General features: G+C 37.1%; 1 protein-coding gene and 1 long non-coding RNA gene across 3 annotated transcripts; one reads left to right on the forward strand and one right to left on the reverse strand.

The window, feature by feature from the left end:
- Nucleotides 1–8395: 8395 nt before the first annotated feature.
- On the forward strand, nucleotides 8396–28393 carry LOC118500830. The gene is made up of 3 exons (XR_004903415.1): nucleotides 8396–8408; nucleotides 11491–11501; nucleotides 28324–28393. It is a non-coding gene; the product is annotated as an uncharacterized LOC118500830 (long non-coding RNA).
- Nucleotides 26608–105787, reverse strand: REEP3 (receptor accessory protein 3). Of its 2 annotated transcripts, none has more exons than XR_004903414.1 (8): nucleotides 105034–105787; nucleotides 76148–76220; nucleotides 51932–52008; nucleotides 49291–49411; nucleotides 49020–49133; nucleotides 39770–39972; nucleotides 30738–30883; nucleotides 26608–30054 (listed from the first exon to the last, which is right to left on the reverse strand). XR_004903414.1 is itself a non-coding variant. In XM_036026901.1 (8 exons), exons 1-8 carry the CDS (start codon nucleotides 105063–105065, stop codon nucleotides 29998–30000), a joined length of 768 nt encoding a protein of 255 aa, XP_035882794.1. In that variant the 5' UTR covers nucleotides 105066–105773; the 3' UTR covers nucleotides 26608–29997. The 2 variants fall into 2 exon arrangements, 1 of the variants encoding a protein (XP_035882794.1); XM_036026901.1 differs by having other exon boundaries at nucleotides 39825–39972; nucleotides 105034–105773.
- Nucleotides 105788–144179: the final 38392 nt, after the last annotated feature.

Consider the following 144179-nt stretch of genomic DNA (forward strand, 5'->3'; position numbering starts at 1 on the left):
TTGATTCCACTGCTGGGATTATACCCTAAGAATCCTGAAACACCAATCCAAAAGAACCTATGTACCCTAATGTTCATAGCAGCACAATTTACAATAGCTAGGTGTTGGAAGTAACCTAAATGCGCATTAATAAATGAATGGATCCAAAAACTATGGTACATTTACACAATGGAATACTACACAGCAGAAAGAAGGAAGGAGCTCCTACCCTTTGTAACAGCATGAATGGATCTGGATAGTGTTATGCTAAGTGAAACAATCTAGGTGGTGAGAGACAAATACCATATGATCTCATCTACAAGTGGAACCTAATCAACAAAACAAACAAACAAGCAAAATATAACCAGAGACATTGAAATAAAGAACAAACTGACAGTAACCAGAAGGGAGGTGGGAGGGCATAAGGGGAGGGGGGAAGGGGAAGGGTCATTAAAAAAAACAACAACAAATAACAAATCATCACATTGTACACTTTAAACTTATACAATGCTTTATGTCAACCATATCTCATTAAATCTGGAAAACAAGTAAACAATAGAGGTCTTTATGATGGTCCATTTGCTACATTAGTTCTTCCACATACATTTAAGTGGCTGACATGCTATAATAGGGTATTAAGTAAGATAATAGATGTGAATTATATACAATAATGCCTAGCATATAGTGTGCACTCAATAATATATCATTTGCAACTATGATGCGCTACTCAGTGTTGCTCAGTGAAGCATGTGGGAGTTTTTTTTAAGTAACAAAATGATGTTTACTTCTATTTGAGTTTGTATTATGTGAAACATTCTTCAGTGAAGACCAAGCCACTTTATAGTGTATTGTTAGTAGTACTAAAAATGAGTCAAACAGTCAACAGAGATGTGTGCATAACTGCAAAAACAAGAAGACAATATTTTTATCCTCAAAACACCTATAACTTAGTGAACGGAAAGGGGAAAAGGATGAGCTCTGCCAGCCAAGTGAAGGACCGGGCAGATCAACTCACTGAGCTTAGATGTATTGCTAGTCTCCCCATTGTTACCCTCTCTATTTCTCACATAAGCTGGGTAGCATTTGGAGAATTAGAAGAAACAATATCTGCAGATTTGACATGCTGGTTCAATTCATACTGTATTTCTCGGGAGGGGAATTAATTTAACCAAGAAAAGAGACATGTTGATGTTCTCCTTACCCATCAAATAAACTGACTTTCTGCCAAATGAATGTGGTCATGGGCCAAAGGTGAACTTTCCAATCAGGAAACCAGCAAAGGACAAGGTGACACTAGGCTTATTTTATAAGCTTTGTGTTTAATTAATATCACTGTCAGAGGTTTAAAAGGGGGGGAATGTACTAAAATGATGTCATCTTACTTATGGAAAAGACTACACTACAACATACATATAGTAATGTCAAGGTTACAGCTGACAAAACAGACATTCTAGCCCTACAAAAGAAAATGTATCATCTTTATTTTTTCCTTAATTACCTTACTTTTACAACCAAATATTGAAAATACTCTATTTCATGTCTGTGAAACTTTTCTGCAAATGGTAATAATTGGCTATAATTTCACTGAGGCAAATGGAACTTTCAAATAAAAAAATGACTTTACTACATTCAAGAATTCACTTAACAGGTATTTATTGTGAACTACTATGAGTGAGACACTGTGCTATGGAAAATGAGACAGGGTCTTTGCCCTCAAAACTGGGGTAATGGGACAATAAACACATCAAAACCTAATAACATCACGGAGATCATTAGAGAAGCATAATGAAGAAAATAATTATGGGACTTGAGAGGGAGTAACAAAGGGACCTGCTTTAGATGAGGTGATCAGGAAAATCCTCACTGAGAATGTGCCACCTGAGCAGAGACCTCAGTGACGAGGAGTCAGTCCCATCGAAAGACAGGGATAGAGTTATCTCTGCAGAGAAAACCACACATTCAAGGATCCTAATGCAGAGAAAAGCTCTAGTAATGGACAGATGACTAGCATGCAGGACAAGAGAGGCAGTGGCACAAGGCTTGAGAATGGCATGTTTAAGCATAAACTAACACAATCTGATGTATGTGTAGTGTGTGTGTGTGCATGTATTTGATTTTACTTTTTACTAAGAAAAACCCAGGTTTCCTACAGTAAGTGTGAAATATCAGAGAGGTATCAACATTGGAATGACTCAAGTGTAAATCAGTTTTCTTGCTGGCTTCATTCAATCTTTGACTGTGGAATCTCAAAGTCAGGTACACGCTGCCCTAGTGAAGGGGAATGGAGATGTAGCAGAAGCTGCCAATAGAGAAAGCTAGGAAAAAGACATTTGAAGTTTTCCAGACTGATCTGGAAACTTAGGTCTAGACTAAGGTGACATCTGGAAAATTGGGCCTCCTACTGGAAAGTCACCCCATGGCTCTAATCCTCATAAAGTCACTTACTCTCCCAGGACCTTTCATTATTGTCACAGAAGGATAATCTCAGGGTTAGAAAGAAACCTAGAACAGTGTTTTTCAAACACAAGATCACCCTGGGATCTTGTTAAATTTAGATTTTTATTAAAGTGGAACGTGAAATTCTACACTTCTAACAAGCTCCCAGGTAGAATTTTACACTCTGAGTAGAAAATCAGGCTGTTGTGTTCAGCCCCTTCTTTGCTCCATTCCCTCCACCATCTGAACTTGAGTCTTCTAGACTAAGCTCCATGAGTTTGCATCTCCTTGTGGATCTCACCAGGAAATCCTCCTTTGTATCAGGTGTATATTAAGCATTCAATTGGTGCTCAATACATTTTTATGATTAGATCAGTGAATGGGTGTGTGGATGAGTCAACACCCATAACAAATATTTATCAACCTCTGATGAAAACCTCCCAAGTGCAGGATTATCAACTAACAAAGTATTTTTTAGACAGCCCTGATCATTGGAAAATCCTATCTATACTGAGCTGGCACCTATCTGTCTCTATGATTTATAGAGATATGTGGATCTGTCCTCTGGGGAAATACATGGCAGCCTTCTTTTTGACACAATCAGGACTGGTAGTTGCTTGGTTTAAAGTAAAAATGCATTTAAAGTAAAGGGTCACAGTTTTAAAAGATACATACATTAAACCTTTTATTTTAACCTAAAACATAAGAATGTATATTTATTCACCAATAGTCTGTGCAGATACAAGGCCAGAACAAGGATACTTTGATGATCTTCATCAGTTTAGGTTGCCTGTCAACATCAACCACACCTATAAACACATATCATGCCTGTGTGAAAGAGTACTGGAATGAGAGGAAAGCATGAGTGGGAGAAGTAAAAACCTGGCTTGGACCAATCTGAAAAGATATGACTTATTCCTAGCATAGGCATGGTGCTGGATGGGGTAGAGCAAAAGCTACAGACAGCAAAAGCAAACAGGCAAAACAAAAACTGGTAACAGTGGCCGTCCAGTCATGTAATGGAGATCTCTTTTTATTTATATCAAGCCAAGGTGATTCACTACCTGCATTAAGTGAGGAAAGCACTCACGGTGTTTTAAGACTGTCCCACTAATATCCTAAGTACTAATCAAAATATAAAAATAATTCCAAAGCTCCTAAAAACCAGGCCAATATAAAACACATGGTTGTCAGTTTTCCTTTCACTTATTAAAACATTCCAAGGTGCACCATTTTATGGAATGCTCAGACACTTCTTTGATTTCTGTTTAAAGAGTCAATTTCAATGTCCAATGAATTGCCCTCATTTTTATATAAATTTTTTAATATTCTCTAATTAATCTGTCCTAAGATGTTTCTTTTTCTTGAATTTTTGAATCATGTTTTCCTTCTATAATTTTTCAAAGAGTTAATTCACTCATTAATGCTTGACTTAGGATATAAAGACTTGAGCTCTGGCTGGTGCAGTTCAGTGGATTGAGCGCAGGTCTGTGAACCAAAGGGTCACAGGTTCAATTCCCAGTCAGGGCACATGCCTGGGTTGCGGGCCAGGTCCCCAATAAGGGGTATGTGAGAGGCAACCACACCTTGATATTTCTCTCCCCCTCTGACTCCCTCCCTTAACCTCTTTCTAAAAATAAATAAGAAAAATCTTTTTAAAAAGATTAAAGACTGAGAAGATGTTTTCAACTATGCATTTGTTCTTAAAATCTAGTGCTATATTTTATTTAATAGGTAGCATCTATCTCCAAATATCCATCCTCACATAAAGAGATTAAGATGTCTTATATTTGAACAGGACAGTGTGCTGTCACATTCATTATCTCACTTAAGTTTCTAAGCATCTATGGGAGGTCAGCAGCATTCTTTCTGTTTTGAAAAGACAAAATAAACCTCACAGGTGGTCAGTGTCTTGTAATATACATGGGACACCCAGTGAGAAAGTGACAGAAGTGGGGCTGAAAGAAACCTAGCCTTCTTATTCTTTGGGCCTTCTTTTAGATTTCCCAACTTTATCAACTAAAGCCAAAGTGCAGTAAATGGGGATTCTTCCCTTTCATTGCATGGCTCTATGATGCCCTAATATATTGATAGGTTCAAATAATGTTACTATTTATTCAAATTGAAGACTCTCACCTTCTTCATAAATGTTTTAAAGGGCTCCAAGATTAAAGCAAAATCAAAATATTTGGGGAATCTTATTCTATAATATACCTGGATATAGTTGTAGATAATATTCACAGTGTTTGAAACTAGGACTGAAAATCTCTGATGTTGATTTCGCTTTGGGAGTTGGCATCATTACTAGCTTATGGTAAATAATCATTTCTTCATTTTATTATACTAGAATTTACATGAACAATTAAAGGCTATTTAAAAAGTACACTACAGTGCACATTTTTACATAGGACAGTGAATAAACACAGATAGAGCACAAGCAGAAAAAAAAAGTATTTTCAGCAACCCTGAATCATACTCTTACTTGGATTAATCTTTGGTAACAACTTTAATGACTTTTCTTAGTGCTCAAGGCGGGAAATTCAAAATTTGGAGGGGAAAATGTAAGGGCAATCTTATGAATCATTTAGTGTGAATTTAGTTTAAATTTATTCCACCTGATGAAAGTTTCATTATGAGTATAGTCAAAAGAGCTGGTCCTAATGTCAGACTTTTTCATTTTTAAAGAATATTTCTCATTTTTAGTTATAAGAAAAATATAATTTCTAATTGTGTACACAATCTCTGCAAAAATAATTCAACCATCGATATCTTTTTTGAACTCCAAATAGTGAAATAAGAAAGGCCTGAGAGATTTGTATTTCATCAGGAGCTTTTAGTTTCCCCTCTCAGTTACTATATATGTCATTTCCTCTGTAAGGTGAACATACTTGGTGAGCTTTTCATGATTCATATGACTTTTGTCTTGGTCAAGATAACCTCTGGCATTGTACCCCCCAAGAACAATAAGCAAAAACTGAGATGGCCCTAAATCTATTTTAAAAGGACAGGCCATTTATGTTTGACTAAAGATCCACATCTATCATCATTTTCATGAGGTTTCTTTATTTATCATACAAGACACACTCAGAACTTGCCTTTCTTTTTTACTTAAAGTGCTATAGATTGATTCTCACCCTCACCTTCAACCTTATTCTACCACTGGTTTCTATCACCTTGGGGTTTAAGGTTGGCTTGTTGAAAAGGTTGATGGCCTGCAAATTTTATCCATGCATGTCTTCTTACCACATACTGTAAACTGTAGGGCAACAAAAAGTTGTGATGAATATTGTAATGTGTACATTGTGAGTAAATCTGCCTCAATGTTCTAAGCTCACAGATTTGCATTACAGTGATCCTGTCTAAACAGAATGTGTGTACATGCCCATTTTCAGGTCTAAATGAGAGTACAAGGAAAAAGATGATGTAGATGTTGGTGGTGCTCCCTTGAGGCCTCTTTGGTTAAAATGGGAAAGGAGGCGGTCTCTCTCTAATACTCACATCCCAGGGATTCAGTGACATGGGGCTGTCTTCTGGTTTCTTGGGACCCCACACTGCTTGTTGAATGGAAAATGGAAAGGGAGAACTCAAAGAGTAAAAAATGATACCCTGTTAAGACTCTTGCTTCATTCAATAGATGGCAGTGACTTAGTTTAGGGTTGTGGTGGTGATGGTGGTAGAGATGGAAAAGAGTGGAAGAATTTGAGATAGATTTTGGAGGAGAATTACTAAAATGTACTAATGAATTATATTAAAGGGTTGAAAAATAGGAATCAAGACATTATTTAAGTCATTTACGCCCTGGCTGGCGTAGCTCAGTGGATTGAGCGCGGGCTGGGAACCAAAGTGTCCCAGGTTCGATTCCCAGCCAGGGTACATTCCTGGGTTGCAGGCCATAACCCCCAGCAACCGAACATTGATGTTTCTCTCTCTCTCTCCCTCTCTCTCTCTCTCTCTCTTCCCCTCCCTTCCCTTCCCTCTCTAAAAATAAATAAATAAAATCTTAAAAAAAAAGTCATTTACTTGAGCTGCTGATTGGTTGGTGTTGGTGGGTAACATTTATCAAGATTGAGAAGAACAGGCTTTGAGTATTACAGGGGTATATATTAAGGATTCTATTTTAGACATGATATATTGAAGATACCTATTAGCCATCCAACTGGAGATTAGAGTTGGAATTTGGTGGTGGAGTCATATGTTTAGACTTCTCAGCACCCACTCAAATCCTTTTACAAAAGGTGTAGTAATGGCATGATGGCTCTGGGAGAGTTGAGATATTAGGGGGGAAGGGAGAGTTTCTCATGCCTGAGAGCCTGAAGTGTAGACACCACAATCGATCTTTCCCATTGCTGGCTGTGCCTACTTTTCTTCCTTCCTTCTTTCCTTTTTCTTTTCTTTCTTTCACATTATTGATTTTTCAGAGAGAGAGAGAGAAAGAGAGAAACATCGATGGTTGCCTCCTGTACCCACCCAGACCAGGGACAAACCTGCATGCAACGTAGGTATATGCCCCAAGCAGGAATCGAATCCACAGCCTTTTGGTGTATGGGATGATGCTCCAACCAACTTAGACACCCAGCCAGGGCTGTATCTACTTGCCTGTAAGTTTCACAACAACTTGCCCAGGCTGGGTGACTCAGTTCATTAGAGTGTGGTTCCAATACACTGAGGTTGCAGTTAGATCACCCCCGTACAGGTGGGTGAAAAAACAACTCAATGTTTCTCCCTTTCTCTCAAATCAATTAAAAAATATATACTTTAAAAATAAATGTTAATTCAAATACGTAAGTAAACAACACAACAAATTTAATACTTGGCTTGGGATTCTGAGGGCTGAAAATGGTTTCAGAAGGTGGAGGAGGCAACCAGATGGACCACTGACTCATCTCTGATTGAGGCTTTGAGTGCTGTGTCAATGTCCCGGAGGATTTGGATTTTTTATATTGAATCTCTCCTAGCTGTCACGGCATTTCTCTTGCCCTGGAGGAAGGTGAAGAGAGCTGTCAGACTTCTCTCACTGCATGTTTGATTCATGATAATTTAAATGACTGGAATTCACACATTAGCTGACTACTCCTCCAAGATGGCCCTCAATGATTCTCACCTCCTTTTATTTATGTCTTAGTGTAATCTCCTTCCACACTGAATCAGGGCTGAAGGGTGATGGTAATTATTAAGAGTTGACTTCTAAGGCTAGGTCATAGTGAGATTGCAGCTTCACTTTGTTCTCTTGGATTGCTCACTCTGGGGGAAGCCAGCTGACATATTTTGAGAACACCAAGTGGCTTTGGAGAGCTCATGTGAAAAAGAACAGAGATTTCCCACTAACAATTACCACCACCTTGCCAGCTATGTGAGTGAGCCCTCTTGGATGTGTGTACTCAAGCCTCAGCTAAGCCTTTACAAGGCTTCTGCTGACATCTGACTACAACCTCATGAGAAACCCCAGGCCAGAACCACCTGTCCAAACTGCTCTAGAATTCCTAATGCAGAGAAACTGTGAAAGATAATACATGATTATTATGTTAAGTTTTAGGGTGACTTCTAGGCAGCAATAGATAACGTCCATTTTGTCCTCTAAAAAGATAGCATTGTTGTTGTTATGAACAACCTTATGACTTGTACTTTCCATTTTGTGATGTTTCAAAACATGGAAAATAAATTTACTGTGAGTTTTCCAGAAGAGAAACAGCCAAGCAATCAACTCACAGACTCTTTTCAATCCCAAACTCCATGCTAAGGAACTGATACAGCAGAAATTGTGATTATTTGCAGACAAAGAAGCCACATAACCTAAATTGTTAAACTGTGGTGTTTTAGGAACCTAGCCTCCATGACAAAAGAAAACACAAAATTATGTTGGATCTTTTTTTTTTATGTTACAAGTAATTACAAAGTTCAAAGGAAGGAACTCTGGTGTTTCCTTTCCACCAAAACACACCAGGCTGTGCTTTTATTTATCTGAGAATAGGAAGTTATGCAATTTTGAATTCTGAGTATCAGTAAGAACTATTCACAGCAAGTACATCCCAGATGTAACTGCTAATCAAAACCTGCTAGAAAGTCAGTGTTTTAGGGGTTTTTTTTGCTTTTGTTTTCATGGAAAATTGTCCACCTTTTAACAGGAATCCAAACTAACAGAATTTGTTAAATCATGAACTTATTTTCTATACAAGCACTCCCAAAACTTAAAATGTTACACTGCAGTATTAGCCTGAATGGGCTGTTGTTAACAGTTGGGTGTCCCTTCTTACCCACCAGGTAGGGTCAAAATGGATAAACATTGACAATCCTGCACCATTTAAATCAGTTTCAAGTTTATTTTGCATCCATTATTGCATTCTAATCTTAAAACCACTCTGTAGGTGTGCTGCTCATCCCATAGAACAGATAAGAAAACTGAGAACCAGAGAGATTATTCAGCAGCCTCATCTCCTTGAACAGTTTACCAATTTACCTCTCTGAGAAATGAGCAAATAGGAGGACTGTTTTCTGAAGTCTCTTCCGGTATTGAAATTCCTTTACTCCGAGAGATTTTGACCAGATCATGTCAGTGTGTGAGACATGAAAAGCACAGACTTGGAGTTAGATCGTGTGAATCCTTGTTCTACAATTTGCTGATTTTAAATACGTGGAGGAATCCTTTAAACTTTCCCAATTTCAGTAGCCTTGTCCATTCATAACAGGAAGTTAACAAGAAATACCAGACAGAATTATTTTGCAGGCCAAATGAAGTAAAATATCTCAGTCACTTATTTGTCTCTAGGAACCTAATCTAATTACTCTCCCTGCATTCCAGGTTCCAGTGCATAAACTTATGAATAACAGGAAGGTAGCAAGCTCAGTTTTGGTAAAATACAGTGGATGCTGTGATGCAACCCAAGCCCAGCTGCCTGGGCTCCTCAGGTGACAGTTCTCATCTTAGTCCCTCTAGGGCAGAGATTTTCAACCTTTTATTTTATTTTTTTCACTCTCATGGTACACATAATCTAATTACTAAAATTCTGCAGCACATCAAATTATATGTTTTTTTGCTGATCTGACAAAAAAGAAAGGTATAATTTTGCTTTATTCACACAGGGCAGCTATTGTTGTCTGTTGTCATTTTTTTTTATTTGACACTCTAAGGAAAATGAGGTCAATGCCCCTGAATAAATACTCAAGCAGTACATGTTTTAAAAATTTTTGCAGCCCACCAGTGTGCCTGCCACTACACAGTGGGTGACAGTCGCTGCTCTAGAGAAACCCTTGCAGCTGAAAGCAGCTGCCTCATCCAAGGTCTCGTCCCCTTCCCAGGAGGCAGCACACAGTCATGGACTGTCAGTTCGGGGCTATGAAGGACAGGCCCTCTTGCCTCAGTTTGGGAAAAATACGAAGGGCCATCTCAACTCTGGGATTCTTAATGAGATTGGCTGAGCCCTCTGTTACAAGGTTTCTCAGTTCAACCTGTCTCTGCCTACTCTTGTTTCCTTCACTCCCTTGCAGACACCCTTCCTAAGAGCACTCATCCTCAGAATCTTCTTACACGAAAGTTTCCATCTTAGAGTCTGTTTTCTGGGACCTCAACCAGAACATTGTAGCATGAAGATAGGTCACAGGTAAGAAACTTAATCAGCATTGATGGATATCATTTACCGTAGAATAATGAGGATTATCTAGAAAATACTGAACCCATGTACTTTTTTTATTTCTCCCATAAGTTGTCATTCAGTCTACCTTTATGGCCCCAGGGAAGAGGAAGGGCAAATGTCACCTTGCACAGTAGGATATGATGTAAGCGCAGTGCCTTCCAGCCAAAAAAGAGAAAGTTTAGACAAGGTTTCAGTTTCAGGAAGGGAAAGAAGAAAGGAAAGAAGAGGTAAAAGAAAAAGATTCAGGAAGGAGACCGGATGCTGGTGTCCACACTTGACCCATCCTGGGGTGAAGTCTGTGTGTGGAAGTGGTAGAAACCTCCATGCAGGTTCGGGTGAGACTGAGAACCTTGGGGTTAGTGGCTGCCACCTCTGGAAATAAGCAGAGGGAAGCTGCAAGGTAGGAGAAACTGCATTAGCACCATGTAGCTTAGAACTAATGGCCTAGGATTGGCAGTCAGGAGTCCAGTTTCTCAAGCCCTGCATGTGGCTGGTGGGAAACAGGCAATTTTAAGCATGCCCTCCCGCTGCTCCAGCCAACAGAGGACAGAACACTGCAGACAGTGGCAGGCTGGCAGTCCATCCCCTCCCCTTCCTCTTGCCTGGGTTGGGAAGAGGAGGAAGGAACTCTGCAAGACCATTAAAGCACAAAAGGCTGCTGAAATTATGACAGGTGGACTTCAGGGAGAAATCATGATGAGATAATACCAGTCGGGAAGATGGTTTAAAAATTGCACAGTAGTCAGGGAAGTGAGGGAAAAAATCACTGTCTATTGCAGTGTAGAAAGAGATATTTTCCTTTTAAAAATAGTTATTAAAAACATAGATTTATAAATAAGTATAAAGAGCCCCATGGTTTTTTTTTGTGGTCTGCTTATATTCTATGTTTCAGAGATGTTTACTTCAAATCCTATCCACTTTCAACAGCATTAATATTCTGGCCTTGCTATGTTTTATAGTAGACAATGTATTCCTTATTTATAGCTCTGATCATGTTAGTTTTGTCATCTGTTGTATCTCATGGGAAGTTTGGTAGAACCCATTATTATAGATATAGAAGTTATGACTCATTAACATCTCCACTGTAAGCTCTAATTTTGAATTGTTTATGTATAACTATGGTTTTACTTTACATTGGGCTGAAAGTTGATAGAATATCTGAGTTTTCATGAATGTTAACTTAGATTCAGTTTGTACTTCAGAACCTTGTTTTTTGTAAAAACATGGGACAAAATTAAAATCTGCTTTTATAACTATAAAATATTGTTTAAATTAAACTGTTGGTTAATGTAAATCAGATTATATCTTTAAAAAGATAAACTTCTGAAAACAGATTTTAAAAATAATTACTTCTGTTCAGCTTGAATCCTTTACATATAATTAGAATATGAGTTAAGAATATGCTTTGGTGTCTATGATTTATACCCTTTAATTGAAGGCCTAAGAGAAGAAAATAATGTATAAAATGAAACATGGCCAACATGCAGGTTTTTTTCTTTTTTTAAAAAAGATTTTATTTTTATTTATTTTTAGAGAGAGAAGGGATGGAGAGAGAGAGAGAGAGAGAGAGAGAGAGAGAGAGAGAGAAACATCAATGTGTGGTTGCTGGGGGCTATGGCCTGCAACCCAGGCATGTACCCTGGCTGGGAATTGAACCTGCGACATTTTGGTTTGCAGCCCGCGCTCAATCCACTGAGCTACGCCAGCCAGGGCAGGTTTTTTCTAATTGTCTTAAGTAAAATATTTGAGTGCTTATCTAATGAACCATAAGTGGTTTTCTAGTAAATCATTAGACAAAAGATGCCTTTCATTTATGATTGTGTTAATATTTTCTCAAGGAATAAGAACTTCCTGTCATTTAAAAAAGACTAAATAGTGAAATGCCCTAATATCCAGAATTATAACAACGCCTTTCTAACATCATTTTGTGTGATGTTATCTGCACCATAAAGGTTTTATCTAACTGAAATCGTGATTCAAAATAATTTTGAGAGAAGTTAGGGTGGTATAGAGTCAGTTTCTCTGACAGTACCCTGATGCAGGAGTTTTCATAACACTTACATGGATTTAACCTGATTTCACTGTTTGTTAAACTTCAGACTTTTAAAACTTATGTGAATATGTAAGCATTCACTATTTAGTAGCTTTATTTTTGTTTAGAAATGTTGATGCAATTTTAATAAGAATGGCTTTTAAAGATCACTTTCTCTGTTCTTGTTTTCAAAATCTCGACCATGTTATTTATTTATTTTTAACACACAACAATTTTATCACCTACTTATGGAAAGTCCATACTTCACAAGTTGGGAGAAAGTAGCAATTTGTGATATTACTATGTCAATTTATTAATAGTAACAAGAGTAAAAATATATTTGTATTTATAGAATCATAAAATAACTTTTTGTCAAGCCTTCATTATAGGGCAAATTTTGTATCTAGTTTTAGGCTATGATATGTGGAAAGCAGCTTATTATAATTATCTGAAATTATCTCTCAATATAGTAAAACAAAAGCTAATAGTTGCATTTATGATTTTTAGATGATCTATTAAGCTGTTTTATTTAAGAGAAGGAAAATATATTGAGAAAGGATTATGTTTACAGAGGGCTTTTCTACGTGCTATATTTCTGAAATATAAACATACATTTTCAATGCACGTTTAAGTAACAGTTCAGGAAATAAACCAAAGCAATGAAATACTGCAGTAAAGTGCATGTCATCAAACTGAAGCATTTGGGTGGTCTCGACGTGGACTTTTGGTTAAATATAAACTTCAATGAAGTAGTTCTTGAAGTAAAATTTTTATTTAATATATGCCTCTGAGATTTAAAAAATGTGTATATACACATAGAAAAAAGTATGACTAGAATGTACTCCAAAATGTTAACAAGAGTTTTCTCCTCAAGGTAATTGATTTTTATGCCTTTTCTGTATTTTTGTATTTTCCAAATTTTCTATAGTGAGTGTGTTAATTTTTTAGTCAGAAAATAAAAGCCAACAAATGCTAACAAGGAGCTTGAGAGGAATGAGCATATGATTGTATTGGCAAAAAAATTCTCTTTGACAAGAAAACCGAAAAGCAGGCAAGGGGAGACTGTGGAGTCTGACATGCTATGGGATAAGGATGGAATATTTTAGAGAATTTAAGGAGAGCTAGTGAAAGATTTGAGTCTGAAAGACTGCTTTAGGTACAGCATGAAGAATGGGTTAGAGGGTGTGATTGGTACAAAGCCCACTTAGGCAGTTGTAAGAATCTGGAGAAAAAATTATGAAGCCTTTGCTTATATGAGACACACACCTTGTGTACCTTCTCAGAGCCCCTAACTGCCTCCTCCTCCTTCTCTCTCTCTAGGTCAGAGACTCATCGGTGCCAAGTTGCTGTTTTACTTTTGAAGTTGTATGAAGTACCACAGTTTGGACATAGGATCTGCCCTCCTGAGAGCCACCAAGTGGCCATATGCTACAACCGACAAGTTTGGGGACGTTTAGCTTTCTGGGAGATAAACCTTCACCAATAGCAAATGGAGCCAAGAGAGATGTCAGCAGATGTATTTCTCCTCTGTTCTCTCTGTTGTGGACTAGTCCGAGATGTAACCCTTTCAGAGAAGTCCCATGCCTGCTGGAGTGATTTGTCATGATATTGCACAACGGTACCGGTGTGGTAACACAGTGCATCTCCCTGAGTCACATCTTCCCTTGCCTGCCTTAGTCACGTCTTTCCTTCCCGCCACCACTCTCACCATTCTAGGCTGGCACCCCATAAATACAGAGTCTCATGCTCTGCTTTCTATAGCAGCTGGGCTTAGCCCACCTTTACCAAAAATAGTGACAAGGGGGTTGAGTGGAGACAAGAACAAAATTAAAAGGATATTTAGAAGGTAGTCTTGGCACCAGTTTGGTGGCTGGCACTAGTACAATTCCTAGCACATATTAAGACTTCAGTCAATGTTCACTGAATGAATGAATGCGTGAACAATGGTACCATACAGGGGTATGTTTATTAATATATCACATGTAGGATAAGTTCAAGGAAATTATACCAAACATTAGCATGGAGGTTTCCAGTTCTTTCTTAAGAGGTTCTAAGGCAGATATGTATGAATGAGTGGTCAAGGCCCTGGAGAGAGTAGTAAAATATTGAGCCTAAATGGGTACTGACAGAGTGTCTAGAGCAGTAAAATATTGAGCCTAAACGGGTACTGACAGAGTGTCTACAGTTCAAACATATTTTATTCTTGTTTACTCTGGCGTGAATTTAGTCTGTTCCAGATGACACAGTGGAGCTTAAACCATCTCAATTGTCCATGATTCACAGGACAACCAGACACAGTTAACACAGTGCTAAGTCCTGAACTTCATTTCTAAGCTATTTTCATTTTCATGAAAAGCATGAAAAAGGAGAGCTAATGAGCCCTCCAGAGATGATCTGGCTCAATTCCTCTGGTTCAGGGATGACTTGGCACACAGGTTTAGGAAAAACACCAATATTTATTTTTCTGTAGAGCTGACTGACACTTCACTACCAAAAAACACTATTATGTTATAGAAAAGCTGGCCAAGAAAAACTTACAACACTAAAAAGTAAGGAACATCTTTTGTTCAACTATAATAGAGTAGGTGATTCCTTGAAGGAACAATTTCTTTCACAAAGTTATAGCTACTTTGGCCTAAATGAAATTTATGCCTCAGTGTAGATGCTGCAGTAGAAACAGCTGTGAGACAATTATCGTGCTTGGTGCTAAAACTAAAATCCGTGGACTGAAACCATAATGAAATCTCCAGTGCCAATCACAATGGAGTAGTATCTTAGCTTATAAAGTCACTGAGAAAGGGGAAAACCAAGGACAGTCTAATGTGTTAAATGTTTCTTTCAAAAATACTTACACATATCTTACTATGTTCCAAATACTATTCTGAGAACTTTAATATGTTTTATTGATTTGAGAGAGAGAGAAAGGGGGGTGGAGAAAGAGAGAGAAATGTTGCCTGCTGTTCCACCCATCCACACACTTCTCACTACCCCTTATACGTGCCCTGAGCTGGGGTCAAACATGCAACTCTGGTGTTGCAGGGACGACACTGCAGCCAGCTGAGCTACCCAGCCAGGGCTGCCTGAGTACTTTGCAAACATTAATTATGTAATCCTTATAATATCCTTATAAGGATGCATTATTATTGGCCCCTGTCACAGAAGAGGAAACTGGGGTACCAAAGGAGTAAGTAACTTGCCCAAGGTCACACATTACTGTGGTATATTGAGGATTCAAGCTCATTTTCCAACTGCCTTACATTTGCAGGCCATGCTGTTCAAACAGTCAGCATCTTTCAACACCCAGCATGACACACAGATCACAATATGAAGAGCACAGACAAACAGAGTAACTGAAGAAAGCAGATTCATGTCTCATGTTTATTTCAGTACATACACTTTCTGAGTAAAATAGTAAACAGAATTATCATGCTATTTACACTGTTTTCTCTCACCATTTCTCTCTCCCAGTCACCTCCCCCACTGAGTGAATGTAGTTTGATTCACATACGTATATGCATGTAAATTAAACTTCTTTCCAATAGCCAAGATCCATCTGGGGGCAGGAACCAATCAGGAATAACCTCATGCTACTGGGAGAGCATGACATTTACTTGAGTTTATACTGAAGGATACCTTGTTTCCCCTTTGCTTTTCAGAGTGGAGACTCTTTTTACCCATCCATTCAGCAATTATTGATTATGTGCCTTTTATAAGACAAGCAGTGTTTTAAGATTTTATTTATTTTTTAGAGAGAAGGGTAGGGAGGGAGAAACAAAGAGAAACATCAAGGTAAGACAGAAACATTGATTGGTTGCCTCTAGCACACATCCCAACCGGGAACGGCCACAACCCAAGCATGGGCCCTGACCTGGAATTGAACCGGCAACCTTTGCTTTTTGGGACAATGCCCAGCCAACCGAGCCACACCAGTCAGGGCACAAACACTGTTTGAGACTGGAGATGTTTTGTTGAACAACACCAACCAAGTCCCTCACAGAACCTACCTTCTAGCTACATTCTAGACGTGGGAAAATAGTCAAATACAATTTTAAGAGATTTGATAAGAGATATGATAACAAACCAGGGCAACCTGTTAGAGAACAGCTATGGTGATGTTGTATCTATATCATTCATATGAGATCATCAGAGATTCTTTCTGAGGTGACATTTGAGAAGAGATCTGAATGAATTATGAGAAACCAGGAGAAGATCTGGGGATTGAAGGCAGGGCAAACAGCAAATGCCAAGACCCAAATAAGAGACTGCTTAACATTTTCTGAGGACAGTGAGAAGGCTGGTGTGCCTAAACAGGAATGAGCAAAGAAGAACGTGACAGAAATGAGGTGAGAGAATTAGACAAGAGTCAAACCACATGAGCCATGGTTAGGTGTATGGGTTTTATTCCAAGTGTTGATGGGGGACTACTAGAGAATCTTGTGATAGGAGAGTGAACTCATTTCATTTATATTTTAAAAAGGGCTACTTTGGCTGCTACGTAGAGAATGAAATGCAGGGTGAAGGAGTGATAGCAGAATGAATAATTAGAAGCCTGTTGCAGCGGGCTTGCCAAGAAATGATTATGATTGGACTAGTTGCTAGTGCAAAATGTAGAAAAAGGGGGTGGGGTTTGGGACACATCTACATCTACATTCATATCCACAGCTATAATTAGAGCTAACAGGAGGGCTGATGGATTGGAAGTAGGGCATGAGGGAGAGGGTTCTAGGGTGATGGGAAGGGAGGGCACATTATTATTTGGAAAATATTTCTCAAGTAAGATGATGAGGGGAAATTGCATGGGAGACATTTTAAGGTAAAATGGGGTTAGGGCCCTGACTATAAGGGCTACCACCATCCTCCTTTCTTGGGGGACTTTCTAGTTAACATGACAGGAGACCCACAAGAGGGCACACTTCTCTCATCCAGTCAGAATTATGGACACCTACCTTCCCATCTAAGCCCTTCTGCTGAAAAGTAAGACCAGTCATGCCCAGAGGAAGAAAATTCTACCTTTTGTGCAGATGGTGGAAAGACTTACCAAAGGAAGGATCTGTGTGTATATAGAATCTATATTGTGGATGTACTATATATAAATACAAATGTACCTCATATATTTAAAGTACACATGCCAATGTATATGATATGAATATATCCATTATACACATAGAAATATGTTAGCATTTACCTGGTTATAAGTAATTTACCTTGCTTTATACAGCTCGTTCTTGAATAACACAGGTTTGAATAGCACAAGTCCACTTATACATTAATTTTTTTCAACAAACACAGTGGGCCCTTTCATTTGGCTGGATTTGCCTCTGTGGATTCAACCAACCCCTTACGGAAACAGTATTTTCACATTCCCAATTCAAGATCAAAAATACTATGTTCAATCTGTGGTTGGTTGGCTGAATCTGCATATGCAAAGGGATGACTGCAGAATCATAAGTTACATAGATTTTCCCAATCTGAGGGCAAGGGTTCACACCACTAACCCTCGTGTTGTTCAGGAATGAACTGTTCTTTGGGACTGATGTGAGGTCCTGTGTTAGCCTTGGCATCTGATGATGATCGTTTGAGAGCCCAAAGCTGTTCAAAGTCCATTTCTTATCCCTGCAAACCCTGGTGTAGACAAGAAATAGTACCTGGACAGAGCTACCTTAACAAACCAAAGTGTCTGTGAAGGAAAAAAAAGCCAGCCTAACCCCTTTACTTTAAAGTGGAGGAAACTGAGCCTGGAAAATGTAAGACTTACAATAAAGTTCCAGCAGCTGCCATGTGTACACAATAGCCTTGACTTTCTCAGAATTACATTTTATGTGCATTTCTAAGTTCCCACATTTTTACTTGATACAGAGGCTGCCCTAGTTAGATTCCTCTATAATTAGCAAAAGGAGAGGGTGATGTGCAGAAAAAGGAAGAGGAGGTAAAGAAAGAAATTTTTTTTGCACCCATCTGTTGATACATTACCATCACCCTAGTGAAATTTTCTCAAAGAAGAGTAATCTTCTCTGGGAGTGGTTATAATGGGAAACCTAGAAGTCAAATGCATTTTATTTAAAAAAAAGTTACATTATGAGGAAAGCCTATGCATCATTATCATTTCATCCACTTTCCTCTAATTAGACTGAAAACTTTCGAAGGGTATAGATTTGGAGACGTGACCAGGGTTGCAGGATTTGCTTGTTCAATAGATGTAAAAACTCATACTCTTAAAGGGGTGAACTCTGGAGGGGGTCTTTTCCAACTGCCCATGTTCACATTTATTTTAGTGACAAACAGAGCCTACTGCCATTAATAATAATAATTATTGAGTTTTTGCTCTGCAGCAGGCTTTGTGTGATGCACTTGGTTTACATTATCCCATTAATCCTTAATCCTTACACACCACCCCAGGACACAGATACAGTTATATTTTAAAATGGTGAAACTGAGGCACCAGGCACCAAGAGGTAGAGTAAGTTGCCACAGGTCACAGACATAAGCGATAGAAGAGCTAGTAAAGTGTACTCCGAGTAGTGTTTGGGGTAACCTCTATTCTTTTGTCCTCAATGAAGCCCAGCATGTCTTTGGGAGAGGAAACACTAAAGATTGTTTCCTTTCAGCTGGTGATTAAGGTGGGGTCAGGCCCCATTCATGCATTTTGCCTCTAACAGGAGAGATATCCCATGAGTTAAAGAAAGCTGTAGAGTTCCTTATTTTATTTTGGTGGAGAATATATGATGACTGGGACTGTTAGATGAAAAAGGACGAATTATCTTTTAACATTTCCCTGTCGGTTGTGATTTTTTCTTTGCTTTGTTTAAAGATATTGGGGGGAAATTGTCACAAAACATTTGTGTGATGACCTGGTGTTGACACCATGAGATAAAAATCAAAGGACAACTTGGATGAAGGACAATTTTTAGGTAAGAACACGGTCTGCCTCGTCTCGGTTATACAATTCAGCTGTAAACGATTCGTTCTGATCGGGTCATCCAATAGACACAGGCTCTTCGAAAACAGCCGACTCCTTGGCAAACACTGATGCCTAACGAGAGGTCAAATTCCTGCACGCAAAGCAAGGTCCAAAGGGCGCGCCCGCCGTTGCTACACAGGTTTCTCCGACGGGCTCAAGTTTTGGAGAAAGGCTAGAGGGCCTACGCTGCTTCTCTCTCTCAAGGTTAAGGAAGGAGTGAGCAGAGAGGGAAAGACGAGGAAGGCCTCAGGATTAACGAGTCTCCGGCCCCTAGAAGGTGCAGGGAGTGCGGAGCCAGTGGCTCCTCGGTACTGGAGCCCGGGGGCCAGAGGGAGGGCGGGGAATCCCGCCCACTAACCCTAGCCCGATCAGCGCGCCCCGCCCCCAACCCGAACGAGACCGCCTGTCTCTCCCTGCCCGCCACATTACCACCTCCCTGGGGACTTGGATTGTAAAGTCCCGCGTAGTGGGCCAGACTCAGTGAGGTGGCGAGGCGAGGCTCTTACCAGGCCCTAGCACCCCCAACCGTCTCTCCCACCCCTCCCCCATCCCTTCTCCAGCCTTTATCATCCCAACACCCCTCCTCCGGTTCCCTAACTAGGCTCCAACAGCCCAACACGGTCCCCCAACCCGACTAGAGCCCTACCCGCACCACCCCCAAGCCCTGTCCTGGCCGGTCCTCTTCGAGCCTTCGAGTAGTCTCTGAAGTCTAGACCCCTACTGTGGGCTGCAGGCAGGAGCCACAGCCGCCGTAGCCATGCCCTTCGGATTCTTGGGTTCCCCTTGCCCATTAAATAGCTGGGTGCGGGGGTTACTCTTCCAGATGTGTCTCTAGGGCCGCTCGAAGTGCGCGCTCCCCCGCCCATAGCCGGAGGGCCAGCGAGTCTGTGCGGGTGTGTGGGAGGGGCTGAGAGGTTTTCCTGAGAGCTGACTTAAAAGCCCGCGGAACCTCAGCCCCCCAGGGTACCCCATCTTGGCCTTCCAGCGCTCCCGGACACACCGCCCAAACGAAAAGTTTCCGTCCTAGCTCCTGCCCCGCAGCCGAATAGGCCTTGGAGATTCTCAAACCTGCAGGGAAAACAACAGAGCAGCCCTACGGGACTCCCCACAGAAAAGCCCCTATGTTCTGACCATGAGACCCTAGTTCTGATCGTGGGGCCCCAGGTGTTCAGCCAGCAAACCCCAGGTGTGTGGGGAGAAGTTACGGTAGGGTTGTATTTGGGGCTTGCCCTAAAGCGCTCTTTGACCGAGTATGGATTCCTTTTTTGAAGTTGGAGGTCGTTCCTCCCGGTACAAGCAGTTCGGGACGGGAGAAAAGCCAAGCGAACCCTGTGACTCAACCCCTTGGAATGTGCCTGGAATAATAATGGGGATTTGAAAGGTTTTTACGGCCGGCCCTAGAGCAGGAGACGAGGCTCCTGCGCCTGCATTTGGCGGACGGCCGAGGGGGGCAGTATTGCCTTTTTCAGTGGTGCTGCGCGGGCAAACAAGACAAAAATAGTCTGAGCATCTGGTTTAAATCAACCAGAAAGCATTTCTATCAACTTAACCCACCATCCTACGGAACTGACTGAACAGGACAAGCCAAATATATTCCCAGTACCCTTTTAACACTCTGGTACTAGCTAAACCCAATCACATTTTACCGCTGGGATTTCTAAGTGTCTTAACGTACAAACTGCCGTTATTTCATGTATGTTGCAAATTAAACTTTCTTTTCTGAGGTTGTGTGTGGGCTTGTGCTCAAGCATTTGCATTTACAAGCAACGCTCTGAATATGTTGCCTTAAAAAAATGATGTTGAACTGTGAAGGCTTAGAACAGTTTTTTAAAAAAGTGAGGCTAACATATGGATTCTTATACTACCAAATATATAGTCGCATTTCCTTCAACGCCCTACTCAGAATTCCAAAGGCAAGTTGGAACAAAAGGAAAACGTGTCTTAGTGTAAAGAGAGAACTTGTGCCAAGAATTACAGTCACAGGGTAAATAACCTTGTTTTCTCCTTCATCAGTGGCCGCTACCAAACCCTGTTCTTGGAAGATGGCCAACAGTCTGTCTGGTGGAGGGCGCTGCTAATTAGAGAGAGCCCATAAACCTCTCTGTCAAAGAGGGCATATGACCTTCCCTTCAAGTCTAAACAATAAAGCTGGCGAAGTGCAGACTGCACTTCACGCTGGCTGCCCTGCGGATTCCCTAAATAGGAACAGGATGAAGGCCAGGCTTAAGAGGTTACCATAGCTCTGCTCTCACACTTTGAGGAATGGGTCACTCCACTTCCCAGTAGAACTTGTTTCAATTACTCTATACAATCTATTTAGAGGAGAGCAGCTTGCAGAGAGAACTCATTGTCTAATCTAAATGAGGAAGCAATTACTTGCTGCAGTCTAATGTGCTTTGAGACTGTCGGGTCAAATATCAACCAGATCTCATGCAATTTTACTTTGCACTTTGGGAGGTACATCCTTTTCATGACAGTTCCCTCCCCCCAACCCAGCTTTTTTGAAACGCTTTTTTTCTATTAAGGTTACAAAGTAAGATTTTCCCACCTCCTCAGCCTTCAAAACTAATTTTGGAATTTGTTACTGTGAAGTAAAGACCACAACCTTCTCTGTACCTTGTTTAGTATTAAATGTTTTAAAAATTATTTTTTATAGGCATCTGCTCAGAATACAGCAAAATAAGAGTTCCCCAAGTCTCTCCTTCTTTGTCTAATTTACCTCCCTGGGAGCCCCCTGCAAGCTTTAATTTTACACATGCTGTAAACTAGAAATAATACAGTTCCACTTCCCCAGAACATGTGGAAACTGTCGCCTGCTACATATCCTAACTGTACTTGCTTTCAATTTAAATACTGAATAAAGTTCATCTCCTGTGTAAAAAGGCATTTGGCCCCCTTTGTGTGTTTTATTAGTTAAAACCCAGTACAGAACAACACACAAAAATTCTTCTTGTCAACAGAGCATATAAAAGGGTTTACAAGGTGTGGTTGAAGGGAGGAAGCCATGGAGCAAATGCTGGTGGGAAGGCGAGGAAGGAAGGAAAGCGCTTCCGGAGAGGATGCTCCTCCTGCTTAAGCTACATCCCCTCTTCATATCTCTTCCTGCTTGTCTTAACCAATAATTAATAATAAATTGTCTTTATTTTCCTACTTATTTTAAAAGCATCCTTTCCTTACTGAAGCTACTCTTGGAGCCAAATCTATTACTAACTTCAAATGACTTAAAACTTCACTGTTTAATCTTCTGATAAGTAATCCAAAATTTTTGTATAATACATGTTTGGTAAGAATTTGGTAAGAATAATTTCTTTGTTTAGCTGTTTAAATATTCTGATTGCCAAGATAACTAAGTGTAATGGAATTAACAACACAAGAGTCTAAATTCAAAATTGTTGTGGCTGGTTTCCAGGTTAATCACTATTGAGTCTTGGTTTGCCTATCTATAAAATGGGGATGATACCTCTTTCCAAAGTGTGACAACCAGCTGATACACAAATGTTAGTTACCACAACAGAATACAAAGGGCATCACAAGCCTTACACTGTTCTTCCTCTTCCAAATAAATCATGTGCAATATTCCCTTTTTTGTAAGATAAACCAGTAAGATTCAAGATTTGTAATTTCTATATACCAAAATAGCCAAATAACTTTGTATTTCAGGGTAAACAGAGTTTTCTTCCAAACTTAATTTTTAAGGAGACTGCAATGGTTTTAGGTGTCAACTAGGTAGGCCATGGCACTCAAGATATTTGATCAAACATTAGTCTAGATGTTACTGTAAGGTATTTTTTTAGATAAGGTTAACATTTAAAGAAGTAGACTTTTAGTAAAACACATTACCCTTCATAGTGTGGGTGGGCCTAATTAAGTCCGCAAGAGGGAATTCTGCCTGCAGAATACCTTCCTGCTGGCACCGCAACATCTCAACCCTTGTTTGAGTCAGCTGTTGCCCTGCAAATGTGGGACTTGCCAGCCTCCACAATTACGTGGGTCAATTCCTTAAAATCAATCAATCAATCAATCTCCCTTCCACCCCTCTTTATGCATATATTACAGGCATGCATTGCATAAGGATGTTTTGGTCAATGCTGGACACATATACAAAGATAGCCCATTAGATTATAGCAGAGCTGAAAATTCCTATTGCCTAGTGACTCCATAGCCAGTCATATAAAAGGGTAGCACAATTATATACAGTATGTAATACTTGATGATAACAAACAACTGTTACTGGTTTATGTACTTACTATAATTTTAGTGTGTACCCTGCTTGTAAAAAAAGCTTGCTGTAAAACAGTATGCTGTGTTATGCCAACAGCAGCCTCACACACCTCATGCTTACTGCATCTCTTCATTGCATCATTGTCTTGTTTGATTTAATCTCATGTTTTGTACACATGCTGGTTTGTAGCCTAGGAGGAACAGGCTATATCATATAGGCTATATATACTACCTAGGTTTCTGCAAGCGCACTCTGTGATGTCCACAAAACAGTAAAATCGCCTAAGGAGGCATTTCTTAGAATGTATCCATTTTGTTAAGCAATGGGAGACTGTGTATAGCAGGTCCTCAAATAACGTTTTCTTCAAAGTGTTTTTGTAATTTTAATGAGGAAAACAGATTCTCTGTGAGGCCACTGTCTGTGTGGCGTTGGCACGTTCTTCCCACGAATGCATGGGTTTTCTCTGGTGACTCTGATTTCCTCCCACCTCCCAAAGCTGTGCACTTGAGGTTAACTGGCTTTTCCCAGTGAGTGTGGGTGTGAGCATGTGTGTGATGGAAGGGCATCCTGTCCAGGGCTGGTTCCCCTCTCACTGGGCTGCTACAACAGGCTGCTGCTACAACAGGCTTCAGCCACACGTGACTGTGAATTGGAATTGGCAAGCTGAAAAAAAAAAACTTATTATTGATCTTTCTTGAATGCATGTACAGCTCATATTTATTTCCATGTTTTTTTGTGTGTTTTTCCTGTTTTATTTGAAAGACAACCCATCCACCCAAAGAATGATTAATTTTGTGTTGTTAAGATCAAGTTTGAAATCTTTTTTTTTAAAAGATTTTATTTATTTTAGAGACATGGGGAAGGGAGTGAGAAAGAGAGGGAGTAAAACATCAATGTATGGTTGGCCACTAGCACACCCCATACTGGGGATATGGCCGGCAGCCCAGGCGTGTGCCCTGACTGGGAATCAAACCGGTGATGCTTTGGTTCACAGGCCTGCACTCAATCCACTGAGCTACACCAGCCAGGGCCCTATTTCCATGTTTAATATTAAGCATTTTTGTGTATTTATTCATAAGTTTGGTGATGTTTTTGTGACCAGAAATATGCCATAAAAACTTAACTCTTGTTTCTATCAATTTGCCTGTGGTAGAATTCATGTCATTATACATCCTTCTACTTAAAGTTGCAGTTGCCAAGAACCTATTGACAGAGTTAAGTGAGGACTTACTGTAGACACTGGCACATGCACCCCACTGGTTCCACTTTTCTGGAGAATTCTGACTAATGTGGATACCTACTGTTGATACCTGGCGCTCAAATCTAGAGTAACTTAAATTTGGCCTAAGACTCCAAAAGGGAAAAAAATCTCCACATATATTGCAGATTCTTTTCCAGCATTTTGAGATACCATCATGTCAAAACATAATTCAACCAGATACTCCAACCTGTCACTTCATCAACTCTTGTCACTCAACTTTTCCAAACTTCAGCATTTAATGACACTTGGGAGAGAAAAATTTCTCTTCTAAGTATCATATACAAAACTACCTGCTCCTGTTTTTCCCCTTCCTTCACTCTTCACAACCTCCTCTTTCTTTGCATTTCTCAAAGACACCAGTTGAAGAGATAAGGAAGTGTGACAGTTCTACGGGACTCAAGGTCGAGAGTCACCTTGAAAAATGTGCAAGGCTACTAAAAATGTAGTAAGGTTTCAAGGAATTCTGACTTAAGTAAAGTTATGCCCTGAGTACTCCAGATGAGAGATGATGATGGCTTAAGTTAGGCGAAGTTGGAGGAGAGGTGAATTTAACGGTTAAATTCAGGATACAGTCTGGAGAGAGCCAAAAGAACTTACTAATATGTCTGAAGTAAGTAGGTAAGAGAAAGAAGGAATCCAAAGATTAAAAGAAAAAATATTGCTCTAAGAGAAACTAAATAAATAATTCAACAACCAAGAAGAAATCCCAGCATTAATAATTGTAAAATAACCCAAAGATTCGGTAATGGTAAATTTGTTTTATTAAAGCAAGGATTATTTTCCTCAAACTGTGATGTTATCCTACTTGGATACAAGCATTATGCAGATACATACCAGTGCTACTGTACACAGTAGGCACTCAAGGAATATTTTTGTATGAAAAAAAAATGATGGTAATTTGTTTAGCACATAATGTCAAAATACCATACTCTCCTTTTTCTTTCTTCTCCCTCTTGTCCTTAATTTGAGATTGCCAGGCAAGCAAAGGGTAAATATGGTGAGTTTCCTGCTTTCATTGAGCAGTCTTTTAGTAGCCTAGGCTATACACAATTATCAATCTTATGCTTTGAAATTTCAATTCAGAGCATTACCTTATAAAAAGCAATTTAAAAAAACATTACCAGAACCAGATCATAAGGAGAGTGTTTTAAGGCTAGAATATTGATCGGTAGGTAAAAGGGCAGAATGTTTTTCAGGGAACAATGCATCAGTCTCTGACATGATTTTCATTCCATGAATGTCTTTCCCAAGAAAGCAAACCACTTAAGGGGAGAATAAAACACTAGAAAATGCTAAAGTTCATATTTCCACATGTTCTTTAGAATTTTTATTTAAATTTCTAACTTCTTTGCGTCATTAAAAGGATGTACCTCATAATAAAAATGAAAGTATGATTCCATTTGGAAACTTTATCACATATTGTATGTCAAAATGAAGTTAACACAAGAAATTTTTTAAAATAGGGTTTCTCTAAAGCTTAAATGGAAAGTGAGGCAAACAGACCTATATTTTTACAACAGATGGAAACCCAGAACATTCCCCAGGATAACTAAAACTTTGTGTTATATTTTATGTCTGAGACATCTAACCAATACAAATTGACGGCTAAGGTTTTTCTACTAATTGTTTTTTCATATCTTCCCTTTCCAACATACAAATTTAACAATTCAGTGTTTCTCTCAATCCGATGGATAAACATTCCAGAATGTATATGATTTTTATAATTTGCTCTGTCATTTGTAATTTTCTTTAAAAGGTTTTATTTATTTTTAGAAAGAGGGGAAGGGAGGGAGAAAGACAAGCACAGAAACATTGATGTGTAATAGGTATATCGATAGGCTGCCTCTCACATGCCCCCAAGTGGGGACCTGGCCTGCAACCGAGGAATGTGCCCTGACTGGGAATCGAACCAGTGACCTTTTGGTTTACAGGCGGGCACTCAATCCAAAGAGCCACACCAGCCAGGGCTCATTTGCAGTCTTAAGTGTGTGTGCATATATTGTCTACTATTTAATCAAAACAGACAATAATAAATAATTATCAATTCATGGAACCCAACATACATACTCTGACACAAGAAAAAAAGATAAGTTGTCACTAATAAAACGTTTATTTTACATTAAAGTTTTCAAAAATACATTTGTGAAGTTACCCCTCTATTAGGCACAAAGATAGCCTTTACAAAGAGTTTGCAAAATTGCTTTCTCTTAACTATTAAAGTACATAGATTTAAAAGGTTTTTAGAAAAAAATGTTAATTCATGGTCAATGGTTGAAGAATTAATACACATTATATCTGTAGGATACCTTAGAAGATTTTATCTTAAAAACATGTAGAGAGAAAAGCTGTATTTTCTTTTCAGAAAGCTTTACTCTTCAATGGTGTTTACTAAGAAACGTACGCTGCATATCACACTAACAATGACCTTCTCAAAATTTACCTATTAGCCTTGCAAATCAATCAGCCCACACAGAAGACAACAGGAAATTGCTATCCAATACACATTAACTCCTTAAGTTTCCTGATAGTATGAAAATAAAAATTTAGTCCATTCCAATTAAAAATACAAATTATCGATATTAAAGATAGTACTGAATTATTTTTAACAACACAAAAGTTCAAGCATTCCAGAAGCATAAACTGTGTTATTAAAAAAACAACAATATATTTATCTAACCAATGCCTCACAGAAATTTGGAATATTTACATACGTTGTAACACTGTAGAAATCTTTGGTGGTGACACATGGAGTAAATTCCCTGAAAACACTAACAGTGTTGTTCCATCAATCTGTGTAGTCAAGTATTTATCATTAGTAATGCTGGCAGTATCACTTGCTAGCCAAATCCAGATGTATAGTAAAATGTATGGAGGAAACCTTATGCAGGACTTAGGTGGGTTTATATAATTAAATACTTAGCAATCAGGCTTACTTCTGGCTCATTTTTATACCAGAAAAAATATGGTAAATTAAAGTATAGAACAATTCTTACTTGCAAGTAAACTCTGAAAACAGTTAACATTATTGAACAAGTTGAATGCATATACGATAAAAGGGCTACAATTTCTGCATAAACTTTACCAGCTACCAAAATAGGCTTGTGCAGCATGTGATGCCCGTTCACCAGGTGGTGGTAGTGGAGAAAGCAAGGCACTGTGGTCTGGGGACAAATATACCTTTTTTAAAAGCTGCAGACTCAAAAGCATAGAAACAAAAAATGACCTGCTGTACCTTAAAAGAAACTAAAATTCATAAGCTTATTATACAAAGTTCAAAAGAAAGGGCATGCTAAAATACATGAGAAAAGAAACAAAATTTACAAAATGTAAGAAAAGGAGAGTAAGAAAATAACAACAGCAAAATGACATCACTGCATATAAGGATATAAGCAGCAGAATATATCAGAGGAAGCACTGTAAGTGTGAAGAGAATTAAACACAAGGACTTGCATTACCTCTTTGAAACTGGTGTTGTCTTTGATGAAATGTTTTGATTCTAGAAGTGTGGAGGGATTCATAATTCTTCCAATTTAGAAAAGTATGAGTTTACTGTGATTAATGAATAGGTATGATAATGAAATTAGATTTCAAAATGATTATAACAGTGCAAATCAGCCCCCACAGGTAATGTTTTTGATCCAAAGTCACTCTCATAACATTGTCAGGCAATTTGAGATGACACTGCCTTCATGCAGGAAAGACAAACATGGAACATAGCATTTATACTGATAAGTCTAGGATCATGTAATATAAATAAAACGCTTTCAAAGTTTATAATCAGAATTCATGGGAGTTTTGAACACAAAGAGTCTTTCCAGAAATTAAGAGGCTAAAAATTAGTAAAGTAGATGGACATACTCATAGAAATAAACTGGGAGAAAAGAAATTGAAATGAATTTTTACTTGGTGTTACATATTAAGAATGTGAGATAATCTAGGAAATATTTTAAGACTTGTATCAAGAGAAATGTCTGAATTACACTAAGGTGCTCCTGAGTAAATATTCTGTTCTCTCCCACCAATTTGAGGAGGTCCCGAATATACACTGTCAGCTGGCTTCATTTCTTAAAAGGTAGAAAAGTCAAAGATCTTACAAATCTTTCTCACTGTTTTTATACTTTTGGACAAACAAGTAGATTTATCAAGTAGATTACCTAGAGAAGTATAATTGTACAAATTTCATTACTGACTACTAAAACCATCACCACTATATTGACTTATAGTTCATAATGCATAGCTATCAATGCAACCTAAAAATGCCTCAGTCTAGTAATTCAAAAATATCTTGGATTAAAAAATGGTATTTTTCTAATATCTATTCTAATAGCTTCTAATATGCGATATTAACAACATCCTCATTTTCCACTGGCAACTATCTCCAGGAAATTATTCTAGCCAGAAAAGAAGTGATCCAAGTTATTCTAGTTAATGCCAGATTTAGAAATCAGCAGCACATATAAGTGCCAAGCTTGTGAATAAACTGGCTGCTGGATATTGTCATGAATTAGAAAAGACCTAAGTGCCATACTGGTTTCTAACTCTATTTCACAAAAGCAACCACTTTTAAAATCTGAGAATGTAACCAGTGTTAATAAAAACATGCCGAGTTCAACTCTACAACGTACAGCCAAAATACATAAAACTGGTTAATCACTTAAATAATTTCTTATCTGTAAAGAAGATAATTAAGAAGAGTTAGAACCAAACAACTAGCTATATTTTTATACTATTAAAATCAAACAAATTTAGCGAATGAAACCCACAGGAAAAGAGATGATGTAATTCAAGGCATAAATTTGACTTGTCAGAATATGACAAATAATAAAGATAGTGTCCGTAAAACTTAAAACGTACAGTCATAAAATAAGTAAACAATTTTCAAGTGTGCAAAACTAGTCACGAACAAAAGTGCTATGTGGGTACCTGGTTTTCAAATATTTGTTTTGAAAACTTTCAGCTGATGGTGGAAAAACTATAAAGTATTAAAAAAGTAAAAATTTAAAGAATATATAAAACATACCTTATCTCACATTATGCCTTGTGCTATCACTGCTGCATTAGAGGCCTATTTAATTACCATCCTCATGTGATAGCTATGACATAAATGGAGGTAAACAATACAATAACGCAAAGACTGATGTATCTTGAACCATAAAAAGACTCTTTTCAAGTATACTGTGGGTTTGTGCTTCCTCTTACAGCCCAGGCACTCCATGTTTTTGATGAATTTGAAAATAGATAACAGTTTTCTATTATTTCTGACATATATATACACACATATTTTGCATAACTACCTTTAGTAGTCAACATTCGAAAGTAATTATTAAAGAAATAAAAAAGTATTTAAATTAATGAAAATAAACCCTATCACTGCCACAATTTAAAGAATTATTTTAGTGCACAAATCCTGAATGTATGATGTTAGAAAAAAAGGTTGGTGCTTTAGCATAATTTGTCTTGGGATGCTTGAAGTGTACATGACTAAAAATACACCTGCGGTCTCTTCTTCACTCTGTATTTTAGTGACCCATACCGCACCTGAAGAGACAAATGGTTTATTATTACAAATTAGATGATTACTTTTTAGAATTATGTAAGATTTAATAGTTCATACACGAATAATTTTTAACTTTTCTGATAAAAAGAATCAATTATCCTGTAAGTGTGTACTCAAAAGATAATTCTGTTTACATCCTAAAAAATATGGCTGGTTCCATATTGGATATACACTACAGATTATTATCTTTAATAACAGAAATACGGTTATTATTTATGCTCTGCTTGGTACGTTGCTCAGAGTAATTAATCTGAAGCCATTTGTTGGAATCATTCACTGCTTTCTGGGCACAAAGACAATACATAATTAATTATAAATAAACTTTTACTATTTAATCCTCATGTAGGATTGGTTCAAAGCAAAACTATGTAGTTAATTTTTTTTGCTTTCTTTGTTTCTGGGTAGGGCTGGCACTGGGTACTCATGGCAGCCCTATCATTTGCTATGCAAGATTACCATGTCCACGTATAGTGGGAGACTAGGAATTCACCATCTTTAAAATTTTCAGAGATCCTAAGATATCTGATCTGAATAAAGAATTTCAAATATAACTGTGGGTCTACCATTCCAAACCTTCATTTATGGACCATTAATATCATGAATGATAGTACAGTAGGGAAATCCTTTAATATTAATCATTAGGAACATTCTGTAATTGACTAACCTCTTTGCGGCCTTTCACGGTTTTCACAGATTTCATGCTTTGTGATCTTCGAAGCCCTTTGTGTGTTAACATCTCATCATCTGAATATGGCCCACTCGCCTCTTCATCTGTTTTCTCATCTCCGTCTTTCAGTGGAATTCCATAGTCTAAATGAATTGTCAAAACCAGCATGTTTTGGTAAAAAGATACGTATCAGTACTGCCTCTTAACTCTGCGGATCTCTGCATGGTCTGCATTTACCTGGTTATTCCTCTCTCTTTCTCATCTATAATGCTCTCCCTACCCTCCATCATTAATCTTTGTCCCTTGCACTATTCTAAATGAAACTCACAACCATTTCTTCCAGAAGTTTTCCCTGACCACTCCTTTTTACTATGCGTTTTTCAGTAGGTAACACATTTATCTTGTTAAAAAAATCAAATAATAAAAATAGATATATAGTGAAAAGTCTCTTCCTGCCTTTTTCCCTTTTACTGAATTTGAAATAACCTAAGCAATTGTGTGTTTTAGTCTATCATTTGTACCTTTGACTTTAATTAGGAATTAAGAGTTTTCTCCACTCCATTTGTCAAACCTTTTGTCAAGATTGGGAATGGCAGGGTGAACTTATGGAGTCATATAAGACCCAAAAGAGCTAGAGTTTTGGGTAAGTTAGGTTCACTGGGGGCAGGTGATACTTGTTAAACCAACACCTTTAAAGTTGCTGAGATAAAACACAACCAGACAGGCTACAATAATCAGAAACACCACAGGCTACAATGACAGATGTTACTCAAAGAAAAGAGGCAGCATCAGGAAGGGCAGTAAGAGATTGGGCTGGTGTGCTAATGGGCTGCTCTGTGAGCTACAAAGACCTAACATTAGCAAATATGCAAACTTCCAGGCAGTCAGGCTGATTATTGTCAGGAAGTCTGAGAGCATCCTGACATTGGAATTCAGGGAACAGAAAGTTCCTATTCTTGAAGCAGATGTTCTCAAAATTTAGCCAATTATTAGTCACCTGGGGAACTTGTTAGTTAATACACAGATTGCTGGGCCTGAGATGAACTGAGGATCTACGTTTCTAACAGGTTCCCCGCTGATGCTTATGTTACTGGTCTAGGGCCTTCGCCTTGAGACCCACTGCTTGGATGGAGCAAAAGAAGGGCCCAAGTCTAATGCAACCAGAGTACTAGGTAGGTTATAAAGACAGAGGTATGGTTGCAAGTTCCCCTTAAGTTTCATTTCTATTAAAAAGGAACATAGGCCCTGGCTGGCATAGCTCAGTGGATTGAGCGCGGGCTGGGAACCAAAGTGTCCCAGGTTCGATTCCCAGCCAGGGTACATGCATGGGTTGCAGGCCATAACCCCCAGCAACCGCACATTGATGTTTCTCTCTCTCTCTCTCTCTCTCTCTCTCTCTCTCTCTCTCCCTCTCTCTCTCTCTCTCTCTCCCCCCTCCCTTCCCTCTCTAAAAATAAATAAATAAAATCTAAAAAAAAAGCATTTAAAAAAAAGGAACATAAATACCTGAATCTTTTTTTAAAAGATTTTATTTATTTATTTATTCTTAGAGAAGAAGGAAGAGAGAAAGAGAGGGAGAGAAACATCAACGTGTGCTTGCCTCTTGCGCATCCCCAACTGGGGATCTGGCCCACAACCAGGCGTGTACCCTGATTGGGAATCGAACCGGTAACCCTCTGGTTCACAGGCTGGCTCTCAATCCACCACTGAGCCACACCAGCCAGGTCTAAATACCTAAATCTCAAGGTGAGAAAAAGTAGCAGATTTTCTAGGATCAGAAGGGGAAAAGAAATGGACTTCTTGCATGTGAAGTGTTTTCCAGGGAGAAGTGGTAGCAGGTGCAAAGGTGGGGGGCGGGGTGGCAGGGGAAGTGCGGCTGCTTGGAAGAACTGTGAGGAGGCTGGTGTGGCCTGGGAATGGGATAGGAAAATGTTCCTTGTGCAGTATTTAGTGGGGAAAAATGTACATATAGAAACAAAGAAAGAAAAAACATAAAAATGAAACCATTGCATCCCCTGAAGTGGGCTTTTGGGTGATATTAAGTTCATTATTCTTTTTTTTTAATTTGCCAAATATGTATTTAAAGATTGTATTACTTCTGCCTGCCCTGGCCAAGTAGCTCAGCGGGTTACAGTGTTGCCCGGATATGCCAAGGTTGCTGTTTAGGTCTCTGGTCAGGGCACATACAAGAATCAGCCAATGAATGTATAAATAAGTGGGGTAATAAATCTATGTCTCTCTCTCTCGCTCTCTCTCTAAAGTCAATAAAAAATTTAAAAAATAAAATTGTATCACTTCTATAATTGGGGACAATAAACCAGAACAAATATTTTTAGGCTGTCATTTCTAGATTTTTCTGTCGTTACTGCCAACATTACATTCCCAGTCCTAATCTAAAAAAAACTAAGATAAAACAGAGAATGAGGAATTAAGAGTCAGAAGGGAAGCATCTGTGACCATAAAGTTCTCTAGGGCCACAGATGAAGCATAAGACTACAGTTCAAGAAACAGGGCCCTTGCTATTTCAATTGCCTCTCATTTTATATGACTAGGAATTGGAATATCAATCATAAGATGATTATACATAAATCTTACTCTTTCTGTATTTCCCAATGTCAGTTAAAAAAATCTTACTAGCTTTACAATGATAGTTTCAATAAAAGTGATGACATCATTCTTTCCTCTACAAATATTTTAAAAATCCTACCATGGGAAAGGCAGTGTGTTAAATCATGGGGATAAAATGATGAGAAAGACAAAACCGTCATTTTCTACCCTAAGACACTTACAGTCTAATGGGGGAAATGGACTCTGCTGGGCCTTTCAATCCTGTGAGAGCATCCCCAACCTTTTTGGCACCAGGGATGAGTTTTGTGGAAAACAAGTTCTCCATGGGGTGGGGCTGGTGGGTGGGAGGTGGGGGGACAGGAGGCGCAGCTCAGGTGGTAATGCCAGTGAAGCTTTGCTTGCCTGGCTGCTGCTCACCTCCTGATGTGTGGTTGGGTTCCTAACAGGCCATGGACCAGTACTGGGCCCGGTCCACAGCCCCACAGGTTGAGATCCCTGCCGGGAGAGATGATGCAAATGGAAGATAAAAAAACAAGGTGCTATGGGAGCATACAGTAAGAGAATTAATGCAGCCTGGGGTGGGGGAGTGGGTTGTGAAAGAAGACTTCTTGTTGGAGGTGGTTACTTAGCTAAATCCTGAAAGGCTCAGGATTCTATTTAGCACACGATGGAGAGGGAACAAGGCTGGAGAGCTAATATGCCACATGCTACTGGGTTTGCATTTCTTTGGATAGCAACGGGGAGCCACCAAAGCACGTGAAACAGAAGGGTGACATGACTAGATTTGAATTCTTTAGAAGATTCTTCTTGCACTTTGGAGAATGAATCAGAGGTGGATGAGACTGAAAGCAGTGGGGTTACTGCAGTATGGTGGGTCAGAAATGACTAAGTCTAAGGAGTAAGGACAGAGAAAGCAGCCAAATTTGGGAAGTGAAATGTTACGTTTAACTTAGCAACTTAGTAAACCAATCCCTGCATCCATAAGGGAGGAGTCAAGCCAAATATCCTCATTAAAATGCACATTTTCTATTCCGCTTAATACCTAGAAATGAGTATGCATGGATATTTTGCTGTGAGTGCTAGAAATAATGTTAGTGAATGTTATATGAGTATTTAAAAGTCTACAGAGGAGAGGGAGACCTGAGATAATGAGAGAAACCGAAATCTGGATGATGAATCGAGCAGAAACTTAGGGGTTTAACTGGCTGAATGGTTTATAGTTCTGCCAAGCCCGAGCCAGGTAAAGCTAGTGGGATACTGCTGGTGCCACACAAAGGCCACGTGAAGGTCAGCTGCTTCACATCATCAATCTAGATTGCAGAGAGCCCTCAGCACGGTGCCTTACATAGCATATTCCTGAGGAGCAGTGACTGAGGACCAAAGAATGAGGAGGCTGTGCAGCTGGGGCCTGGGCCTGAGGCTGCAGCTGCTCGGCTAGTTCAGCCCATGGCTCTGGAACCATTTTAGAAAACTAGCAGATCCTTTTGCACTGTGATCTGATGTGATTCAGTTTGTACATCTTAGGGTTGGTATATTTTAAGTGTTCTCTCCTTATAATGATAATAGTCAATATTGGTCCAGTGCTGAGTTATGTACCAGACACCACGTTTCCATGTATTAATGTAAGTGCAGACTCATTGAAAGTTTGACTTGGAAGGAGCTTGAGCTATTCTAGTCAAAGGAGTCCTGACCCAAGTGAGAAGAAATGAATACTTTGTCATCTATGAGTTGTAAGGCCCAGAGTGAGCCATGCCTTTCTCCAGGTCTGTTTTCTTCTTTGGTAAGGTGGTGAGATACAGGACATGATGAATTGGTTTCTGTGTCAGTGCCAGCTCCGAACCAGCTGTCCGGGGGGCACTGTGTGAAGTGGGATTCTGAGCCAGTGTGGGTGAGTGCTGCAATCCGTCAGCAGTGTCTGCCTGCCACCCTGAGCCAGGGAGCAGGGGTAGGCATATCTCCTATTTGCCACCTTTGGCTAAAGCATCGCTAAGGTCCTTTCCTGCTCAAATTATTTGGATTCAAATAATTTGAGTTCCAGCCCAACTGTCTCACTAAGTGTAGCCTCTTTACAAATTAAAAGAGTAAAATTTTAGCTTAGGAACCTCATATACCTCATTTCTATCACTGAGTAATAGCCTTGAATAAATAATTTAATCTCCTTAAATCTCAGTTTATTCATCTGCAAAATAAAGACAGAATACTAAACATGCATAGTCATCTTAAGAATTAAATAAAAATATGTAAAACACCTAAAACAAACAAAAATCTCTGTATGCACTGGTATTTAAATGATACTGAACCACTTGTAACTAACATGGGAGAGGCAGATTTTTTGCAGAAAAAATATTTCCACTTCTCAAAATGTGATGTTTGTTCACATTCAAGGCACCCATTTCCTTACAAGAAGGCATTTGCAGGGTGCTCTTCTTTCCCCATAATGGCAACAGGCGGATTTAAATAATGTCATCAAAACAGGAGGCCTTCCCTTGTTATGCTAACCTCAAACTGCTCAGAGGAGGCCATGGTGAGTTTTCAAAAGGGATCCAGTTTTCCAGATATTTGAATTTGCTGTGTGAACAATCAGAGCTTCTGAGATATCTGTACTGATCACATGAACAAGTAAACAAACTTTGCAATGTAAATCCAATTCCCACACTTAGAAACTAATCAATTTTTTTCTTCCTGAGGAATTTTGGAAGTAAATGAAATAGAAAAAATCATGATAAAAGATGAGTACTTAATTATTCTTCAAAAGGGAGAGTGCTGTTGTTTTATTTCTAATTTTGAGTAATAGGTTGAATTAAAAAAATCATTAAAATTCTACCACTCAGAGCTAAACACTGTTAATATATTAGTAATATCCTTCCAGCCCTTCCACTATGTAGATACATTTGAAAAGTAACCTTCACATATATTAACGCATTTCATCTATTGCATTCCTATGGTACAGGATTATAACACACATACTGTTTCACTGCTATTGTATATTCTCCCACAATCTGGTTGCTTTCATGTCAGTAAGTATAGATTGACATCATTATTTTTCATGGCTAATAAACCATCTTTTTGATCAACCATTTCTCTTAGGTAATTGGTTTATTCCAATATTTTGTTACTATAAACAATGAGATTAATGTTCTTGCACATATATCTTTGGACCCTTGTCTGATTATTTCCTTATGGCATATTTCTAGAAGTTTCTTGCTGAGTTAAAGGGAATAAATTTTAATAATTATTGCCAGATTGTCATCCAAAAGGATTATTCCACTTTAAACTCTTTTTGTTTTAAAAAAGATTTTATTTATTTATTTATTTTTAGAGAGGGAAGGGAGGGAGATAGAGAGAGAGAGAGAAACATCAATGTACAGTTGCTGGGGGTCATGGCCTGCAACCCAGGCATGTACCCTGACTGGGAATCAAACCTGCGACACTTTGGTTCGCAGCCCGCGCTCAATCCACTGAGCTACACCAGCCAGGCCACTTTAAACTCTTATAAAAAGTGTATGAGAATGTTTGTTTCCCAACATGCTTGCTGTGGTGATTTTAAAACATGTCCACAGATTCTGACACTTTTCCCCTAGGATACTTCCTGGCTCTGGGAGCCTTTGGCTGCAGGTTAAAAGTCCAATGATCCTCAGAGACCATGTACACAGGAGACACTGGAGAAGACTCAACTGTTGTTACCCAGCAGCTGTGTGACTCTTGCCAGCTCAAACACCAGACACGTGAGTGAAGAAGCCTTTCAGATTATGACCCCAGCCCCAGCTGCTGTTTGGATGCAGAGGTGTAAGACCCTGAGCAAAAACTGCCTTGCTAAGCCCAATAACTCCCAGATTCCTGAACAAAATTAATAACCACGATTTTAAACAATCACTGTTTGGAGGTGATTTATTATGAAGCAACTGACAATTAGAATAGTTACAACACAGAGCAGTATTAATTAAAAAAATTTATTTTTTGCCAATCTGGTGAACAAAAATTACTATTATTATGATTTTATTTTAGTTTATTATGTCTTTGACTGTGATGCTAAATATCTTTTTCATGTATTAATTGGTCAACTGTATTCTTTGACAAAATTGATGATAATTGGCTTGTAAAGGTCCTTAGATTTTTTTTTTTAACATTTTTTTAAAAAGATTTTTTATTTATTTATTTTTAGGGAGGGAAGGAAGGGGAGGGAGAGAGAGAGAGAGAGAGAGAGATCAATGTGCGGTTGCTGGGGGTTATGGCCTGCAACCCAGGAATGTACCCTGGCTGGGAATCGAACCTGGGACACTTTGGTTCCCAGCCCACGCTCAATCCACTGAGCTACGCCAGCCAGGAGGTCCTTAGATTTTAAAAATCTGAAACCTTGGCCTGCAACGTGAAACAAAAATATTTCTTATAGTTTGTAGTTTGTTGTTTTTATCATGTGGAGCCTTCCTCACTCTTTGGTAGTTTTACATTTTATTTCTTTTTTAAATCCTCACCTGAAGACATTTTTTCATTGCTTTTAAGAGAGAAGGAAATGAGGGAGAAAAGAAGGGAGGGAAGGAGAGGGAGAGAGAGAAACACCAACCTTCTAAGCCTAGCAGTTATTCTAACACCACTTTTTTTACCCATCCCTCACCAGAGGGCATTTTGTCATTGCTTATTTTTTTTTTTTAGAGGGGGCCTAGAGTGAGGCCTGGGGGAGAGGGAGAGAGATGGGGGGTGGGAGAGAGAGAGAAAGAGAGAAAGATAAAGAGAGAGAGAGAGATTGATTGATTGACTGGTTGCCCTCTCCTATGCGCCCAGACCAAGAACTGAACCCACAACCTGGGTATGTGCCCTGATCTGGAATCGAACCTGTGACCTTTTGTTTTAGAGGATCATGCTCCAACCAGCTGAGCCACACAGGCCAGGGCTTAACACCACTTTTTAATATGCTTTTCTCCCATCAATCTGAGCAGCCACCTTTCTCATTTGATAATTTCCATGTATATATGGACTCATGTCCCTCTAGATTATAACCTATTTTATTAAAAATATTGTCAAGAGAGAAAGTTTTGGTTTAATTTTTTCTTTTGGAAAGAAAATTTGAATACATACTACTGTGTAAGAAATTTGGGCAAAGTAATGCATACTTAAATTTTAATCTTATAACTGAACAAATACCTTTCTTGTACTATACCATTTACTTCATATTTTTATGTCTTCATGTATTTCAATTTCATGGTTTGAACTAAACAAAAGAACTAAATAGCATGCCACTATCTTGAAATATTCTTTGTCACATCATTTTAAACTTAGTAGACAAGTATCATAAAAATAATGTCAGGGATTTTCCTATATAAAATCCTGTTTTCATTGAAGTAATTGGACTATAATTCTTAACCAATTCTAAGGTATACTTATGAATAAATTGCTGATAAAGGACTTAGATAACTAGTCCAAATCAGCTAAATGGTACAGCAGACCTCATAATAAAAATGATTATACCCATTTTTTAGGGGCATATTAAGAAAATGCATGTAGTAGAAACTATTTTACACTACTTATGTATTAAGAATGATGGTTCAAAGTTCAACGGTTCCTCACTCTTAAAGATATTACTACCCTAATCAATGGCCAATGCTATAATGACTACCTCTTACATAGCAGCTACCAGCTCTGTAAAGTTATTCATTCTAGGCAAAACTTAGAAGAAAGGTCACTGTTTTTCCTCTATAAGAGGAAAAATTTTTTTCAAATTGGTTTTAATTATAAAGGATGATTTTTAATCTTCCTCAAAAGAAACCTACTTAAAAACAAAAAACAGAAAAACCCAAATAAGATCAAGAAGTCCTGTACCTTATGGACTTAATAATACATTAGTAACATAGGACCCAAAGATCTTAGTTCTCAGCTGTGCTTGAACTACAACTTTCTTATATCTGATAAAATGACTAAGGAACTATGTCTTTTTTATTTATGTGAAAGATAACATTTTTAAAAAATTAAAGTTTATAATATATCAACTATGACATGCTGCCAATTGACATTAGAATATGCCGACAAGTTATTTCTTGAACTAGAAATACATATGTAATTACAACACAATTTCTATTGAAATAATCCTGTTTTCAAACTGAGTCATCTTTTGTCACCTACTTAAAACTTTTTATCTTCTGAGTCAATATCCTTATTTGTTCATAGCACTTACAGTAAAGAATGTTTAACTATGAAACTCCACAGAGCCATTATAGGTTAAGGAGAAAGAGTACTGATCACAGGTCAGAACTAGTACCGGTGGTGGGTAGGTTGTGGTAACCACACCCATGGCTTCTAAAAATATGTGGCAGTATAAAAGGCCACTTCCACTCTCTTAGTTGGATTATCTCCTAAGTCAACAAAAGGCACGCACTAACTACGCTTAGTGTAAAATTCAAAAATATAAGCTTACAAGTAAATTTTGTCTGCTCAAATTCAGAGTCACCAGGAATTATTTTACTACCCACCTTGACTCAAAATCCCAATTGTGAAGGAATGCTATATTAAAACAAAGGAGCACACCTGCTGATTCACTGGCAGCTGATTTACTTCTCTTTTTTGTGTCTGGTAAAGGCTGGTACAGTCTTTGTCCCACGTGCTCATCCCCTGGGATAGCTGTCAGATCGTGCATACTCAGACTCCGTAAGCGCTCAGTAATTACCCCTTGGCTCTATTCAACAGAGAGTGAGAGACCCAAGAAAGAAAAGTATACTTTTTACATTTTGCTTTATTTTTTTTATCACATATCTACCATTTATCCATCATCAAACAATTTTTAATGCATTTCAAAGTGAATTGTAGACATCAGTACATTCAGCTTTATATTTAATTTTAAAGTATAAAATATGTATGATGAGCTTACCCTCAGAGTAAACAGCACCCATAATTTTTATCTCTTAAAGATAGCATTTGGAGCTTAAGTTTATGATTTAGAAGAACATTTTAAAGTAAGAAAGATACGGTTGTAAGCTAAACTAAGTCAGAAGTGGTAATGTTACTACCTAGAACAAGGTAAAAAAAATTAAGAGCCTAAGAATTCTGGATACAAAGTGACAACCAGTTAATGAGTGCACTACTTGGGAAGGCATATCTACACCTATACAATTTGACTTTAAGCCATTTTAACAACATGGTGGACACGAAACACACGTGGCTATTTAAATTTAAATTAACTAAAATTAAATAGACTACAAATCTAGTTCCTTAATTGCACTAGCTACATTTCACATGCTCAGCAGCCACACGTGGCCAGTGCCTACTGTACTCAATAATGCAGACACAGGACGTTTCCGTCACTGCAGAAAGCGCCGTGAGTACATCAGTGCACAGCTCAGAGAGGGATGTTTTTGAAACTTTCAAACATAACTAGATTTCCCCTCAAAGTATAAAGCTTTGTAAGAGGGGAAACAATTCTGAATTTATTCACTTTGAAAATTTATATGGCATTTAAATGACTCATTTCTTATTTATAGCTAGATTAAAAATACTCTTCTAATGGTTTTTTACATTTATTTCCTCTTCTCATACATGCTAATTTATGACTGCCTCTAGTTATAAAGCTACCACAGAAATTTGTTGATAAAGGTTTACCTCTAAGTTTCAAAGCCTATGGCACTACAAACATTCAAGTATTACTGCTAACATGCATTTTACACTGACGAAAAAGGTCTACATTCAGCTACTCTGAATTAGTGATCTATTATGTTGAAACCAAATAAACGCTTTACCCCTCTTAAGCTTTGTAGTTCTACCATATTTTTTAAAGTTGTGAAAAGGGATTATTTAATTAAGGAACCTATATCCTCAATAAAAATAACTGGGTTTAACACATATTTAAATATTCTTGGCATGATTTAATTCATTATATTTTTCCCCTCTTTATCAGCTATCATTTACTTATTAAGCAGATGGCTGATGGAAGATTTCAGACGTGCACTAAAAGGAAGTGACCAGTCGATCATCTGAAATAGATGCCTCGTTTTCTTGGAACTGACATTTTCTTTACCCCACCTGTTTCTTCTCTCAAAAATTCTTGCCTTTGTACATACTGCTACGCAAAGGCTAAATGACATACTCATTCCTGATACCCTCTACTTGACTCAGGTGTAATTTTCAAGTCTGGCTGTAACTCCCAAACAAACCCTCCTACTCAAGATGGTACATCTCACAATGCAAATGGGTCAAAGTGCCATAGAATCAGCCTAGCTTTGTATCATACACAAACTTTGGTATCTTTGAGTACAATCAACTAATTAGGGCATTTCTCACAATGAACTTGAACATTATTGTTAGTTCTATTGTTGTGTCGTGTGTGTTTTGCCTCCAGAACAAGGTTTTAATAAACTAGATGAGATAGATAAATCTTAGGCTTCCATTCTCCTGATGTACCTAGTATGGTACATATATTGAACAGGTAATAAACTACTCTTTTTATGCCCCTTCCTTTTCATTACTCTTGATTGCAAAAGTTCTCCATAGACAGCTACTCGTTTAACCGTAAACACTGGCCTCTTTATGCAGAGAGGTTTAGCAGCAAACTATAGGTATGATGATCATGGGTATCTACATAGGTAGACTATACCATCCATCAGAGGTTTGTTTCAGGTTTAAAATGAAGGTAAGCAATGACTTACTCTGAGGTGTCTGGGTGATCTATTTACAGCATAGATTTTAATGTAGCTCTTGAGTAACCAACCCTAAAGCCCTAAGTATTATCAATCTCCTCAAGGTTTCAAGAAAGGCCCGGAAAAGCAAAAAAGGCTGTGCACCCCTTTTGAGGACCCCCAACACTTCAACAGCCATTATCACCTTGAAAAATCAAAATTTTCCACTGTATATTTTCTTATGGGCCTAAAATAGAGCTAATATGGAAAGAGAAAATTAATGCAATATTGTGAACTTAAAAAACATGATATAAATTGTAAGTATCCAAGCAGAGGTCTAATTATAAAGTCATTACAGCTAAATGCAGACCCATTCCTTCCAATTTTTCTATCTTTAGCACAAAAAGTCTATATTTAATAAGGGAATGATGTTTGTAATAAAATAAGTGCAAATACTTCCCCTCTACCTCAGAATTCTAAATCACATGCATAATATGATTACAAGTATGTAGTAGACAGGGGGAATATGCAAAAGTGAACAGTGTAACCTTTAGGCAGGTGGGATGGGTGATTTTTTTCTTTTTTCAACAATTTCTTTAATATTGCAAAATTAACCACATATGGCATAGTGAAATTTTAATTGTAATGAGATGCATAATAACAATTTCTGATTCATTGTTACTCATGAAATAACAGAAATAACAATTTCTGATTCATTTCCTACTCATTTTTCCTACATCTAATTCCTTGCTCTGTTAATGAAAAGAAAAACAGTTTATCTATTTTGAGGGCACAAATAGGACATTATAGTCATTTGTCAACAATGTTAAAAGGTGTTGAGGTTTTGTTCAAAGTAATGTTTTGTTTATCTTCTTTTATTTGCTTTATGCAATATTAAGCCAAAAGTATACGGAAAATGAAGAACAGTTCTAGTCAAGGAGGAGAATATGTGTGGAAACAGCATTCTTAGTTGATAAGGAGAAAGGGAGTTATCATCCATAAGGATATTCTGTATCCCAGCATTCTACAACCTATTTTCTGCAGAACTATACTTACACTTTGTATGTTAAAATAGATCCTAAAAATCAAAGAGAAAGTAACAGAAAGATTATAAAAATGTAAAAGTAAACATAATTAAGAAGTATCTTATAGAATATTTTATATTAAGACTGATCATTAGCAGAACTATTTCTACACCCTTCAGTGGCTCAAAGTTCTTAGGGTCTGAATGAGATGGTCCCAGAACACCCAATTAAGAAGCTGAGAACACTACAGGGGCTTGCCTGGTTAGAAGGGCTGGGACCAGATGGAGTATGTGGAAGCTCTGGAAACTTCAGCTGAAAACCAGAATTTGAGCCTGAGGTTCTTCAGCTGAGAACCAGAACCTGAGCTGTCTCCACACAGAGCTCTTATTCACATCCAAGGTCACCAGGACATCTGAATGTTACTCAAGTGTCCAGGACCGTGGCTGGCATTTGTAAAAAGGGACCCTGCACGTATGACTAAATCTAACTTTTTACACTCAAATAGTTCGGCTTTTGTTGAAGTAACTTCATTTCCTGGTCAAACATCACATTGAAATTACTATATTTTGTGTTAAATAAGGGGAATTTACTGTGCTTCTCAGCATCTTTGTATAAAACATTCTATTATCTTTACATTTTAATTAAAAGTTTAAAATCATAATCAGCAATGCTTTATAAGCTTACAAGTATATAAAACAATCTTTTACAGAACAGTTCTTACTATACTGTTTAATAATGAATAGCCATTAAGCTCTATTTTTGTTGATCCTTGACATATTACATTATAATTGCTGATAAGGCTAATTTCCAGATTTTAGAAAATCTCTTTTCCCTATGGGTGTTCAACAATTAATCTGATCAAGATTAGAATATAATTGACTGCATTTGTATTAAGTGAATAATATATTTTAGTGATTTTAAAGTGAAACAATATATACTTATCACAGTAATTGTACAGACAAGAATATACAAAAGAAAAATTATTTGTAATCTACCACCAAAACTACCCATACATATTTATATATCCTTTTAGCTTTTTCTGACTCATCATACTTTCAGAGCATCATACTTTCTCAGCTTCAGCACTACTGCTATTTTGGGCTGCATTACTTTTTGTTGTAAGGAAACTGCCCAGTGCACTGCAGGATATGAAGTAGCATCCCTGGCCTCTACCCGCTGCCAGTAGCAGCTTCCCCTCCCTCAGTTATGAGAACCCAAAATGTCTCCAGACACTGCCAAATGTCTCTTGGAAGGCAAAATCAACCCTGTTGAGAACCACTCTTAGAGGGATAAGGAATTTTAAAAGTCAAGTTTCATCCCTTTGTTTTACAGGAAAGAAAATTAATGCTTAAGATCAGTGCAAATTTGTCCAAAATCTCATGGTTAATTCATGACAGGATCAGGACTAAAAAAATGCAAATCAATTGTCTGCTAGAGAATTCTATGTTCATTAGAACATTCTGCTTCCTAGATGATAGAAAAAATAGCATGACCTTTTCCCCCATTGTCTGAACAGCTGCTTTTTGTAAAAATTGCTAATAAGCAGCTAAACATCATCAAATATTTTCACAAACAGAGAGCCACTAAAATAGCAAGATGTCAGGATCTTTGACCTAATCATGAACACTTAAAGTCAATTGGAGTTCATCAGTTTTACCTGTAAGGCTCTAATTTCTGTGATAATTGATTTTTTGAAAATAATATCTGCTAAACAATTCACCCCAGGCTGCCAGAGAGAAACCTAAGAGGTGGTTAATGTGACTGGCAGTAGTGTTGTTCATCTGTACAAAAGCCACCTGCATCTCTCACATGAAAAGCTATGAAATGCTGAACATCCTCAGCAAAATCCTTGAAAGTCCTTCATATGTTTATGCTTTGCTCAGCCAAAATAAACTTGTACACTGACCTTGTGAACAGATGCCTGGTAATGAGGTCATAGAACTGAGTAACATTTTCAGAAAATTGCTTTATGGTGTAATAAATGCTCTGATTAAATTCCTATTTTCATCTTTAACATGCTCTGGTGGCTCAACCTGGGAAACCAGTCAGGGGCATTACCAATATTTAAAGGTCACACCAAGAGTCCAAATATTTTTAGCCTAAAAGATATTTTTAACAAACTATATATTATAAAAATTTTAAATAATTATCAAGTCTTCCTACTGGCTTTCTTGCAGTTTCTTCTCAAACTTGACCTATTTCTTATTTCAGTTTCAATTTATTCCTTAGTATGAAGTGTCTGGTTCAGTGATTCTTCCGTCACAGTGTCTTTCTTTGACATCTCCAGAGATGAAATTAATTCCAGCTACTTTAAAATAGGTCCAGTACAACTTGAAGCAAATAGAGTTACCACTATGTTACATTCAGCATATTTAATGCATATTCCTAAGGAATATAATCCAGGATAGTGGAATTAACCTTCCCGTGCTCACGCTGAGAATGGCAAGGGCTGCCTCACATGCAGTGATAGTGGTAACAAAAGGATCAAGACATAACAAGCCAGAAGGGAAAGTTCCGCAATGAAGTCCAGTTATGGGATAAGTGCTGGTTTTGCAGTGTAACTTAGATGATTTTTATGCTGCTTCCTGCCTCTGAAGGGAGGAGGTAGTTTTAAGTTGTTAAATATATAAATAAAAACAAACAATGAATCATAAAAAAGTCAAAGGAATCATATAGGTATATGATAGCTTTTTATAGCCTTTCTACAGAAAGATTTCTGTGAGATAATGTTTGTTTTGATAACGAAGGGCAAGGGGAAGCTCTTAGCAACCAATGATGAGATGGAATTTTTTTAGTTAGTGTATACAGACATTCAGCCTGTGAGGGCAGGGACTGTATCCATCTCATTCAAAGCTGCATTCTCAGCACCTACCATATAGTAGGTATTAAATAAATGAATGTTGAATAAATATATAGGATACTAAATACTGATGGCAGAAAAGCATAACATAAAAATAAATGAGGAGGGGTTGGTAAGGATAAGATAATATAGTGGAGATTTCTGATTCCCTACATAAAGATTTTGGAAATAGTAAATCAAAGTCAAAATAAAATAAATACCCCACAAAATAGTCACAAAACATGGGAGGGTGTCTCACGAAGTAGTAGGAGTATAAACTGTATTTTTAAGTGAGGAGGGGGAAAAAAGGAATTTGTATGCTTCTGTTTCCCAAAACAATGTTCTAAAATGTCTGTATGTTCTAAACAATTCTTCAAGTTGAAATTTAATTTTTAGTGTTTCACTGAAGAATCGTACTGAATGATGATGCTTTTTAAATAGGAAAAATCAGAAAGCATCTTCTTTGGGGTGTGAATAAATACAAGCTCTTGGTCCCCTTCTCCTCTCCATCCCCCCGCACCCCTGCAGGCAGCCAGTATCCACCCTCTACTTTCCTGTACGGCAGATGAGGGTTTTAATTCTCTTCTACCTCCTCTTTGTTTTCTCCATCCTTCCAACAGAGAAAAATGACAGTTGCAATCCACAGTGTGTTCTCATGATTATGATGTAAGTGCTATTCACTGCTGAACTGAGTCATGCTTATTATATTTTCTTTCTTCTGTATTTTGCTAGAGTTACAACGACCCTTTTCCATACTGCATTTGCTTAGTGGTCAGTCCAAAGCTCTCCCTCTTCATGTGGCCTCCACTACATTTTCTACGGTGCTCCGGGCTGAGGTGCAGCTGCGTTGTGGTACCTGCCACCTATAGCCAGTGTGTCCTCTGATTGGTCACAGCATGGGCTGAATGATTTAAGTATCACCCCTGCATAGGATTAAACCTATCAGATACTCTTATCACCATACTTTTCTCAGAGACACCTGTCCTGGCACCCTTTGCCCATCCCATCCAATTCTGGCTGGCTGTCCTCTGGACTTGCTATGTAGTGCTCATTCTGGGAATTCCTGTCACCCTCCTTCTGTGGTGAGTACCCAACTTTCCAGGTCCCATGTGTTTTCCTTTATCATGGATTACTCCCTAATTTTGGCAGAGTGTATCCCCTCCCTGACATAGGATGCACAAGAGGTAAATTTTGCGACTATGCATGCCTTAAGTAAAAATTTTATTTTAAGGTGATATGTGACTGAGAGCTTGACTGTTTCAGAATTTGAGGGTGAAAATCATTATGGTATCTTGGATGGTATCAGTCTTTCATCTTCAAGCTTCCATTGTCACTAGTTAGAAATTAATGTCTTTCTGATTCTAGATCACTTGAATGTGACATACTTTTTTCACTTGGAATCTGTGAGAATTTCTTCCTATCTCGGGTGTTTTGGAATCCTTTCCTGTATTTTGCCGTGTATAGTGTGCACCTACGTTTTTGGCCCAAACTTTCGGGAAAAGAACTTTCATTTTAATTTTTTATTCAATTATTTATTTATATTTAGAAACAAAACCAATGATCATATTCCAGGATATTATTTTGCATATGGATATCATTATTGTTTTCTAGAGTCACACTTTTAGCACATAAGCATAAATAAAATAATTAAAACCATTTTTTCCCCTCAAAAATTTGGGCAAAAAAGAGTGCATTATACATGGCAAAATACAGTAATAACTTTGCTCAAGAGTAGATCCACTTAGTCTTTTTTTTATTCATTGTGCTGGGTACTTTCTGGACCCTGGAAATATGGAGATTCATGTCCTTCAGTTCTGAGAAATATTATTGTATTATTTCTTTGATAACTGTATCTGTTGTCTCTTGGTAGCATTCCTGCTTGTTGAATGTTAGATCTCCTGGATGATCTTTTTTAGCAGATATGGAAATTAGAAATGCATGTTCATTAAGCAAGAAATAAAAAGCAAATGCATTTCTTCAAAAATGGAAGAGTCCTTAAATAAGCTGAATATATTGCTATTTTAGTATCTGTTTGTATATATATGAATAAAAAACTTTCAGAAGCCAAAAATAGTCAATCTATACTAAAGTGCTGATAATCAATAGTGCTGTATAGTTACTGCTTTCACTTAATCCTCAATGTAACACTTCTAGTATATAATGTCAATTTCTTATCTTGCTGGTCATATTAATTGGGATACTTGAGCCAAAGAGCACTCTGAAAAGAGAAGGATTATTTTAGGGATTCCATTTGACATTTTACATCCCTTTGCCATTACTATTATACAAAATCATTGTTTAACTAGAATATTTATTTCCATAAATGGAAATAAATTGTTTTAATTCAAGACAACTGAACTGAAAATGTCTAAGTCAAAAGCTAGAATATTATTTAGTTTCAATTTAACTTAATAGCAACAGACTCAAATTTTCCCTTGAACTGAGATAAGTACATAACATTAGTGCTCACTGGGCTCCTACTGTGCTCTCACAGATAGGTATATTACCCCCATTTCATACATGAAGCAACTGATGAATACAGAAGTTAAGTAAATTGCAGATGGTTATTTAGAAAGTCACATTCAGCACTTTTTGGGTCTGAAGTCTGTTTTCTTTCCACATACTACACACCAAAATCAATTACACTATTGCATTTAAAATAAACCACACTAATTACTACATGCAAAGAAATCCAAAAGCCACAATGCAAGTTTTCACAGAGGCACTCATTTCATAACTTGGCTTGCAAAACACAACACAGGACATTAGTATTGGCTAAGTAAAATTTCAAGTTTTAAAAACAGAATTTTTCATGCCTTATTTTGAATAATCAGTTACCTCAAATTGGTTGAAGTAGGGGTGCAGAAGTAAGCCAGAAATCCTACCAAGATATTGCCACCGAGAGAGAACACCAGAGACAGAGAAAGAAAGATTGGTCATCTTTACTAACAGTGATTTACTCAAACTACTTTAAGGTTCTAAAGTAGAAAAGTTATGACAAAATGACATTTTCTGGTATGTTTTATTTATTAACTAGCTCTCATTTTGTGATCAATTAAGAGATTCAAAATATTTAGTTATAGGAAATGCATAAAAATGCCTGTAAAATTAGGTACTTGTTCTTCCCAGTTTTACGAAAATAAACAGAAAGCAAAATTCTGCCAACGCTTTATGATCTGACAAAGAAGCCACCCTACTTTAGCTGTTGACTTAATGTGCTATTGGATAAAAAATGTAAATAAAAAGTTACCTTCACGGCTGCAGTAACAGCAGCAGTAGCTGCTAAGTTTAAACCTTGCCGCCCAAAGTTTACCATTGTCTCATAGCCTCGTTCCTTTGCTTGTACAATATAATCATCAATCTCCTGGAAAAAAAAAATCCAAACACATAGATATTAATTTTACTTAAGCAGAGTGTCCAGAAGCCCAAAAACAGGGATTCCCTCATAATATAAACATTTCACAAACTTTATAGCATAAAGCATGTGATTTGTGCAAATAATTTATATTTATATATCTTACCCTTTCCTTTGAAGAGAGAAGTGGATGAAGCAATTTTCTGTATATTAAACTGGCTCCTTTGGTATAGGGAGAGAGCAGCCATATGACAAAAGCAATCTTAAGTTCATAGTACAGGGGGAACCTAATAAGAAAAAATTTGAAAAAAAAAAAAAAAAGCCTGTGAAAACAAAACTACAGACAACGAGCAAATACCAAAAAAACTTTAAAGAGTTCAAACAACTATGTTTGAATCGACAAATCAATTTCATTAACTATAGATCGGTTAACGCAAGAGCAACCTGATTCTTGCAGAGATTCACACCTTCTAGTCAAGGTTCTTTTGTTTCAGCAAGCCTACGGACGCTGGCAACTGAGTGCTCAGCTCCGAGAGGGCACTGACACACATTAGCCAGGGCAGTAAGGTCCATTCTTCCATCTGCAGAGCCCACTGCCATGGCATACCTGTGCACCTCCAGTCACCAGGACACGCATTTATACTCTCCAAGTGCACAATGTTACCCCATACGCTCATTTTCTCATCCTCAGAGCTCTCAGAAAACTTCCCTTTTCAACTCATTTGGCCAGAATCGCAGCACTTTGCAGACCTAAATTGTTCACTCACACAAGAAATGGAACTACCACTGTGGTAGACTGGGAATTAGGGTTAGATTGAACCCATGTCCTTTTCCATGAATCTTTGCAGTGTCTTCCTTGTAGGCTGACTTCACTTCCCTAAGCGGTAACTGTGGGTTTAACCATGTGATCGGCTGTTGAAAACAGAATATAGCATGCCACATGATTTACATGCCCTTTGACTCTCTCACCCCCAACACCTCCATACCCTTGATTTAAACTTTTGCTTTCTGCTGTGACAGCAAGTGCTCCCTCAGTCTTGGTCCCCAAAAGAAAAGACACTTAAAATAGTCAAGCCCAGCGAACAACAATGACCACTTGCCCTCGTGCAGTTTGAGCAGGAAATAAATGTTTGTGTTTTGAACTTATTCTGCTCTTAGGGTTGTTTGTTGTCATAGCAAAAGTTAACTAATACAGCATGAGGGGATCAACATCCTGTGGTCAAAGAAGCACTACGATACACAATAACTGAAAAATCTGGGCTCTTCTGAAGGGACAGATGGGTATCAGGCAATAAGACATGATGACTGACGACTGTGCAGTCAAAGAAAAGGTCTCCGTGATGGTGCAATCACAGAGGGGTATCTGGACTCTCACTGTGGTAAACATTCCCTGAATTGTTCAGATTTTAATAATGTATGCTATATTTGCAATCAGCAAAAACCCTGAAATCTTTAAAAAGAAAACTTCGACACTTAAGAGATCTAGCACATTTTGGAATCTGCCATTTAAAAACAAACAGAAAACCCTCTCCCAAACCCCTATATCAAAAACATAACAAGTAGCCCTGGCTGGCATAGCTCAGTGGATTGAGCGCGGGCTGTGAACCAAAGCATCACAGGTTCGATTCCCAGTCAGGGCACATGCCTGGGTTGCAGGCCATGGCCCCCAGCAATCGCACATTGATGTTTCTCTCTCTCTCTCTCTCTTTCTCCCTCCCTTCCCTCTCTAAAAATAAATAAATAAAATATTAAAAAAAACATAACAAGTAAATGAATGATCTTTGGGACAGAAGAGAAAAGAGAAAGATGGATGAAGATACATTACAGAGAAGTTCGTAAGTAAGGGCAGATGCTAAGCACATTTAACTCTGATGACTTCATTTTTTCCTAGCAATCCAGTGTGACCTAATGTGCCATGAGAATGTGATGAGAACAGCAAAGTCAGAATGACAGTTCGAGGAGAGAGGAGTAAAAGTCTGAAACAGGTACAAGACGGAATGGGAGTAGCAATGGACCAAAAACAAGTAAAAGGAAAAGTGAGCTCAAATTGATACTTATATGAGCAACTGATTGATTTTCCACTCATTCAGTACCCTGGAAAAGAAGTCAAGAAGAGCAATTGGGCTTATTTAGGCCAAAGATTTTACAGCAAGGACAGCTGATGAAACTGGCAAGGTGGGAAATGCACAGATTCTGAAAGGAGGACTTGTCCAGGTGATGGCCAGGTCTGGATGGAAATGCACTCCTGAAATCCAGCACAAGGAGATGCAAGTTGTCTGATGAAGTCTCTGCCCCTCAGTAGAACGTTAAATCCTTGAGGATACAAACATGCTTTAATTTTGTCTCAGAGGTTTGGAATAGAGCAGCTCAGGAGCTGGCGGTTAGTGGGTGTCCGTGTGGATGCCATCCAATTTGAATGTAGATGAGAGTTTTAAGGACTGGAGGGAGTGCTAAAACCAGATGCTGTGGGTGTCAAAAGAGGCGGCTTTTAGGAAGTGATAAAGAAAAACAGCCTGAAGTCATCAGTGTAAAAAAAGATGACAACCAATTTCTCTATTCCAAGAGACTACATGATGTATGGGAGATGGGCAGAAAGTGGCACATGGGGAGAAGGACGAGCTGCCTTTATTGGAGAGGAACTGGAAGCAAAGCAATGTTCTTATGGGGAAACCAGATAAAGAAACCAAGACATTGGATAATTAGGCACTTGATCAAATGTACTAGGTCAATAGCAAAAAGCAGGATAAGAACTCAGGACACCATTTAATGAGTCTGTAGTATGGTCTTTTCTCAATACTAGAACTTACCAAGCAACTGTTTGATCTGCTACTGTTTCAATCACAGTATAGAGAGCAAAAACGATCCAGTACATCATCCATCGAACCTGGAAATAATAAAAATACTTATGAAATAACAAAGTAAAATTATTTGTAACTAAATAATTATGTATCTCTCATATATACACATACATTTCCAAATTTACAGTATGTTGGACCAAGTGCAGAAGGTGATGGTTGAATTTTCAACAGATTTCATGTCTGAGTTCCTCACACCACTACACCAACAGTCCTGGAGTACAAGAACCAAAGACTGCCCTGGCTGGTGTAGCTAGTGGATTGAGTGCGGGCTATGAACCAAAGGGTCACTGGTTCAATTCCTGGTCAGGGCACATGCCTGGGTTGCAGGCCAGGTGCCTAGTGGGGGTCACTTGAGAGGCAACCACACATGATGTTTCTCTTCCTCTCTTTCGCCTTCCCTTTCCCTCTCTCTAAAAATAAATAATTAATTAATTAAAAAAAAAAAAACCCAAAGACTAACAAATCTCAGGGCCCGTTACAATGTAATATAAGGATCTGAATGAAAGAATTGGAAAAATAGGATATAGTTATCCTAACTAAAGGAAAGTTCTACAAAAGATCTCATTCTTTTCTATAGTCTTCTTTTGGAAGGCTATCAACTATTTAATTATTATATAAATAATACAGTATAATATGGTATGACCACATTCAATTTGTATTGGCTTTTTAAATTTTGCATTCCTATTTTCTCCATCTATATAAACTTTTCAGAAACTAAAGAACAATCCTGGATTTCTTATACCCAGAATGCTAGTTATGTACTTTGAAAATCTAAGGTTAGTGTCTTCTTCCTCTTTCCCTACATATAAGCCTATCACCTCTCCTTTCATACACCCTTTTCTTCTACTCCATTACCACAATGGTAGTTGTGGACAGACTGAATGTTTGTGTCCCCCTCAAAGTTCATATATTAAAATTCTAGTCCCAAATGTGTGTCAGGAGGTGGGGCTACTGGGAGGGGATTAAGTCATAAAGGCAGAGCCCTCAAGAATTAATGTCCTTCTAAAAGGACCTCCAGGGAGCTCTCTCCCCACTTCCATGATGTGAGGACACAGCCAAAAGATGATGGTCTCTGAACCAATTGTTTTTTCAATTCTCTCTCCCTCTCTTATACTCAGCACAGAGATCTCAAAGAACAGAGTATATCACCATCTTTCCTGGGAAAGTGGAGGCTTAAATTAACTGGTCTCTCTCAAAGAAAGTTTAGGTAACTTTGAGAAGAGTAAATAATGACTTAAATAATTTTTCATTATTTCACATATTCATTATTTCACAATTTCATAACCATCATTCTGACTGCAACCTTTCAAATGAAAAATAACAATAAATGATACTCAAAGGAGAGTCATAATTTGCCTGTTGATAGACTTGAGTGGAGGTGAAAGGGACTGTACAGGTGAATAGTTACGGTGATGCGCCCTGAGAGTCTAGCTCTCAGATGGAGCAGAGTGGCTACACATCTCACAGATCTCAACAACACCCTTGCTTCAGTATAGTCAAATGCTTTTCAGTTTTCAAATAAAATTATCAAATTGATTTTAAAACCCACAATATAAGGAACTGCTCTAAACTATTGTATATGATGTTTATCTCTTAAAAAGCAAAACATATTTACTTAGGTTGTGAGAATATTTAATAATGTCAAAAATAAAGGGTATGCTTTATGTCAAAAAAAGAAGGGTATGCTTTTTTAGTTAAAAAACAACAAACTATCCAGTCAATAGGGTATTCCTGGACATTTTTCTGGGAAATTTGCTACAGTTCTCTATAAGCAAGACTGCATGGTTTTAAATTATCTTTAATGAATACATTCTTTGACAATACTCTCTCTTAACTTCATAGAATTTTTGTTCTCCTTATTAGAAATATGGAGCTCAAGGACAGTTGAATCCAGGCAATAGTTAAGTAAATTCATTGTGTGTGTGTGTGTGCATGTGTGTTATTCATAGGCACAACCACAAAGAAAGTCAATGTTGAAAAGATATTGCTTCCTTTTTTCCATTAATGGATTGGGTTGGGATTTTATACCAAATGGTTACTCAGCAAAGCTTTTATTAAAACTATACCTCAAGGCTGCTCAGCATATTGTAAGGTTTTGCCCAAAGGTAAAACAGAAAGAAGTCAAAGTTAAAAAAAGAAAGAAGAGGACAAGTCACTAAATTATAAGTACAATTAAAAATCTGTGATGATAAAACATTCATTAGACCAGCAGAAAACGTCAATAACAAAATGCAGTACTAAAAAAAAACTGGTAGGAAAATAGTCACACTGATAATCTTATAAATATATGCAACAATATAATGGAAATAAGTGCTATTAAAATAGCATGTAAATAAAAGCCAGTCACTTAACATGTAACTTTAATAAATCACAACCTACCTTTTAAGACACATATGCACACACACCCCCTTACTTTTAATCTTTCTTTTTTTTAAGATGTTATTTATTTATTTTTAGAGAGGGAAGGGAGGGGGGGAGAGAGAGAGAGAGAGAGAGGGAGAGAGGGGGAGAGAGAGAGAGAGAGGGAGAGAGAGAGAGAGAGATAGAAAGAGAGAGAGAGAGAGAGAGACATCAATGTGCGGTTGCTGGGGGTTCTGGCCTGCAACCCAGGCATGTACCCTGGCTGGGAATTGAACCTGCAACACTTTGGTTCCCAGCCCGCGCTCAATCCACTGAGCTACGCCAGCCAGGTTAATCTTTCATATCAGACATAATTTAGGCAATTCTTAAGGACTTGAGTGGCATCATTACATTATAATACTCATTGAAAAAGTACTGTAGCAAAACCTACTCATGTTGGGGAAACAGAAACAGGAATATGACAGCTTCTGTCCTCAAGAATTTAACATTTTACTGGGGAGAAAAATGAATAAATGACTGTGATTAAAAAAGAAGTTTATTAGATGCTCCAGCTCTAGGATGAGTCAAGATAATGCAAATTTAAGGAAAGCTTACTAAAGGGGCTATTTATAAAGTTGTGGGCAGGTTGAGGAAAATCAGTAAAGGATAGTGGCACACCCTTGAGCTGGCAAAGGCAGGGCCTGGCATCACCCCTAGGCACAAAGGAGGGATGAGTGGGAAAGGTTTCCCAGAACCCAGACAGGGTAACTGTAGGGAAGGGCTACAGCCTCAGGTAGTCACAGCTAGTCAGTGGGTCCAGGAAGTCTGATCACAATACTCTGACCTCATGTTCTCTCCTGCATTCACATCTTTTGCAGGAGCCTCACGGGGGCCAAACCCAAAGGGAGGCCAGACCTGTCTGTATGGATCAGCCACCTGGGCCATAAGGAAGGAGAAGAAATGGAATGTGGAGAGGAAGCTCCAATGGGGGGACAGAAGGTCCCAGCATTACTCAGCATGTCAGCTCTTTGAAACATATCCAGAATGGAATCCCTTCTCACCACTTCCACAGACACCTCCCCAGCCCAGGGAACCAGAATCTCCTTAGGATTATTCCCATAGCTGTTCACTCTGCTTTGTTGGGTCTATTTTGCACAGAGCAGTCTGAGTTATCTCCTTAAAACACAAGCCAACTCATGTCATTCCTCTGTTCAAATCCCTCTGATGATGGTCCCCATTGGAAATCTCACTACAGCCTAGGGAGGCCCTATGGCTCTGGCATGGGCTGCCACTCTAGTCTCCTCTGGAATTCTTCCTCCTTCCCTGTTTTGCTCCAATCACATCAGAACTTTTACTGTCCTTTGTGTAGGGATATCCTCCTGCCTCAGGGCCTTAGGATACACTGTTTCCTTGCCTAAAATGCTCTTCCCCTTGTGAAGAGCCTTCTCACTTGTTTCAGGTCTCTGCTGAAATAATTATCAAATAATTAATTAATCAAATCAATTATCAAATAATTTCCTAACCATTCTGCTTAAAATATCAATATCCTCCTAATTCCTTCATCCTGGCTTATTGTTCTTTTTAGCACATATCACACATCATAGACACATCTAACAAATATTTACTCCCCCTCCCCACCTTTCCCTACTTGAATGTAAACTCCAAGACGGCAAAAACTTTGTTTTGTGCACTGCTGAGTCCCCTGTGCCAGGCACAGAAGGTGCTCAGGAAATACACGATGGTGGACTGCTGATTGAATATGGACCTGCACATGGCTTAGTGTGCTCTTTTTTGTTGGGAGTGCAGAAGATCACACAGCAGATAAGAGGTGAAGTCATGAAGGGCAAATATAAACTAGTATTTTAAGAGATCTGATTTAAAGAGAAAAAAGGGAGAAAATAAAAAGTAGCATGAGGCAAAATAAAAGCGTGTTTACGTCCTCAAGGATGGCACACTTTACCAGGGAGATGCTGAGATTCAAATTGTTAGAGAGCCAAGATACTTAATGGAACCAGATCCCAGATGAAACAGGCAAGAGTAAGATTAGGAAGAAGCGTGGGCTCAAGAAAGTAACAGGGACACATCTTCCTCGGGGCAAGGAGGAAAGAAAAGAATGGTCATGTTGGGAAGAGGGTTGAAGTGGTCACAGTTGATGACCTCTACTTTTTTTTTTTGAGAAAAAAAGTTTTAATTTATATATTTAGCTCTTTATAAAATATATTTATTTAGCTCTTTATAAAATACAGGGATGGGCAAAAGTAGGTTTATAGCTGTGAGTATATAAAACAGTTTATTCTTGTATTATTATATTTTATTTATTTTGCACAGGAACGACTGTAGGCCTACTTTTGCCCACACCTGTATATTTAAAAACCCTAGGCAAAGGCCCTCTCATTCACTTGTTTCAAAAAACAAATCATTTCAGTTGTCTTCCTTAAAGTTCTTGCATGACCTCTACTTTTACTCTGCCGTAGAAGGGCAGGCCACCTGTTGAGGCTGGGGATCAGAGGATTTAAGAGGAGCAGTAAAGGTTGAGAAAAGATGTTTATACAGATGGGAAAGGGGATGGCCTAGGGTAGAAGTGGAACAGATTATGTGACTGAGGATGCTCTCTGCTGCTCCAGGTGTTCCAGACGGGGCTACCATGAAAGGTCTAGGACAGTGAAACAAGAGGGAAACAGAGGTGACAGTGTGCTGTCCATAAGTAGGCATAATGATAACAGTGGAGGCTGAGAAGTGGCCCAACCAGGGCCAATGCTTCTCGGCCACATGTGTCCTGTCCTCACCAACAGAATGTGAACTAAGGCTTTTGAGAAGTGGGTGTATCTCCCCCACAGGCTAGTTCCCTCCTTCCTGCTGGCTGGGACATCACAGAACGGAGCCACCTTGGGAGCTCTTTGATGTTAAAGATGGGCAGAGCCCCAGTTCTTAAGAGGTTGCCGGAGGAGAAATCCTTGCTGAAGTGAACACCTAAGCTGGACTGTTATGTGAGAGAAAAGTACATTTTTATATTCCTTCTGCATTTTTATTGCATTTATAATTATAACAGCTCAGCCAACCCTAACATGAAGGGTCACACTCTAATCTCTGTGGAGATGAGAAAGCAAGGCTATGTGAGCAGTGGTCCCAGAATTACGCGGGTGTCAGTCACAGTGCCGCGGCTGCCTTCTGTGGCACAGCCAGGGCCCTGGCCAGTGGTGATGGCTAATATTACCACAATGATCTAGAAATGGAGAAGAGGACTACCATTTTAAGAAATTCTGGCTGAGATACTCCCAGGGACTCTCAGAACGATTTGGAAGAAACTGAAGGATAGGAAGAATTGATGTTCACATGTCGCAGCCTGGGGCAGAGTCAGAGAAATACTATTTTGTATTTTACTGTGACCCCTCGGCAAATGAGACTTCCATCTGTGTGAATACGTTAGTTACCACCTTCACTGTCAGTATATATGACTATTAGCAATCCCCTTCTATTTTTGATATGCCCCAAAATCAGAGAAATTATAAGTTTGTTAGAAATATGAGTTAAGTTTAAAGTAAATATTCTGCATAGGAGTCTGAGATATCCAAAGACTAAAGTGCAGCCCTGGCCGGAGTGGATCAGTTGATTGGACATTGTCCTGCAAAGCCAAAGGTCCCTGGTTTGAGTCCTGGTGAGGGCACAGTCCTGGGTTGTGGGTTGGGGCCCCAGTCGGGGCACCTCTGAGAGGCAACCGATTAACATTTCTCTCTCACACTGATGTTTCGCTCCCTCTCTTTCTCCCTTCCTTCTCCCCCTAAAAAAATATTAAAAAAAAGAGTGAAGTGCATAAAAGTCAGTATGAAGACTACATGAAAGAGTTGTTTGATCGTCTAGTTTGCTTACTTGTTTTCTTCCCCAAGAGTATACCTAACGCCTAGTATGGTACCTGGCACAAAACAGATGTTCAAAAATATTTATTGGAAGAATTAATAAACTGGGCTAACTTACAAGCAAGACTGTAATTTCCATTTTTCCTGATTATTTGGTGATAAACTTCTTTTGAAAGTAGTTACAATGTAATAGCTGTCATATCATGAAATACTTTACCCAATATATTTTTCATGACTAGAGGAATGTGATGAATGCTTTAATATAAATTTAATTTAATATAAATAAAAGATTCCTCAAAGAGAATCTTAAAATCATTCAAATATCAAAATTAACTTATTTTCTAAGAAAAAATACTCTTATAATTAGGCAAGGCTTCTTTTGATGATTACAGTATCATCTGTGATATAAAACCATAGTATCTAAAATTACATTCCAGTTTATATAGTTCATAGATGAGGTTATCTTACTTAACAAGCCAGTACTTGTTTTATTACTACTCAAAGTCCTAAGGCTTTCATAAAGCCTTAGCATTTCAGAAACCCAGACAGTCATGTGACGGTGTTCTTAGCTTTACTCTCTCAAAGGAATTAGAGGATATTTTAAGCCTGAGAGAATACTGTGAAACGAATATACCCACAGGCTAAATTTACTATCAAAAGACCATGCTCCATTTAGGTATGCACTTACCTATCCAGATGCCAAGGGAAAAGTTGGCCTCATTTCATGATCTTTTAGCATTTTTCAGCAAAACAAGTTCTTAGACATTCTAGAAGTTCTAGAATTCACATTCTTAGACAATTTTTATGAAACTGATTTAGATCCCCAGACGAACACATTGGGCGAACTAGAGTAAACTACAACTGTAAAACAATCTTCTGGATTTCCAGCACAGAAATTGAGAGCAATGCATAGGCCCTAAATATTTATGGGATATTATGTTCTGTTGGGAAGCAGGTCGCTATAGATTTCTAAGAGTCATGGTTAACAGCAGTAATGACATTAATTAATAAGTATTTTTCTTACATTGAATCTTTATATAATTTATTCTTTCTATGCTATGATTAGTGTGATATTATAATAGCAATATCAATACAGACATGTTAAATGACAATTATACTAAGTTATGTTTGTATGATGAAAAGAAAAATTATGTGATATATTAATTTGGTAAATATTACTTAAGGCTTATTATGAACAAACTCTTTTGACATGAAATCTTCATAAACCCTGAGGTCAAGGCATTCTTAATCTCAAGAGCTTTCATGGGTGGGATTAATAAAAGAAGACCAATAAAAGGATAAGAATAGGTGCTTATCAGCACAATGTCAGATCCAGCATATAACTACTATATTATTCACTTGCCTTGTCTGAATAAACTAGCACTTCCAAAGGAAAGCCTTCCCTGACTACCCCATCCCTTCCTAGGGTCACACAGACTCTGCACTGTACTTGTCATTGCAGCATGTCTGTGTAAGGGTTTATGTAGCATCTGTCACTGCCATTTGACTGTACCAACCAACAGGGACCGAAATTGCCTTGTTTACCATCATGTTCTCAGCACCCAGTACCCTGAGCCTGGTAAAAACAAGCACAGACTTGCACTTAACGGTTTCTTAATTTTAAGGTCTGAGCTGATGCAGGATTCAAACAAGTAACTCTGGACTGCAAACAGCAGTTTATAACATAAAATAGCCTATTTTGTCACAGTTTTCAAAGTTATCAGAGAGTAAACAGCTTCCCAACATCTCTTAATTTCACATTCTTTAATCATAAAGCAATTAATGTTGGTCTTTAGGAGACAATTAAAAATTACATATGCATAATAACTTCAATGATAATCACACTTAAGTAAATCCAGAGCATAAAATGCTAAAATATGCTTCACTGGAAAAAAAAATCTTTGCTGAGTCTGAAAAGAAATAAACACTGCTGAATTTCAGACCACCCAAAAAGAATTTTATTTTGTGACCATTATTAGTTATTCACTCAAGTCAACTCACCCTAAACATTCACTCTACACCATGTTTCAGGGACAGCAGAGAGAACTTCTAATACAGAATTCTTCAGAAATACTACAGAGTTGGAACGATTTTTCTTGTTTCATTAACATTATGCAATAATTTGGTTACTTCATAATGATTTCCCCCCATTCAAAACAAAAGGAACAAAATGTGAAATCAGATAGAAAAACTCCCTCTTTTATCCAACCCAGATGGCTCAGTTATGGGATTTTTCCCAGAGCTGTGCTAAGTTACAAGCATGCTTGAAAATAAGCTAGTTGAAGTTCAATCCTAAGTGTTTAGAGGCCACGGGTGAAAACAGTTTTTGTTTTGTTTTGTTTTGAAAGATGGGGCATGTGTTGGGTAAATATTTTAGGCTTGGATTGATTTGGGCTTCTTCAGCTTTGGGGTACTTCCTGCCCCTCTGCCCCATTGAAGAATGTCTCAACTTTCTATAGCTCCTCAGGACTCAGATATGTGGGAGTTACATTTTCAGATGCTGAACTGCCAGCAACGTGGTTTACCTGTGGTTTACAGGTACCACTGCCAAAGACCACCCAGAATATCCTGCTGTTTTAAAGGAGAAAGCCTCATATTATACAGATGTTTCTGGTGTTAAAATGGGGCAGATTGTAACTAGAAATACTGCAATAATAATGCCTCAGTCTTTTCCCAGTGCCCTAGAATCATAGAAGTCCCATGTCTCTCATCCCCTGACCCTGATAGTTTGAAGAACTTGAGATGAGAAAAAGTGCAAACATGTTTTAAAGCTACATAATTAATTTAAAAAAATGTGTTGAGAAGATGTAGAACGCAGGAACTGCTTTTAGACACTGTTTCCAGGAGCAAAATTTAGGAAGGAATAACCTCTCAGTCCAAAACAGCTCTCTCCATCCACATTGACTGAGAATTCACACCTCACTTTGTACAAACTTGTTACTGAATTTATTGGGGTGACATTGTTTAATAAAATTATACAGGTTTCAGGTGTACAATTCTACAAGACATCACCTGTATATTGTTTGTGTGTTCACCACCCCAAGTCAAGTCTCCTTCCACCACTATTTATCCCTTTACCCTCTTCTACCTTCTGCTACCCCCCTTTCCCTCTGGTAATCACCAAACTGTTGTCAATGAGGGTTTTTTTTTTCCTTTGCTTAATCCTTTTAACTTTGTCATCCAGTCCCCAACTCCCTTCCCCTCTGAGAGTTGTCAGTCTATTCTCTATATTTATGAGTCTGTTTCTATTTTGTTTGTTAGTTTATTTTGCTCATTAGATTCCATATATAACTGAAATTACATGGTATTTGTCTTTCTCTGACTGACTTATTTAACTTAGCATAATAGCCTCCAGGTGCATCTATGCTGTCACAAAGGGCAAGATATCCTTTTTTTTTAAACAGCTGAGTAGTATTCTATTGTGTAAATATACCACAGCTTTTTTATCCACTCATCTGCTGGTGGACATCTGGGCTGCTTCCATGTCTTAGCTATTGTACACACCACTGCAATGAACATACGTGTGCATATTTTCTTTCAAATCAGTGCTTTAGGTTTCTTTGGATATATTCTCAGGACTTCACTTTTTATATTGTTTAAAGTCATATTGATTTATATGGAATAATAAATATCTGTAAGAGGCACAGGTCCCTTTCAATACCACCACATACAATTTCTCCAGATTTTAGCTTGGTAAAGAGCCTACTCAGATAGAGCAGTAAACTGGGCTAAAAGGACATCCTAGAGCTCATCCGAGTTTCTGTTCTAAATTGTCAGGCTACCTTCTTTTTTCCATTAGTGTTCCCAAACTCTTGGCCCATTGTGTACATTTCCTAGTTGAGGCATGTCTAAGGGCTGGTACCACTTCTTAGGCACCATGGTCCCCCTATGCCTCATCTATAGTCACATAGTCAATTCCATCTTGCTATTTCCACAAGTAAATTAATAGCCTAGCCACTAAAAGGTATGCTCCTTTCTCCAGGTGACTAGCAAAATTATATGACTAATACAGTACATGAAAAATGTCATTCTTTAGCTAAGATACCACTCTTTATCTACAAGTTGTAGCTTTATGTTACAGGCTTGACGGCATACTTTAAACATGCAATAATTATTCAGATAGTGAAGAAGTCTTTTAAAACAAAAAAAATTTTTTTCCTCACTGGTTCTTGGAGAGGGAGGAAGGGAGACATAGAAACATTGATGCAATAGAGAAATACTGACTGACCGCCTCCCACACCCAAATGGACTGGGATCACACACCCAGACCGGAAATTGAAACCACAACCCTTTGGTTAGGGGATGATGCTCTAACCAACGTAACCACACCGGCCAGGGCCATAGTCTCCTTTAGAAGCAGACTGGTAGAAAACAACTCCAGGAAGAATCAATCCCTGTCATGACTGAAATGACCCTCTGTTATCAAATTACTTCTCTCCAAAAGCATGTGCAATCACCCTCACATAGAGAACTGAGGTTCACATTTGGTTGAGTGCAGAGAGAAGCAGGTGACAGAACGCAGGAGACTCGGGGTGAGGAAGGGCTAGCTGCGGGCCAGAGTGCAGTACAACATGAAGGCCCGGGGTAAACACAGGGAGAGGAACAAAGAGGCTGGAGAAAGACACAGAAAAAAAGATGGATGATTCTAAAGGGAAATTTTATTGACAAAAAATTTTGTATATGGGCAGCCCTAAAACAGGGAAACTAGGATGAAGTCCAACTCAATAGTCTTACCCCCCAGTTCCAACATACGGTTAAGTGTGTTAAAATATTATTTTCTATAATATATTCCAAGTTGCTAATCAGTCCATTTAAATACAGATGTTTCTAAAACAATGTTACCTAGTCCCCATCTGCATACATAAGCATTTAAAAAGCACAATGTGATAATTATTCACTTTTCACAATAAAATAGTGTACTTCTTAATGATTTTCACCTTGGCTTTGGCTAACAATTACTTGGGGATTAAAAAAAATTACAAAAAAGATTGTATATAGAAACACACACACACACACACACACACACACAAATTACATGCATTCCTACGTCTCATTATCACAAGGTACAGAGAGAGCAGCGAGGTGTTTAAAAGGGAAGTTTCATGTGTGTTTCTGATGTGTAACCACAGTTGAGAACATGCACACAATTCTTGCTACTTGAACTGTGGTCTGTAGACCAGTAGCATTAGCATTACCTGGGAGCCTGTTGGAAATGCAGAAACTCAAGCCCAGGCCAGACTTACTAAATCACAATCTGCACTTCAATAAGACCTCAGGGGAATTCCTATGCTCCTTAAAGTCTGAGGAGCACCGCAGCAGGAGGTTCCTCTGTGCAAATCCCAGCGATACCATGTGGAGAAAGGTGGTATCATTCATAAAGGGAATGTAAGAAGAGACTTGGGTTTGGAGAAAAGAACATGAACTAAGTTTGTGTGATAATTTGTTAAGTGTAAAAAGTTAAAATGTACCCTTATTTAAATAACAGTGTATAAGCACACCATGATTAAAAAAAAAATACCAAAACCAAAAAGCTCGTAAAAACAGAAGAGGCTGGGCCTTTTGTCCACTTCTCAGGGGCACTGTTTAGGGCTATCAGTTGAGCCAACACAAGCTTAAGCAAAACAGTCAGGAAATGGAATCCTACAGGCTCTTCACCCCGAAGTTTCATGAGGACCATCCCTGTTGTCTACCCATCCCAAGAGCCCAGTTATCTGGACAGTAACCACTTGGTGGACTCTGCTTCCCTTCCGAAGGAGGAAGTGCCTGCAGTCTTCCCTAAGAGTGAATCTAAATCTGCCTCCTACAGTGAGAAGGTGAGAATGCTAATTACTAGGCTGATAATATATTCAAACACTATGTTAATGACAAAAAATTCCCCAGTTGGCTTCCATAATTTATTTTGCCAATCTTCTTATGGACTTAATGTAGTAAAACTGGAGTGTTACATATTTTTTTTAAAAGATGCCTGTTGGAAACCTTTGAAAGTTGATGTAATATTTTAAAATAAAACCATTCTACTCAACCTATTTCTGTGACTTTTCAAAACCTTTGAATATATTTTTTCATTTTACCAGTAGAGTTTAGATTTGTGTGTTTTTTTAAAGGAATCAATCTATATTTATTCTAGCCAACAGATAGACTAAATTTCATATATTTATATAATTCAATATATTTTAAAAATTTTATAGCTTTTAAAAAGAACTTCACCTTTTCACAATTCCATTACATTTCTGAAGTCAAATCTCATGAGCTTTTAAAATTCCATGAGGTTTTGCTGAGAAGTTTTATTTTTCTTAGCTAAAATCTTCAGGAACACCTCTAGATTTTATATTTTTGGGAGGTCCTTCAGTGTGATGGCAATCTGGCTGATAATATGATTATTACAGCTGTAGTTGGTAAAGCACTACATTTCTCTAATTACATAATGGAAAGATGATGTATATATCTGAGCATGCCAAAGGTAGATCCTGGTATTTGTGTAAAAGAGGAGCTTTCTCTTCATAAATAATGTAACTTTCAGCTTGAAAGGAAAAGACCTGGTATATCTTATATTATAGAAAACATTCTATTTAAAAATCTTTTTTAGATAGTTCGATATTACTGTCAACTTTAGCATTGTTTGCTTAACGCCATTTTTAATTTTTGTGTGTTTTTTTATTTTTAAAGATCTTATTTATTTATTTTTAGAGAGAGGGGAAGGGAGGGAGAAAGTGAGGGAGAGAAACATCAATGTGTGGTTGCCTCTCGCATGTCCCCAACTGGGGACCTGGCCCATAACCCAGGCATGTGCCCTAAATGGGAATCAAACCGGTGACCCTTTGGTTCGCAGCCCATGCTCACTCCACTGAGCTATACCAGCCAGGGTTTTGTTTAACCCCTTTCTTGTTTCTCATTTTGTCAAACCTTTCTTCCACTCTTCTCCCTATCGTAGCTATATTAAGCGTTTATCTTACCAGACTTGTGCAAGGGAACAGTTCTTAGATATTGCCATTCTCTCAATTTCATTTATATTTTTATTTTTGTTTTTTTTTTTATTGCTTTATTCAGCTGGCTTTCTTTATAAGTTACTTTAACTTTGATATTTTTCTTGCTTTGAGGGTCGAATGCTTCCTTTTCCCTTCCTTTTCAAGATATAGGTTTATAAAGCTATTATATTCAAGAATATAAACTGTAATATATGTTACTGTCATTTTAGTTTTAAAATTCTTCCAGTACTGCACATTTGTATTTTCTCTTGTATGCAATATTATTTCTCCCTTTTGGGACTTATGCGGCTTTCTTCCAAATACGTGAGCTTACAAGATTCTGAACAGATAAGTGGGAGGCAACACTGGCTGCCTCTGAACACAGTTCTCCCTGCAGGGAGGTGGATGACAACTGAGGTTTTTGGGTTGCTGTAGCTTTCATGATTTTTAAGCTGTTCAATCGTTAGGGATTAGGGTGGAGGTGGCTAGGCCTCCCTCCAATTTATTACTTAACATTTCCTTTATGGAAACATCAGTTTCTGTCCCTTGTTTTTAAAAACTCTGTTTCCATTGGCACTAGTTGGTAAAAGTTTTTCCTAGATATTAGCAAATGCCTGACATAGCCTCATAAGTTTAAATGTTACCGTGAGAATTTTTTTCTTGTTTGTTTTCCAAAGCATTTGTATTGGAAGCCAGAAAAGGACAAGGACAGCTATGGTTGGTGCAGCTACATCTTGACGTGAAAGTTTGTGGGAACGCTTTCAATTTACTTCATAAGATAAAGGGGTATTCCAATTCACACGCTAAATTTTAGAGAAAACTGTGTTAGGCATTCATTTAAAATTCCCCAATTATACAACCTTGTTTTCTAAAGTGGATCACTGTAATGATCCTGAGATATTCATGAAGAAATTGTGTGTTAGAAAACATAAGGTAGAGGTATATATCACTTGATAATAACACTATCAATTATTTCAGCAGCAAGTTACAGGCTGATATGAGTTACCCATATAATAAGTAAACCTGACACATCAAAAATTAAGTTTACAAAGAATACTCATCAGCTACTTTAAGTTAATGTAAGTAGATTCACTTCATAAAGGATAATGAAATGTCCCAAGTGATTTTATTTAACTCTTTCAAGTGAAAAGTGTGATTTATCAAAACTTGATTTACAACTATAACTCAAGACAAGATATACATATATTTCATTAAATGTCAGCTAAAATTAAATTTTAAAATTATTGTCAAAGATTGAAAAATGGTATGTATTAGCATTAAACCTATCTAACACATTTTAAAAACCAATGTTAATGATAAAATAAGTGTTACCTGATATCATAGGATAATTCAACTATAGTATCCCAGTAACAAGTTCATTTTGGAAATCTGGGTAGAGACAGTAAGCTGAATATACACATGTAATTGCATCCCTACCACAAATCTCATTAAAACAGAAAAAGTGATTTTTTAAAAAGACCCAAGTTCAGAACAATATAAAAGAGAGCATCACTTTTTTGGAGCTAGGAGGAAATGGGTAAGTAGTAGCTGATTTAAGAGGCCTGAGAAAACTGAATACTAGCCAATAGTGGGAAAAACAGAAGCCAACCCAACTTTCATTGCAAAAGCTCCCAAAGGGCTCAATTCTTGGCCAAAAGGGCAAATGACAGAGAAAATAGGGCTGCCAGTCACTTAGGATAGGTGGACCCTCTGTTCCACCCTCACCTTAGGTGCCTGGGTGCTCCTCTGTGCCCCAGCAGATCCCTGGGCTTATTCTTTGGAAAGAGTGAATCACAGTTTCTCTGGATTTGCAAATCTCTGGCAGTTTAGAGTAAGGCTAATAGGGATTAAGTAAAAGTTCATAAACTGAATACTGAGAGATTCTCCCATCATAGTATAGCAACCAAGTAACTTTCAGAATGGAAGTCTTCTCTAAAGAATATATATGGTACAATACATACACACATACAGACACATTGATAATTTTCCAAGGAAATGGTTGTTATGAATTACGTTCCCCAGAAAGATATGCTGAGGTCTGTTATACACTGAATTGTGCCCCCAGCCAAATTCTTATGTTGAAGCCCTTAACCTCCAAGGACTGTATTTGCAGATAGGGCTTTTATGGAGGTAAGTGAAGTTGTAAGGGTGAGGCTCTAATTCCAGAGAATGGGTGTCCTTATAAGAAGAGGAAGTGACACCAGAGATTTCTCTGCCAACACATGCACAGAAAAAGCCCATGTAAGGAAGGACAGGGAGAGAAGGTGGCCATCTACAAGCAAAAAAGAGACATCACTAAAAACCAACCCTGATCTTAGACTTCCAGCCTACAGAACTGTGAGAAAATAAATTTGGGTTGTTTAAGCTACTCAGTGCATGGTATTTTGTTAAGGCCGTCCAAGCAGACTAATGAAAAGTTCTAACCCCCAGTACCTCAGAATGTGACCTCGTTTGGAAATAGGGTCACTGAACATGTAATCAGTTAAGATGAGGTCATACTGGGATATGATGGCCTTATACCTAATATGACTGGTGTTCTTAAAAGAAACATAAAAATACTGAGAAACCTAGACATGCAGGGGAGAATACCATGGGACAACAGAGGCAGAACTGAAGAGCTGCAGCTGACAGGCAAGGAACACCTAGAATTGCTAGCAACCACCAGAAGCTAGACCAAGGCAGAAAAGATTCTTTTCCTCAGTAGGTTTCGAGGGAGCATGGCCTGTACCTATGTGATTAGTATTTCTAGCAGTCAGAACCCGTGACAACAATACATTTCTGTTGTTTTAAGCCGCTCAGCTTGTGGTACTTCCTTATGGAAGCCCTAGGAACAAATGGAATTGCCTAGTCAGATCACCCTAGTGAAGATCACATTCAGCAAAACCTCTTCATTGGTACAGGCCTTCTTTCTAATCAGCCTTTTTTCTTTAGGATTTTATTTATATTTATTTATTATTTTTAGAGAGAGAGGGAAGGGAGGGAGAAAGAGAGAGAGGAGAGAAGAAATATCAATGTGTGGTTGGTTGCCTCTCACACAGACCCCACTGGGGACCTGGCCTGCAACCCCAGGTCATGTGCCCTGACTGGGAATCGAACTGGTGACCCTTTGATCGAAGCCTGTGCTCAATCCACTGAGCTACACCAGACAGGTCTCTAATCATCCTTTTAATATAATACTCGAACATGTGCAGAAAATAAGGGTCGCCTAAGCTCTGAGGAAATCATACATAAAAAAGTAGAACCTGAAACAAACAAAGTCAAGGAAAAGAAGAATATGTCTAAAACACTATCATCATAAGCCTCTAACAAAAAGGGAAGATAATTTAAAAATTAGAACAGGACACTATAGAAAAAGGAACATTTTAAAAAAGAGAGCTTGTAGAATAAAACATGAGTGTAGAATGTAAATTAAGATTAAGCCCCTGGCTGGCGTAGCTCAGTGGAGTGAGCTCGGGCTGTGAACCAAAGTGTCGCAGGTCGATTCCCAGCCAGGGTTACATGCCGAGTTGTCAGGCTATACCCCCAGCAACTGCACATTGATGTTTCTCTCTCTCTCTCTATCTCCCCTCCCTCCCTTTCTAAAAATAAATAATAAATCTTTAAAAAAATTGAAGATTAATTGAAGGATTAGAAGATAAAACTGAAGAATTCTATCATAAAATCAAGCAAAAAGAAAGGGATGGGAAACAATAAAACGATCAGAACTTTAAATAATTAGTCTAAGTGGCTTTATAACTGAATTAAAGGAATCTCATAAAGAACAAACAGTGAAAATGGAGTGGAGAAAATCATTAAAGAAATAAATGTTAACCACATTCCCCACAGCTGAAGGATAAAGGATTCCTAGATTAAAATGAACTACTGAAGGTTTAGCAACACCAATTACAATCCACTCACATTCACACACATTATCGTAAAAATTTTAAATGGCAGGCTGTAGAAAAGATCCTACAAGTAGGTAAGAAAGAGAATAGCTTCAGACTTCTCCACAGCAACACTAGAAGCTTAGAAAACAATGGAGAAAGGCCTTCAAAATTCTGAAGGAAAATTATTTCCAACACAGCATCTCAAAATTTACCTGTTAGCTAGCTTTCTTAGGAAGGATGCATTTATCAAAGTGAGGAAGTAAAAAGGAGAGAAAGCCAGGCGATGAAGAAATCTGAGGATCTAAAACAAGGCCAGTCCAGACTATCTAATGGGTGAGAGTATACTGAGAGAAGAAATTCACACAGCTGTGGCAGAGTTTGGGTCTAAATTTGCAATAAGAACAGAGAATATCAATGAATGTAAAAAACCCCAAGAAACCAATAAACAAAGCAGAAACCAAGACAATGAATAACAGCAGGGAAAACAAACCACTGTGTGGCAAAAGAGTGGCAATGGTGGAATACTGTAGAAGTTAGATGCAGTGTTTACATGCATCTTATAAACACTACATAACATACTGTCATATGTCAGGTACTGATATAAATGCTTTATGTTTAATAACTCATATAGTCTTCACAACCACCTGAAGTACTATGACAGTTCTCATTTTACAGAAAAGGAAACGGAAGCACAGAAAGATCAAATGACTTGAATAAAGAGCTAGTAATGGATAGGCCTGTGATGATAACCTAGAGACCATGGTTCTAGTGGCTGTATTGTTTATCTTCATATTCTATTGCTTCTTTCTAATTTAGCCTAAATAATGTAGATATTGAATACTGATCCAATTCAAATTATACTGTCATGACATTAGGAAGCTATAGGGACAGGGAAAGATGCATGTGTATGGTCTAGTGACACTGGGTAACTCCTAAATCATCTTTAATACAATAGAAGGAAGTCAACTGATAATGTCCATTTGAAAAATTAAGAAACAGCAAAGGTATAAGCATGTGAATTAGATATGTAAATATACACACTAAAGGATTTGAATAAAAGTGTTGAAATTAGTTGCCTCTAGATGAAGGAGGGAGGGTAGGGAACTGCTGTTTTTTTACAACAAGCCCTGTAAAATGGTTTGGTTTTAAAATTATAAATGTGCAACTTTGATAAAAATAAAAAGTAAATTAAAAGTACATCAGGATGAAAAAGAAACAGATAAGCATGTGGCCTGAAAAAACATATTTTCAAAATTAAAAAAAAAAATCTCACCTTAATTATTGGTTTAATCTTTACATTCCCTATTATTAAAACCCTTGAAGCAAATGAATATAATTTTTAATTTATTGATTTGAGAAACATTGATTTGTTGCTCTGCTTATTAAAAATGTTTTTATTTACTGATTTGAGAGAGACAGCAACATTGATTTGTTCTTCCACTTACTCATGCATTCATTGGTCAGCTCCTGCATGTGCCCCAACCAGGGGTCAAACCCGCACTGGGTCCCTTGGGATGACACTCCAACCAACTGAGTTATTCGACCATGGCTGTTTGTTCGTTTTCATATCACTCAAATACTCAGTCAAAAATTAGGTCACTTTCAAAATCCAAGTCAATGGGGTTTTGGGGAGCCATTTACAGACCTTTAAAAGAGTAATCTCCCAGAGTTTTCCCCGTTTTTTATTCTTGCTTACAGTAAATCTCAGGACCAAATGTCTGATTTTGATTTTTATGTGCTGTTAGACAATCTTTTCATTGCCACTTTCTTCAACATTCTTAGAATAAAAACACTGGTTTCCTAGAAAGCTATAGCAATTACATAGCACTTGGAAGTAAACACTCTATTTTCAAGTCATAAAATGGTATAAGCCTAAAAAATTTGCAAAACCATACTAATTCTTCAGTAAGTTTACATTTCAATTACTGCAAGACTGAAAGACTTTAAGTAGGCCATATCAGCCACACTATACAGGAAATTATATCCTAGGAAAGCTCTCTTTTAAAAATAGGCAAAGGAAGAAAGGGAGATTGCCAAAATACACAGCACTTTCCACGTGTTTTGATTTGAACACAGCATCTGTTTTATCAGGTGCAATCTACTATTTGAAGGCTTACAGGGAATGGTAGTAGTTAGGGTGGAAAAAGTAAATTAATAAAAAGGTTTGCTTTCTGAAAATAATTTTGAAGTAGATGTCAGTAGTATTTAGGTAATAACCAAATAGCTCAAAGAAAATGGTCTTTGGGACAAGTTGGACTGGACTATATACTCCTTCTTAACCCAGCAGAATCAAAGCTGAGAAACTAGACCAATCTACTTAAGAAATGTCCACATTCTTGTAAACACAATTTAGTATTTGATATAGACTTAAAAGTCAACTCTTCTTCCTTTTCTTATTTATTCATTCATTCCAAAAATACTGAGTACCTACCATACACCATGTATGTATGGAAATATAATGATTAACAAAACAATAAAACTGGTATGAAAGACAAACCAACAAATATAATATAATATCAAATAGTATAAGAGGGTATTAAAAGTATAACAGGAAAATTTTAAGAAGGTTAATTTTACTAAAATAAAACCCTATAAGACAAAAGCAAATTTGGATGGGATCACAATAACAGGAAAATTTTATGAGGAGAGAGCTCTGACAAAACTGTTATCATCAAAGGCTAAACTGGATAACTAAGCTTAGTTGAAACTCAGCAAGAAAATAATATACACATTTTTGTCAGAAGTAAATTTAAGTTGGAAATACTTAAAGAACTGCCAAGACTTTACAAACTTTCAAAAACTTCCAGTTTCATTTTCAACCATTTTGATCACAGTTGATTTAGATGCTTATGGGTCCTGCTCTAGAACTGGTTAAGCTGCCTCACTGCCCTTCTTGGAAAATACCTACATAGTTATTGCCCCTGAAGGTCTCCCTTGGAATTAAATCAGAAGCACATTCACTGGCTGGTTGTGAAAGCTATTTCAACCTTTTTTTTGTGTGAAGCTAGGATCCTCACCTATTTTTCTAAAGGTACAATAGCATGGAAGAAGAATAAAATATTAGAAACAGAAGATATCCAATTCCTTCTTCAATGATCTATATGACCCGGGCAAGTTAATTTACTTCTGAGCCTATAAGGTTGGAATATTTTCCCACCTACTTTATTGACTTGTAGTGAGGATCAGTGAGATATTGTGGTATGCAGAATAATGTCTCCTCACCACCCCCAGAGAGGTCCACTTCCTGTGCTGAAATGTGTGAATGAGTTAGTTTAGGTGGTAAAGGAGAAATCAGGTTACTGATGGAATTCAGGTTGCTAATCAGATGACCTTGAGATAGGGTGAGGATCCTGGATTAGTCAGGTGAGCCCACTGTAATCACAAGGGTCCTTATAAGCAAAGAGGGAGGAAGAAGAGAGAACCAGGGAGATCACAGTGTGAGAAGGTCTCAGCTCAACATCTCACTTTGAAGAGAGGCACTAGAGCCATAAGTCAAGGAATGTGGGCAGTCTGTAGAAGCTAGAAAGGGTAAGTAAACCAATTTTTCACTAGAGCCTCCAGAAGGAATGTAGCCCTGTGGATCCATTTCAGATTTCTGACCTATAAAACTGTAAGAAATAAATTTGTGTTAATTTAAGCCACTAAGTGGTCATGTGTTACAGAAGCAATAGGACAATACTAAAGTATTTTGAAATTGTTAGTGAATTATAGAAATGTAAGATGTTATTCCAGTATGATATTGCGGTTTAGTCTCTCCAGCAGCCTTGATGGCATGCAAGTTGGTCACAGGAGGTCTTCAGAGTTGTATCATATTTCTTTGTCAAAGGCAAATGTTCTGCCTTTCCTGTTTCAGTACCTGACCATTTTTGCTTTTAGCTCTCATTTTATGTCAAGCAGCGTTGATACCATGTGATTACCAAACCAACTCCAGACACCTGCCTTCTGCTTCCCTAGTTTCTCTTCAATTGCCCATTATTTTGATATTTGTAAAGAGATGGTTAGGACAACCTTTTTTAGACTCACATTACTAAAACAAAATTATGCACAGGTATTCCCATTTTGTTAATAATGAGTTAATCACTGAAATCAATTGTGCAAAGCAGTATGTAAAGGATATAACTAAACACGCACAAATAGGTATGTATAGATATTATCAACACACCATTTTATAGTTTTTCCATTAATTTGAATAAGCATGTTAATGGATTCTCTTTCATAGGTTAAATTATCTTTAGTTTATAAAGCACAATTAAACTTTCGGGTCAGACCATTCTTACTAATCCCAAATTTATAGAATAATTCAGTAAGAAAAATTTGAGTGTTGTATTAAGGGAATAAAACACACAAATCCATGTTTTTGAGTCTTTAAAAATTAACATTAACAAAGTTAAAATTGATGTATAGTAGTAAGGGACTAATATTTTATAATGGTTCTTAGGCCAATCCCTAAATAATAACATCTTGTTTGCAACATTAATTTACACATGAAAGGTCTATTTTTTTATCACAATTTATTATACCTTTATATTCTTATTGTTATCTTCTTACCTTTAATTTTAGGGGATGGTATTTATGTATGCTGATAATACCCTCATTATCTGAATGTCTCACCTCAACTTTTAAATTTGTACTTAACTTTTCCCGCTGAACGAAGTAATAGTAAGAAAGTAGTATAATTCGTAGTAAGTAATATAGATTTGTAAAAAAAGAAAATAACCTAGGCACAAAATATATGCACAAAGACCACATGCAGAGCCACAGTATCTCATATCCTGGGTCTATACTATTATAGATGAAACGGACCAAAAATTGAGAAACATATTACCCTGTACTTCACTTGTACAGTTAATCAGATTCAGAAGACCTCAGTTAATAACAGTATCACAAGCATTCCAAAAAAGGAGGAAATACTGAGCAGTACCTTTACTACATACTAGTCAGTAATTACAATCCCATCTTAATTCATATTTTCATGGTACTTGGAAATGAAGAGAAACTCATTTTTATCTATTAATAGAAAACTCCAATTAAATTAAGATATTTCATGGTAGGGCAAAGTGCTGTCTATGAATTAGGGTAAGGCTGTTTTGCTCTATTTAATTCCTATTAAATTTGTAGGTGACATTGGTTGTTAACAGGATCAAAGGTTTCTAGTGTGTATTTCTATAATACATCATCTATATATTGCATTGTGTGTTTACCACTCAAATAATTTTCTGTCATTAAATATCTGACCCACGTTACCGGACCCCCCCAATGCCCTTCCCTGTGGTAACCACCACACTGTTGTCTGTGTCTATGAGTTTCAGTTTTATATCCCACATACGAGTGAAGTCATATGGTTCTTAGCTTTTTCTGACCTATTTCGCTTAGCATGATGTTCTCAAAACCCACCCATGTTGTCACAAATGGCAAAAGTATTTAATCTTTTCCTATAAAAAATTGACAGTACTGTAATTTCACATCTACTGAATGTAGTAATAAAAAAGCATGGGTTGTCATGTTTTTGGGTTTTCCTGTCATTTTAATAGTAATTAGTTTTAATTTTATCTTACAAAACTATTGGTCTTACTTAGACTATTGGTCTATGACTTTCTGGAAATTAAAAAAATCAAAATTGGTCCTTTACCATGGGTAGCCTGAGAAGCACTGTTAACAGAAGATAAGTGCTTGTTTCTAAAAATGAATGTATACCAGAACTATAAAACAATAGTTGGAGCATTTACTATAAGATATATTAAAATATGTCCCTTCAAACCATTTATAAAATCACTTTATACTACTAGGACATAAAGTTGTTCCATCTCTTAAGGCTACTTCACCAACCCTAGATCTAAGAGATATATAATAAAAAGACAGAACAATTTCAGAGCTCAACTAACCAAGTTCTCTCCCATTGCTAGATATATTCTACCATTCTGACTGATTTGTACATACTTCACTTCAAAAATTAGTTTTATAGAAAAGAGAAAAACAACTATAAAAGTTCAACAAAGTGGGTTTTATAAAAGTTTCACACTGCCCCCCCTTTCCAGGGGGGAAAAAAAAGGACCCTAAATAAAGTACTATAAAGAATCATTATCTGATCTCTGACCATTTAAACAACTGGATGACTAAGCTACCATCCAAGATCCCTTACAAAGTACCATGGCTATATAACCCAAAGAAATGAAACAGGTACTCAAAGAAATCATTGTACATGAATGTTTACAATGACACCATTCAGAATAGCCAAAAGGCAGAAATATTCCAGATGCTCATCAGTGGATGCAAGCAGAAACAATGTTGTGTATGCATACTGTGGAACATTATTCAGCCCTAGGGTGGAATGCAATACTGATACATGTTTGTTACAATACAGATAAATCTTGAAAAACAGGCTAAGTGAAAGAAGCCAGACACAAAAGGTCACATATCATTCCATCAATATGAAATATCCAGAATGGCTAATTCCATACAAACAGAAAGCAGGCTGATGATTGCAACTGTCAGTAGCGATGAGGTATATGGATATTTAAATCAATTAGAAAGTGACAGAACACTTACGAAAAAAGGAAAAGGTTTTGGGGCCAAAGAGATAAATTCTCAGTGTACCTATAAATTTATAAGACTATAAAACCAGACAATCCCCCAGCCTCATTTATAACTGGACCTTACAGACTAAATGAATAAGAGATACCCAATTACTCATTTGGGAATCACACTTATTTAAATGCCAACTCACAGTGCACTATTTTTGACATTCCATTTTGGAATTATATTCAAAATTACTTTTAAAGAAGACTAATTTCAGCCCTGGCTGGTATAGCTCAGTGGATTCAGCGCTGGCCTGTGAACCAAAGGGTCACTAGTTCAATCCCCAGTCAGGGACATGCCTGGATTGTGGACCAGGACCCCAGTAGGGGGCATGTGAGAGGCAACCACATATTGATGTTTCTTTCCCTCTCTTTCTCCCTCCCTTCCTCTCTCCAAAAATAAATAAATAAAATCTTAAAAAAAAGACTAATTTCAGTACTTCATTTATATTACACTTTTAACCCAAAATATTATGCCAGCTGTTTCTAAAATAATGACAGTTTTTCTAGTGTTGTACATAAAGGTACATTAATTAAAATTAATTACTCATAAAACTATACTTACATATTCCTTCACGTTTTTGGTTTTCACAGTTTTGTATGAATAATATGCAGGATACAGCATTCCAAACACCAACCTAAAAGTAAAAAGTACGAGATGATTAATCAAACAGTGCTTTTAAGAGCTCATGAAAATATCACCTAGCAGAAAAATAGAATGTACATGGAACACATATGACACTGTCAATTTGTATGAATATAAACTTGTGTATAAACTAAATCTCTCAGAAAAGCAAAAGGGAAATACACTGATTTTTTTAACAAAAAATAATTTCAATATTTCAGTAGAAAAATGCAAAAAAAGAGTCCCAACCCTACTAGTGAGAGGTAACCACAGACAAAACTTTACTGTATGCAAAACCCTACTTTTATCCATGTGTAATAGACATCAAATATGATGCACACATACACGCACACACACACACACACACACACAGTTTGTGGCAATGGAAAAGTAGTCATTCATTTCTAATTATAATGACAGTGCTGGGAAACAAGGATTGATACATTTACTGCAACACACACATTAAAATAACATTATTTTAAGCATTTATAAAATGGCTAAATCACAAGTAGGACTTGTTTTAATGCCATCTGCTAAGGTTATTTTACTAAATCCCAGGTCTGAGAGATGTGTACAATACATATAATGAAAGAAAAGACACAGAAATGGCATGACACAGAATATATATGGTTTACAATTGGCATTTTCACATACTACATCATGGAAGTTTTTGTCCTCAAATATTATTCTACTGTATTATTCTTAATATCATCATTGTAGCCTAAACTGAGATTACCGTGTTTATTTAAACAATCCCATATTTATCAGCATTTGGTTAATCTCCTGGGTTTGGCTATTGCACATAAAACTGAAAAACACTTCTGTGTATATTGATATTCACTAACTGGTTGTGATGTTACTGCTTGAAATAATATACCCATTTTTATCTACTACCAAGATACTCCAGAGAGGTAGTTCCACTTTACATTCCTACACATACCAATCATGGGTATCATCATTTTGAAAAAAGTTTGCTGGCTAAATAAATAGAAAAGTAACAATCTCATAGATGTTTTAGTGGTGCATGTCTGAACACCAGTAAGTATGAATTTTTTTCAAGTATTTACTGGCCTTTTGATGCCGGGGGTGTATGACATCCTGTTATCTCTCGTCTTTTTTTTGGCCTGTTTTTTAAAGAATCTTTTATTTTTGAATATTTAAAGTTTTATAGAAAAGTTGGGAAGACAGTACAGTTCCATATACCCCTGTAATGAGTTTTCCTTATTATTAACAGCTTGCTTAGTATGCTCACAATTATTAACCAATATTAATATTATTAACTGAAGTCCACAGTTTTCTCAGATTTCTTTAGTTTTCACCTAGCATCCTTTTTTTTTTTTTCTGTCCCAGGATCTCATCCCAGAATTGCATATTAAACTGTTTTTTGCTTCCTTAATTCCTCTTGGCTCTAACAGTTCTCAGACTTCCTTGGAAATGACCCTCTAACAGTTTAATGGAGTGTTGGTCAGGTTAATTGTAGGAGGCCCATTCTACTGGAATTGTGTGCTGCTTTCCTCATGGTTAGACGGAGGTATAGGTTTTTGGAGGATGACCACAGAGGTAAAGTTCCATTTCATCATATTTTATCAAGGACAGACACTATCAACACACCACTCTTGATGTTACCCTTAACCAGCAGGCTAAGGCATTCATTGCTTGTTAGCTTGGCCACTGTGAAGTGCTCCCCCCTCCCGCTTTTCCGTGCTGTGCTCTTTAGAAGTCACTATGCACAAGGCCACATTTTGATGGGGATTTATGCTCCATTCTGAGGGCAGAGTACCTACATAAGTTATTTGGAATTTTTCTACACAGGAGCTTTGTCTATTCCCCCTAGTTAGTTATTTATATCCAATGATTTATTTGTATCTCTACAGACATGTTTATTTTATACCTGAGTTCTATTCCAATAATATTTTATTTTGTTGCTCAAAGATTTGAACACTGGAGATTTTCAGGTGGGTTCCCGTGTCCACTTTACATACCTCTATAACTGAGAGGGCTTTTTTAAAAAAAAAACAAAAACATAAAACGATTTGTTACTTTCTGCACTGCATTATGTACCAGGCTCCTACTGAGTACTTTCTCCTCATTCCTAGAATCAGCTGTTTCTCCAAGATGCTTCATTTCTTTTATTGGAGGATTATATTTAAGGCCAGATCTGGGTGCTTGGTATGCTCATTGTTACTGAATATTGTCATTGACATTATTATTGACACTGGACATTGTTAGTGCAATATTGTCAATGACAATGTCATAGTTATTGTTACTGGAATATTGATTCTAGGCCCTTCTTGTCTTTTTTTATATGTTAACAATATTTTCTAAGTTACTGTTTATCGTTTGATTTGGTTTATGAAGTTTGCTGAAGTACAGATTACATTAGTGTTTGCTAGGGTTGCCATAATAATATACCACAGACTGGGTGGCTTAAACAACAGATAATTATTTTCTCATATTCTGGAGGCTACGCGTACAAGGTCGAGGTATTGGCAGGCTGGTTTCTTCTGAGGCCTCCCTCCTCAGACTGCAGATTGGCTGTTTTCTCCTGTGCCTTCACATGGTCATCCCTTGCTGTCTGTGTGTGTCCTGGTCTCTTCCTGTAAGAGCACAGTCAGAGTGGATTAAGGTCTACTCTAAGGACCCTCATTTTAACTTAACTGCCCTTTTAGTCACATTCTGAGGTATGGGGGGGGGGGTAGGACTTTAACATATGATTTTTGAGGGGCAATGGGGTATAATTCAACCTATAACACATACTGTAATTTATGAAGTTTTATATTAAATAAGTGTTTGCATTTATACTAAATAAACCTTTTTGAACTGAGAGCAAATAAATACCTACATCTGAAATTATTAGTTTGTTTCCAGTTTATTTATTTATTTTATTTTGGTGAGGGGCAGTAAGTCCCGGGTAACCTTCTTATCCCTGAAGCCTGCAGTATGGGCTGACGTCACCAGAGCTAATGAATACCAAGTCTTCTCCTGCTGGGAATTGTATTCATACCAACTGGCAGCCATATTGGTACCAGTCTCTGCTTTACCTAAAAATATTACCTACCCTGTGAATGCTACTTCACCAGAAGCCAAACCTAGATTATGGATAATGGATTTTTAGTTTTTAGCACAGGACCCAGGGCTTTTCAATGTAATACAGCCCTCCCCCTCCCCCTACAAAAGGCAGAGAAGATTTCCAGTTGAGTAATTTCTAAAAAAGGAACTAATCTCTAACCTTAAGAAATCAGGTGTAAATGAGAACAGAACTACTGCTGTGTTCATCCTCACTGCTGAATCAAGTGGAATCCCACAGTTACCATCAAAGTTATGGTTACATATTTAAGTTAATAATTTCAATCCACTTTGTATTTCCTTTAAATCAGTTATAATCAATGTATTATTTTCCATAGTCCCATATACTCTAGTACCACTGAATTTAAACTCAACCTGAGATTCCTCATTTCTGTCAGTGAATAGCTCTTGGATTGCTTCCCCTGCTTACAACATGAACCCAATCTATAACCCAGTCCTGTTGGTTTCCCTTGGTGAGAGTTCATGCATACCACCATTCTTTTAGTTTCAAACAATGGCTAATAATACACTTAGGTTCATGTCATCTCATCTGACTTACTCACTAGTTTCCCAGCACATGCCTCTGGCTCCACTGTCAGACCAATCTTCCTAATATACCTTCAACACTGTCTTGCTTTAAAGCTTTCTCACCCTCTCGCCAATGAGCCCCTGTAGGAAGTCATCAGAACATAATCTGAAACCACTACTTTATATAAACCATTTAAGCCAATATGGTTTCCTCAATATTGTCTTACATTACTACTTCAGTCCTGGAATGTTTGCCCCTGACTGCAATGCCTCCACTCTCATCCTTCCTCCTCCCCTTTTTTTCCCTTGCTTTCATTAATTCAACCCTTCCCCCAATCCAACCTCTTCCATAGACTTCTAAATTACTCTTTTTTTGAACTTCAAAATTGTAAGAATTAGTCATTTTGCTTTTAGCATATCCTATTTCAGGTTATTTATATATTATTTTAAGGACATAACTGACTTTCAAAACAGATAATTTTCTTACATTTACTAAGGATTGGGTGCTAGATGATACTATGTATATGGGTGCTTTGCCTTTATTTTTTAACCTTTATATTGAATAGAACCAGTCAAATGAATAAAACACAATATCAATAACACCTACCTTTTGTAAGAATAGAAAGCAATAATGTATTTCATTTGGAACATGGGAAAGACTAAATGTCTTAGTGAATAGCGAGACCATTTTTAAAGACTCCCACTATTAATATTGTAATTTATTACTGCTCCAATATGAATAGTACTTAGTAATTATTACTAAACATCTGTAATATTTTATAGTTTATTTTCTTTAATAATTGGGTCCTACTGTATATGTTTGCAACCTGGGAGGTCGGGCATAAGCCAATGCATGAGCAGTGTATAGAATCAAATAAAGGTTATTTTAGGAGGCCACCTACAAGATAAAACTTATGGTTTATAAAGGAAGTTATTTGCTACAAATAAAATTCACCTATAAATTTGAATATTGTTTCAGTTTATAGAGGCAGGAAAAAATAGTTGCTCATAACCTCTTAGTCTTATTTTGCCTAAAGAGGGAGAACTCTGCCAAAATACTCATGACACCCTTCCCTCCCATTAAGGTAAAGTTGCCTATATGAACACTGGCTATATTGAAAAACACTACTTAGAAAAACGAAATAAAATTTATGGAAACTTAGTAGGGGAAATGCTCCTTATATCATTTTTCATACGTGGAAAATACACCAATTAGCTATTTTCTGTACAGATGTTCAGACACAATGCATCCTTCACTAAAATTATTTTAGAGAATCAATAGCATGTTCAAAGGCAAATCTCAGAAGCAAACGCTGAGTGCTCTCAATACTAGAATGTCATTTAAGCATAAAAATTATCAGCATAATTTCATAAAAAATTGATTACAGCTTATTTTTGTAATTAAGAACTCAAAATCAGCTTACTATAGAATTTTTTGAAGATGTAGGAAAGCATTAAAAAAGACAAAAATCACTAGTAATTCCATTACTGAATGAACCGCCTTTCTTTCTTGTTAAAGGCTATTGTACATATTTACATATATATTTGTTAGAATTTTATCAAGCTTTTCATAAGTCTGATATATCCCAAATGCTTTAAATTCCTTAAAAAAGCATCAGTAATCGCTTAATAACACAACCAATCAAGAGTTAATTTACATTTAAATGAGTTATAAAGCACTAATTCCAAAACATCTAAACTTCTTTCTTATTTTTGTCATTCTTTAAAAATTATGAAAAATGAAAAGACACAGAAATACAATAGTGTTAATATAAGAAATCCCCTATACCTATCACCTAGTTTTAAGAATTATTAACAGGGATCCATTCTTAACATTTTGGTATTGTCTTTTCCAGTTTTTTCCCTAGAAAAGGTTTCTAAAAAATTTAAAACAACATAGTTTAAAGATGATATTTTCAAAATATAATATTTTATTAAATAATTTAAACATAATTAATTTGACATCTTAGAGCCTATAGATTTCTATCCTGCCCTTTCACTAACTGTTACATTATGAGCATTTTCTTATATCTTTAAATATTCTTTAAGAACATAAGTTAACACCTACATAGTGTAGTATTCCCTCATGTAGATGAAAGTCATTGAAATCATTTCCTATGTCTATTATTTTAACACTATGATGAACAGTCTTTCTGTAATTACTAATAACAGCAGCTATTTATCAACATTTCATACTAGGCAGGATGTTAAGCACTGTCCAAAAGTGATGGGCAAAAGTAGATTTACAGTAGTGAGTATGTGAAACAGAGTTTTTTCTTGTATTGTTATTTACTGTATTACTTTCCAGTACAACACTGTAAACCTACTTTTCCCCACCCCTGTATATGAAATTTCATGTGTGAGATTTACTTTGGAGTTTAGTAAAATGAAAAGCTTCCTGATTGCCAGGAAGCTCACAGGTAAAATTTGCTGTTCAACTAAACCAACTACGGTGGGTCTTAAGGCTGGCATATTTACCCTTGTAGTCTCCAGAGTTTGATTTTTTTACTTTATTGTTATTTTTTTCTAGTCTTAAGTCTCTTCTTTTTATTTTAACATATACATTTGGCAAAAGAGTTCTCGAATACTTTGAAAGAACATGCCAAAACACAGGTAGTTAAAATGTAGTAGTTACTACAATCAAGCACAAGATTCATCTCTAAGTTCCCAGAGAACAAAGAAAAACATTTTTTAGTTAGGCAGCTGCAACTGGGGACCACCAGCAGTTCCTCAACTTTGCCATACATCAAAATCACCTGGAGAGCTTTTTGTTTAATAACATGTTTTTATTGTTTTTCATAAATTTAACATAGGTTGATGTTAAATTTTAACATCAACAACTTAAACAACAGAATAAGGCAGAAACTACAAAATAAAAGTATTCTCCCATTTTGAAACAATCTATTTCCCCAAAAATAAGCATGGAAACAGTTTCTTGATGTTTTATAGTAAAATAGTTTAAATAGAGAATATAATAATAACAAAAAGTATAAACACTCAAAACCTCATCATTTCCTAATTATTTTACTATCTATTTGCTATGCTCTTAAAGTTATTTATATCTACACTATCTGTAGAAATTCTAAGTATGCTGTGCAGATCTTTTCCCAGCTCCTCGTTCAGTGACTTCACATTGGTAACTTTAAATAGGCTTCTTGTAGGGAGTAATTATGTCATAGAAATTAGCAGATGGTATGAATCAATCCACTTTCCTCCAGTTGTTAAGCATCAGAGTAAAACCATTGCCTTTATGTGTTCTTAGTCAAGGGAAACTATAATCTGTTTCTATCAGGAGGACAATAGAGGGAATTCTCAAAACTTAGTGAAATCATAAAGGCAAGCTATAATGGCAAATGAGTTTACAAAGGGCTTTTAAGCAAAATAAAAAAAGATAATGAGGGCAATAGTTTTCAGTCCTGTATCCTAGTTCAATTCTGTTTGAATATTAGATGTGTAATATTAACATAGACTCACGGAATTAAAAAAATATAATCAGAATCTTAAATAGTAAGGAATCCTAGAAATGATCTAATCACAATAGTTTTCTGACTTTTTTTTCAAAGCAGTATTTTTCTTCGAAGGAAATCTTTCTTAGGAACTTCAATGAATAAGACACAAATGCAAATTAATAAGAGACGAAAGTAGTTAAGTTGTTTTTAGAGACCTGAATTTCACTGATTGTAGAATACTCTGAGAAATCATAAGTTCTTGAGAACTATTTCAAAAGCATCCTCTATAAGTGGTTCAGTAACTCCCAAACCTGTCTATGTAGAAGAATCAACTGGGAATGAGAATCTTTGGAAGTGAGGCTCAAGAATTCAAATTTCTGAATTCTGCACCTTCAACACACTAAGGTGTGACAACATTATGCTTACTTTGTTTTTTATTAAAACTGACTATGATGAAGCAATATGCTGTCAGTACAGTAAGTTGGTTTTACTCTGATTGGATTTTTAAAAGTAATGTGATAATGACTGCAGTTACCTTGATTTTTTGCCAAACTTTACCCGGAAGACACTAAAATAAATGTAAGAGATTGTAGGGAGAAGAAAAAGTGCTACATAATCTCAAGTGACAAAATTTAGTAAACGTTGAAAATAATGAATTTGTGTCTGTTTAAGGCGGAATGATTACAACTGGTACAAGGTGCAGAGATAATGGTGTACCTGTGACTGTCCTTCCCACGCGTCACGACGCCACTGGCCGTGCAGCCACTATCTACAAAAGTCTGCGCACTATCACTGCCAAGATAATACGCATTTGTCTTATATGATTTTCAAGAAAAAGAGACTTGTTGCTAAGAATCTCTGTAGTAGAGAACTCCCATTTAGTAAAAACCAGTTAAGTGGCCTTAAAGAAAAATATGAAAATTGCATAGAGGAAGAAAAAGTCAAACCCATGAGAAAACCCAAATCCTGAATTCTATAACCAGTAATACAAGTTTAAAACTGCCAAGGAGAGGAAAAAACAGTAAAAATTCCCTTGAAAGACTTTATACATATTTTAATTATAGTCATCAGGAGCTATGAAGGTTGGAATTTTCATGGTGTCAGAGCTAAACTTCTAAATTTATTCCACAGCTTCTAATTTCTACTCTAAAAGGACAGCTAAGATAAAACTAGGGGAAAGAGATCAATCCACAGTAAATCGGAATGTACTTCATCATCCTTTCGCTCTCTTCTCAGCTACCCCCCACTCCCCACCACCAGGGCTTACTATGTGGTAGACCCAAACCAAAGAGAAATGTTTAAAAAGAACGCTGACTCAAAATACAGTGCACTAAAACCAGGGACTACAAACCCTTGCAGCACTCAAGTAACACCACATCCTGCAGGCAAAGTTCCACAGAATGGCTCACACAGCTAAAAGATGATGGTCCCCTCAATCTATATAGCATTTTCCAGTTTACCAGATATAATTTCTCCATTCTGATTGATTGTCATTACAAGTAAGAACTTCATAGGTAGGTAGGTATTATTGTTCTATTTCTACAGATAATAAAGGTGTAAGGCTAAGACAGATTGACATTCTTAGAAATTAAGCACCCAGCAAGTGCTGAAGCCAAAACATGGTAAATACAGAATTTCTTATCTCAACATCTGTGCTTTTTTTCTATATACCTAAAACAAAAACCAAAAAACAAAACCAAAAAACCTTTGTACTTTAAACAATGTATAACTCATAGCACACAGATCCTCAATATTAGTAGCTGAATGAAATCAACATTCAGAAGTTATCTGAATAATTAAAAAGATATCTGAGACCCATTTTTGATTGTGTACAGAGTCTACCTAGAGGAATATCCACAACTTTAATCAACATTCATACAATCTCCTATTAAACTGGTTAGGTGGCTATACTTGGAGTTTAGAATTACTCATATCATCTGACCAACCCCTGCTTCCTGAGTAATCCTTAACTCAGAGGAAGTGTTTTCTCTATTTCAACCCTTAAGCATAGGATCTGTTAAAACCTGAATTTACCATTAGCCTCATCAACATGGAAGATAATGAGAACTCAGTTGTAATCTAAGGTTCAAAAAAGGTTCTGGTGAAGAAAAATCACACACAAACCATTTCTGAAAATGTTGAGAAAATCTCCTCTCTTAAAATACATGCGCCTCTAAACAAATAAAAAGGTGAGTAAGAAAAGAAAAAGCCACACAGATTCTATCCTGTTCTGTGCAATTTATTCAGTACCATGTGATCACGAAGTGAACTTCTGTGAAGTCAGATCTAAAATTGCTGTTAAGTCTTCCCATTGAATGTTCATATCTACAGTACAACCCAAGTTACAGTCATCTACGTCACGTCACAGATGAGCACAACAACTCTTTAACTGACTCCACCTGATCTTAAGTGAGTTTAATATTGTGCTTTCAAAAAATTTCCTCTCCATTGCAGACAAACAGGATTGTAACAGGGTGCAGCCAAGAGGGGGGACCCAAAAAGGGATTTGGAATGGGGTCCAGAACTCAAGGTGTTCAGGAAATATTAAGATGTGCTCACCCCTTCCCCTTTAGGTGTGAGTTGGGAGAAGGGACACATGGAGCAGGGCCACTGAGAGCTGTTTTGCATAGCAACAGCTTTGTAGCTAACCTCTGGCCACATTTAACATGTCTATAACCTTTAACTGGTTGCATAGATATGTTAAATAGCTGTGGCCATGCTCTGAGCCAGGGGAATGGAAGTAACTTCCCCCCAAGATGTAACTGGGAGGCAGGTCCTCCAAGTTACAGCAGGTCCTCCAAGTTACAGTGTGTGCGTGAGAGCTTGGAGAAGACTGGCTCCATGCCATGGGGCCAAGCCTGCCCAGACTCACGATGGCAGCCCAGTAAAGCTGGAAGGATATGGGAGTGCTGGCAAGTATAGCTGGTGGTGAGAGGAGTCAGAAATGGGGCTGCAGAGGAAGATTGGCACAAGGATTAAAACCCAGATGCAGCAGCCATTGGGGGGAGAACCACTTGGTTTTGGCAGAGTGGGGACTCTCATGGCCATTGTGCAGACAGGACCATGCAGCTGTGGCAATAGAAAGGTGAGCCACTCGGCTTTGCCAGAGTGGGGACCCCCGCAGCTTTACAAGGGGAACCCACCACAGGGCTTTAGTAGAGATCCCGGTGACACAGCTGAGGATGCTGGGAACAGAGGGAGGCCTACCAGCCAAGACGGATTACTGGGAAGAATGGGGGGGGCTGCCTGAGCCCGGACTTCTATTTCTTTTCCTGAGATACGGTACCCCAGGCTGGGCAAAGGGGGAAGGGAGGATTGTGTGTGTTTGTGGGTGTTTTAAGGGACTTTGCGATTTTGATGAAGTAGTAGGGTCACTACTTTAAGTCTGTATAGCATTAAATAAACATTTCCTTTCCTTTTCACTAATCTCTGGCATAGAGAGATGTCTTTCCTATAAGGCGCAGACAGAATGAACCTGGGGCGTTCCTTTCAGTAATAGTACATTGCCCTTGGCCCCCCCTTGTTGTTCTGTAACAGGATCACTGATAGCTTACTCTGTGCCAGGTACTGTGTCTTCCAGCATTTGAGACACAACAGTGAACTCGTCACTGTTTTTTAATTTAAATTTGTGATGACTTGGAAATCAAAACATTCTATTTTCATATTTATTAAACCACTTCCTTCCTGTCAGTTGTTCAAATCTTACTGTAGTACCTCCAGTATCTGCAACTCAGTAAAATTTTCTCATGCCACTCCCTGAGCTAGAACAATCTCCCTCTTTATATTGAGAACTCTTCCTTTTTCCATACTCTGAAAAAAGGATTACTGTCTTTCATTAATGAGGCTGAAAGAAGGTTTGGTCTCCTTATTTTGTATAGCAAACAAACAATAATAGAAATTAAATTATAAAAAAACCCAACCAGAATATAAAAATTAAACACTGTAAAAGCATTTAAAAATATTCTCTGTTCTTTTGAGATGATCAACTGATTAAATGTCTAAGTTCTTGCTTTCTACAAGAAAATCGGAGAGGTGGTAGCCTCATCCTATCTTGAGTAACAACTCACAGAAAAATAAAGCAAACATGTGCCACAAGAACTACACCACCACCTAATTTAATTCTGACATCAGTAATCACAGCAGCACAAAACCAGCATGCTGGCTGGTTGGCACTACCAAGCCCTCTGCCTCTTGGGCAACATCACTGATTGTTTCATGAAAAGCAGTTTTGGATGACCCCACTTCCACTCTTGAGAAATGGTATGTATAATAATCTCTACTAATTCTGACTTGGCTGCTTTTCTCCCTAAAAAACAGTATTAAAATGATGAAACAAATGGCAGTTGATCTATCAACTGAAAAGAAAGGGGTGTTAAAATTCCTCATCATAGGGGACTGGTCTATGTTAAGGAAACTGAAGAGAAATGATAATTAAACGCAATGCGTGATCCTTGATTGAATTCTGTATTAAAAACAACAGTGCAGCTACATAAGGCAATTTGAATATGAACTATACTTTAGATGTTAATATCTTATCAATGTTACATATAATTTTTTAGGTGACAGTAATCTTGTGGCTAAAAAAAAACAAACAAACAATGTCCTTGTTTAGGAGACATAGTAATTAGGACCAAAAAGTCATAATGCCTTATGTCTTTTCTTGAAATGTACAACCATTCAATTTTTAGGCCAAATTTGAACAATCTCAATTTATTCTCAATTTAAAAAAACTTAATAATATAAACTAAAAAACCAGCAGGCTCTAATTCTTTCTCCAAAGAAATATAAAGAGGATGGAAATGTGGTTCAGCATTATATAATTTTGCCACCCACTCCGGAAACAGAAATGAGTGCCTAGCAACAGCAAAGGGTCATCTCAGGAGAGTGCTGATTGCTCACTGGAGCATTCTAAACACAGATGCTTTTCCATCCTTATCACTTCCAGTCCCTACTAAACACATGCTGGTTACCTTGGATCCCAATGCCACCTAATGAAAACCTTCCTCCTATGACAATCAATAACTGCCATCAGGGCAGCCTTAACCTGTAGGTTACACCTTGAAAAAGAGGCAAAACAAATTCTGAAACATCATAAAAAAATAACTTTGTGACAATATATCTGCATTCTTCTCCGGTGATCATATTTCTTTTAACATATAAAATGTTAGTGTTTTTGTGGATATTCTTCTGATACTATATCACTGTCCCCAGCACCCCGGTTTTAGCAGCAAGGTTGAAGCATTCGGCACTTAGTAAACAGGTTATGCATGATATGTGCATAAAATATTTATGCTTATGGATGGCTATGGTAGTAGAGCTTTTCTTAAAATAGTAATCTTAATGTTCAAGAATAGGTTTTTATTTTCTTTAAATGTATACCCATTCAAATTTTAGATTAAATTGGAAAAATCTCCAATTCCTAACCAGTCTTAAAGTTGTTTTGTTAAGATTTTATTTTTAGAGAGAGGAGAAGGGAGGGAAAAAGAGAAGGAGAGAAACATTGATGTGTGGTTGCCCCTCACACATCCCCAACTGAGGACCCAGCCAGCAATCCAGGCATGTGCCCTTATTGGGAATCGAACCAGCAGCTCTCTGGGTCATAGGCCAGTGCTCAATCCACTGAGCCACAACAGCCAGGGCACAGTCTTAGCTTTATAAGCACAAATAAAGACACAGAATGCTCTAGTTCTTTCCCCAAAACTATGTAAAGGGAATAAAAACACAGTCCAGCATTTTATGATGCTGCCACCACTCCAGAAAGAACAGTGAGAGCACCTCTCCCCACGTTTCTTGGCTATTTGCATGAGTCCTCTACTCCCTCTTTGGTGTAAAGTCCATTGCTCATTTTTGTTTATATTTTTTAAATATGAGCCATTTGTCACCTTCATGTTATATTTTTCTCCCACTCTGCCTTCTTTTTCACTATCTTAATGGTGTCTTTTCATGAACTGCTTAATTTTAATCTTTCTAATTTATCATTATCACTCTACTCATTTATGACTAATGCTTTTTGTGCCCTGTTTAACTGTTTCCCTTACGTCAACATTATAAAGACATTTTCCTCTATTATATTCCAGAATCCTTGTTTTACTTTATATCTGCAATCAGACTGCAATTGGTGTTTTGTGTATGGCCTGGGTCGGGGGCTGTGATTATATAGCTATATAGACATAGGATCATTATTATAAATAACCTTTCCTCACTGCTCTGTAGATAGGACTCCAACTAGAGTCTATGCTCTTTCATTGGCTCATTTGTCTATTCTTGTCCCAATACCACATTGTCTTAATTACTGTAGCTTTGTAATAAATCTTGCTATCTGATGAACTCATCCCATTATTAATATCTAAGTACGTCATCCCACTATTTTTATTCTTTTCTGTTTCAGGATTGTCTTAGCTATTCTCGGTCCTTTGCACTTCCATATACATTTTAGAAATAACTTGTCAATTTTCTTCTCTTCTATAGGTATACTCACCCCCTAGCTGAACTCACTCAGTTTCATCTCTTTGAGTATCCACAGCCAATCTGTCAAACAATCCTTTGCATTATATATTTAAAATAAATCCAGAATCTGACAGCTTATACCAACTTGGCCCAAGTCACTACCCAGCTTTCTCTGGTCTCCAGGCTTCTCTCCTTGTGCCTGTACAGTTTATTTTCCATGGTAGAGGGATCTTTTAAAATAAAATCTGATGATGTCACTCTTTTGCTCAAAACCCACCTCACTCAAGAGTAAATTCTAATGTCCTTAATAAAGGCCTACATATCTGGCTACATTATTACTCTGCCCCAGCCACTGACCTCCTATGCTGAGCAGAACTCTGCCTTGGGGCTTGTACTTGGTTTGGCTCCATTCCTGGGATTCTCTTCCCACTTTCTGGGAAAGCCCATCACTTCCTTCAAGTCTTTGCTCAAATGTCACCTTCTTACTGAAGTCTTCCCTAACTACCATACTTAAAATTGCAAGATTAAATAAAACTTCAATTCCAAACAAGATGCTTTATTTTTAACTTAAATGTATTGGGGTGACATTGGTTAATAAAATTATATAGGTTTCAAGCATACCATTCTATGATGCATCTATCTGTATGTTGCATTGTGTGCTCACCGCCCAAAGTCAAATCCTTTTCCATCGCCATATATTTGATCCCCTTTACCACCTCCCTCCCCCCTTCCCTCCCCTCTTCCCTCTGGTAACCACCATACTGTTGTGTCTATGAGTTTTAGTTTGTCTTGTCTGTTCATTTGTTGCTTTCAGTTTTACATCCCACCTATGAGTGAAATCATATGGTTCTTGACTTTTTGTCTGACTTATTTCAAGATGCTTTATTATTTTTTACAGAAACACAAAATGACAAAATATGACCCATATTAACCAAAAGCAATTTAAAAAGCAAAGTCTCATTTTTTAAAATGGTAGCCAATTTTGTCTTCCTTTGTTAAAAATAAGACAGCAGGGAGATTAATCTAACACATGATAACTACCACAGAGCAGCAGGTGATAGCTTCTTCTGCTGGCCATTGATTCTCTAGTTTTTTCTCTTTAATTTTTAGTGTGTAAAGAGAGGACTTTGTAAATCAAATGTCTTTGCTTTGGTGGCATTTAACTAAATGCATACATGTACAAAGATAATCGGGAAGTTTTCTCAAAATCCTAAGGTATTAGGGTATTTTTTATAGTAGTTTTACCTAATGTTACTTTCTAAATTTTACTATATAATATTTGATGCATGTTAGAGAACATATATAATATACATGCAAATTATGAAGCCTAACAACACATGTGAATCCAACACCCAAGTGAAGATGAGAATGTTGAGAAGAACATCTTATTCACCTCTGTGCTGCTTCCCTATCTGAAGTGCTCTGACTGCCCTTCTTAGTTTAACACCTTGCTGTTGCTGCTGCTGCTCCAGTTCATCATTTTCTTTCTCTCCCTAAACCTGTTCTTCTTCTTGAGTTTCTTATCTCCCAAAATGGTGATGCCTCCCACTCAAGTAATCTAAGCCTTGCATCTGAAATTCCTTGTTCCTCCTCACATGGAAACAGCAAGTTTTGTCAAACTCCCGCCCTTCCTAAAGTTCTCTCAGCCTGTCCCCACATCCCATACACATTTACCTCGGCCTTAATTCTGACCCTTCTTATTTTTCATTGGGCCTCTCTGCCCTCATCACTTTCTCCAGGTCCCCTGTTAATATCATTACTTAAAATCTTTCAACTGTTTTTCCCTGCTTTCTCAATAAACAAGTAATCAAGCTACTTATGCAAGGTTACACCTAACTCTTCTGACTTCTCTAATCTTATCTTTTGCATCTTGGTGCCCCAGTGATACTGAACTACTTGTTTTCCTGGAATCGTGTAATTTTGTCTTTATGCTTGACATATTTCCCCCCTTTAACTGGGGCCTCTTCTCAAGGAAATTAACTTCAAAGAAGGAGATAGAAGGTGATTTTTCTCTTAGAAAATTTCCTTGCCTCCCTAGGTTAGGAACCCCTTCTCTCTGGGCTCTATAGTATCTTGTTCGTAACTGATGTCACACCATTAGCAGTGTGACTTTGGGCAAGTCTTTAAGCTTTCGTGCCTTTGTGCTTTTCTGTTAAGATGCAGTAATAATAGTGACTACTACCTTGTTGTGAGCATTAAATGAGTTAAGCCATGCACCAATGCTCAGTACATGATGATATGAAGCCCATATGCGCATGTTAGCTAGTATTACTGTCCCATAATCTTATGCTCACTGACTTTCCCATCTGCTATGTGCTGGGTGCTCTTTCTGGACCAAAACTACCAAGTTGAGCTCTGCATCCCCCAAACCTAGAACACTCTCTGATGTACAACAGGCGCTCAATAAATATTTGCAAAAAGAATAAAATAAAAAATAAAGAACTCTTTACTATATGTAGAAAGGCAGGACCGAATCTTTTGTAGATATAATCTAACATATAAATATAGCCTCAGCTGAGTCCAGAAAATGAAAAAGTGACAAAAGAAATTGACAAAGTGCTAAATATTCAATCTTACAGTTCTATGACTTTCTTTTATGACCTTTAAAAAAACTGCAATGGCCATTAGTATTAGAAAATTATAGCAGCAGTAGTATTTTTTTTGTGTGGTAGGTTACGTGTAACCACCACTTACTTAAATATATGTATCAGCAACTTTAATTCTCGATTTGAGATTTGACATACAATGACATCTTTTTTTATATCTTATTTTGAGGTTATTAAACTGTAACATCAAAAGAGCAGTAACAGAAGTCTTATTTCCTTCAACAGCAGATGTCTTAATGTCAACATACATATAAAAACAGCCATATTTTCCAATGTTATATTCATTTGGATTAATGGTTGTTTTCCTCATATCAAATTCATCCTAATTTTGTGGAGAACATCTATTCTCAACTTGATTAAAACATATTTTGCTTCATTAAAAAATTCTTTTCATGGAATGATTTTCTTGTTGGTTAATGTCAAAAATCTACCTTTTATTTATTTCTCTTATTTTTTTAGTATCCATAGCAACACACTGAACTATACTTTAAATACATACCATACAGCTTTCCTCAGGGAAGGAACATAAAAGAAAAGTTGGACAAATTCCAACAATTTCTTTTTAAAACACACACATCAGCTACAGAAAAGCAACATTAAAAAAATGAACACTCCTCCAAGTATTGCTTCCCAGAAATAGTATTGTAATAAGTCACGTGTGCCTATATTTGTTACTCAGGAAAAAAATCACTTTTACAAAATATATTTGTTCTTCACCCAAATGTTTAAACCTGTGGAGACTGTTCCCTAAGAAATTTACTCTTTAACAATCAGCCCTGGCTGGTGTGGCTCAGCAGACTGAGTGCTGGCCTGCGAACCAAAGGGTCGCCAATTTGATTTCAAGTCAGGACACATGCCTGGGTTTCCGGCCAGGTCCCCACAGTTGAGGGTGTGTGAGAGGCAACCACACATTAATGTTTCTCTCCCTCTCTTTTTCCTTCCCTTCCCCCCTCTCTAAAAATAAATAAAATCTTAAAAAGAAAAGCAGTCAAATCAACCTTTTTAATAAGCTAAAAGTTAGCTACTTTTTCTAGTATGAGTCACAATCATTTAAGAACTGAAAAATTTCCCATTTTTGTCTTCACTTACAATCAGTTTTACCTTCTCACTGATCAAATAGAGGCAAACGAAACAAATCATCCTAGCATGTGAGTCCATTTATGAGGAAGGGAGAGGGAGAAAGCTGCCATAGTTAAATATTTAAAGATGATACCGTCAAATTTTATTTCACCACCAAATTTAAGACTTTAGGCCTATTAGCATTGGAAAAGAACTTTAAAGCACCAGAATCCTTCTAATGTATGAAATAGCTATAGAATAATTCCAAATAAGAGAAGGTTGTTGTGTGATCACAACATTAGAAAAGTTAAAGAAAGCCAATGTCCTTTTCCATGTGTAACAAAGTCATGATAGCATGTAAGTTTTGGGGTGGTTTGCTATGCAGGAACAGATAACTGAAAGCAGGAAAAAACAAACAAACAACTGCAGGTGTCCTTGGTGGCAGTTGGCACAGACTCTTGGGGACTGAAGTCAGGGGTGAATCAACATTGCCTGATGAGCGGCTGGAGAGCACTGGGAGAGATAACAAAGCAATAGAGGAAGGTGGCATCAATGGCTGGAGGAACAACTAGAGAAAGAGGATTGCAGGGCTACAGGTAGTGACTCTGACTGCACGTGTGGCGTCCTGTAGCCTGGAATGCACCCCGAGAGATGGAAGTGAGGCGCTGAGGTCTTACCTGAGTTAGACAGGGTTGGTCATGTATTAGGCTCATGAATGTTTAGAGTAACCTTACTTAAGCGAAGGTCCATCAGTTGGTGTCTAGAGAATATTAATGTATAAAACAAAGAAACAAGAAATAAATACATTTCAGAAGTCTGTTTTGCCTCATCTTTCACTGCATTATAATTCTAATAACTTTTTAATGAAAGGGCTGCAACTCTGAAATACTCTTTAGTGCCTTGCTATAATGCAAATAGACTGTTAAAGGAACAAGGACTGATAACATATTTATGTATACGCCACATAGGTGTGAAGGATATTCACACAGACTATCGTATTTGTGCCTCTTAGCAACCTCTGTGAGTTAAGCAAGAGCAGAATTGTCTCTATTTTTAGGGAAGAAGTCAAGTCATAAAACTACAAAGAAGTGGTGACACCACTTGTACTGACTCAAAAAAGTAATGATTGGGATACTAATTTTATGGAACTCTGAAGTTTGTATGTTATAAATAATCAGACATAAAAATACTAAGGTTTTTACCCTATACACAAAGAATGAAGACAACATAAATGTGTATTGCTGCCAATGTGCTATTTAGCCAACGTGACAAATGTGGTCTTTTACTGTTTGCTAGACTGTGTTCACGTGCTAGCTGGGATTATGAGATGCCATTCCCAGGTTGAATTTCTTTCATGAAATACTATAGAGAGTGTTGTAATAAAATCCAAACATTCCTTCCACTACATTCCTTTCCTTTAATATTTCTGTAATTTAATCTAAAAAGACCAACCAAGTTTGTCTGGAAAGACTACGTTTTCGTAGATCTCTCATGTTGCTTATTGCTAAGCTTCAAATATTTTCTAGGTGCTCAAATGTCTTTGTTTTAATTCAATCAATCCCTGAAAACCAAACTAAGGATATTTTACAATTTTTCTTTCATTGTTTTAAAACGGTAACAATATTTGACAGTTCAAATCTATGATATTTTTGTGAAATTACTATTTCTCAAGAAATTCATCACCAGGTTTTCTATCTCCTAACTTCCAGTGTAATGGTTTCAAACCTGGTTGTGCATTCTGAGCACTTAGGGAACTTTTAAAAATAAGGATGTCTAGGCCCAATCCTAGATCAATTAAGACAGAATCTTTGGGAATGGGGTCTAGAAAAGGTGTTTTAAAAGCTTTTAAATACAGTTTTACATTTAGAATAAGAGTTTTGTGAACTCTTATTTCTAAATAAGAGTTAACACTCTTATATTTTTAATATTTAAATATTAAATATTAATATTAAATATTTTTAATGTTTTTACCTTATACACAAAGAATGAAGACAACATAAATGTGTATTGCTGCCAATGTGCTATTTAGCCAACCTGACAACCTGACCCACTTAATATTTTCTACCTTCTTTCTATTGTACAAATGATGCTCAGTGTGCATAAGGAATCAGAGCTACACGTTAGCATTAATGTTAATATTAGGAATTATCTCATTATATCCAATCACAGGTTTCAATCCATCCCAGATTCTAAGACTAATTGTTACCTCCTCTGCAATACTGGAAAATTGCTTTGAAACACATAAAGTAAAAGTTAAACTATTCTTATCTAGGCATTAGGAAATTTTAAGCAATGTAATATTTTTGGGCCAGCTAAACTATCAAAATGGATAAGCAACATTATTTAAGAATACAAAACAAACATTAAGAATATTATTCTACATATTATTCTACATTTCAACATCATCTCTTACATCTGTCTTAACATGAAAGTAGCCATAGAGAAAGCACATTAACTTATACAGTTTCTAAGACACTTAGTTGCTTTTTATAGCCATATCCCACATGTCAAACAGGTAAACAAGAAAACTACCATCATCTGAAAATAACTAGGAAAAAAAGAGAAAGCTTTCAAGTGGCCATCTATGTACATACTTCTAAAACTTTGAAAATCCTTTGGGTAAATAAAAAACTAGACATTCTTCACTGGACTCATACCAGCTTTGAGAAAAAGAAGGGACTAAAGACAAGCCTGCCTGGTGATTTCACAGAGGTTCTGGCCTTCTGTTCATATACGCTTCACGGCAGGTGCAGCCCCTTCCCCCCTCCATCTGGGGCCTAAGCACTAAAACTGGCCTCCACACCAGCAATGAGCATATGGGCCAGAACAGGGGTGACCATCTTTTCTCTCTTGCTATATCTGCTCCATGCTGTCTTAGCTTATCCCTTTAGTTACTGTGGATATGTTGGTACTGCCCCACTGCAAGTGTTAAAGCACTTAAAAAAATGTAACAGTTGATATAAAGAAGATATGACAAATACTTCTAAAATATGAAGCATACTGGAGTGAATCAGTCATCTAACTTCAAAGTAGAATACCACCAATACCACTATTCCACAGCCCTTTCTTCTGCTGGGGTACTACTCCCTCAGAGCAAACCTCATCCTAAAATTTGTGTTTATCATTTTTTTTAAAAACAGATTTTGCATATATGGATATATCTAAATTATATGTTGTTTAGTTTTACCTATTATAGGGCCTTTAAAATGCTATCACACTAAATGCAATCATATCTTGTTCTTTAAAAAAAATACACACTACAATTTTCCTATCATGTTAATTCATATTGATGTTTGTAAGTGGTGTCTCATTCAGTTTTACTTCATTATGTAAATATACCAACATTTATTTGCCCATTCACTTCTCCACATAAATTAGTATTCTTGGTAGATTTTTGCTATAAGAACTTTCTTGTAAATGTCCTTACAAATGTCTCCTGGTTCATGTGCCTAATTCTACCTAGTTATGAAACTGCTGGATTATTGGGTATGTGAATGTGGACAACTGTAAATTAGGGCTATATTGTTTTCTAAAGCAGCTGCAGCATCTTACTCTTGTATAGGCATTAAAAACAAAAATCCTATTGTTCTGCCCATCCTTGTCAACGCTTGGTATTTTCAGACTTTTTAACATTTGCCATCTTGAAGATGTGAAATAGAATTTTTTTTTCTTTTTTTTTTTATTTCAATCATTGTTCAAGTACAGTTTTCTCCCCCCTACTCCTGTTATAGAATTTCAATGTAGTCTTAATTTACATTTTCCTGAAAACTAATGAGTTTTGTGTATCTTTCAATATGCCATTTCCACTAGTTTCCTCTTCTAGGAGGAGCCTGGTTCGTTTGTGGATATCACTTTAGATTGTCTATTTTTTTAAATTGCGTTTAAAGAATTCTCTTTATCTTCTGACTCATGCTTTGTTAGTTAGTGATATATGTTACAGACTGTCTTCATTTTTTACCCTCACTGGGCCACAGTTCTCAGTGCTGGCTTCCTCCACACACCCTTCTGCCCAGTCCCCAACCTACTGATGGATAGAGAAAAATAGCACTTTGGGTCTCTAAATTGCTTTTAAAATTTTATAGCCTGAAAGTGATATTTAGAATTAGGTATTTTCATGTAGATTGGCTAAGATAAAATTATTGTTAGGGATGGTGAATTTAGTAGAAGTGGATATTTAACTACCACTGTTGAGAATGTAAAGTGAATCTTGATAGGGGTGGTGATTCCTGCGTGTACATATTTGACAAAACTCATTATGTAAATTCTATCTCAATAAAGCTAATTTAAAATGTAAATAAATAAGCATAAATTATAACAGAGGGTTATAACATTTTGGTTGTGGTCTGGTTCTAAAGCTAAATCAACACCTACGTCTGCCATTCAGTAAGCTATGTGACTGCCTTGGCTGGGCAAGTTATTTCACATCTCTAACTCTTATATTTCTCAATGCTGAAATGGGGATAATAGCAGAACCTCTATTATTAGGCTGCTATGAGATATAAGCAAATTAGTTTAAAGGGGCTTAGAATGATGCTTGATACAGAATGAGCATCAGATATACATTAGGCTATATTCATGTCACTTCTTTCATGACTTATATGAAAAAGGGTCTGAAAAATTCTTCCCTACAAGATCATAATCATAATGATATTCTGCTATATTTTCTTTTGAAAGTTTAAATGTTTTAGGCAGGTAATCCATTAATCATTTATTTTTGAGTTTCTGTGAAGGATATAATTCCATTCTTTTTCCCCTCAAGATTACCAAGTTTCACAACACTATTTATTAAATCATCCATCCTTTTCCACTGGTTTTGAATACTACTTCTGTCACAGTAGCTTTCCATATATACCTGATTAGTTTCTGGATTCTTGATTGTGTTCTATTAAGTCTATTGTCAAGCACTGCACAGATACTACATTGTCTTGATTACTACATTGTAATAAATCTTAATATAAGGCAAATCTTCCTTCCTTGTTCTTTGCCACTGTCTTGTTGATTCCTTAGCTTTTGCTCTTTCCTATGAACTATTAGGTTCCTAGAAAGCAAAAACAACAAAATTTTGTTGGAATTCCACTGAATTAATAGATATATTTGGGAAGAATTGTTAATCATCAACTATTATTGATCCATTAATATAACCTATGTATTTATTAAGATCTTTTATTTTTCAATCATGACTTATAACTTTCCTTGTGGTCTTTATTCCTAGTGTTACAGTCTGTCTCTTAACAGGATGTGATCTGTTTAATTCATTGTTATTTCTACCATCTTTTTTGTCCATATATTCCCTCACTTAGTGCCTTCTTTATTTTGGTCTTTTATAGCCCTTTAGCCTCCTTTTTTTATTTATTAATTTGGAAACTTAGATGATAGTTATAACCTTTTTACTTATATTTTTAAGATTATATTTATAACCTTTTCAAATTATTGTATCTTTGCACCTTTTTAACTAACCTTTTATAATTTTTATATCTTTGCACATGACAGACCATACCATACTGTCCTCGCCTTTATTGAAAGTAAAGCAAAAAAAAAGAGTAAAACTAGACAAAAAAGTAAAGAAAGTATAAAAAGAGGGCAAGACAGTGATGGTATACTTTGAAGTGAGGGAGCAGAAATAAATTCTTCAAATGAAGAAACAGAATGTTTTCCTTCCTAACACAGTTCCTCCTATCACATGCTTAAAGTGCATCTAAAATATGTGATCATCAGTTCAGCAGAGGTCCGGATTGGAGATGTAAATTAATGAGAGACCTCACAGGAGTGTAGAGAGAAAATAGAAAAGATATAAGAACTGAGACCTGGACACACCAACTTGAAAAAGTTAGGGCTTGTAGTGGTGGAAGGGAGGGGAATGATGCAAGGGAGACTGAGAAGGGAGTAGCCAATGAGTTATTAAAAAAAAAAAAAAGCAAGCCCTGGCTGGCGTAACTCAGTGGATTGAGCATGGGCTGTGAACCAAACTGTTGCAGGTTCAATTCCCAGTCAGGCCACATACCTGGGCTGCAGGCCATGGCCCCCAGCAACCACACATTGATGTTTCTCTTTCTCTCTCTCTTTCTCCCTCCCTCCCCTCTCTAAAAATAAATAAATAAAACCTTAAAAAAAAAGAAAAAAAGCAAGGTCAAGTACTTCAAGGAGAGAGGGAACATTTTTATCAGAAGCTGCTAAATCAGATGTGGACCAATCTGGCCATGTGGGGGTCACTGCTGACCTAGAGAATGGCAATTCCAGTGAAGTGTTTGGTGGTGGCAAAGCCTACATGGTATGTGTTTGAGAGTGACTTCAAACAGAGGATGTGGAGAAAAGAACAGAAGACTGTTCTTCTGTAGAGTTTTTACTTTAAAGAGTGGGAAACAAATGGGGTAATAAGATGAAAAGTATAATAGGATGAGTTTTTGTTGTCATTTTAAGATGGGAGAAATAACAGATGTTTGAATGCTGACAAGAAAGATCTGGCAGAGGGAAAACAGTTGACGCTGGAAAGGGGGAAAATTACTGGAGTATGGTATTAAAGTATGCAATTTAGACTCTAAAGGCACCCATTAAACATAATTGAAAAGAATGAGTTAAGCAAAAAGCATTGAGGTTTTATTAACTGCCAGATAATAAGATTGTGAAACAAAAATAAAAGTGTTACTGATGTAAAAAGGGAAATACTGATGTACGAAAAAGGAAGTCTCCAAATTCATCCAATTCTATATGAGAAAGTCGTTCTTATCAAATATCTGGAGTGAGTATTAATTTATATTTAGAAGTGAAATATCACAAAGTAAAAAATGAACAAGTAAAACTGCATTAAACCTATACTCCCTATGCAACTGAAAAAAAAATATCTGAAGAGAAGTATTAGATTGAGAAACATATTTGCATCGAATATGACTTAAGGCTAATTTCTTTATTATGTGAGATGCTCCAACAAGTAAATTACCAAGTAATCAAGAGAGAAATGGGTAAAGTACATACAGAGTATTTGTACCCTGGGAGATATAATTCATAAATATCAGGACAAATATTAACCTTGCTAATAACTCAAATAAAAAAGAAAACAATGAGATCCATTATACTTATTAGGAAAGTATAAAAAAATGAAACCCCTAAATCTGGCTATATTATGATGAAGATATTACTCACACATTATTGGTGGCAATGTAAAATATTAATATCCTTTTGGGAAGCAATTTGGCAATTCATATGAAATGCCGTAAAAGTATTTATAGATATGGACTTAGATATACTCCTCTTGTGTATTTATCCTAAGGAAACACATAAAAAAGAGTACATATAAATGATATCCATTTTAGCATTATAATTACATTGAGGCATTACTTATAATGAAATATTAGAAATTATCTAAAAAGCAAAATTAAATAGGTGAATGGCTATGAAAATTATGAATACTAGCCTGATGAAATCAAAGATATAAAGTAAGATTTCAGAGCAACATAGGAAATGCTTATAGTATAATAAAAAATAGTAGAACACTTTTTTTTTTACCCTACTCTCATTACAAAGGCTTCTTAACAGACATTGAAAGACAAATGTAAACTAAAAATAGTTTAAACATTCAGTATACTGAGAATGTTGGGGAATATAGTCTTCCTTGTACTGATAACAAGTACTAATACTTATTGAATATCTACCCTGTGCACATTGCTTGATTATGGACTATGGACATTAAGTATACAAATGCATTTATTCCTATGGGGTATGTCATAGCCAGTGGTAGCGCTGATGTTTAATTCAGGCAATGTCTTTAATCCTGATCTTTAACATGATCCAATATATATACAAAAATTAAGAAGTGTTAGCCTTGGCTAGTATGGCTCAGTGGACTGAGTGTCCGCCTGCAAACCAAAGGGTCACTGGTTCCATTCCCAGTCAAGAGCACATGCCTGGGTTGTGGGCCAGGTCCCCAGTTGGGGGGCATGTGAGGCAACCACACAGTGATGTTTCCCTCCCTCTCTTTCTACCTCCCTTCCCCTGTGTCTAAAAATAAATAAATGAAGTTTTTAAAAAAAAATGTTAGAGCCCCAGCCACGTGGCTCAGTTGGTTGGAGCATGATCCTGTGCACCAAAAAGTTGTGGGTTCAATCCCGTCAGGGCACACAGGGGAGGCAACCAATAGATATTTCTTTCCCACTCTCTCTCCTTTCCTCTCTCTCTAAAATCAATAAACATATCCTCAGGTGAGGATTAAAAAAAGAGAAAAAAGTTAGAAGAGTGAGATTTCCCTCAATTTGTAAGAATCATGTTTCAAAAGGTAAGGTATGAATGTAATATTATTTGGTAATCTCAGATTACTATAACTTTAGTAATTGCCAACTAACCTTTGAATCTTGTCTGTAAAGTTAAAGTACAAAGTACATTGATTTTAATAAAAAATCCTCTCACACCATCACATGATGCTAGAGTTGTGCAAGAGTCTGGAGATTTCCAGATCAGATCCTTTGTATCTAAAGACAGAAGCTGAAGTTTATTCAGTAAGAGACTGACTCAAGGTCATTCAGGTGGTTAATGTAACTAACACTAGGTATAAATTTCAGGTTTCACAATGGTAGTCCTTCTTTCTATACTATCTTACTTTCCTTGTCTGTGAAAGAATCTATGTATTATATTCTAAATGTACAATAAATGCAAATATAGCTTTTGCAATGTGCAATAGATGCAAATATAACTTTTAAGACCAGGCACTGATGCTTGGATGCGGTTAGTATGTTTCCCAGGACCACACAACTATTAACTGGCATCCAGGTCTGATTCCAAAGCCAGTGCTCTTCCCTGCAATGGTCTTCCATAAGATCTGGGAAGAAAGCACTCATGTACACAGGGGGCTCTAGTTACAGAGGTTACTTATGTTCCTCATGCATGCCACCAGAGGTTCATGTTGAGAGAGCTGTCTGATTTTTCTTTCTTTTTTTTTTAATTTTAATCATTGTTCAAGTACAGTTTTCTGTCCTTTACTCCCATTCCAGCTGATTTTTCTTTAGGCTCATGACTAGCTGGCTGTTCAAATGAGTTAGAAAGGATATTAAGTAAATTCTATCCCCTGGTGTAAAAAAGGTTTCCAAGTTTGTGAAGATCCTGGGATTGATCTTTTGTGTCCTCATAATATACTCAAAGGAACAGAAAGCACTCAGTGCACAGATGTAGAGAAACTGATGAGCAAAGAGGCAAAATAGAATGATGTGTCTGTTTCCTAACAAGTGGGCTTTCTAATACGCTAATGGTTCAATGGCTCATGAAATACATTTCCATGACCTTTCCTCCCTCACGTTTTTGCTCCCTTTCTTTTGTCTCACACTTTAAATTCTATGGCTTCTAGTGCCATAGGCTATAATTATAATCACCTCTCTCCAGTTAGGGAGCCCTCTAAGTCTTCAGTATCGCTCCATGTACAACCATCTCATACAGCAAGGGAGAAAATCTTCCAAAGCGAAGCCATCACTTCCTAATAAAATTTCAGTTCTTTCTGAAATTCCTTGAAATAAGCCCCAGCCTACCTTTCCAGCTTTCTCTCTCCCCAAGTCCCTCAAGACCTCCATAACTAATCTGCACTTTCCCTCCTCTGTGCTTTGGCTCACAGTGGTGCCTTTATCTGGAATCTTTTCTTTTTCATCTTTGTTTGTATAAATTCAGTTTGTTCTTTAAGGCCCACCTCAGATGTAATATCCCTTGCTTTTTCTTTAAATTTTTTTTTTAAATCCTCATGTGAGGATATGTTTATTGATCTGAGAGAGAGGAAGAAATGCTGATAGGTTGTCTCTGGTCTGTGCCCTGACCAGGGATGGAAACTGCAACCTTTTGGTGTATGGGACAACACCCCAACCAACAGAGGCACCCGCCCAGGGTTCCCTTGCTTTTTCTGATTCTCCAATCAGATACCTGCTTTCATTGTCTAACCCCTGTAACATGGGGTGTAACTCTTACAAAACTGGACATTCTGATCTGTACTGTAGGTATAGTGTACCTGAACTCAGTTTCATTAAGATCAACTCTGTGTTACTAACTGCTATGTCATAGGTTGCACCTAGAAAAGACATTCATATTCATAGTCAGGTAAAAAACAAAAATATGACTTGAGTAATGCAAATGAAATCAAATGAAATCAATTATAAAAACATTTTAAAAAATTAACATTTTAAAAAATCAGTTAAGGAACTGGTTAAAGGAACCCAGAGAGTAAAAGAAGAAAAAAAAGAACCAAAACATATAGTTTCTTAATGGGGCACTTGATTTTCTAGGTGCAGACACAACACTTGATAGACCTCTACTAGATCAAAAAAGGTATGCCTGTATTATGTAAATGACACTCAAAGTGAGACCCAAAAAGGCTAAAAAACGTGATGACATCTACGATATGCTTTATTTCTTGAGTTTTAGTTTTGTACAGATAAACACAGGAAGTGCTTGATCTAAAATTAGAAACAGTATGGAGGAAGGATAAACTGCATTAAGACAATCAAAAGATAAAATTTGAATGTTATTGCAAATCTGGTTGAATGTGGCTACTAAGCTTTAATTCACTTGCTAACAAAATAAAGCAAAAGTTCAACGGAAAATTTAGCTTTTGCCCTAGTTAGAAACAGAATTAAATATTTGGTAATAGTTTTTATTCCTCCATATTCTAAAACTAATCAGAGCAGCCAGCTACCACATGAGAACATTTCATAAAGTTCCTGAGATAGTACTACTCTTACAGAGATCATGAATAATAAACCCAGGTGTCCCTGGCTGTAACCACGTCATTGCTGTTTACTTTGTACCTTTTTTTTTTTTTTGAGGAGGTGGGTAAGATGAAAAGGATGGGGAGAAATTAGTTTAAATTGTAGTCAAATAACTTTACAGAGTGAACATAACTGCAATAATTTTTTTGTGGATCTGTAGCACTTATTGGTAAATATCACAATGAAACGAACCGATTACTTGAACAAAGGCAACGGGCACCTGCGGCTTCTCAATCACTTACATATTTCCGCTAAACCCGCTAAATTCTGGAATCTGGGAGAGCAGGCGGTGTCACCATACAACGAGCTCCTTTTTCGGTAAACTGTAAATCACGCGGCAACTGGGGCCCTTCCCAGGGATCTGAGGTAGGAGCTGTCTTGGGTTTTTAGACAAATCTCTCCTCCTACCACACGTGACCGAATGACAATCTGTAGCCGAGACAGACATTACAACGCACCATCCTCGGGATACAAAGGATCAGTACGCTGCGGCATCCTCGGGAGGATCTCGGAGCTTGCTACGCTCAGCGTCTGTGGAGCCTGCGCAGGGCGCCGCTGCAGCCGCAAGGCGCGTAGCTCCCCGGGCGGCAGGGCGGTGCCCCGCAGCGTAGGGAGAGAGGGAGCAGGGAGCACGCACAGCCTGCCCTGAGCTCCTGGCTATCCGGCGCAGTAGGAACAGGGCTACTGAGCTGCATGCAGTCCAGACTCAGCCACAGGACCGTCGTCCATCGCAGGGAGCCTTGCACCAACGTGGACTAGGGTAAGGAGGCCGAGGCCCTCCCCCCTCCCCCCCCCCAGCCCCCAGTCCCCGGGCAGGCCCGAGGCCCGACCAGCCCACGCCGGCCTAGGCCCGGGCCTTCCCTTCTCCTCCTGGCCCCTGGCTCTCCCCACACACTCCCCAGGCCTCGCTTGGACTACGGGGTACTGTGAGTAGCACTTACACCACGGCTCTGGAGATCATCCAGGACACCATCTTCCTGGAGGTTTGGACCCCACCTCCTGGGTGGGTGGGCGCAGGGCGGACAATGCCACCAAAGGCAGGCTGCACGCTTGCCTGCTCCCTGGGGCCGAGCTGGCGCCCTCGGGAGCTGGGCCCAGTGTATGCTCCTGGCGGCCTGAGTTGGGAGACCGTGGGTCCCTCGCCGTCCCCGCCTTTCGGCGGATCCGCAGCTTAGCCAACCAGCCCCGCCCCGCGCTGCTGATAGGTGGTGGCAGCGGCGGCGCGTTGGCGGAGGCCAGGTCTAGTCCACCGGGATCTGGGGTCGCTGTGGGCGAGACCCCAGACCCCAGCCAGGGCCTAAGGGTCTCTTGGCCTGACTTTGCACTCTAACCCCGCCCCCTCCCTAAATCCCTGGGACATCCCCCAGGTGTGGAGGGAGGTAGTAGCAGGAGGTTGAGGAAGGGGACTTGTATGTAGGGGTTGTTACTGCTTGTGTGAAAAAATAGCAGGAACTCCGTCAGATTGAATTGCTTGGACCAGGCCATAGATTCTGAAGAGGCAAAATTTTGACTTGTGTTTAGCCACATCCGGTGTTCTCACTGTTCACTGAGACCCAGCGCCCTTGGCATCCTTAAAGTACTTCATTTTGAGGGAAACATTCGTAGGATACTTGCACAGTACTTACAGTGTTACAGGATTCTCAAGGTGGTGCGTGGTGCAATGCGGGGAGGGGCAAGGAGGAAAGCATTGGGTTTCATGTTTGCAGCAGTGGGCGTAGTGTTGATAACGCTGTCCTGGGCCTTCTCAGGCACCTTTCCATCACAGCATCTGCAAAGCCTGTTTTACAGACACATGTTTGAGCCTGCCAGATATTCAAAGTAAAGCTGTACCTAGGATTTCTGACCCGTCCTGTCGTTTCCAGCTGTCTAATTTTTGTGAGATTGGATTACTGGGTACGCTTTACAGTTTTTGCAGATAGCATAATTCAAGAGGTAGAATTTTAAAACTTTTTGGGTGGCAGTATCAAACTGAAAAGTTGATCTAAAAGTTTAGTCTTACATATTTTTTCACTTACGATGAAAGTGAAAGATAATTCTAGTAGTCAGATGGTACGAAGGATGATGGATGATATGTGAGCCTTGAATCCAAAGTCCAAGAACACATAATAGCTTATTTGGCGACTATACTATAATTTATTCTATTTGTTCCTCAGTTTCCCCATAGTAAAAAGAGCCTAATAATAATGTAGGCTACCTCTTGCCCTTTAGGGGTGATATAAGCAATGCTAAATAACACGTTTAAGAATTTCTCAGACTTGCTTGGAAGAAAATCAAGGACACATATAAGATTAAGATTATCCTGAATGCTTTTGAGTTACCAGGTTCAATAGATTTAGTAATATTTTGATTATTTAAGAAATGAGCTCAGAAGCTGTCCTCTACTCTTAAGTTAGGTTCTTTTTGTTTATTTATTCATAATAAGAATATATTTTAATTTTAGGGGTCTTGTTAATGAAAATTCGCATTTGTTCAGAATCCTATATTTGGCCATAATTCAGCATTTGGGGGTCAGGTGTGCCACATAAGCACCAGTTTTGTGGAAACTCTTGTGCAATAAAATTAAAAATCATTTCAGTGACATTCGAATCCCTCCATGAACAGGTCTAGAATTGTTTTTACAGCCTGAATTTTTACTGCCTTCCCAACCCTTAATCTACCCTTTTCCTACCTCTCTTCTCTGAGCCAAGTTGTATTTTCATGCTCAGTGATTTTGCCTGGACTTAATTTTTTTTTTTCTTTAGTGATTTGCTCTCCATTCTGTGTCAGAATCCTTGTTTTTCTGAAATCCTATGCTATGAAGATGGCCTTGATATTCCTCAGTGAGAATTACTCAGAATATTCTCTAGGCTCCCATACTCTATTACTTGAATTTCTATTTAATACCTGTGTCAACCTACTTTATATTATGGCTGTTTTCTGATGTCTAATCTACTGGATGATAAAATGTTTGAGGACAGGTATGGTATATTAGATATCTTTGTGTTTTCTTAGTGTCTAGAATAGGGTAATTGCCCAATGAAAGTTTAAATAATATTAGTCACTCTCTGAAGTATCACAACTTGAGAAAATTTCAGCCTCATACAGTAGAAGTCTTTTAAAGATGTCTTGTGTTCCTAACTTTGGGATCATCATTCCAAATATTAATTATTTCACTGCATCATAATACAGTAATGCTTTTAGGGGGTGCTGAGATATATAGGACTGCTGGCTGCTCTCTGAACTGTCCCTAAGCGGCTTCATGTTAAGTTTCATTTTGTATGCTTATATCTTCAGCCTCCCCCCATTCACGTTACTTTTTGCTGCTCTCTATCTAAAATGCCCCCTTCTTCACTTCTCAGTATGCCATGTGTTGGAAACCACCTACCACTGCTATACCCGAGTTGTCACTTTGTTGAGTCAACCTCACACCCTCAAAAAGCCTAGGTAGTGTTTATATCCATTTGATACACTGGAAACCGAGGTTTAGATAGCTCACTGCCAGTGACCACATAGCCTGTAGGTAACTGTCACTCTAGGCCATACTTCCTAAGCATTCTTTACATTATACTGTGATAATTGAATTGTGTCTAAGGTACTGGGTCCAGATGAGGAGTGCCCTCTATGGGGAAGTTGGGAGACATTTTAATTTTTTTTTTATTTTTGTTTGGAATGACAGGGGCTAACCACTAGCATTTGATGGGTATGGTCCAGGGATGCTATATGTTTTTGTGGTTCGTGGGCCATTCTGAACAAAGAGTGTCACAATGTCCTCCATGGTTTAGGAATATCCTGCCTGACATTTATGTATTATTTGTAATGATCTGAACCTAAAACCTCCATTTTACATATAAACTCATGGTTTTTACTGAGGCTAAGTTTTCCATTGTTAGTTTTCACATGCAACTGATGTATGAAAGGAAGATTTGCTTCCTTCACAACTTGACCAAGAGTTGTTGACAGTTTTGGAAAATTGTATCACAAACAAGTTTGCATTTGCAGTTACTAATTAGCATTTATCTGTGAATTACATTTATATGTCTTCTAGTTCAGTTTTGTTTTAGGATTAACATATTGAAATATAAATTATTTTCATTTCTCTTTTCCATTTATGTTTTATTTAGGGTACATGGATTTGTTTGAAGTTGTCTGTAAGAATATTTGTTATAAATTTCATTTTAGGGTGACAAAGCAGAAGTTGGGAAATATTTTATGGAAGGGGAACATCAAATGTGATATGGTTGAGTATTGTTGGTCTAAACTTAGAGTAGCTTTAACTGAGAAGGAACCTCTTGTGGAAAGTGCTTAGATTTTAGTAGTGGGTATTTCTAATCTTTGTGTGTTGGGCTGTGCCTTGGGGATATTTGAGATCTACTAGTAGGTGTCCATTAAATAAGTGCTTCATGTTGTAAGGCAAGGTTCTAAAAAGAGTGGGACTAAAGAAAATATATTATCTGTTGCCCAGAACCTTTTTAAATGTGATCTCATTTGGCATACTTGAGATCATTTCCTATATAGAAGATAGAAAATTATTTGTTTAAATACTGAATATACGTACATATACATATACCCACTAGTATTCATTTGTTGTGCTATGAAGTGCTTCCTTCATGTGTTCTGCAAAGACAGTTTTCTTTGGGTATTGGGTTGAACCATGGTGGGAAGTTGCCTATTTAGGGTAAAAGATACTCTATCAGGAGACCTATTCCTAATACCAGTAACATGATGTTTGGCAAGTCAATCTATTTCTTGTTAAATGGGTATGATAATATTGTATAAATAAAGTGCAAAGGGTTTTGAAACCTTAGGTAATTAGCCTCTATTAAAAGAATTCCTTTCTTTTCTACATCTGTACTTAGTATTCCTTGGGAGTATATAGAATATGCAATCTTCTACATTTAAAGGAGTTCATTTAAAAAGAAGAGTGTGAAAGTACCCAGAAGAGCAGGTAGTGAGAGCAGAATTACCTGTCACAGAGATAGCATCTAATCTATGTAATTATTAATGAGTACGCTAATGAGACTAAATACTAGGTCACCTTCCCATTTTTATTGGAGGAGTCTTTTTAAGTGCTTGAAAATATTTTTTTTATTGAAGAAGGGCTAAAATTACTAAATGAGTTTACATTTAATAGTTGTTTGGAAAATAGTGTGAGGGAGAGGGTCTTAAAGGGAATGACTTAAAAGACAAAACCTGTTCTTTTCCCATCTGCTGCCAGATGGATACTTCTGCTGTCTTGGCTAGTCAGCATTATAGTATTACAGTTACAAGAGGTCACATTTGGCATCGGACATTGAAATCAAGTTATAAAGAAAGAATATTAAAAATATAATAATTGGATTGCAATAGAATAGAAAGATTAGATTCTGAATTAATTATTTTACTATAGATATTAATAGAAAAATAGTTACCAGCTAACAATAAAAAAAGCAAAATATGTCCATGATGGCTGGATCTATGGAACACACATAGTAAGGAATCAAGCATATCTAAGGGTCTTATAAATTTGAGATAGTAGCTTTACTTATAGCAATTAAGGATTTAGGCAGAAGAGCTTTTTTCTCCCCTTTATGGTAAAAAGTGGTTTTTGGTTTATGTTAAATGGCAGAGAAATACCTAGCTTAAGACATATTTGAAGCGCTTGCATTATTCTTCATTTAAAATAGGCTAGGTTAGTACCTGGTTTTAAAATCAAGGTATATCTATGATTTCAGGTGTTATTTGGGTGCATATGCAGTTACAGTGTAGTTTGCAGAAAGCTTCAATATATGATCATTCCATCATGTCTAGTAAGTAAAACTTTAGTAATTTTTTACTGATGTTTTTGAGTGGTAATTCAGAGTACATGGAATAAAATTCAGAAGGGTAAACAATGAAAAGTTTGTCTATTATTGCCTGTTTTCAGCTATTCAGTTCCATTCAGAGGCTATGTAACCAGGTTTTTTTGTTTGTTTTGCCAGAGTAATGTCTAGAAACAGACTCAATATATAGGTATTTTGTTGGGAACTGCCCTTCCTGGTTTCAGAAGCTGTAATCCCCTGTGACTAAGGCTGAGTAAAGAATCTTGGGACCCTAAGCCATTTAGGAGACAAAGCTTATCTTCCTTATAGGGGCACCACCTCTGCCCCCTTTCTCTCCACTCTGCTTGGCCCCAGGTGGATGACCTGTTAGCCAGTGATGGGTAAAATTCCTCAAGGGAGGGACGATCTAAGACAGGCATGACCACGAGGGGGCCCTTAGGGAAGGACTTGGGGGGCTATAGAAAAAGGGGGTGATGGACCCTCACCCCTCGGCTTTGAAATAGCCTGAATCCTCATTCTGTCTGCAAGAAGTCTCTTAATCTTTTGGCTGACTTACTTCCCCTGCCTGACTTAATCCTGAAACAATGCCTTAAGCCTGAAACAATGCTAGAGGTGGGCGTGGCCCTGTGCTGGAAAAGGCGGGTTCCCCAGGCAATCAGGCCTAAGAAAGAATGCATAAAATTCTGTGAAACCTGCTTTGCTAATACTCTCAATTTAAGTGATAAGGGTCTAAGCAGGAAGTGAGTTTTTTCCCCAAAGCTTTATGGCCCTTTAACTATCTGACCCTAACTCAGAATAAGCCCTCAGAGTTCTTTAAATGTTGTCTATTGTTTGATCATTTCTGCCTGACAGTGATTGATGAGCTTTACATATACACCCTGTATTCTTGTGCAAATTGAACCCAGTACAAGCTTGTCAAGGCTGGGGTCGAGGCACCCTCCTCTTGAGAGGGTGGCTGAGGTGCTCAGAAGCTTTTTGTTCTCTTGAGAGAGAAGCCAAGCCATCCCTTTTCCTCCACAGGACTTGGTAGTGTGTGTGAATTTATTTCATTTCATCTAGGATCTGCATTAGTATTTAGTCTAAAATAAAGGTGTAATTTTATATCAGTTGGAACATGATGGACTGACTTAGTAAATCTGTTGTGACAGCCAGCCAGCTATTAAATAAAAACTGAAGAAAAAGTAATTTCTGCTGGATATGAAATGTAAATGTATAAACTAAAGTGCTGTAAAAGTACAAAAAGAAAACATAGGTGAAGGTAATCTTGGTAGTAGAAAGGCCTTTCAAAGCGTGCCATAAAATCAGAAACCAAAAAGGCAAATTTTATAAGCTTGATTGCATAAGAATTTAAAATTCCTATGCTTCCAAAAACACTATAAATAAGATTTCAAGACAAATGCAAACTGCAAAAAATATTTGTAAAACCAGACCAAGGGTTGTTTTAATACACAATGTACTCATAAACACCATTAATTAAAAATGTATGTCAAAATCTCTTCAAAAATGTATGCCAGAATCTCTTCTTTCCTTAAGAAGGAGCTTAGAAGTTGCCACTTTTATTTAGCAAGTAAAAAGCTGAACAAATTAAGGAAACCAACAACTCTTCTTAGATCCTTCATAGAAATGATGTCACAGGGTAAACTGCTGGCCCCCAAATAAGAGAGACAGACAGGCAGAGAATCACAGTTTACCAGAGCAGAAACCTCTGCAGGAACCAGTGCTAGGGTAGGGGGTGGGGGTTAGGGCTAGGGTGGGGAAGAGGAACCATTTTGTAATACATCCAAGCATTCTGCTTTTAACAAGGTGTGCCCTCAGGTGAAACTATTTTGCAATAGCCTAAACTAAGTGGGGGAAGGAAAATATTCAACACCAGCCAGCTCTAGCCTTCTGCCTGGAGGAAGGGAATAACCCAATTTGAACCCTTCTTGCCATACATGTAGGGGAAGGGAAATACATAACTCCTATAAGGCCTCCATAAAGCCTATTTGCCACAATTTCTTTTACTCAATGCATCATGTCTACTTTTTAACAACAAAATTACAAAGCATACTAAAAGGCAGAAAGCACAGTTTATAGAGACTGAGCAATCATCAGAACCAGAGTCAAGATATGGAAGGAATCTTGAAATTGTCAAGCCAGGAATTAAAAACAAAAAACCATTATTAATATGTTTGGAGTTTTGATGGGAAAAATAGACAACATGAAAACTAAATGGTTATGGTAAGCAGAGAGGTATAAATTTTAAGAGAGAATACAAAAGGTTGGAAAACAAAAATGAAGAATACCTTTGATGTGTCCATTACTGTATGGGATATTGCTCAGGAAAGAATCTCTGAGCTTAAGGATATGACAGACTACTCCAAAACTTAAAAGCAAAGAGGAAAAAAACAGCAGAGCAAAGTATCCAAAACCTGGGACAACTACAAGGAATAGAGGAGGGAACTTCCTCAACTTGATAAAGAACATCTACATTAAGCATACTTAATGGTGAGAAACTAGAAGTGTTCCCACTAAGACTAGGAATAAGGCAAGGATGTCCCACCATTGCATTTCAACATCATACTGGAAATCCTAGCTAATGTAATAAGACAAGAAAAGGAACATAAATTATGCTGATTGGGAAGGAAGAAATAAAACTCTCTTCGTTCTCAGTTTATTTCTATATATGATCATCTATATAGAATATCCTAAAGAATAAACAAGAAAATTCCTGAATTATAAATGATTATAGCAAGTTGCAGGGCACAAAATTAATATAAAATACTTAATTGCTTTTTTATATATAATCAGTAAACAAGCAGAATTTGAAATGGAAAGCACAATACCATTTATTTTAGTGTCCCCCCAAATGAATTACTTAGGGACAAAATAACAAGATATGTGTAAAATTTGTATGAGGAAAACTAGAAAATTCTGATGAACTAAATAAATAGAGTGTTATCCCATGCTTATGGTTGGGAAGACTCATCACTATTGTCAAGAGGTCAGTTCTTTTCAACTTGATGTATAGATTCAGTAAAATAGCAATCAAAATCCCTGCAAATAATTTTATGGATATTGACAAACTGATTTTAAAGTTTCTATGCTGAGGCAAAAGATGCAAAATAGCCAATTCATATTAAAGCAAAGGAATGAAGTCAGAGAGCTGACACTACCTGACTTCAAGACTAAATATAAAGCCACTTTAGTTAAGACAGTGTGGTATTGAAAGAATAGACGAATAGGTCAATGTGATAGAATAGAGAGCCAAGAAATATATCCATTTGAATAGAGTCAACTGACTTTTGACACAGAGGAGCAAAGACAATACATTAGAGCAAAGATGGTGGTGTCAACAAATAGTGTCGGTACAACTACATATCTATATGCAAAGAAATGAATCTAGACATAGATTTTATGCCCTTCCCAAAATTAACTAAAAATGTATCATAGATCTAAATGTAAAATGCAGCACTCTAATAAAACTCCTAGGAGATAACAGGAGAAAACCTAGGTGACCTTGAATATGGCAATGTTTAGGTACAACACCAAAGGCATTATCCATGAAATAAATAATTGATAACCTGGACTTTATTAAAATTAAGAACTTCTGTTCGGTGAAAGATAGTCAAAAGAGTGAGAAGATATGCCACAGACTGGGAGAAAATATTTGCTAAAGACATTTGAAGAAAGACTATTGTCCAAAATATACAAAAAATTCTTAAAACTTAATAATCAGAAAAAAAATCCTGATTAAAAATGGTCAAAAGACACCTCACCAAAGAAGGTACAGAAATGCCAAATAAACATAGGAAAAGATGTTCAACATTACATATCACTAGGGGAATGCGAATAGAAATGAGGTATACCTATTAGAATGGCCAAAATCCAAAATGATAACACTGCCAAATGCTGGCATGGATGTGGAGCAACAGGAGCTTTCTTTTCATTGCTGGTGGAACTGCAGAATGGTACAGACACTTTGGAAGAAAGTTTGGCAGTTTCTTACAAAACTATAAACATACTCTTAACTTGTGATTTAGCAGATCCAGCAATCACACTCCTTGGTATTTAGCTGAAGTCGAAGACTATGTCCACACAGAAACCTGTATATGGATGTTTATAGCAGCTTTATTCATAGTTGCACAAACTTGGAAACAACCAGGATATTGTTCAGTAGGTGAATGGACAAATAAACTGTGGTATACTCAGATAATGGAATGTTATTTAGGGTCAAAAAGAAATGAGCTGTCAGGCCATGGAAAGCCATGGAGAAAACTTGAATGCATTTTAGTAAGTGAAAGAAGCCAATCTGAAAAGGCTATGTATTGTATGAGTCCAATTATATAACATGCTGGAAAATGCAAAACTAGGTAGACAATAGAAAGATTTGTGGTTGTCATGGGGTTAGGGGTGAGGGAGGGGATAAAGAGGCAGATACAATGTATGGACTTTTGGTTGGTAATGATATGTCAATATAGGTTCATCAGTTGTAACAAGTGTACCACTGTTGGGGGATGTGAATAGTGGAGGAGGGTGTATGTGTATGGGGCAGAAGGTGTATGGGATTTTTCTGTAAATCTAAAACTGATCTAAGAAATGAAGTTTATTGAGTCGTGTCCTCTGTTTGGCTCAAATAAACTTTTTTTCCCAAAAAATGAAGTTTCAAAAGTTCCAAAAAATGAAGTTTATTCATGAAAAAATAAATCTCAGTAGGAAAAGGCACAAAGGCAATTTACAAAGTAGTGCAAGTACCCAGGACATACTGTATTCCTAACTAATCTAGAGATATGCCTGGTTCAAGTTCAGAACTGGGTCTTGTTCATGAAGCATAGGTCAATACCAAAAGTTATTAAAAAGGAATTCCATTTGTCCTCAAACAGCATTAAAGAGAATTTCCTTCATAACCAGATTAATAGTTCTTGTAACGTCTTTGGTCCTCATTTCTCTTACTGCCCTGGAGCTTCTCACACGTCAAACTCTGAAAAGCTTTTTCCTCAAATCCAGTTAACACAGTTGCTTCATTCCCCCACCCCCAAACATGCTTACTTTTTCCTCTATTACAGTAACCAGTTTAGTATTGATATGTCATTCCTTCTTAGGAAGGGGAAATAATAAGTGGAAAGAGAAGGGCTGTGGACATTAACATTAATAATTTTTTTCTAGGTCACTGAGAAACATTTTCAGTTTCACTAATTATTAAGGACATACAGACACTTTTTTTCCTTACTGCTAAATTAGCAAGTATGAAATAGAATTTTATTGCTTAGTGTTGGTGTAGATGTATGGTATTCCCAAGTCCCTATTGAAAAATTGGGGGGAGAAATTGTACACATTTTGATTAATGCCAGGTCTTTGTTTTTGAGTCCCACTTCTAGGAATTTACCCCAGGCCTTTAATTCAGTGTGTGTGTGTGTATCTGCCGCTCTTCCTTTATTCATACTTTGTGTGCAAAGAAAACATTCTTGAGGTATTTGTTTCAGCTGTTTGGGACTGTGAAGGTGCAGGAGCTAGTATCTTTAAATTTTATTTATTTACTTATTCACTGTAAAAATACTTTCATTTGAACCATTTAATTTCTTTTCACTCAAAATTGCAACATAAAATATGAGGCAAAGGGAAGCTGGTCATCAAGAATTTGTTTTTAAGTTTTTCCTGGTATAACGATCCTTTCAAGCCTGGAGCTACTAAATGATGAGAGAAAAACTTTATTTCAGACTGGCTTGGTGATATGAGTGTGCTGTAGCAAAAGCTGGTTGTAACAAATAGTTTCATTTCAAAACTGCAATGACATATAAATTAGACATTATTTGGGAATGATTAATTTCTGGTAGATTCTGTCCAACATTGTGCCAATTTTTGCATTTATTGTGGACCCTATTTTAGTATTAGAAGTTAATTTTTATCACCAAAAAATGAGAATAACAGCTAACTACTAAAATTATAAGTTTTGAAATTCATTCCTCAGTATTGCTTTGAAAAGATATCCCTTAGGTTAAGAGAAAATCTGACTTTATCCAAATGTAATTTTAACTGGAATTCTTCATACATCATCAACTGTTGGTTTGATGTATACTCTTCTTGTTTGACCCCAACTAGTGAAATGCCAGTGTTTCTCAACTCTTCTGCTAAGGGCAACTTTTTTTCCTACTTCTATGCACACAAGATTAGTCAAACCAATTGTGCCCAAATCACCTTTGACTGTACTAACTCTTCCTGTTGTCAACAGGGATCCTTTTTTCACCAGGAGCCCTTAATTCTTACACAACTATTGCACCTTTGCTGCTTTCTTATCTCCTTCAGTGATTATACCTAGAGGCCATCTAAGCAGGAAACAGGAGATTTCCAGTTCTATGAAGATCTCAGGTAAAGCTCCAACTGCACCAAGTACCTCCCCCACCATTCTGTCAGCCCAACATGAAGTGGGGTCAGTTTTTGTTCTAACTTAGTGAGACCCATGAACTAGTAATTTTAATAATTTTATTTAGGCAGAAATTAGAATTTCACATGCTAGGAAGGCTTGTGGATAGGAGTAAGTCACTCACTTAGTGAAGATGAGCATTTTCCCTAGAGTATGTGGTGACTCCTCTAGTCTTTTCCCCAAGGGCATAACTCTTCTAAGGTGTCTTTGCTGCATTTTACAGCCTACAGTAGGTGCCATCATTTCATTTCCAAATTTGGGCTTGCGTGAAGTATCCAGGAAATAACCTTCATGCACCTTAAGGCTCAGCTTACTCACTAAATATTTGTTGACTGATTTATATCTCTACAAGGTGAAGAACAATTTTACTGTACTCTCATATTGAATAATTCATAGTCCTTGGTTGCTTTGACATTTATCAAATGTTTTTGAATTACGTTTTCTTTGTTCTGAAGGCTTCAGTTTTTTGAATCTATGTCATATGAGGTTAAATTCAGAATCAATTTTTAAAAATTCCTCTAAGCTTTTGCTCTGAGGTTTTTCTAAACTATGTACTCTTTTCTAGGTACTTACGGCTTTTTAGTCTGGTTGTTATTCCAGTGGTATTTTCCCAGTTTGCAAAAAAAGCTTGTATAACTTTAAAACAGAAAATTGACATCATTTACACTGATTTAACTTTTTAAAACCATTTACTTATATTCTTTAAAAAACAACAGCTTTATTAAGACATAACTTATATGCCACGTAATTTACCCAAATAAAGTATACAATTCTATAATTTTTAGCATATTTATAGAGCTGTATAGCCATCATCACTATCAGTTTTAAAACCCCTTAATCATCCCCAAAAGAAATTCCATATATTTTAGCAGTCACTTCCCAATCATATTAATGGAATCATACAATATGTGATCTATTGTAACTGGATTCTTTCACTTGACAAAATGTTTTCAGAGTTCAACTATTTGTCGCATGTATCCATATTTCATTTTTATTGCTGAGTAAAATTCTATTATATGAATATATAGCATTTATTTAATAGATATTTGAATTGTTTCCATTTTTTCAGCATTATGAATACTGATGAACATACATACATATGAAGAACATACATGTGTAGGTCTTTACATGGAAATACATTTTTGTTTCTCTTGAGACATAATTTTTTATTAACTAAATTAGCCTGCAAGCTAATTTTTCTCATAATAAAAATTTGCTGGTAAAGGAAAAGAGGTGTGCTATTTTTATAAAAATCTTTTGTAGAGATTTTAAAATTCTGTGCATCTTTTTATCCTCATATATTACTTAGCTTTTGTTAGGTTTGCTGCACAAACAAATCATTTTAAACTCCCAGTAGTTTACAACAATAAAGGTTTCCTTCTTGCTTGTGTTACATGTTAATTGTCGTTGACTGGGCTCTGCTCCATCTCTCTTCTCATTCCAGGATTCAGGCTGAAAGAACAACCCCTACTTGGGACATGCTATTGAAGGAAAAAGCAGTAAAATGGTTAGAAACATGTATAGAAAGCCTTTGCTCAGAACTGGCATATATCACATTTCTACTCACATTTCATTGGCTTAGGCAAATCAATATGGCAAACCTAACATTCAGGCAGGGAAATAAAATCTGACTATAGGTAGGCACTGCAAGTCACATGGCATTAGGTGGGTGTGTGTATATATGTGTGTGTGTGTGTGTGCGCGTGCGCATATATATGGCCTTACTGTGAGGGAGGCAAAGATGATTAGGAATAAAAATTCAGGTTATCACATCTCAGAATAAAATAATGAAACTTATGGAGGAAAGATAAAGAAACAAGGAGGTGAGCTGATGGGAGCTTCATGTATTTTGAATTCAAAGGAATATCCCATGACTTCACAATTAAGGGTAATTTCTAGCAATAAGGATAGCCTGCTTCAACAATACTAAAACCCAGAGACTCATGCAAGAGGATGAGAGTAGCGGGTGAGATATCCTATAATGTGTCTTAGAGGGGAGGTGACTTGTCAGAGGTAAGAAGAGACTTACTCCTATGTGCAGTCTTTTGATCAGTCTCGTTCCCATCATGACAGCCCATCGTAGAGAAAGTCCTTCTGTCCAGGCATCTCTTTGCTACTATTACTTGGGACACTGGGCCAGGTAGAAAACTGAAGTAAGTCTGCTTTTATTCTATCTCCATACACTTCCCTCCCCTTACCTCCCCAACCTTTTACTTCTACAAGAGGTGTCAAAAGAACTTTTATTTATTGTCTGCTAGGTGTTATGTAAATACTTAAGACAGGGATTTTCTGTCTTGAAAATTCTGAGATCTGGCTACCAGCTGACAGTTCACCATGAGATCTCCATTTCTGTGATTCTGTTCCTGTTCTTAGTTTGTTTTTGTTATTTTTAGGTTCAGTTGTTGATAGTTGTGAGTTTGTTGTCATTTCACTGTTCTTATTTTTGATCATCTTCTTTCTTTTAGATAAGTTCCTTGAACATTTCATATAACAAGGGCTTAGTGATGATGAACTCCTTTAACTTGACCTTATCTGGGAAACACTGTATCTGCCCTTCCATCCTAAATGATAGTTTTGCTGAATAGAGTAATCTTTGATGTAGATCCTTGCCTTTTATGATTTCAAATACTTCTTTCCAGTCCCTTCTTGCCTGCTAGATTTCTTTTGAGAAATCAGCTGAAAGTCTTATGGGAACTCCTTTGTAGGTAATTGTCTCCTTTTTTTGTAGTTGCTTTTAAGATTCTCTCCTTCTCTTTAATCTTGGGTAATGTAATTATGATGTGCCTTGGTGTGTGTTTCCTTGGGTCCAACTTCTTTGGGACGCTCTGAGCTTCCTGGACTTCCTGGAAGTCTATTTCCTTTGTCATATTAGGGAAGTTCTCTTTTATTATGTTTTCAAGTAAGTTTTCAACTTCTTGCTCTTGTTATTTTCCTTCTGGCACCCCTATGACTTGGATGTTGGAACATTTAAAGTTGTCCCAGAAGTTCCTAAGCCTGTCCTCATTTTTTGAATTCTTGTTTCTTCATTCTGTTCTGGTTGAGACCATACTCAACCATTTCTGCGAGCATCCTGATTACCAGTTTTGAACTGTGCATCTGACAGGTTGGCTATCTCTTCATAGCTTAGTTCTACTTTTGGAACTTTGATCTGTTCTTTCATATGGGCCAGATTTTTTTCCATGCCTGTTACAGTATAATGGGCGGAGCCTTAGGTATTCACTAGGGTGGGACAACACATGTCGCTGGATTGTGTTGCTGTCTGTGGGGGAAGGGTCAGAGAGGGAACAATGCCACTTGCTTGGCTCTCAGCTGGCTTTCAGTCACTTCCCCTGCTACCCATAAGCAAATTGGGCCCTTCTGGTGCTCATTCCTGGGTGAATGGATTTGTGTATATTCTAGGACCCTGTGGGCTTCTCCAACAAATTCTGTGGGTCTAGGAGTTTCTCCCGCTGCCGCAACCCTCATGGATTTCTACAGCCTGAGGTTTTGAGTCTTTCTTTCTCATGCTAGAACCCTGGGATGTGCAGTCTGTCTCACTCATCAGTTTTTCCTCCCAGTTTATCCACATGCAAATGTGGGACTGCCGCCACATCCTCTCTGCCCTTGGCTGCACATCTCCGCCCTTCCTACCAGTCTGGATGGATGTTTCTTCTTTAACTCCTTGGGTGTTGGACTGCCATCCATACAGTTCGATTTTCTGGCAGTTCTTGTTGTTTTTGTTTTTAAATTTGTTGTGTCCTTTTGGTTGTACAAAGAGGCAAAGTGTATCTACCTATGCCTCCATCTTTGCTGCAAGTGTTTATATTTTTTCTGTTGGGGAAAAAAATGTTTGAGTTGAGGTAGAAACAAGGTCTGTACAACAGGGTTCTGTCTCTTAAATTCTTTTAACCTGAAAGTTTCTTCTTTTTCCCATTTACCCCATCTCCATATACTTTTTTGTTGAAGAAATTAGACTATACTAGAGTTTCCATCAGTTTGATTTTGCTGATGTATACTATTGTATCATTTAGCATGTTCTTCTGTTCTGCATTTCCTACAAATTGGTCGTTAGGTTTAGAGACTTAATCACATTCAGGTTTGAGTTTTTTGTCAAGACTCTCTGTTAAGTTGTGTATTTCCATTAAGAGGCACATAAGATCTATTAGTCATTGATGGTCATTGCATAGATCCATTGCAGAGGGGTTGCAAAATGGTGACATTCTTTTTTGTCATTTCTTCCTGATATTTAATAACCAAAATATTTTTAAATAGAGAAATTTTCCCCTTTTAATTATTTGTTACTTCAAGATAAATTTTAAATAGGAAAGGAAGGATAAATGCTCTGTTTTTACTCTTATTTGTCAACTTTGAAACTAATGAGTTGGTTCTTTAGGATACTCCAAGGATGATGAAATAATTATATATTTTTTAAGAATTTGGGAATTTTAAAATATTTGATATTTTAGTTCTTTACTTATTGATATTCATATTGGCTAGTAAAAGACTCCTCAAGTAGGCTCTTGTATCCTCTTGACATGACTTTAGCAGCCCTGGATTGCTTCCTTGTTTTTTGGTGTGATAAGACATTCCAGGGTCATCTTATAAATGTTCTGGACCTAGAATCAGCCATTTGCTTGAAGAACTTTGGTATTTAGAGACTACAATCTGGGTGTTACATGTGTACGTTGTTACTTAGTTTTTCAGTGATGAGATCTAAGAAATAAGTTTAAAAAAAAAGATTTTATTTATTTATTTTTAGAGAGAAGGGAAGGGAGGTTAGAAAGAGAGGGAGAGAAACATCAATTGATTACCTCTCACACACCTCTAAGGGGGACCAGCCTGCAACCCAGGCATGTGCCCTGACAAGGAATTGAACCAGTGACCTTTTGCTTTGCAGGATGATGCTCAACCAACTGACCCATGCTGGTCAGGACTTCTTTTTTTAAATTTATTATTTTATTTTATTTTATTTTATTTTTTATTTTTTAATGTATGAGCACTGTGCTTGGCACTTGGAGAAGCAGATAAAAAACATTGTCCTGTCTTTGTTAATAACTAAATCAGAGTGTTATAAATACTAAAATATTTGGCTTTGGTATGAAAGCTCATAACAGGCTCATACATAGAAGACTCATACATAGAAGGAAGATGGCCATCAAGAAAGGTTTCCTCGAGGTGACCTCAAATTGGAGGAGTAAAGTAAAGAGAACGTACTCTTGGTAGTTGTCTGTTTAGGCCATATATATGGTATGCCTTTGTCTTTGCACAAGTGACCTGACAAGTGTGAGCCTCAGCTTCCTCATTTATAAATTTATAACACTTATCAATATACATTTTATTTCTCTTCAGGTTTTCTATGTTAGTAATAATATTGAAAGAAATATCAATGTGTGTATGTTCTTGTGCATTTGTCTACATATTTTATTTTTATTTATTTATATTTTTCATATTTTTAAAAGATTTTATTTATTCTTAGAGAAAGGGGAAAGGAGGGAGAAAGAGAGGGATAGAAACATCGATATGCAAGAGATACATTGACTTTGCCTCTTGCATGCCCCAACTGGGGGTCTGGCCTGCAATCCAGGCATATGTCCTGATTGGGAATTGAACAGGAGACTTCTCAGTTTGCTGGCCAGCACTCAATCCACTGAGCCACACCAGCCAGGGCCCAGTATTTTTATGATAGGACAAGATTCCTGGGAGGGAAATTGCTGAGTTCAAGAGTATGTACATTTCAAACTTTGTTGTATATACTACCAAATTGCCATTAGAAAAGGTTATTACAATTTACAACTTTTACTAACAGGTAAAATGCCCATTTTTTCATATGCCCAACAGTAAAATCTTAAAACTGAATTACTTTCATTTATTTGATATCACATCATTTTGATTTTTTTTTTTTTTTTGCACAACAGCAAAGGAAGTTAAATATGTTTGCTTCTGAAAGGTATATAATTCATATGACTTTTTAAATTTAAGATATATTTAGCACTTTTGGAACCCAGAAACTTATTTTATAATGCAGCTTTGTAATTCTTTACTATGGATCAATAACCTTCCGTATTTTGAAAAATAGTTCAAAGTCAGGATACCCAGAAATTATATACCCTGCTTTCTATCAGTTATAGAAATTCTTAATTTCTCATTTCTTTCACACATTCTTTCTTATTTTTTCAATGTGACCTAGAGATCTGTATTAGAAAGAAAACATTCCTAAAGTACTGTGGGATCCTTCTAATTTTACTAGCCTTTCCACCTTTATATGACTTTGTCACTTTCTTTTGTAGTGGTCATTTGTGTGGTCTGTGAAAATGGGCCTGACCATAAACTGATATGTGTGAGAGCAGAATATTTATCCTCACTTCTTTAGGTGCTGTTGAATTTATTATTTAAAAAATCTATACTTTACAAGTTTTGTTTCAGTCTACTGGAAATAGCCTGATTTTTGCATAGGCATCAACCTAGATTTTAAGTTTCTATTTAAAATTTTTTGGTGTAAATATATAATTTCATCAAGTCTCCATAACCCAGAGAATTTCCTTGAATTATAAAAGGTGTTGAAAAACAAGACAAGGGGAAATAAAAAAAGAAGGGAGAGAAATTAAAAGAAATAAATCCAGTCAATTTTAAACCATCTTTCTTATTCCCACTTAAATAGAAAGCTGACACTTTTATCTCACTTTCCTTGAAATGCAACCTCACAACTAAAACAATGTGGAGACTTTAGTTAATACTGAGGCTATTCAGGCAAAGCTATGGTGAGTTATTTTTCTGAATTATTTTTAATTGCTTTGATCCCTCCCCACGTCCTACACCAGATGCCATTTTCAACTTGCAAGTTTCTGCTTGGTGAATTAAAAAAAGGTGATTTTTTTCCTTTCATGTTAAATGATTTTTTATATTTACTAATTAACTTTTTTGAAATGATGTAAACTTTTATTGTAGATGAAGACTTCCCTTTTTATGAGTAACTTTGTTAGACTTTGTGCATTTGGAAGGAAATTTTATTTGAAAATTCAGCTTGCCTTTCAAAGAAAAAGTTATAATTATTCTACGTTATTTAAAAATAAACTATATAAGGGCAAGGGATTCCTGTTAGGTTGGATTTTTTATTCCCTCTTAGTTTAGAATGAATTCTCTTTTGTGGTGACACATAGCTGTTTCTGAAGTTGGCAAGAAAACTTCCTCTTGGGACTCTGGTAGAAGTGTTGTGGCAGCTATCTGATTCAATTGCTTAGAAAGCTCTCTGAAAGTTTCCTTATTTGTCTGGAAAGAGTCTGGAGCCCAAACCTGCCTTTTCCCCTGAGGAGGATTGTAGCTCTAAGCAGATGTGGGAACAACCATGATTTTGTGGTAACTGTGAAATGAAGCAATACCAAGGCAAAAATTTAAATTTTGTCCTCCAAAACAAATTTTCAGACATAGTAAAGAAGGGGCTTTTTATGGTATAGAGAAGTGTGGACGGTATTATATTCATATCCATCATCTTGGTAAATCAGGGGAAAGGAGAGGAAAGAAAAGGAAGCTTCTTCTTTTCCCATTTTTTTTTATTTATCTTAAACAGTCCACAACCAAACTGACTACTATATGAGAGTCACTGTACAATAGAAAGGAGGGTTAAAAGGGTAGGTGCAAATTTCATCTTATCCAAAAGTAAAATTGTATGCCTTTGTATAATATTTTAGTGAATACTAATTATCTTATATTAAAATATCACATATAAATATCAAAGTACATTACAAAATTATTTTGAATCAGATTGAATAGAGTGGAGAAATGGGTCAGTAATTAAAAATAATTGTGAGAGGCAATAAGGGGAAAGGTAGTCATGAAAAAGAGGAGTTGTAATTGTAAACCAAAATGAGAAAGGTAAGAGAAAAGATGGAAGTAGAGTAGCTAAGGAAAAGAACAGCTCCAATTTTCTACATCTAATGAATAAATTCTTCTCTGCCAACTTGACTGGACTGTGGAAAGGCTCACACATGAAGTTGAGTGACTAATAGGCGAGGTAATTTAACAGTTCAGTTGTCTCCATTTTCTTATTTCTAGAGTTGTAAACTGGTGCTTTATCTGTAAATCATGCAGTATGAGTGTCTTGCAGGTGATCAGTGCTCAGTAAATGTTAGCCTGTATTGTTACCATTACCGTTATTGTTACTAATACCTTTTTTATTCATGTATTCAACAAAAACACTTACTGAACTCTGCTTTGAAAGTTGATAATTAAATAAGACAAGGTCTCTTCCCTCATGAAACTTCTGTTCTTGTTAATGAGACAAATATGAGGTCTGTCCAGAAAGTATTCAGCCACATACTATGAAAAATAGAGACATTTATTGAAGACACAGGATACAAGAAACTTTGTACACAGGACAATGACACCTCAGTCCGTTTCAGAGTAGGTACCTTGGGACCTCACATAGTTCTCCCAGTTGCCATCAGCTACCCCATCATATTTTCCTGAATCTCATCTACAGTCTGAAATCAATTCTCTTTCAAAGGTGCTTTTAGTTTTGGGAAAAGTCATAAGTCACAGAGCACCAGATCTGGGTGATTTGATGTTTTGCCAAAACACTCTGAAGAGACGTGATACATGATCAGGCATATTGTTGTGATGAAGCTGCCGATCACCAGTTACCCATAGCTGCAGCCTTCTGAATCATCCAAACAGTTTCCATGGAGGAATGTTCAAGCTTAACACAAAACTTGATGCAGGTTTGCTGCCCTACTCTCAATCATTCTGAATGCGATGGCCACCCAGTACACATGGTCACTCAACGGCATCTACCACCCCCACTGACTAGTACAGTGAAATGGTTATCATTCACACATGTGCATTCCAGTCCACTCCTTTTGGCTGCCAGGTTACATAGATGTTGCACATACCATTCTTGTTATATTAACATAGGATGGACTTTTTCTGGACAAACCTTATACATGCTAGTAAATAATTATAGATTGTGCCAAGTGATAAAAAGGAAATAGAGGGGTGAGGAAGGAAGAGTAACTGTAGAGTCACTTTAGGTGAGGGTGCCTGAGAAGGCTTTTTTTTTTTTTTTTGTGAAGAGGTGGAGATTTAGCTCTGGTTTAAAGATTGAGAATGGCAAACTACATTCTAACAAAGGGCACAGCATATCCAAGGCTCGGAGGCAAGAGGCAGTGAGGCACATTTGAGGAATACAACATGAAAAAGGGTGCTTGGACTACAGAAAGCCAAGAAGAATGGTCTGAGAGGGCCCATGCCCCTCTACCCCGTTTCTTCAGCAAGCTCCCATGCCTCACGTGTCTTGCCTGATATAATATTAGTGTTACCTGAGGCTTTGAGGGGAGATCAGACCTGTGACCACACTGGAAGGAATACTAGAAGACCTCCAAGCTATCCCTTTCAGGTTGTTCAGGAGGCCAACTATTTATTAAAAACTTAAAAATTTCAGTTCTGAACTTTCTTAAGTTCAACAAGTATTATTTGTTGTTTCAGAAGACATTATGTGGCTCTAGTTTCTTCTCAGTTTACTCTGTTTGTTTTGGTTGTATTGTTCATGGTTTCACGTCTTGGTTGTTTCTTTAACCAAGTAGTTAAAGAAATGGTGTTTAGCTTATAGTTTTTTTTTTTAACTTTAAAAATTTTATTTTGTGAAAAGAAGATATGAGGTAAAACTGAAAAACAGGGAATGGGAGAATAGAAAGAGTAAGAGGGAAAATCAGTGGGACAGAGGAATAAGAAATAATAAAAGATGATACAAAAATGTTTTGCATCAGGATCTGCTCATGTACTGATACGCCAAGGATTTGGAGAGAGTAGCCCAGGAGTTTCCATCAAGATGGAGGTGTAGGTAGAAACACTATACTTTTTATCATAAACAAAAGAAGGACAAAAAAATTTAAAAACAAAAAACAACCAGAACTGCCAGAGATTCAAACTTCATGGAAGTCCAACAACTAAGAAGTTGAAGAAACATTTCATCCAGACTGGTAGGAGGGGCGGAGATGGGCAGCTGGGGTGGAGAGGATACACAACCAAGGTGGTGGTGGCTGGTGAAACAGTCAGGTCCCACATTCATGGTCTGATAAGGTGGGAAGAATAATTGGGAAGCAAGAGAGACCACAGAACCCAGGGTTGCAGTGTGGGAAACTAAGGACTCAAAACCTCTGGATGGAAAAATCTGCAGGAGTTGTGGCAGCGGGAGAAACTCCCAGTCACACAGGAGCGTCCAAGGAGAGGCCCACAGGGTCCTAGAACATACACAAACCCACCCACCTGCGAATCAGCATTTGAAAGGGCACAAGCCGCTTGTGGAAAGTGATGGAAAGTGGGGCTAGAGCAGAGCCAGCACGTGGCATAGTTCCCTCTCTGACCCTCCCCCACAATGCCGTGAAAAGGGTTGCCCTGCCCTGGTGAATGCTTAAGGCTTCTCCCCTTACAACGTAACAGGCGCACCAAGACAGAGAAATATGGCTCAAAACAGCAGATCAAAACTCCAGAAAAAAGACTAGCGATGAAGAGATAGCCAACCTATATGATGCAGAGTTCAAAATAGTGCTAATCAGGATGCTCACAGAAATTATTGAACTTGGTCACAAAATGAAGGAAGAAATGAAGGCTATACAAAGTGAAATAAAGGGAAAAATACAGGGAAGTAAAAGTGAAGGGAAGGAAACCAAGGATTTGAAACAAAATGGATAAATAAACATCCAATCAGAACAGAATGAAGAAATAATTCAAAAAAATTAGCAGAAGCATAGTAACCTGTGGGATAACTTTAAATGTTCCAAAATCTGAATCATAGGGGTGCCCAAAGTAGAACAAGAGCAAGAAGTTGAAAACTTATGTGAACAAATAATGAAGGAAAACTTCCCAAATCTGCCAAAGGAAATGGACTTCCAGGAAGTCCAGGAAGCCCAGAGGGTCCCAAAGAAGTTGGACCCAAGGAGGAACAAGGCACATCATAATTACATTACCCAAGATTAAAGAGAAGGAGAGAATCTTAAAAGCAGCATGAGAAAAGGAGACAATTACCTACAAAGGAGTTCCCATAAGACTATCAGCTGATTTCTCAAAAAAAAAAAAAAATCTTATAGGCAAGAAGGGGCTGTTAAGAAGTATTTAAAGTCATGAAAGGCAAGGACCTACATCCATCCAAGATTACTTTATCCAGCAAAGCTATCATTTAGGATGGAATGGCAGATAAGTGCTCCCCAGATAAGGTCAAGTTAAGGGAATATCACCAAGCCCTTATATGAAATATTAAAGGGACAATAATAGAAAATGATCAAAACTAAGAATAGTAAAATGACAACAAACTTACAACTACCAACCTAACCTAAGGAAACCAACAGAAACGAAGGAAACAACTAGGACAGGTAGAGAATCACGGAAATCAACAACCAAACCTAAAGAAACAAAAACAGAAACTAAGAAAACAACTAGGACAGGTACAGAATCACAGAAATTGAGGTCATGTGGAAGGTTATCAGTGGGAGCGCAGGGGGGAGAATGGGGAAAAGGTACAGGGAATAAGAAGCGTAATAGGTGGGCACAAAGTACACAGGGGGAGGTTAGGAATAATATAGGAAATGGAGAAGCCAAAGAATTTGTATGTCCACAATTCATGGACATGAACTAAGGGGGGGGGAGTGCTGGAGGGTTCTGGTGTACAGGGACAAGGGGATAAAGGGGATAAAAAATTGGGGGGAAAAAGTGAAGAAAAACTGTTTTACATCAAACAGAATAAACACATCTTTCCCTTTGTCTTGCCTGATGTGAGTCTGTTTCGGAATTTTTATCAGAGCAGTAGTTTAGAAAAGTAGAATATTTACCTGACTGGTGTGACTCAGTGGTTGAGTGCCTGCCTGTGAATCAGTGTTGCTGGTTCGATTCTCAGTCTAGGATACATGCCTGGGTTGCGGGTCAGGTCTCCAGTAAGGGGCACGTGAGAGGCAACCACACATTGATATTTCTTTCCTTCTCTTTCTCCCTCCCTTTCCCTCTCTGAAAAAAAATAAATAATTAAAAAGAAAGAAAGAAAAGTAGAATATTCAGATAATTTTTTTAGTACTTATAGGCAGTTTAGTTCTTCTGAATTTTTATCTTTCATGTTATTATTTAAAAGTTTTTCAAAATTACTTTTGAAACCCTGGTTTCATTGAAAACACTTTTGAAAATACTTGATGTAAGTATTTTTGCATTTAACCTTAGTTTCAGGAAAGAATCAAGATTCAAGTACAAATAAAAAGAGACTGATGTATTTGGCTCTTGTTGAGTTTTGAATTGTATAAGATATTGTATTTTATATGGTATGGTAGATTTATGATCAGAGATTTTCATGGCTTTTGTCATGGGTTTATTTTTATATAACTATTGTCTTATTTGTTTTATACTTTTGGTCAGTATCACCTTATAATCCTTGGTTTACTGAGAATGACCAAGTTGAATTGAATTTTCAAATTTGCATGGATTCTAAACTATTCTGTAAAATGCTCAAAAATATTTTACTCTAATAATTTGACAGTGTTCTTTTGTCATATTTAATACCAAATGCCTTGCAGATTGTCTAGAAGCTTCTAAAATCATAGATAGGTTCAACTATTTTATTACATTTATTTGGTAACCAAGGTTGTAGCAGAGGACAACAAAGAAAGTGCATCACTCATAATATTTAAACTGCTTGTAGAGGAAAAAATATTTATTTGTAAATATTAGTTTGTCTTTTCTGAAATCTCTTGGTTTATACAATTAATTTTCTTACTATATTTTATTGATTATGCTATTACATTTGTCCCTTTTTTTTCTCCCATTTATTCTCCTCCTCCCTGTACCCTCCCTCCCACCATCATTCCCCCACCTTAGTACGTGTCCATGGGCCATACGTGTAAGTTCTTTGGCTTCTCCATATCCTATACTATTCTTAACCTCGCCTGTCTATTTTGTGCCCACCATTTATGCTTCTTATTCCCTGTACCTTTTCCTCCATTCTCCCCCCTTGCCCTCTCCACTGATAACCCTCCATGTGATCTCCATTTCTGTAATTCTCTTCCTTAGTTTCTGTTTTTGTTTTTTCAGGTTTGGTTGTTGATAGTTGTGAGTTTGTTGTCATTTTATACCGTTAATTTTTGGTAAATTCTTTGAGATGTTACTGTTTTGGGGAAGACTAATGGCTTTTTGGTCATCACCTTCCCTAACTGAAACTTGGGTTTTTTTTTCTTCCTGTCAATGTTTCCCACCCCCTCCATGATCATGAGGTATAGTGTCTACTCCTCACTGTCCAGTGGGGAGTAGAATAATTCCAGAACATTATTCTTTCCTCTTGTGAAAGTCCCAGAACCTTGAAGTTTATACCTGCCAATCATACCACTTTCTTCCTTTCCTCATTCCTATTTCCTATGGACCTCCACTTGTTGAAGAATAAACCTCACTCTCTTCCTTTCTATTCTTGCCATTCCTCAGAATATCTTCTGCATGGAAGTGTGTGGTCCATCCAGCAGCCTGGTTTCTCATTTCCTTGACATCATCTTAGCAACTTTCAGTTCCATTTTATTTCTTCTCATTTCCAAGGATAAAGAGTAATACTTTCAGTCACCTTGAATGTTCTAACTCATGAACACTGAATTTGAATCCCCTCTCTCACAACCTCTTGTACTCTGGCTGTCTCACTCAATTATTCCTACTACATCCTTCTTTCTGTCTGTCCTTTCTTTCCTTTCTTGAATCCAGCATACTGTCTTCCACTGATCTTTCAGGCTCATCGCACATAAATTTTCATACAGCAATTAACAAATTTATATTGAAGCACTCTGAACATGCAAAAAAGAGTACATATAATAATGAGTGAATTTTTACAAACTGAACACACTCATATAAGCAGCAGCCAGAGTAAGAAACAACACATGATAGCACCTGAAGTTCCCCTCAAGCTTTCCTCATATACCCCCTGCACTTTTTCAACTTCCTATAGCAAAAAGTGAGACTATATCATAACTGTGACATATCTTCAGTTATCAAATTATGGGAAAAGTAGAGTTGATCTCACCTTACTCACCTAAGATATGTTATATAAAACTTTGTTTTTATATTCTGTTTTTTGCTATAATATTAATTAAATATTTGTGACCATCTCTGAAAATATGTCCCTGATGTAGTATCAGAAGTATTATCTTTAAATATGTTATAGTGACTTTTAAGTAATAATTTTTAAAGATTTACTCAACCCATTTTTAGAAGGACCTTAGGCTTAACAGTTTTTCATGGAAATGTTAGGATAGTCATCCTTTTTTTCCTAATGTACAATCCATTTTTTCTTTTATTTAAGCACCATATTTCTTTCCCAATTTGTTCTTGATCTAAGGTGGTGGCTTTGGAACCTTATCATTTAAAATACTGTTTTAGAATGCTCTTTTTATGGCTCTAGGGAAGGTCCAGGTAGATGAGATCCTCTGGTTTGATGGATCCCCACTCTTGTTTGAAAGCAGGGCATACTAGGAGGGCCTTCAGCCCAAGTAAAGAGGTGTAACATATGTGAACCTGTGCTACAACTATAAAGTACAGAGGTTATGAAACAGATATAGGCAAACATATAAACTTACTCCTCTAACTGCTCCCCTATTTTGTTGTGAAAATCACAGCTCTTACTGTGTCAGTTCCTAAAAGTGGGAATTTAGAATCAGAACATTCTGGAATGAAGCCCAACTCTGTCATCCATGCTGTATGACTATATATACTTCTTTTTACCTATACATATCTCAATTTCCTCATCTGTAAAATGGAAATAAATCTTTTTTAAAAATAAATTTTAAGTCAGGAATAAACAAGTTAATGAGCGTGAAAAATAATAGCATCCTGCTTGGTTCACACAGTTAATGATAGTTTCCTCTTTTTTCTTGCTCAAGGTTGAAAATTGTCAGAGCCTTCATTGCATTATTCCTGGATAACTCTAGTAATCTCCTGAATGACCTCTCTATCTCTTATTTTCCCTGCCCTAATTAATCTCAATGCTTACTCCTCCAGATCTGTCTTCCTGAACCATTACTTCCATCTTTGTTATTTTCTTTTTTAAAATATCAGTACATTTTCTTGGCATTTAGGATAAAGCCTGGCATAAGAGGACTTCATAGATTGTGGAACTTCTGGCCTTATTATCCATCACTGCCTTTTCTGGGCTAGCCATTTATGTCTTTAGTGTACTTTAGATTTTCCTGCCTTTGCACTCACCCAACAGGAATGTCCTTTCATTGGTGACATGTCAACTATTCAGGCATTTCAAATATAGAAGCCACATTGCCTTTCCCTCTTTGACCCTCTTACATATTAAATTAAAATTTTTTCTTACCTACCTTTGTGTTCGTTCACCTTAACTCTGATCAGTTCTTTCAGCTCCTTTGTGTCATCATCTTTCTGTTGACGTGTCTATGAAATCTCCCAACCCAGATCATTCTCACTCAGGGTTTCTCAGCCTCTGCACTGTTAATACTTTGGACCAGGTAAATTTTTGTTGTGGAAGGCTGTCTTGTCCATTGTAGGATGTTTAGCAACATCCTTGGTCTCTGTCCACTAGATGCCAGTTGCATCTAGATGCAAGTTATGACAACTGAAATTATCTCCAGACATTGCCAAATTACCCAAGGGAACAAAGTTGCCTACCTCATCCTCCTAAGTTGAGAACCATTAGTCTAATTGCGTGATTGGCCTTTTTACATGTATTCCTGTTGAAAAATCACACAGGTCATTGTCACAATTAATTTGTGTTTCATGATTCATCTGGGTCCTTAATTATCTCTGGCAGTTCTTTAATACTTTCATGGGGTTATTTTTTTATTGTCCCCAAATTTTCAGTCTCACTACCTTCCTCTTATTCTTAGCAGATGACCTTGTCTTTTCCACAAAGAGAAAAGAAGATAGTACTATTAGATTTGTTCTCCCTCAGCTTTGCTGTACCAACCATGAACTTACCTGCATTTAACTAATTTTGTGAATTTTGGCAAGTTATTCCCTTTCTTTGCTCATGTAATGGTTGTCATGAATTTATCATACTGATAGATTAAGAACTACAAATTGGTAGTTACAGAATAGTCACAGGGATGTAAAGTACAGCATAGGGAATATAGTCAATAATATTGTAATAGCTATGTATGGTGTCAGATGGATACTAGACTTATTGGAGTGATCATTTTATAAGTTTTACAGATATCTCACCACTAATTTATACATCTGAAACTAATACAATATTGTATGTCAGCTCTAATTGAAAAAACTCTTGGAGCTCCTTCTGGGTAGCTCAGTTGGTTAGTGTTGTCCCATATGCCAAGGTTGCAGGTTTTGATCCCTGGTCAGGGCACACACAAAAATCAACCAGTGAAGGCATAAGTGAAACAACAAATTTGTGTTTCTTTCTTTCTCTCTCAAAAAGAAACGTAAAAATTTTTATAGAAAAGAAAATTCTTTTAATAAATAAAATGCATATAGTGGACAAAACAATACAAAAACAGGCTATTTAGTTTGAGTACAACTCATATTTTTAAAAGTGAAAATTTATCAAGTCCAAATTTAAAATTAAGGCCTCTTAATTTATTTTAAATCTTAAAATAGGAATTAGGTAAAATAAGATTTAAAAACTTCCATTCTATTAACTATTAGTCTAGAAGAAGGCTTCATATTATTTTCAATTATACGTGTATTAAAAAAAGTTCTACCTAGTTCCTGAAGAAAAACAGTGTATTTCTCAATGAATATAGTTGAATTTAATAAAACATTTGAGGATGTAATATATAATAATGTTTAAAATGATTTTGTAATGTGTCAGCATATGAGTGGTATTTGTTAAATTTACAAATATGAGCCTTAGTTCTGATGAATCTACAGTGTGACTGTATTAAACATAAATTTTCTAACGTACAAATATGTATTATGGGGTGGGTGATGAAAAAGCTTACCATTTTCCTGTTAGAAAATTAATTTCTTGTGACATAGAATGAAAGTAAGGAAAAGACTGTTGTTGAGACAAAGAAAAAGGAACATATTTTTTCTTTTATTAGTAGCTAGGATCCTGGGCTTTCTCATTTCCCATTCATTTATTTTATTAAGTGACATAATAGGAATGTATCAAAAAAAAGTTTGAACCAGATGTGCTCTCTATCAGAAATAGTGTCTCCGTCTATAAGGGCATTAAAACTACCTGTGATGCATAAATATTATTGTATAAAAATTTAAATGGTCAGTAATATGCACTGAAGGAAGCTAGATTTTATCCAGACCATAACCATGTGTTCACAGCTTTCAGTGCTACCAGGCCTGGTGCCAGGCCTCCAAGTGGTCCTGGCTTGTGAAACTGCATTTTAGGCTGTTTCTGAAGGATTCTTTGTTGCCCTCATTTAATTTATCTTGTAGACCCACTTAGGGTCTGAAATTCCTTCAAAAGATGGCCTCTGTCTGTTTCATGATAAATGTGAATCCTTCCCAACTGGATCAGAACCTTTTATATTAGTCAAAGAACAGTGATGTCTCATTGGACAACCTCTGGAATAAAACTAAGTATTATTTCTTCAAAAATACTATTTTAAAGATGATATTTAAAAAAAACTGTCAAAGTAATAGATATTTATTTTTTCATATTGTGCAGTCCTGTATTTCAAAAATCCATAAAAATAGGAAGAATGGGAAGAAAAAAAAAAAGAAAAATCTTTGGCCATCCTACTACCCAAAGGAAGTCAATGATACTACTTAGTCTTAAAAATCTCTTCCTTCTTTTTGGTTACTGAGATCCTCATTGTCTTAATTACCTAACAGAAATTTGGGACTCATCTTTGATTACCATAGTAACATTCCATAAATTCTGATAGTTCTGTGTATACTCTGGCTCTTGAATTTGTCCAGCTCCTCAACTCTTGACTCATTCCTTTTCATAGTACCCGTCTCAGTTGTTGAAGTAGTCTCCTCTACCTGGAGTCTCTGTTTCCGTAGTCTTTCCTCTTGTGTTCTTCACATTGTAAGTTTCTTTGTCTAAAAACCAATTCTAAGGTATCAGTTTGATTAAAAACATTGTGTCTCTGAATGCTTCAAGGAGAAAGTGTGGGAAACAACATGTATAATGTTCTAGAAGGGTACAAAATTGTATAGTAGCCTTATCCATAGCAACCCATCACTAGGCATTTCATATGTAATTTATGCCACACAAGGTGATTATCCCTTGAACTCAATACATCTTTCTGGTGTCAAGCGTTGTGTTTAGGGGAAACCAAGTACCAGCGTCATGTTTTATACTATTTTTTAATGCCTTAAAATTTTTTTTTAACTTTTTACAAAAATGCTTAAGTTTCAAAACATAACTTAGGCACCATCTTCCCTGGGAAACATTTTTAAACTGTTCCAAGCATGATTACTTAACGCTGATGTTCCAGGGGGAACTCATACTGCTTTATAACATTTTTCATGTTGTAGTATACTTAGTTGTATTTATCGTGTACATTTCTGCTTTTCTAGTTATTAAAGGAGGGGTGTGTGTGTGTATGTGTATCCCCTCTGATTTGAAATCACAAGATGGTTTCAGAATTATCAGAAGGTAATTCTAGGGAAGCTAATTTTGTTTCTTATTTATGACTTTCCCTATTGCTTGGGTTATTTTATTATGTTGCCTTCACAGTTCTTCTATCTATCACATACCTATCACATTCTCATTGATGCTTTTATAGCTCTATGTTCTGCCACAAAATCTCCAGAAGATTTTGAAGAAATTTGTAGTGGAACAAAGAAGAATGTTGTTTGAAACTTAAAAAAAAAAGTATAGGATCCCCTCCCCCCACCAGAAAAACAACAGACACTGCTTTGCGTTTCTTGGTGCTACCTGCACTACTATCTCTGTTTAAAATAGTCAGTTTCTGAAAGAGGTTCTATTTTTGTTAAAATTACTTAGTCCATCTTTTCAGTGTTAAAAGTTCACATTACTTCACATTAGCATTTACGAATTTATCCAAAGAATTCAGAATATATTATCTCTATGTTTATTTCCCTAGAATTCTTCAAGATAACACAACTTAGAAGTGAGGGAGAAAGACAAAAATAAGTTAATATTATTAAATAGGTATCATAGCTTTGGAAGGTACTATCTCACTGATTCATTATTATGAGCATTTATAAATGAAAAGACTCAAGAATTTATACAGATTTTCCTGTGTCAATTGCATTTCAGGGTAACTAAATAGTTACTTAGGGAAAGTCCTTTTTAGAAGAATTCCAGATAATAAATGCAGATGCAATAATAGAATTAGCAAATCACCTTTGAGCAACCCTAAATAAATAATGGAAAATGATCAGTGGCGACACTTGAGTAACCAGTTTGAACGTCACTTTAAGTGACACAACCAGGCATTATGTGTGTTCTGATGTGATGGATTAGGAAAGCACATTTATTTTCTAGAATATTCTTGTCAGAGGATTGAAGACGAATCATGTCTTTAAATCTTACTAGAGTTTACAGGCAATAGGAGCACAGAGGAGTAAGTTAACACCATGTGAAAACATCCAAATTTAGGATGTGGGAATTTCTACAAGACAAATGGATTGTTGTTATATATTAAATGAGATTTAAAAAGATATTATCAACCAGATACAATGTGTGGTTCTTGTTTGTTCCTGTTTTAGATGAACTGCCTAGTAGATGACATTGAGGAATGATTGCTTACATTATTAGATTGATAACACCATTGTAGTGTCGATTTAAAGAAGAGTCTTCAGCGGATAGTGAACATTATGTAATACGTATGGGTAAAATGATGTGATGTCTGGGAGTGGCTCCAAAATATTCCAACCCCCCACTCCACACACACTCCCCAAAAAGAGAAAATTTCTAGGGTAGGAGAAGTGAGATTTTGTTAACATGCATGGACATTTATTCCATTACCTCCTTACTAATGTGAATATTTGAAAATTTTCAGAATGAAAGGCTGAAAAATGTTAAAATCTAAAAAGTATGTAGAATAAAGCTTTCTACTGGCCTACAGAAGAAGAAAACTGGCTTGGTAACATAATTCATAGTGTCTATATGATGAAAACAAAACACCTACTTGGGGAAAGTGTGACTTTCTAGTATTAAAACCAAAAAGTAGTTTTTCTTGATTGTAGTCTTAATAATACCATGTAATTCATTGTGAAAAGCATTCTAAGCCACATCCCTCCAATAAATAGGGTCTATTTTTAAAAATATGTTTATAGATTTTAGAGGGAGAGGAAGAGGGAGAGAGAGAATGAGAGAAAGAAACACTGATGTGAGGAGGAAAACATTGATGTAAGAGAGAAACACTGATCAGCTGCTTCCCATATGCACCCCCACCGGGAATTGAACCCACAACACAAGTATGTGCCCTGATGGGAAATTAAAGCCCCCACCCTTTGGTGTACCTGAACATTGCTCCAACCAACTGAGCCTTGCTGGCCAGTACAGGATCTGTTTTTTGTAACATTCCTTAGAATGGTCAGTGGAATCCCATCCATGATTAATTCTAGTGAAACTGGCTTTCTGGCAAACCAGTATGATACATACATTCTAGGAACCCCACTCCCTGCTCTGTAGGGTTCCTCAGTACAGTTTATTAGTGATCTCATTCCCATCTTTTAAAAGCTTAGACAAACATAAAAACTTCCATCCATTTTGCACTCCTCCCCTCCATTTCTGTTATGAGTTCTTTTCCTATCCTCTGTTGCAAATTAGTTAAGATAATAGATAAAAGAGAAATTTTCTTATAGCTATTCCTGTTGGCCCAGAAAATTTTACTGAATTTTGTTTTCTGTGGTTTGTCTCAAAAACAAGTCTTTTTAAAAATATGGAAGGATTTCATTAAAATAGGCATATACAATGCCGTAGCCATCTGTTGCCTTAGAGATTTTGAATGTTAACTTCCTTCTCCCTCCTCAAAGAACCTAAGTTTTAGAGTAACTAGATCGACCATATAAAGTATCCTGCAGACAGTTCTCCATAAACACTGTTTTGTGTGGGGCTTTACCTAGGTGGTAGGCAGCAGTGAATTTGAAATTATATTTCCTGACAACTCTCTGGAATACTGATCCCTTGTGTTATTGATGAGATATTCAGTGAAGCCACATCAAGGTTCACATCCTTTTGTGAAAATTGGAATGCCTAACAAGAACAGGGCATTTCCTCTAATTTGAGATGAGTTTAGGGGGTATCCCTGGGTAAAGCCAAGATTCTCCAGAAAATAATTTTGATCTACTGGATTAGTCTTCTATTGCTGTGTAACGAATTGCAACACTTAGCATCTTAAAGCAACACAGATTTATTATCTCACAGTTTCTAGGGATCAATAGTCTGGGCAGTCAGTAATTCAAGCTGAGAACTTGCTCAGGGTCTCACAGGGCTGAGATGTCATTGAAGCTCTGGGTCTTCTTGCAAGCTCACATGCTATCAGCTGAATACATGTTTTTAGCTATGGAGTTCAGGGCAGCTTGTTTTTTCAAAGCCACAGGAAAGTCTCTGAGCTATAGACCCTCTTTTAAAGGACTTACCTTATTAGGTAGGAAAATCTCCCCTTTAATTAATTTAATGACAATCAGTTAGGGACCTTAATTACATCTGCAGAATCTTTTCATCTTTGCCAAAAAGTAACATAATCATGGGAATGACATTTCATCACCTTCATTATATTTCATTCATGAAGAACAAGTTGCGAGCCCCACTCATCCTCAAGGAGAGAGTATTAGACGAGGGCTTGGGTCATTTTCGAATTTTGCCTACCAATATTATACTACCTCCTATTATAAATAAATTTAAGTAGCTTATTTGCTTGTTATCATAGAGACAATATTAATGGAACTTGAAATAGAAAAGAGAAAATAGTCACCTATGATCCTGCCAGCCAATAAATCAAAATGTTTTGCTTTGGGTATGTGTATTCATAATCTTTACAAAGTACCTACATAACAGAGATAAAATTTTTATTGCTTTTCATGTAGCCAAGGCATTTGTCTTGTTGCTTACATAATTTTTATATTTGCCATTTTTAAGGGATATTGCCTCAGATGAATATATCTACCTGTATTATTGATTGTTTTAATCAGGTTAATCAGGTTAATCGATGTATACTTTACAAACAGTAAATCATTATTCTCTGTATAGTTTTGTGAGTTTCAATAAGCACATGTATTTGTGTAACCACCTGATGGTTATGCAGGTGTTCCCACAGGCAAGATAGAAATATTATTTTTGTGCCCACTGGTAGTCAGGCTCTCCCCACACACTCCAGACCTTGGCAGTCACTGATTTATTCTATATCCCTGTAGTTTTGCATTTTCTACAATGTCATTATAAACAGAATCATACACTTCGTAGCCATTTTGGTTTGGTTGCTTTCTCTTAGTATAATGCATTTAAGACTGGCTGCAAAAGAATAGCATTCCTGTGACATAATAAGAAATAAATATTTAGTCTTTGTCCCCAGTTCCTGGCTCAGAGCTCCTAAAAACCTTGTACTTTCCTGAAGGGAATTTTTTTGTTATTCATAACAAGCCTTTTTCAACCATACCTGAGTTTATGCTAATGAGTTGACTCTCAGGTGGGCCCACAGATAGCTTTGGAATGGGAGCTGGTTTCCAGAAGAACCAACCAATGTGATTAGAACTTTCAGCTCCACCCCTGGACCTCCAAGAAGGAGAGAAGGGCTAGAGTGTGAGTTCAGTCACTAACGGCCAATGATTTAATCAGTCATGTCCATGAATACAGCCTGCATTAAAAACCCTTGAACAACGGAGACTGGAGAGCTTCAGAGTTGGTGAACACATCCACTTAATGGGAGGGTACCTTTTCATATGGCTGTTCATTGGTGTCCTTTACAATAAACTGATAATAGTAAATAAAGTGTTCTCTGGAGGTTTTTTAGTCATTCTAGCAAATTATTGAACCGGAAAGGAGGTGGGTGTTGTGGGAACCCCCTGACCTTCTAGCAAAGTTAGAAGTATGGTAACATGCTACTGGAATCTGAAGTGAGGGCAGTCTTGTGGAGCTGATTCCAAAAGCCTGAGCTGTCTGATGCTGACTGAATAGTAGTGTCAGCATTAAAATGGATTTTAGCATACCCAGTTGGTTTCTGGAGAGTTGGAAAATTAGTTGGTATGAGAAAAAAAATTCACACATTTGGTATCAGAATGTTGTTTTGAGAATGGGCAACCCAGCTGCCTAAGGTTTGGCCCTTGCACACTCTAATCCCTTGGAATATCCTGCCTGATAGGAGTGTCTTTGTTTACGTGGGGACCTTCGGCCATTCCAGGTTGCCTGTGCTGACAATGTGGCTGGCAGTATAGTGGAGGTCATGAGCCAAGTAATACTAGCTTGACCTATAGAGGAGCTGGAGACTAAGGTCAGCCCTATCTACCTTTCAAACCAATAAAAATGCTGGATACCAACCCTTAGGTGAGCTTCCCTGGTTGTCAGTATTCAGTGCAGGTTGTCAGACATTCTTGCTGGTAGAAGTTAAGTATGTCTGCACAGCTCTACTGGGAGAAGACAACTGGAAGCTTGGTGTCTCCTGGATCTTGCTTTATATACCTATCTTTCCTTTACTGATTTTAATCTGTGTTCTTTTGCTATAATACACTGTGATCATGAGTAAAATGGCCCTTTTGAGTTTTGTGAGTTCTAGTGAATCATTAAAACTGAGGGTGTCCTCGGAGACCTCTGAACCTCAGAGGTTCATCCATATTGTTGCATGTATCAATATTCAGTTCTTTTTTACTGTTGAGTAATGCTGCAAAGTTTGTTCATTCTCCCGTTGAGCTGCTTGTTTCCAGCTTCCGGCAATTTGAAATGAAACTGTTATAAACCCTTGCGTAAACTGTTTCTGTGTGCACATAGATTTTCATTTTACTAAAAGTGGGATTGCAGATTATGTAAAAACTGTTTAACTTTATTCAAAATTACCACATTGTTTTTGCAGAGTGGCAGTACCATTTTGTACTCCTCCCAGCTACCACTGTATGAGAGCTCCTTATCATCCACAGTATTTGCATTCCCAGTTTTACTGTTCTTTTAATTTCAGCCATCCTGGTAGGTGTATAATAGTATCTCATTTGTAGTTTTACTTTTCATTTCCCTAATAAGTAATGATGTTGAGTGTCTTTTCATATGCTTGTTTGACATTCAGAAATACCTTACTTGTTGTATCTGTTCAAGTTTTTGCCTATTAAATTTTGTTTTTAGTTATTGAGTTTTGAGAGTCCTTTAAATATTTTGGATACCATTTCTTTATCAGATATGCATTTTGCAAATATTTTCTTTCAGCCTGTAACCGTTGGAGAGGAGTTTTTAATTTTAATAATGTTTAATTTTTAATTATATGAATTTTAAGAAATTTTTGCCTAACCCAGTGTCATGGAAATTTTCTGTTTTCTTCAGAAAGGTTTTTAGTTTTGTATTTTACATTTAGGCATGTGATACATTTTGAGTTAATTCAAGTAGTATATAGTATGAGATATGGGTCAAGGTCTATCTTATTTTGGGGTGGGGGCATGAGGGTGTCTTAATTGTTCTAACACTATTTTTTTTGAGGACACTATCCTTTCTCCATTGAATTGCACTTTTTACCTTTCTCAAAAATCAGTTGGAAAAATAATATATATATAGATCTATTTCCGGACACTCCATTTTTTTTCTATTCATCTATCTACTTACTCTTTTGCTGTTGTCATGCTGAATTGATTAATATAACTTTAGAATATATTCCTGAGATAAGATAGTATGGATCTTCCAGTTTTTTTCTTTTCAAAATTATTTTGGCTTTTCCATTTCTTTTACTTTACCTTGTTGATTTTAGAATGAACTCATCAATGTCAACATAAAAATTTTATTGGTGTTTGGCTTTTCAACTTCCAGCCAAGATGGAGGTGTAGGTAGATACACTTTGCCTCCTCACACAAAAGAAGTACAACAAATTTAAAACCAAAAAATAACCAGAACTGCCAGAAAGTTGAACTGTATGAAAGTGAACTGCCAGAAAATTGAACTGTATGGAAGTCTGGCACCCAAGGAATTAAAGAAGAAACATTCATCCAGACTGGTAGGAAAGGCAGAGGTGGGCAGCCAGGGCAGAGAGGACATGTGGCAAGATGGCAGCTGGAGGACCTGGGCAGGTGAGGAGACAGCCAATGGTCCCACATTTGCATGCAGATAAACTGGGAGGAACACCTAGGGAGCAAGACAGACCACACAACCCAGGGTTCCAGCATGGGAAAAAAAAGACAAAACCTCTGGCTCTTAAATACCTGTGGGGGTTGCGGCAGCAGGAGACACTCCCAGCCTCACAGCAGAGTTTGTTGGGGAAAAACCTATGGGGTCCTAGAATGTACACAAACCCACCCACCTGGGAATCAGCACAGAAGGGCCCTATTTACTTGTGGATAGCAGGGGAAGTAACTAAAAGCCAGCTGAGAGCCAAGCAAGTGGCATCATTCCCCCTCTGACCCCTTCCCTACATACAGCCACATGGGTTGCCCTACCCTGGTGAGTACCTAAGGCTCTACCCCTTACAACCTAACAGGTGCACTGCGACAAAGAAATATAGCCCAAATGAAAGAACATATCAAAACTCCAGAAAAAGATCTAAGCAATGAGGTGATAGCCAACCTATCTGATATAGAGTTCAAAACACTGGTAATCAATCCTGATTGATTGCCATGCTCACAGAAATGGTTTAGTATGGTCACAAAATGGAGGAAAAAATGAAGGCTATGCAAAATGAAATGAAGAAAAATATACAGGGAACCAACAGTGAAGGGAAGGAAACCAGGACTCAAATCAATGATTTGGACCAGAAGGAAGAAATAAACATTCAGCCAGAACAGAATGAAGAAACAAGAATTCAAAAAACGAGGAGAGGCGTAGGAACTTCTGGAACAACTTTAAATGTTCCAGCATCTAAATTATAGAGGTGCCAGAAGGAAAAGAGCAAGAGCAAGAAGTTGAAAACTTACTTGAAAACATAATAAAAGAGAACTTCCCTAATATGACAAAGGAAATAGACTTCCAGGAAGTCTAGGAAGCTCAGAGAGTCCCAAAGAAGTTGGACCCAAGGAAGCACACACCAAGGTACATCATAAGTACATTATCCAAGATTAAAGAGGAGAGAATCTTAAAAGCAACAGCAGAAAAGGAGACAGTTACCCACAAAGGCGTTCCCATAAGACTTGCAGCTGATTTCTCAAAAGAAACCTTGTAGGAAAGAAGGGACTAGAAAGAAGTATTTGAAGTCATGAAAAGCAATGACCTACATCCAAGATTACTCTGTCCAGCAAAGCTATCATTTAAAATGGAAGGCAGATAAAATGTTTCCTAGATAAGATCAAGTTGAAGGAGTTCATCATTACCAAGCCCTTATATGAAATGTTAAAGTGACTTATCTAAGAAAAAGGAAAAGAGCAAAAATATGAACAGTGATATGACAACAAATTCACAACTATCTACAACTGAACCTAAAAAAAAACAGAAAGAAAAAACAAAAACAAACTAAGCAAACAACCAGAACAGGAACAGAATCACAGAAATGGAGAATACATGGAGGGTAATCAGCGGGGAGGGGACGGGGAGAGAGTAGGGGAAAGGTACAGAGCATAAGAAGCATAAATGGCAGGTACAAAAATGGATGGGGAGGTTAAGAGTAGTATAGGAAATAGAGAAGCCAAGGAATTTATATATATGACCCATGGGCATGAACTAAGATGGGGAATTAATGGGGGGGTGGCATCAGGGTGGAGGGAAATAAAGGAGAGAAAAAATGGGACAACTGTAATAGCATACTCAATAAAATATATTTTAAAAATTTTGCTGATGTTTAGATTGAGGTAACTTTGAATTTGTAGATGAATTTGGGGAGAATTGAGTCTTCTGATACTTATACATGGTATATCTCTCCATTTATTTAGGTCTTTTATTTATCAATACTTTGTAGTTTTCAGCCTAGACATCTTGTACATATTTTATTACATTTGTATGTATTTTTATATTTTTGTGCTATTATACATGGTACTGTTTGAATTTGGACTTCCAGTTTTTTATATCTAGTGTGTAGAGATATAATTGATTTTTGTATATTGGTCTTGTAACCTGCAACCTTGCTATAAACTCACTCATTAGTTCTAGGAGCTTTTTAGAAGATTCTTTGTGATTTTTTACATAGAAAATCATGCTATTTGCAAATAGAGGCAGGTTTATTCCTTTTCAGTCTGTATGCCTTTCATTTCTTTTTTCATATTGCACTAACTAGGATTTCTCTAATATGTTGTCATTTAATAGGAGTTGTGACAGCTTATTTCCTTATTCTGAATCTTCAGGGGAAATACTGGTTTTTATTATTAAATATGATGTTAGCAGTAAATTTTTAGTACATGTACTTCATCAGGTTGTGTAAATGCCCTTCTGTTCCAATGTGCTGAGAGCTGAGAATTTTGTCATGATTTTCTTTTTTTTTTTTTTTAAGATTTTTATTTATTTATTTTTAGGGAGAGAAGGGAGGGAGGGAGGGGGGGAGAGAGAGAGAGAGAGAGAGGGAGGGAGGGAGGGAGAGAGAGAGAGATATCAATGTGCGGTTGCTGGGGGTTATGGCCTGCAACCCAGGAATGTACCCTGTCTGGGAATCGAACCTGGGACACTTTGGTTCCCAGCCCGCGCTCAATCCACTGAGCTACGCGCCAGCCGGGGGATTTTCTTAAATGCTTTTTTTCCCCTTTTCTTTTCCTTTTTGCATTTGTTGGTGCCATCATATTTTTCTTTTTTAGTTTGTTGATCTGGTGAATTACACTGATTGAGCTTTCAATGTTGACCAATTTGCATTTCTGGGGTAATCCCTTATCAGTTGTGATGTATTATGATTTTAATAAGTTATTGCATTTGATTTGGTAATATTTTATTAAGGATTTTTGCATCTACGAGCGATAATGATCTATTGTT

Source organism: Phyllostomus discolor, chromosome 5, assembly GCF_004126475.2.
Source record: "Phyllostomus discolor isolate MPI-MPIP mPhyDis1 chromosome 5, mPhyDis1.pri.v3, whole genome shotgun sequence".
NCBI classification, from domain to species: Eukaryota; Metazoa; Chordata; class Mammalia; order Chiroptera; family Phyllostomidae; genus Phyllostomus; species Phyllostomus discolor.

Bases quoted from the DNA above. Each gene is read 5' to 3' on its own strand.
- REEP3 (XM_036026901.1), bottom strand. From the start codon at position 105,065: ATGGTGTCCTGGATGATCTCCAGAGCCGTGGT. The intron at 52,009-76,147 runs GTAAGTATAGTT...TATTATTTCCAG, and splicing joins CCAAAAACGTGAAGGAATAT to GTTCGATGGATGATGTACTG. The intron at 49,412-51,931 runs GTAAGTTCTAGT...TTTTCTTATTAG, and splicing joins GCAGATCAAACAGTTGCTTG to GTTCCCCCTGTACTATGAAC.